The 144,179-nt window shown below is 35.9% G+C and overlaps 1 protein-coding gene across 1 annotated transcript; it reads left to right on the forward strand.

The window, feature by feature from the left end:
* The first annotated feature begins 50,218 nt into the window (after window positions 1-50,218).
* On the forward strand, window positions 50,219-106,844 carry LOC131065850 (RCC1 domain-containing protein RUG3, mitochondrial). Its single transcript, XM_058000492.2, has 6 exons — window positions 50,219-51,072; window positions 64,448-64,587; window positions 71,305-71,496; window positions 101,010-101,138; window positions 101,458-101,613; window positions 106,383-106,844. The coding sequence occupies exons 1-6, from the start codon at window positions 50,423-50,425 to the stop codon at window positions 106,574-106,576; spliced, it is 1,461 nt and encodes a 486-aa protein (XP_057856475.2). The 5' UTR covers window positions 50,219-50,422; the 3' UTR covers window positions 106,577-106,844.
* The last annotated feature ends 37,335 nt before the right edge of the window (window positions 106,845-144,179 follow it).

The raw sequence follows: 144,179 nt of genomic DNA on the forward strand, positions 1-144,179 counted from the left end.
CCACCCTTTTAATTGAACATTGTGGTGATTTTGGTGTAAGGGATGCAAATCATACCCTAAAGTTATTCACCATTCATACTTCCTTGAGTTGAGACAAATTTTTGAGTTGCATAAGCTAATTGCAACTTTCAAAATGAGGGCAATTGGATCATGCCTCCACCCCTGGCCCCCCCTACCTGTCCTCTCACAAAGAAAAGAATGTAAAGAACTCCTTATGGTGTTGCACATTTGAGTTGAAGTACCAAGTGTGGGCATGATTTCATTGCAATAAGCCTTGACTTTTGGGTTGTAAAAGAGTCCTTGAAGTGTCTTCTATTGTGCTAAACTAGTGGAAATTAGGGCTTTGTGGAGCCTTGGAAATACCCTTATTTGTTCATCACAAACAATCAATAACCATTGTGTCTTTGTGTTTGAAGTTTTGTTTTACCACATTGATTATCAAACATTTAGATTTGGTCAGATTTTTAAAGATTTTAGACAAGCTTAGGTAGATCTTCACTAGACCTACGTTCTTGAGGTACCTTGGATTTATGTCAGGAAATATTGTGTATTTGATGCATCTTGTTGCGTATCTAGGACTTACTATCACTCTGAAAGTCATTATTGCAATTTTGGTCCTTTTGGTTGTGTATCTAGCCATTTATCCAATGTTTTTGACCTTTGTTATTGCATTATTGTAGGTGTTTTGCTGCATTTTTTACTGACAATTAATATCAATTTAGACATTTAGTCCGACCTACAACTTGTTACTGCAGCCTTAGTTTTGGCATCTTTCATGTCCATTTCAATCTTGTTACCCCTAGTTTCAAGTACATCAGATAAATTCAAATTTTGTCCTCATAAGTTGGTACCTTGACAATCTTATTAACATTAGGTCATCATTCACTTGAGGATATCTTGGTTTTCAGAATTTCTTCACTTATAGTTTGCTATATTTAACCTAGTTTTATGAGGCATTGGACTAATACTTTGGTGCATAGATTCAGATTGGATGACATTGTGTTCATTTTGCACATTCTTGGCCTTCCTACATTTTTGTTACCTTTTGTTGCATTTATGCCTTGGGAAGTTGCATTTTTACAATATCCTATTGTGTTTTGGGGGCATCTTGTTGCACATTTGTCCTCTATTCATGTGTTGTTGTGGCATCTTGTTGCGCATTTGTCCTTTATTCTTGCGTTTTTGTTCTAGGATGCTATTGAGTATTCAAATCATTTTAGCCTAGCTTCATAGGGTTCTTGATCAATCCTTAGTAACTTTCACCATAGCTTATCTCCCATTTCAATTCATTTTCCATCTCATCTCTTTCATCAAATTCAAAATCTTGGCCAAAAATAAATCTTTCAAAACCAAAAGTTGTCTTTCTTCTCAAAACCTTGTCTCAACCTTGACATCACTAGGTGTTCTCTTGCTTCAATCTATCATCTTCAAGTAGGAGATCATCTTAGTTTCTTGAGTTGGATTACCTTACCTTGGAATTAATCATATCCTTGTGAGTCACATCCTTCTCGACTCGTCAATTTGTTGCTATACATTATAGTCCTAATTTAATCTTGTCATCAGTGAAGTCTAGCTTTAAGACCTTGGAGACAACTTTTAAATATTTTTCATCATCCTCTCAGTCCAATTCATCACCTTAAACTAGTCCACAAAATCATTTTTTTCATCTCTCCACCTCATCAACTAGGAAAACCCTCCTCTGTATGGTCGAAAAACTAAAAAACTAAAAAGACTGATTGAACAATCTCAACAAATGGACTCACACAAGGATCCTGATGACTATTTCAATAAAAGGATACCCCCTTAGAAATAATGTGGCTACATATAATGATGATGATGAACAATAGATACAAGAGGGAAACCATGACCATATTAATTGTTTTCATGCTTTAAATCATTAAATTTAATAAGCTAATTAGGGAATAAGGATGATCACAAATCCTTAACTAATCTAACATGATTTAAAACACAAAGCAATATAATAAATGCTAGAATTGAAAGCTTTAAACAAATTCAAACTCCCTAATCCAGATTTGTGCTTCCATTGTTCTTCTCCAAATTGCTGGTGTAGGTGGCTCTCAGGTATTGCACTGAAATTCATGCATAAGATGGCAATTGTTTTGAATACTTTCATCTAGCTTGATTTGAGAAATTGATGTTGTTTATATAGATTTTCATGAGAGATGGGGAGGGATTTTGAACTCAAGTCCTGATTGGGAGTGAACTAATTTAGATTGATCAGTTAACAGAGTTGATTGATTTGTTAACTCAGATTGATTGAGTAGTCAACTAAATAGATTGAATAGTGGGTTGAATAGATTAGCCAGTCGATTGGATAGATTGAGGAGATGACTGAATGGATTGGAGAGATGATTGGTTTGATTGATTAGTCAGAAAAGGTGATTGAGAGTGAAAAGGGGTGATTGATGAGTTAACTGATTTGATCAATCAGTTATTATTTTCAACATGTGTTGAAGGATTTTGAAGTTGAATTTGGTTTTCATTTTGAATTTACATTTGGATTTGGGTTTTTGAATGCTGAAATGCACATGAGATTAACTAAAATTTATTGAAATTTAAATTTGGTGAAATGTTAATTTGATGATTTGGAATTAGATGAAATTAATTGAAATCCACGTTTGGGGAATTGTGAATTTGAGAGAAATGAAATTAGATGGAATTATTTGAAATTCCAATTTGGGGAATTGGAGGAATAAATTAATTAATTAAATAATTCAAATGAAATTACTCAATCATTAGAAAAAGGATTAATTAAATAATAAAGATTATTTAATTATGAAAATAATCATAATTAATTAATTAAATAATATTTAATTAATATTTGAGACAAGGTTAACTAATTAATTGATTAAAGGATAGAAATTCGATAATTATAAATGTTAAATGTGATGATTGAGTCAGTTTAGAAGAAGAATTAGCTTAATTAAATAATTAAAGAATTAATTAATTAGGACGAATAATTAGTGTGTGAATAATGAGACATTTTTAGGTGTCAACATTTTCCCCTCTTTGACACAATGTCGAAATGATGTTATTTCAAACAAAACAAAAAACAATTTGCCCTAGTATGCCCCGATAATGGAGGCAAGATGCCCCTCGAGAGATTATTTGTGCATTGAAGGCATGAATGATCTCTTGAAAGAAAAATAATATGAGATAGAAGAATAGTTAGTTGATGACACGAATGAGTTTGATTGGATAGAAGAAATGATTGGAATGATTCGTAGATTGATTGTATGATAAGATTGATAGGATTGATTTGATAAAGATCAAGTCTGGTTTCAAGAAGGACACATCATGTATAAGAGAATTCATAGGTCAAAGTTGGATGAGAAATGAAATATGATGAAAGTGAAAATTGATTAGTAAGAAGTGAGAAAACAATTTGAGATGGAATTAAAAAGATGTGAGTAGAAATTGAAATGAACTTATTGAGAGTAGAATATGTTAGATGAGAAAATGATCTTTGAGATAGAATCAACATGATGAGATGAGAAAATCAAATTATATGATTGATGATGATACATTAGTCAATCTGGATGGAATAAACTAATATGATTGATGATGATAGTGAATGATGGTGATGAATACTCTTCTTTGCCTTTATTCGTAGTGCAACACATTATCATCATTGAGCCTTATTATGTAACAATGAAGATTAGTACACCAGGGTACAAGGAACCAATATGTATAGATATCTCGTTGCAAGAAACAAACACGTAGCAGACAAGGAGTGAACCCTCCATTCTGGGAATTATGCTAGGGGTCGAGGTATGTGTGGCATTCACAGACACCCATCATATGTGTCTCTATGTTCACAAACACCCACTAGAGAAATTGCCCCATTACTTCATTGGTTCACACCACAAACAACAAACAAAGAAAAGGATCATGCTCATTACAGCTCCTCTAGTCACTTTTTGTCATCCTTGAGTAGCATAGAAACATGATCTTTGCCAATTGATAAAAGATAAAAACCAAATTAGACAAAACTTAGTAGCTAAACTGACTGTGCCTTTACTTTGATTTGTTTGATGCAATGGTTGTAATATCTGGTTTCAGAAAGTTGTGGACCCCGTTTAAGACTGATTTGTCTTTATTCGAGTGTATCCTCTTCTGTTTAAGACAAGATAATGATCACGTTGATATGGATATTGACGATTGATAAGACTTGATCAGTTTGGTTGCAGACGTTTGACAAGATAGTTATATCCTTTGTTTAACTTCATGTGAAGTGTTTGTTGAATATTTTCTCCTCGTATTTATTTCTCATGAGACATTTTATTGTAAGTTTTTTTTTTTTTTCAATTTCTAGTTTGTTTTTTAGTTTTCCAATTTTTAGGGTTTTGTGGATCATTTTGAATGTTTTTTTGTTGATTTTGATGGATTGTATTTGAATGTTTTTTATTTTTATTTTGTTGTTTTTCGATTGCTTTTGGTATTTGTTCAAGATCTTTTTTATGATTTTTAAATTTTTCTCAGGACTTTATTTGATTTTTAGGGCTTTTTCAAGACTTTATTTGATTTTTTAAGATTTTTTCAGTTATGCCCCCAGTATGCAGACCTATGATGACATGATGATCTAGGCAATACATATGGATACAATGAACTTTCAATATGAGTTTTTCTAATGCAAGATGCATGATGAAGATGCAATTCCTATTCAAACAAGGATGATTGTGTGGGTCTTTCATTCTAAAATGTACTAATTGAATTAAAGGTATGAAATATTTCAGAGATAGGAGTTCAATCCATTCTCACAAGGCTTTAGACTATCCAACCTAACACACTATGTAACCAAGATTTATGAATGGAGGCGTGGAAAACTTCTCCATCAATTCTTGAAACTTTGATCTCCTTTTTGCCCATGTGTGTGCACTTGAGTTTATTCCTACCCTTATAACCATTACAGATCCTTGGAATCCTATGTGGCTAGCTACATGAGTTATTCTAACCTTAAAAGCAACCTGGATAGAGCCTCACTGCCACCAAGCTTTTAGGGCTCCAACGAGGTTATACACCGTAATCTCTCAAATATTGATCCATTTCCAAGAGGCGTCCATAGCCTTGATAGAGTTATTCGCATGTTCCCTTAGTCAAGCTTTTATTGCACATTTTTACATGATATTTCAGTTATATATATGTGCTATTTTGGATATTGGCATAACATTTCTTCTTTATTTTCTTGCCTTGACTTGCAAGTAATGAAACCTACTTGGGCATGACAATTACAACAACGCTAAAGTAGAATTTTGGATTTTTCACTAGCCATGTGACCAACTAGGTATATGTAATGACTTAGAGCATGTGATTAATGTGTGAGATATAGAAATTGATAAACTTTGGGTAACAAGCCTAAAAAATGAAACCTCTACACAACCATGGATAAAGCTCAATCACAAGGTGACATTGAAGATGAATGACTAAAGACCTCCTAAAGACTTTCATGAACAAGTGTCTAGGAAATGAGACAACCGTCACTCCTTTTAGTGCAAATAGGTAAACGACTTAGACAATCGCCTTGTTTTATTGATGCAACTATATGAGAAAGCAATAATGATATGCAGTTATATGTTATGCAATTTGAAATGCAAGCAACTATGATGCATTCTAAAATGGAGAAATGTGATGCAATGCAGTAAAGAAATATGCAAATGCAGTACTGAAAAATTTAAACGAACCCATCCCTTACATGTAATATCTTTTTAGGTGCATGTTGTTCATGGCATCAGGGAGTTTTGTGTAGGTAGTTCATTGGTCCGTGTTTGAAGAGTTGGATAAACCTTTCTTTTTCCATAGGATATTCAACTACGTGTATTTCATGTACATGTTTGGGATCTCCAATGTTGTGTAAAGTGGAAAATTGGATCGTAGTGACTCCCCACCTAGGAGAGAGAAAGGAAGCCACTAGGATGATTTTCACTTCGAAGGACTTTACATTCAAAAGAGGGGCTTCAATCCACTAGATCCAAATCCAAGGGAAACAAGGATGTGAATTCCAAGTGGATTGAAAGGGTTGAAGTGTGATTTACCCTCTTTTGTAAATGAGAAAGTTGACTTTATAGGAAAGAGAGATAAAACTAGTGAAATGAGGGGCTACCAGTTTGGGATCGCGTTGTAACTTCGGATCTGAGATATCTAGACTGGTATGGACTTACCCTATGAATTTGAGGAAAAGTTGGTGGGACCATGTTGAAAGTGTCCACGGTCCTCTAAAAAATCCGCAAAACGAAAAGGGTTCTTCTGTCTCTACAAATGAAGCCCAAACCTGCAATTACAGCTGTGCACCTGCAACCTACACACATAAGAGAGAGAAATAAGGGTCATGGATAGGGTTTTCCTCAGTCAAATTCCAGTTGAGGAATCAACCTTGAAAAAAATTAATTGCAAATGCTTGAATGTAAACAATGGAAATGTATACCGTGTAGATCTATAATTTGATGATGGTTGCTTCGCTTCTTGAATGTAATCACAAACGTTGCTTGAAATGGCATGTAACATGACAAAACCCTAACACACACATATGCTTACAAATGAATGTTGTAAATATTTCTCTAATGGATGAATGAATAAGACACACAAAGAAGAAGACTTGATGGATGCTTGAAGACTTGAATGCTTGAAATTCGCTTATTGTGTATATTTCTTCCTTTATCTCTTTTGTATTGTCCATTCATGTATATGAAAATGAGAGGAATGACTCCCTTTTATACATGCCTTGGAGGATCATTTCACCAAAGGCCGACATAGGGGAAGTTCGTAAACCCGAATTGCAGATAGGACTGGAGGGACCTATCTTGGGACCACCCTAAGAGGGGGGACAAGGGCGCCATGCCCCTGTCCTGCCCTATCTTGGGGTCCAGACTATTGGCATTTGACTGAACTGATAAAGATTGTTGTTGTTATGCAACTAATATATGATTAGTTAATGATTGTGATGAAGAGATTGAGATTCATGTTTGACGACTAAGTTTTGTGTTGTCATTGATGGTAACAATTTTTTTATTGTCATTGATGGAAACAATGTTTTTGTAGTCATCTAATTATTACAAGCCAATCGGTAAGGTTTAACCAGTACAAAAGATAGTTCTATAGAGAACTAATAATTAGGATCTCAACTGGTAACCTGAGACCGAGTTGCATTCCGACAATCGATATAGATGATTCATGAAGAGTCGGCTGATGCAGTTTCACAGTGATGATGGTGATAGGTATTTGAAGATATGTTCACAACCGCATTGGTAAATTCAACTGGATGAGCGAGATTTGATTTATAGAATAGACAAACTGATAGAACACTTAACCGGTAGTGATTTAGTCACTTAAGTCGATAACACAACACAATTTTAAATTTGTTATGTCGGTGGCCGACATATGTAAAGTGTACGATGTAATTTTGTCTAGATTCATTGAACCTAGGAAATTGTTCTAAGGTTGTAGTCGACTTAAAGTAAAACATTTATAAAAAGTGTGATGAGGTATAAAGTCGATATGTATGTGAAGAGAGATTTCATGAGTGAATATTGTGAATGTAATCGTGCAGTGATTAGGGAAGTTCTGTAATGAAGTGTTGTTGATGTTTTAAGGATCAGAAGTGGATCTTATCAAACACAGATGGTGTTACTTGAAGATCTTATCACTGTTGTTTTCCTAACAGTTTGTAGCAGCAAAATCCCCTAACTGGGTAGGTCCTAACATGCCTTAATCTGTAAATCCCCTAACAAGGTAGCTCTGAATCAGAGTCTTAAGTCCTCTTGCGAGGTTGATCTGAACAGGTCATTGCTCCTAACAGAGCTTATCATTCAAATCCCCTAACTGGGTCTTCTCCTAACAGGGCATACTTGTAAGACCGTAACTGATCAAGATTTATATTCTGCAGATAGTGAATTTTGTGGGTACTAACTCCCACCATGGTTTTTCCCATTTGGCCATGTATAATCTCTTGTGTTATGTGGAATTTATTTTATTGGGAATTTGCTTATGTGGTGGTATTTCTCATATTCTTGATAAGTTTTAAGTTATTGAGGTTAGTGATCATATTTATATTGTTTTTGCTTGCACTGATTCACCCCCCCCCCCCCCTCTCAGTGCCTCATAAGTTCATCACAGACAGGGTCCTGAGGTCATCTCAGGACTTTAACAAGGAGAGGTTCAAGGTAAAAATGCAAAGAGAAGTCCCGGTTGGGAAGGAAGATTCTATCACCAAGGTGAGGACCTCAAATGTGGTTAAAATTGCTAGGGTCACAATTTTATGATACTACATTTAGCCCCCACTTTAGCAGGAGTATGACCTATGCCAATACTACTGGTAAAGTAGAAGAAATAGAGATGATGATGAAAGATGCAGAGCAAGATCACAAAGAGCATAAGACACCACTAATCTTGAGGAACAAAATCCCCCAATCTTAGGATCTTAGCTCACTCAAACATATGCAAGAGCACACAAAACAAACAGGAACAAGACACACAAAACAAAACAAAGCGCAAAAGACACACAACAAAGACAAGACAGAAGACCACAAACCAACTAGCCGAAGAGACCTTAATATCCAAATGTCTCAACAAATAATTGAAACACAAAGACAAATGCCATAACATAAACACCCATAATCACATAAAAGAGCAAAGCTGACATCATCCATGAACCGTCAATAGTAAAACTATGGGCTCATAAGAGGAAGAAGAGAGAGGACATGAATACACATTTGGTGATCCATGAGAAGAAAGGAAAACAAAGGGAACCATGGACATCTTTCCCCTAGAACTAGGTGATCCATGGAGAGAAGGACATGGAAATATAGCCCCCAGAGTCTATCTTGGTGATCCATGTAAGGGAGGAGAGTGAGAACACCGTTGGTTTCACCCAACCTCAAGAACACGTGTGTGCAAGTAAGGTATGAAGCACCTCATGGGAGTCTATGCCCAAGTACGCTAAAACCTGTATAGAATGTATAGTACAAGTGTCAAGAAAGGCGTGACATCTCGCTCTAAGAGTCTATGCTTTGGTTCCGAGAATAATCACCCTGCATAAGAAAAAGTGGCATCATCTCACTCTAAGATTTTGTGCTCTGGTTCTGAGAATAATCGCCCTACATAAGAAAAAGTGGCGTCATCTTGCTCTAAGAGTTTGTGCTTTGGTTCCGAGAATGACCCATTTTACAAGAAAAAAGTGATGACATCTTTCTCTAAGAGTCTGTGCTCTGGTTCCGAGAATGACCCACTGTATATAATGCATGAGAGAAGTATAGTACAAAGAAGAGGTGTGGGTGCCCCCCCCCCCTTAAGATGTCAACATAGGTTGATGTTGATATCTTAAGGAAAGTAGAACAAGGATACCTACCTTCATCACAAAGAATATATCCGCTATGCAACAACATCATAAATCCAAGAAAGAGAGGGAATACTTCTTCAAGCCAGGATAAGATAGTTGAAAAGAGATATCTTTCCGTAAGTGTAAAGGAGATCCTTGGAGGAGGAGAGATCTTTGTTCAAAAAACATCTACTCCCAAGAGGATTTGTCTTAGACAAATATAACATCTTCTAGAATGAAGCGCAAAAGAGAACAAGAATGCAATTCTTCCTCCTATTGCTAAGTGAAAGGGATTCTTGATGAAGGATGACTCACTTTGTAACCCAATGGGGATAGGTGAATTTATTATAGATGTGTATTACCAAGTGTGAAAGAGACTGTAGTCAAGGACTTACACCTCTTGTATAAGAGAGAACCCTTGAGTGAACAACAACAATTCCACACAAGGAATGATATCAAGTAATAAAACTCACACCATCCACAACATAGAAAAGAGTGGATCCTTAGAGAGAGAGAGAGAGAGAGAGAGAGAGAGAGAGAGAGAGAGAGATGCCCCCCCAAGTGTAGGGACAATGAGAATAACTTACACAATCTTCTAGAGAGAGATTAAACATAAGCAAATGCATAATGTACTTTCATGAATACATGGAAGGAAAGACATTAGTATACGTAAAATACATGTCTTGAGAAGTGGTAATCTTCGAAAGAAAGAGATAAAAGCATCACATATTCCCGAAGGGGGATTAATTATAAAAACATACCATTGTAAGAAATGATAATCACATATGAAAAATGCATCCCCTAAAGGAAACGGTGATACATGAGAAAAAAGAGGGAAAATCCTTGCCCCCCAAGTGAGGAAGACAAAGAGAAACATTACACATATTCTAATGGTGAGTATTGGCAAATGATATTCCTTCCTAGTGGAACAAATCCTCGCAAGGAAGGGATGCATACTTCTCAAGAGATCATTCCATGCCAAGGGGCATATCCTACTTGCTAATAATCGAGACCGTAGAAGAAGTAAGTTTCCAAGAAAATGAAGGAAGGAGAAAAAGAGCACTACTCGTTAAAGAAACTGCTCTTCAACAAAGATAAAAACCCAAGAACAATTATATGCTCACATAGGAATGGTTATTATGCTAGAAAAGAGATCTAATAATGTATAATGCACCAAGAAAGAATGAGGAAAAATGAACTTCATGTTGCTGCCCCAAAGTATGTAAAGTTGAAACAACACCACCACAAATGATAAAAATCCCCCAACTAAGTTGACTATTTATGTGATAAGGGTGAGGAGAGACATGAAGAGAAAAGAAGTGCTAAGGCATTATTTTGATGTCAAGGAAGACAACTAGATCTATTGTAAGAGAAATTCGTGCAAGGTCATATTGCTTTTGAACAAATTTCTTAAATGCATAACATTTCCCAAGAGAATGTGAATGTGAATCATGAAAAATGTAATATTCAATACCTTTCACTTGCTTACGATTTTTGTTTTTATTTTGAGGAGGAAAGGAAATGTTCCTATCATATTTCAATTTCCAATAGATTCATGTAACTAGTCTTTCAGGATGATAGATATTGTCGGGACATAAAGGAGAAGAATTAGTAGAAGAAGAAGATTTATCATCCAAAATTCTAATTTTGCCATTGTGCATGCCATCTTTAATATATTTTTAAAAATCGGGGTAATCATCGACATTATGGTCATGAGTTTGATGAAATGAACAAAAAGGACGTTTTGAAGAAGAAGCATTCTTGCGGGATCTTTTGATTTGTTGTCTTTTAAGATAATTTTCAAAATTTTGGAGCTTAAGGAGTTCATCCATAGAAAGAGGAACATCATTTCCTAGGCCTTTTGTAGTAGTGTGTGTAGAAAGGTTTATAGGGACACAAATTCCTTGCTCAAATTTCCCAATTCCTTGTCCTATAAAACCTTGTTTTGTGATTATATGAAAGCCACGACTATAAGAATGCTGCAATTGACTAGATGGAGGAATAAGATCATGAATTTCTTAGAAATTTGATGTATAAGAGGAAAAAAAAGGATTCGTAGACGAAGAAGGAGTATCATGTGAAATGACAATCTCCTTTCCTTTATCAAGTTTATCCTTTGTGGGGGATTGGGGATGAATATCTTCGTCATCTAGAAGCTCATTTTTAGTAATTTCTATGCGAGGGGAAAGATCATGAATAAAATGCATGACATCATCCTCCCTACATATACTTTGATGTTGAAAATAGGTCTTAGGAGAATAAGGAGGATCTAAAGATGTAAGAATGTTAATGTTTTGATTTTGCCCCCTTGCTCAAGGGTATGTGTAGAAGAAGATGGATCCTTGTCACTTTCCAATGCTTGCACTTGTTTAAAGAGAGCATTGGTTAAAGAATTAGGTCTTATCTCATCCATATAAGATACCCTAGGAGAGGTACAAGGGTTAGGATATTTAGGTTTAGGATCCACAAAAGCCTTAAGGTGATTAACATAGTAAATGCATTTTGTTAACAACATCACCATAATGCAACATAAATGATACATGAAAGCTTTGAGAACTAATTGAAAAGAAAATAATTTGGAAGAAATCCTAACAACACAATATGACCAAGTGTTATGAATAAAGAGAAGCAACGGTAAATGAAAGAAACTCTTATCCGACACAGGATTGTAGTAAATATATGCAAAAAGCAATGTGATCATATGCAAAAGAGCAAGTAAATCCAATTTATTAATTGCCAATGAAAGTCTCTTAATGAAAATCTTAATTTGCTAGAAAAGAAGATCTAAAATTAGGACCTTTTTATAAAAATTAATTGAAATTTTAAATTTGATGAAATTTGACTTTGTGCTCGACCTTAGGAGGTGTTAAAATTGATAAAGTACACCAATTTTTTGGATTTAAGCAAAAAAATATAGTCAATTCCATCTCCCGAAATTTCAAGCAAAAGCTAGGGACCGTGTTGAAAGTGTACACGTCCCGACCAACTTTTTTCAAAATTTTCAAGGATGATAGATATTATGATTTTATTGCAGAATCCAAAAAAAAAATGTTGATTTGGAGATGTGTAGATCGAGCAAATTGGCAGGCAAAGGTCGAAAATAAAAGGATTTTAAAAATTAGGGTTTTGTTGTTTAACCACTGAATTTTTAGAATAAAAATGTAGATTTGAATAGCAATTTTGAAATAAAAACCAGATCTAAGACGAGGAATTAAAATTCTGTACTTCACAAGCTTAATGTTCACAAAATGAAAAATTAGGGTTTCAAAGCAATTAACCTCTAAAATTTGCAAATAGATCAAACTTGGAAATGAAATTTTGAAATTCATATTGCACTTAATCAGATCTAATAATGAGAATTCAGAATTAATGTGTAAGACGTCAGGTTCACCAAAATGTAAAGTGGAAAATTGGATCCTAGTGACTCCCCACCTAGGAGAGAGAAAGGAAGCCACTAGGATGATTTTCACTTGGAAGGACTTTATATTCAAAAGAGGGGCTTGAATCCACTAGATCTAAATCCAAGGGAAACAAGGATGTGAATTCCAAGTGGATTGCAAGGGTTGAAGTGTGATTTATCCTCTTTTGTAAATGAGAAAGTTGACTACGTAGGAAAGAGAGATAAAACTAGTAAATGAGGGGCTACCGGTTTGGGATCGCGTTGTAACTTCGGATATGAGATATCTAGAATGGTATGGATTTGCCCTGCGAATTTGAGGAAAAGTTGTCGGGACCCTGTTGAAAGTGTCTACAGTCCTCCAAAAAATACGCGAAAGGCAAAGGGTTCTTCTGTCTCTACAAATGAAGCCCAAACCTACAATCACAGTTGCACACCTGCAACCTACACACATAAAAGAGAGGAAGAAGGGTTGTGGATAGGTGTTTGCCTCAGTCAAACCCCAGTCAAGGAATCAACCTTGAAAGAAAGTAATAGCAAATGCTTGAATGTAAACAATGGAAATGTATACCTTGTAGATCTGCAATTTGATGATGGTTGCTTTGCTTCTTGAATGTAATCACAAATGTTGCATGGAATGGCATGTAACATGACAAAGTCTGCAAATCTGAAAATAAGAATAGGAGAGATAATATTGTTTGGCGCTTTCCTGATCATGATTGGATAAAGGTGAATTTCGATGGGGTGACTAAGGGCAACCTTGGGAAGTCTGGTGGTGGAGGAGTTATTAGAAATGCTTGAGTCTGCATTGCAGCTTTTGCTTCTCCTTTTAGGGTCCAAAATAATCATGTGGTCGAAGCTCTGGCCATGCTAAAAAGCCTCCAGCTTGCTCAGGGATTCAAATTCAAAAAAATCTGGCTCGTAGGGGATTCCTTAAACATCATGCAAGCCCTCAAAGGTACAAGCTCTATTTCTTGGAATATTACTTACTTAGTTAAAAGTGCTAAATATTTGTTAAATAACTATGTTAGTATTAGCATAACTCATACTCTAAGAGAAGGCAATAGGGTAGCGGATCTCTTAGCTAATGAAGGGGTCAATTTAGAGAATGATGTTAAATATATTGGAGAAACTCATTGTAAAAGGGAGGTTAAAGAGCAATTATATTTTGATCGTATCAATGGGTCAAGTTAATATCATGATTATATTTTGGGGAACGAATTCCAAAGACAGATTTTGGGGGTGGATTAACTGCCAATTAATGAGTGCTTTTTGGCATCGTTTCCATGATCATATGCGTGAGGAAGATTATAATCATAATTGTTGGGTTTGTGCGGCCATAAACATAAGTTTCAAAACAGCAAAAGAGTCTCTGTTCAGTAACTCTAGAATTTACAAGCATTTGGGGTTTCATCTGCGGACTGTGAATTATAGTTGTTGGTACTTCTACCTGGAGCTCAAAATGGGTGGTAATTTAAACAGGAATGAGCCCCCAGGATGTGAAAATTGGAAGAATGAACGAAAAGTCTGGAGAAGACTTCACAGATATGGCTTTATTGACTATATGGAAAAGCTTCACGGAAGCAGAAATTCTATTTCTCACGGTTTTGCCAGAGGTTGGAGTAACAACAGAGTTACCCTATTCGGGGAGATATGGAAAATTGATGAGAACCTAGTCGTAGAGGTCACGGCTCTGCAGACGGAGGGCACCAAATTTTACAGAGATTGGAAATATGCAGCTGAAGCATTCAAAATATTCCCGAAATCGGAGGATGAGAAGGGCAAGCTTGTGAAGAAAGACAACATTTCCTATTACATTCCCCAGCAGGTAAAGCCCTTTTGGCAAAAAGTTTTAAGGGTTTTAATGGAGTATTTAACTGTTGACGGTAGATTTACAAAAATCTATAACTATCACTTTGCTATTTTGAACCACTTCCATTATGGGGCCAAAATATCCCTGCCTTTTATTTAGCGTCCTCTCTGAATGAGAGTCTTGCTGACCACGCTAAAAAGCCTAACTCTTACCCTATAGCCCATAAGGGGCTTATATTTCTCATTTATGAACATCTGAAGGACAAGGCTAGGGCGACCAAAGATGACCCTATGATCACGAATGCACATATCTCTGAGAGCGGCAAAGATTCAGATTCGGATTCAGAATAGCCTAATGCATCTACCCATAAAAAAAGGAGAGCTGACACAGATAATGTGGATACGGAGGTGCACTGTGATGTGGAGGAGGAAAAGGGTAAGGATTTTGAAACTAATATGGAGTATGAAAAGGATGAGAACATTAGTGAAGAGGATGAAGGGGGTAACTCTAAAAACCCTCACTCTAACCCTATGGGCTCGGACAGCAGGAATGTTGCTCTGAATTCTAAGGAGGATGACAATCCTAACTCTGTGGGCACTGAACAGGGTAGGGATTCTGCAAACACCATCTTGAATATCACCTGTAACTGTACTTTGGAGTCCTTCAACTTCCAAAAATGGGTTGTCGACAATATTACTAGCATGCAAAGTAAATAGAGGGAGTTGGAAAACAAGATTAATAAGTTGATTAAGGACTCTGGGAAAAAGAATGATGAGATGGAAACCGGTGAAGCGGAAGAGGAAATCGAGATGGAGGATTGGCTAGAAAAAGATTTGATCAAAGGGTATTTGAAACACCTGGAGGATGTTATAAGAACCTTGAAAGAACAGGCTGAAGAGGATAAAGACAACATCAACTCCCGGGTTGCCCGTACCGAGAAGGCTCTAAAAAACTTCATGAACCATAGTCTCCATGTCCTCAAAGTCTCATCACAGAACATGAATGCTTTGGTGGATCACCTAGAAAGGAAAAATCAGGAAAAGAATCTGGTTGTCATTGATGATATTCCAACTTCCAATACTACCCACCAAACTCCTAGGCACAGAACAAGGCAGAACACTATTGGGATGGAGATCAATACGAAAGATAGCCAGCTGAGAGAGGAAAAAAATGACTTGAGGGAAGTGGCCAAGGCGATGATGCTCTTGGGAGGAATCTATTAATGTTTTCAATTAAGTTGTAATGCTGAGTTTGGAGCCAACTTCTTGTTGGCTTCTTGTTGTCTTTTTCTTGGCTGCTGGTTTTTGTGCTGGTGTTTTGCAACTATTTTGTTTCGTTTCTTTAATGCTCATCTTTCAAATTGTAATATGGTTTCAGGTCCCTTAAAACCTATTTTTACTTAATCAAAAACATGACAAAACCGTAACACACACATATTCTTGCAAATGAATGTTGTAGATGTTGCTCCAATGGATGAATGAAGAAGACACATGGAGAAGAAGACTTGATGGATGCTTGAAGACTTGAATGCTTGAACTTTGCCTATTTGTATATTTATTCCTTCATCTCTTTTGTATCACCCATTCATGTATATGCAAATAAGAGTACAAACTCCCTTTTATACATGCCTCAAAGAAGCAATTAACGAAAGGTTGACATCGGGGAAGTTCGAAATCCCAAAATGCAGATAGGACCAGAGAGACCTATCTTGGGACCACCCTAAAAGGGAGGGACCTATCTTGGGACCCCCCTAAGAGGGGGGAACAATGGCACCACACCCCTGTCTTGCCCTATCTTGGGGTCCGGACAGGGTCCTAAGGTCATCTCAGGGCTTTAACATGAAGAGGTTCAAGGTAAAAATGCAGAGAGAAGTCTCGGTTGGGAAGGAAGATGTTGTCGCCAAGGTGAGGACCTCAAATATGGATAAAATTGTTAGGGTCGCAATTTTATGACACTGCATGTTGATCTCCTCAGTTTTTGGATTTTATGGATCATCAGAGGGAAATCCAGTTTTAGCACCCGTGAATTCAATTATAGCCTCATCATTTTCAAAGAAATCTAGCTAGGGTAGATCCTCTTGCCCCCAGTCTATCAAGTGTGGGTGCATGAGGCAAATAGATTCTGGTTCTGAAGTTTTGACATGAGCGGGTGCTATGCCTGTTTCTATTGATGCACTTGAAGAGGATGATGAAGCCAACCAGGTGTTGATCTCATTAGCTGGTGTTATGCTTGTGCTTGAAGAAAATGATGGATCAATTTGGGTGTTGATCTCATTATCTGGTGCCATGCTTGCTTCTTCCACCATATTGTTATGTGAAAATAGTGCACATACAATCATTGATAAATTGTTCCCTGCAGTATGATCTAGATTGGTGATTTCATTGATAAGGGGTTCATGAACAACTTGTGTAGAGGGATTGGGATCATGAGGGGGACTAGGAGAAATGGTAAGTTCATTTGGTGAGTGGAATTCTTGTGAGGGATATGAAGGGATGGAGGGATCTTGATAAGGAGCTAGAGAAATAATGGGATCTTGTTTAAGACTTGAAGGTGAAGAAATACCTTGATCTTGACTTGGAAAGGGATTATTAGGAAGGATGGAAAGGATGTACTAATCTTGCTTAGGAGGTGGATGTTGGATAGGACTTGAAAGGACATCTTTCTCTTGAGATAAAATAATGAGGGGATAATCATAAGATTCTTGGTTGGTGGGATATTGATCAGAAATTGGGTAGGATGGGAGGGTTTGTTCTTGATATTCATTTGTTTTATGACGGGTTTCTTCTGATTTTGGATTATCCTCTTGACACGGGGAAGGAGTTTGGATATGCATGAGATATTTTTTGGAAGGTTTCAACACTTTGGCCTGATGAGAAACGCCTTTGAATGACACTCTCTGAATCATGACTTAGAATAGATTGGATTTGTACGATGGATAGCCCTTGGAGATTGTGTTATTGGATAGAAATGGTGTGAACTTCTCTTGTGTGACTTCAGGGGATGATGAAATGGTGGGTAGATATGATTGATTTTTACTTTGGTTAAATCAGATTTGATTTTGGTTGAAAGGGGTTTGATTTTTGTTGAAAGGGATTTCAATGTTGGGTTGATGTGATTGATATATTGGGATGACAGAAAAAGAAGGTTGACATGACTCTAATGTTGGTTGAACTGAAGTAGGAATGATTTTGTTACAGAGTGAAGGTTGGCATATTTGAATTGTCTCATGACAAAAGGAATGTTTGCATGATAATGATTCCCTCATGGTTATCACTTCCCTCATCATTTTTTCTAATCAAACCCGATGGTTGTTAGGACTAGTCGTGTCTCTCATTTGTTGTTGCAAAGTCTTAATTCGTTGAGTTAAAATTTCTATGGATGATGATGGAATAGGAATGGAAGGGACGAATTCTTCACTTTCCCTACGAAATGTATAATGCCATTGCATGATGTTTGCTTGATTGGTTGGACTAAGATCACAACAGATAATATGTTTTCTCCATTTCTCTAAAAGTGGCAATGATTGATTTTGATTTTGATGTTGATGTTGATACTTGAAGTTTTCTTTGAGTTTTGAGATTCTTGTTGATGTTTTTGACAAAACTTGGTTGATATTCCACTTTGTAATGTTTGATCATGCAGAGAAGACACAACAACAAAGCAATGGAAATCAACTTGACATAACCAAAAGAGAACACTATTTAAAGGATTTTTTCAAACCTTTGTGGATGTTGAGATCTTTTTCAAAACCTCATTTTGTTTTTGATAAAATTTTGGTCATTCAATAGAACATCAAGCAGACTCTCCTAAGGTTAAAAGGTCACGAATATTACCACAACCCACATTTTGATACTCCGTCAGCTCAAACAATCGTGTCGTGCACCGTAAGGTGCACCCGTTTTTTGTCTTTGTCCAAAAATTAAACCAAATAAGATCACTTCTAAATTGGCACCTTATGGGGGGATATATTTGGTGAGTGTCTTGGGGGCGGATTCTTCCCCACCCTTGCACTGTGATAGTATAAGTGTCTGGTTACTGACTCGGCTGAAAGCTTCTATTTCCAGGGCTCTCAGTAAAGGTTATGTTCGGCGTGGCAAAGATAAACTCCCTCAGGAGGCTTCCCAACCTTTAGAACAAAGGCTTTTCACATCACAAGGATACTAGGGGAAGGCTATCAATGCACACTGTCGTTGGAGGGGATTTTCATCAGCCTCCACATTTGATTATAGTGGGTTGGTAAACCTGGCTATAAAGTTGTTATCCACTTAGGTCATTCGTCTCTCACTAGCCTTAATGGTGCCTTGAGGGCAACTCGGGAGGGCAAGCCTTCTAAAGGTTTTAATGCATGAAATTGAAAGAGAGAATAAAAGAGATGCTTCTGGCTTTTTGATCACCCATTGAAGGGGAGAGCATATACCTATCACCTCACAAACATGCAAAACAATATTATTTTTAACCTCAATTGCAAAATTTTCTAGTCTAAATGGAGATGTTTCTCCATGAAAACATGGTATTAATTTCATCCTTCATAGAAATTGTGAAGCAAGAAGTAGATTGTTTGTGGTTTATTTAAAATACACCAAAATGAAAGTTTCTAAGCTACCCCTGCAAGAAAACCAAAAAAGGTTAGTTAACACATGGTGGGCTCTCCAACCTAACTTTCTTCTCAGTTACAACTTTTTGTTTGCAAAAACAAAATGAAATTCTGACAAAAATGACAAAAAAAAACAAAAATGGAATCAATCTACTCTACTCTGGAAATTGTGAATTAACATCTGATCAAATACGAATTACTGCAACAGCAATTACAAATTACTATCAAATCAGCTGCCCATCACTTAAACCTGCAACTTTGAAAAATTATTTAAAATAGAGGAAAAAGATAGAAGAAAGAAGTCAATCAATTCTGACATGGACCGAATCCATTATCAAGTTCCCATGATCTCGATATCGTCGGATATGTTGAATTTTTCCAGGTATTTATTCACAATGTGATAATATCATGACAAGGTAGGTGTTTCTTCAAGATTTTGAAGTCTTTTTTCTACTTCTATCCACTATTGGTGTGCTCTTCTTTGTCTCTTGTGTTCTTTCCTCTTTCTGGAACCTGAAATTTTGAAAGTTACTCTTCCTTCCATGGGATTAGAAACATTTCATGCATAAAAATCAGATTTTCCAGAATTAAAAAAATTTGATGGGTTAATCTCGCAAATATATTTAAAGCTAAAGCAACAATAAAAAATGAAATTCTGGGTTGAGCTTGCAATTGCGCATTAGTTAAAGCAATTGCAAATTAATCTAACAACAAATGCGAATCAAAATAACATCAATTACACATTAATATGTGCAATTGCAATTTTTTGTGTAAGCAACTGCGCATTCCATTTTTCTATTTTGTATGGCCCTGCAAATTATGAAAACCATAAAAGATAAATCAATCGTTGTAGGTTCACGTCAGGTTCGCCATTGTTTTCATTCTTGAAATCATTAGATTTAATAAGCTAATTAGGGAATAAGGACGATCACATATCCTTAACTAATCTAACATGATTTAAAACACAAAGCAATAGAGTAAATGCTAGAATTGAAAGCTTTAAACAAATTCAAACTCCTTATTCCATATTCGTGCTTCATTGTTCTTCTCCAAATTGCTGGTGTAGGTGGCTCTCAGGTATTGCACTGAAATTCCTACATAAGATGACAATTGTTTTGAAAAGTGTCATCTAGCTTGATTTGAGAAATTGATTTTGTTTATATAGATTTTAATGGGAGATGGGGAGGGATTTTGAACTCAAGTCCTGATTGGGAGTGAACTGATTTAGATTGATTAATTAACAGAGTTGATTGATTTGTTAACTCATATTGATTAACTAGTCAACTAAATAGATTAAGGAGATGACTGAATGGATTGGAGAGATGACTGATTTGATCAATCAGTTATGATTTTCAACATGTGCTGTAGGATTTTGAAGTTGAATTTGATTTTCATTTTTAATTTGCATTTGGATTTGGGTTTTCAAATGCTGAAATGCACATGAGATTAACTGAAATTTATTGAAATTCAGATTTGGTGAAATGTTAATTTGATGATTTGGAATTAGATGAAATTAATTGAAATCCACATTTGAGGAATTGTGAATTTGAGAGAAATGAAATTAGATGGAATTATTTGAAATTCGAATTTGGGGAATTGGAGGAATAAATAAATAAATCAAATTATTCAAATCAAATTATTCAGTCATTAGAAATAGGATTAATTAAATAATAAAGACTATTTAATTAAAGAAATAATCGTAATTAATTAAAGAAATAATCGTAATTAATTAAAGAAATAATCGTAATTAATTAAATAAATAATATTTAATTAATATTTGAGATAGGGTTAACTGATCAATTGATTAAAGGATAGAAATTCGATAATTAGAAATGTTGAATGTGATGATTGAGTCAGTTTAGAAGAATAATTAACTTAATTAAACAATTAAATAATTACTTAATTAATTAGGATGAATAATTAGCGTGTGATTAATGAGACATATTTAGGTGTCTACACTAATGATCATCATTTTAATCAAATGTTATACAATGCTAAACCAAGATGAACATCGTTATTTCCTCATGCTTGCCCAATGAGGTGCCAAATTACTTGTTGAATTTAGTGTGTCACAAGTAAGAGAAAATAATAGTTACACTATTCAAAGTGAACAAATATTTGGAGCCATGCCCATTACCCGACTCACCTTTATCTCTTTTGTAAAAAGTTCTCATCCCTATTCAAACTACATAATCACAAGATCATCAAGACCAAGGTCAAACAGAACATCAACTACCTCAATATTGGTGGTCAAGGACATAATCAAGCTAATAATACCAGTCTCAATAATGGTCAAAACCATAATCAAGTTCATAATATTGGTAACACTCGTAACCATCAATACCAAAACCACCAAAACACTTACCAAATCCCCAATCCACAACATAACTACCAATACCAATACCAAAACTATATTCCCCCTCCACCTCCACATGGTGGTCCAAACATGGGGATGACTCAAGGAAACATGTTGTAACCTATCGAGGCTTTGACCCATCAAGTTCAATTCCTACAACAACAAATAGCCAATATGTAACTGGGGGCTTCTACCGAGAGGTACACAATTGAGAACAGTTGTCTTTACCCTTTTGATAGGAATTTGCCTTTGCCACCTTTTCTCCCAAACTTTAATGTGTCTAAATTTGAAAAATATAAGGGAAAAGGTGATCCTAAAGATCACATAATGGAGTTATGCCCAACTTGCATACATGTGGCCCACAATGACACTTACCTAATGTGCTTGTTTCCACATAGTCTAAGTGGACAAGCCATGGAGTGGTTCTCAAGATTACCCACTGTGACTAGGTATTTTGGTGACCTCACTAAGAAATCCATGTCACATTTCTCCTAAAATATTGAAGATGAGGTTAACTTGATCACCCTGTGTAATACCAAACAACAACCAGGAGAATCTTTTTCATCTTTCTTACAAATATGGATAAACCTAGCTAGCAGGTGTTCTTGTCATATCCTGCAAAAACAGATGGTTGAAATGTTTATGCAAAACTTAATTCGTGAGATAGGATTTCAACTTCAATCACAATGTTTGACCACATTCAAAGAAGTCATAGAGAAAGGTTGTTTCATTTCAAGAAACTTCTTCTTGAGAAAGGAACTATTAAGATTTATAAGGACACTAAGGATGCAACTATTAGGAATTAGCATCCACATGCATTAAAATAATAATGTGGTGTGTAAGGTAAAGTGAGTTGTAATAACAACTCATGTAATTATGGGTGGTTGAATATTCTATTACTTGGTATGGTGTATTAGTTTAAATATTATAATATTATGTGTGAAGAAATATTGTACAAGATTATAATATTCAAGTTGTTAGAACAACTTGTCTATAGGAAGAAATGGTTAGAGGAGGTTATACTAGTTCTCCTACAATTTAGGAAATAGCACTCCTATATATATGTAATAGCTTACTGAATGAAGGGAGGGAGCATTATTGTAGCTTGCATGAAACTATTTGGCTTTTTTGTTTTTCTCCATATTTATGATATGACATCAGAGGATTGCAAATCATATGCCTATTATTTTGTGATGTGAAAGATTATTAGCATAGTTGAAGGCACACATTCCATGTGGACATTGAAAGACAGAGGGAGCACTATCCTTGAGCAGCACTCGTGATGATTGAACAATTCACTTGTTCATTACATTGTTAAAGTCTTTGACTGGTGATAGTATTATGGCTATCATTTTTTGTGGTGAACCATGCAAGCATCGATCTCCTTGGTGGCTTGGATGGTGGTTAATTGAATTTTGTTTGTTTGTGATATCAATTCTTTTTTAGTTTGGAATCTTGTGGCTCTATTTGCATAGAGTTTTATTTGAGAGTTTTTGGCTGCACATAGTCTCCTATTTGGTGTGCAAACTTTGGTTAGATTTATTGCTAATGAACGGAGATGCATAAGTGTGAATTGGCAGGCCACTCCTTAATCCACAACCTTCATCATTTGATTAATTGATAATTTTTGCACATAATTGGTGGATGGGATATTTTTGCAGATCGCATTGATGTGATATGTTCTTATTTGAACAACATAGGAATCAAGGCAGAATTCATGATTTTTGTGAGTCGAACTTCTCTATCTCCATCAATAGGTGTCAAGTTTGTTGGTTGAAAATTTTGTACACTCGTGAAAGCAAACAAAATTGTGGCTTCAACCACAGTGTGTGAGTATGAAACTCTCCTAATTAAGGGAAGGCTCCCCCTATCTATCTAAAACTAAAAAATAAAAATAGGATGGGACAACAGTCTTCCTTCTTTCTTCAAGGAAGCCTATATCCTTTTCTCTCCTTAGAAAAGTGATAGCAAGAAAATGTATAATAATGGTAACAACTTCAAATGAAAACGAGAGAAAGGAAATGAAGTTTCCTGAAAGCTCAAAGACTCTCGTCACTTTCTTCGGGACGGGACAACAATATCAAGCTCAAAGACTTGACTATTGGAAGTCCTATCTACCCTTTGTTATACTAAATTTTACAACGAATAAAAGACAATAGCTCAAAGACTAGAATAATTTGTTCTTTCAACAGAAAGACAAGAACTAATGCAAGCTCAAAGACTTGCTGCTCCTTCTAGAGATTTTCCTATATTAATTAATCTTCTCTACTTGCAACTCAAAGACTTCAAATCAAATTAGACTAAGCTCCTTTAGAAACACTTTGCATGGAAGAAATAAAAAGATTCAAACTCAAACATGTAGCTCAAAGACTCAAAACTTGAGTAATCCTTCTTTATTATTCTTCAAAACTTTCAATTCACATACATAAGCTCAAAGACTTCTTGTTGTAAATTTGGCAGAGTTTTTGCTTGATTTCCAAAAGATAAATATTACAATAGACCCCTCAAGTATTTATAGAAGAGGAACCTTGAGAAAAAGGCGGGAGGATCCTAACTAACTTGAGAGATTATCTCAACCACCAAGACTTATTCAATAACTAACTAAGACTTATTCCAACTACAATCCTAATCGGACAAAACTTGTAGTTGCCTTACATGTAATTACAAAAGTACAAGTAATGTGTAACTTGCATTTTACAAAAAATACTTTTACATGTAACTTGTCGAAACAAAATTACAAATGCATAACTAAAACTATTCCATGTGTCTAAAGACACAACTCTAACTGCATCATCCTTTGTCTGTGATGATCTTCATGTCACTTCAGGATGCTAGAACTTGAAGTATTCTAGATTGGTAAAGACATCTTGAACTGGAATGGGAACTTGCATCCTTATCTTCTTGTTTGGGGTAGTACTGACTTTTCAAGAGGAAAGGGCGGCCTTCCTCTTTTCACATCATGACCATCTTTGTCTTGAAAGCATTCTATGCTCTCAACCATGAATTGTTGTTGTATCTCTTCTTTGCATCATCCTTCATTCTTGAAATTTGCTTGCAAAATAAGGCGCATGCCTTAATCCATTGATTTGGTAGACCGTGTGTGCAAACCAGACTGACAAGGGAAGAGAGAAATTGATGCAAAAATGGGCTCACAAGTGAATTTCGGGTTTTGGAAGCTGCATTACATGTGTGGGAAAAACAAGAGCATTAACTTGCAATTGTGGAGAACAAACATGCAACTTCATATGTGTAATGGGTAAAAACAAGTTTGCACTTGTAATTGGACCTTTAGAAGTCATTTTCAAGTGTTTTTTGAGTGCATTTTGGACCAATTTCGGGTTCTGGATGGCTGACCGCAGGTAGACTTTAAATGGGGAAAATGAATGAAAGTGTGAAATGAGTGGATGAAATGGTATGTACGGATGATGGAAATGAATATGAAAATATTTTGGTAAGATCATCTTCAAGAAAATGGGAAGAACTTTCAACATGTAATCCGATTCTAAAAACCCCATTTTGAAAGAATGGGTATTTTTCATCTTTGAAACTTGGAATTTAAACAAAAGATGGTTAAATCTTTTATCCGTAAGGGAAGAACAATTATTTTCATCCAACTTGTAATTGGGATTTAAAATCCCGAATACAAGTAAAGAGGGAAAATGGGGAAGAACAATGCAATTCTAAAATTGCTTTACAAAGGGGAGAATCTCTCTCACAAAATCTGATTTTTGAGGAAGAACCATCATATTTGAAAACAAGAAAAATGAAACAAGAAGAAAAGAAAAGAAATCAAACCTTGCTTCAAACTGCAAATGCCTCTTCAACAAGATGATTAATCTTTGAAATAAAGAAGAATATCTCTTAAAAAGAAATTAACCGTATTCCAAAACCCTAGCCATGTTTTTGAAAAAATGCCCAAAACTAAAAAACGTGGCAGCAAATGCATGGAAAATGGCATGAAAAGTGGCCAAGACTCTTTCTAACCTCAACACCTTAGCATACCAAGCCAAAACGATTCATAACATTGCTGATTCGTGGCATTTCAAATGGCAAAAAATGTGGTTTTTGGTATAAATGTGGTTGTTGTTATAAAGCAAAAAACCAGCAATCTTAACTTCCATGTGGCGTGAAAGGTGTTTGAAAATGCATGGAAATAGGAAGGAATCCTAAACGCCTTCCTCCTCCAACAAATTTTGCTAAAAATCCTCAAAAAAGTTTTTCCTTGCAATTCGGGTTTTTTGGAACAAATAGCAAGTTTTAATTTGCATTGAAACAATGAAAATCGGGTTTTTTAGAAGATATAACAAGTTTAAAATTTCACTTTTTCAACATGTTGGGCAAAATCGGGATTTTTTGGCCAAATAGCAAGTTAAAAATGTCAAAAATGCACTTTATGAGCAAAATCGGGTTTTTTAGACCAAAGTGCAAGTTTTAAATTGTCACTTTTTCACTTTATAAGCAAAATCGGGTTTTTTAGACCAAACTGCAAATTTAAAATTGTCAAAAATGCACTTGCAAGGTAAAATCGGGTTTTTTGGAGAGAAATGCAAGTTTTAAATACTTGTAAAAGGGAAATAAAATCCCTACAACAAGTTATACTTGCTTGCACTTATGTAATGGGGATTTAAAATCTCTATTACATGTAAAAACCATTAAAGTAAGGGTTTTTAGACCAAACTGCAAGTTTACTTGTAATTTAGTCAAAAAATCCCTATTTTAACTAAACAAGACTAAAAACAATAAAAAAGATAAAAACAATAAAAGGGAAATTTAAAACAAATTACAAGTATTCATCTTTGAATAAAAGTGCACATGCAATAAGCCAAAAATTCCCCTACAAAGACCAAAACAATGGACATCATTAAAACTTGCTGTTTGAAGAAAATTCTCCACATGCAGTCGGGATTTTAAAACCCAAAATTGAAGGAAAGCCATAGCAATCGAACCCAAAATTCGAAGAAATAAAAAACGTAGTTCAAGGATCGACTAAGGATTAAGCCAGTCTAAGGATTAGTTGAAATTTTGTCTCGGGAAGCGTGCCATAGAGTAAATTTTTTCATTTTTTCACAAAATTTTTATGTAATGGTCCTTCATTTTTTAAAACAAAAGTGAGGACAACAAAGTTGTATTTTGTTCAATTTAATTTCTAATTATAGTTCTTAAGTATATTAGAAATCAAAATTGATGTCAATTATCTTTGAGTGTGTTATAGTCTATAAGTCAGAGTATCATGTATTACTTTTTTCTATAATAGGGTCTATTTTTCAAGTCAAATAATTGTCACTTGCGTCTTTAATAATTTGTCATAGTTTAAGATTGTATGGTGTACATTACAGTCTATATTTGTGTAAATTTATAAAAAGTGTCAAAAAGTTATAATTGTTCAATTATATCTGGAGTGCATTATCGGTGGTATCTAACACTTCTTGTGAAATGTTACATCATGGGGAGATATATCCTTTTCTCATAGTGGATCAAATGAGCCTCAAAGCCAAATTTTCTAAGTAGAAAACTCATTGGAGGCAGGAGGCAGTGGAGGAAGGAGGACAATCAACTTCCTCTCGTCAGTCACCAATGATGGGGCCTCTTATCAGCTCATGTGACATTTCATTTTCTATGCTTTTTAGTGTTCCTGGTTGTGTGGATAAGTGGAAATTTCACATTGCGGCCGGGGTAATAATAACCAATGTTTCATTCCCATTTCGTGCCAAAATGACTAAAGTCAAGGGAAGCTTCCAGTGGTAGTGGCGGATGTATATGTTGTTTGAGATCGAGTGACTACAATCGACAACAATGATTATAATTAAGAACATTGTGTTCTAATGGAATGTGTTTTCCAAATTTGTTGCATGTATGTTGATTTCTATATAACTTCCCTGATGTACAAGCATAGTAGATAACAAAAGCACCAAAGTAAGTCAATTCATGGATCTTGAAAGAGGTTGTGGGAGTATCCAAAAAACCACACAAGGTGGATAGTTGGAGGGTTCTTGTTCATATTTAGGTTTGTGGTAAGCCTGTGTGAAAACCATGAAAGGTTGATAGGAGGTGCTTTTTGTTTTTAAATCAATATCATGAGAGTTGGGCTTACTACAGATGAAGGGTGTGAGTTCTTACCATGTTCACACTTAGGGGGGGATTTTTAATTTTTAATTTTGGATAAAATGCCAAAGCCTATAATATATTAATATAAGAAGAAGAAAATTACAATAAATATGAAGTATAATTGATCAATGGAGGAAAAACGCCCTCAAAAAATGATCAACTGAAAGCTATAAAACCCTTACCTAGAAGCTTTTTTGAAACAAGTGTAGTTTCAAAATTTTGAAGCCCTTCTATCAACACCCAAAGTGTAATAACCCACTTTACTTAACCCAACAAAATTTGGCCACTTTTTTTTGTTTGTTTAATTTAATCATTGTATTTGATTCAATCACATACTCTGGGCATCCATCCATTTGGATTAGGCATTCATCCATCCGGGATGAGCATCTAACCATACGGGTTAGGCATTTGTCCATACGGAACAAAAGGTTTCATCTATCCAATACGGGATAGGCATCTACGCATACAAGGTAGGCATCTATCCAATTGGGATAGGAGGTGCTATGGCCAGAGACTTAGACTCATTAGGACCATTCGGGTCCTGAGTTACTCACTATGTACTACACTCCCCTAATAGGAGTGCTCCAAGGTCGTTGTCCTTAGGAGAAATCAAAATAACATAGTGCAAGCTTGAATTTTGCCTCGGGATTTGGCTTAAAGCCTCGGGAAGTCAAACGAATCCATATGAGATTCCTTCCGAGTATGCATTGAATTACTTTTTCTTTTATTTCACTTATCTTTTAAGTTAGGATTCTTCTCAATGCTTCTTCTTACCAAAACCTAGACCCCATCCACGCCTGAGTACTAGGGACAACTCCATCCCTAGATTGCCTACATACCCATTTCGGCACGGGATCAAGGCGTAGAGTATGTAGTTCTATTTTCTAATCTATGGTTTAATGTAAACTGTTTGGTGGGTACACAACCCTTTCTAGGGTCAATGTCCCAGACAATTTCTTTGCGGTTGCTACCCATGATTAATATATAAGTAATTCGCATGATGCAAGAATAGTGTCATTTACATGCAAGATTAAGCAATGTTTATTTCTATCACGAGAATAATTAATTATAGAGTCACTAGTTCAGAATGAGCAATTAGTTTAGACATTTGGCAATTTTGGATCAAATCATAATAATATGACTTAATTGTTTTTCATGAACCTAAAATTACCAACCAAGTAGCCCAATAAATCACAATTGGATTGAGAGATTCCAATTATATACTTTAATTTACAATTACAAATTTACTACACAATGATCCCAATTATTTATAAATTTTTCTAAGTTTAATTTACTAACTTAAAATTTAAACTAAGGAAAATATTAACAAATTCTAATTTGCAAATTAATATATATAAAAAAATCTAAATAATAAAAAAAGGTACAAAACTTTCTTATTAAAAGTCAATGGGGAGTGGGGGCCACAGGTCCCATCACCCCTGCGGACATGCAGGTGCAGGCCTGCAGAGATGAGGGGACACCGTGGGCCCCTCCACTCCCCCTGCGGCCACTGCCGTAAATAGTGACCGCAGGGGTAGTGAAGGGTACCACTTCCCCGATGGTTACATTAACTCTGCCTCCCCCTGCACGTTGCCCGATAATTATTAAGTGCGGAAAGATTTTACAACTTGCTTTATTTTATTTATTTATTATCATTTTTTGTATAAATTTAATTTTATATATATATCTGTGTGTGTGTGTGTGTGTGTGGTTTTTATTCCAGTTTGTTTAATAATATAAGAGGGATATATATATATATGTTATTATAAAAATAAGAATAAGAATTTAATCACAGGAATGAAAGGAAATAGAGAAATTTGTTTCAGCAATATAACAGATAACTAAATTATCACAGTGATAGGTTAATGTTTAAATTTTGATTTCACAGTGATCATATCCAACAATTTTGCCCTTATGTTGAGATAAACAAAACTTTCTTTGAGAGATTCTCAGGAAATTAATATTCACAGAGAGAGGTTTTTCTGAAAGAAAATAATATTTTCCATGGGGATTTTATACAATAAATCTGAGAAGAATTCCTATTTGAAATACTATATCACATAGTGAGATTTCTTAATACAATGATTATATGCATAGAGAAAGAAATTATTTACAGAGATAAAAGAATTTGAGTTTTTTTTTTTTTCAAAAAAAGAAATAGAGATGTTGGAAAGCATGATTTATTATTATTTTTTTTCAAATTTAAGATTTTCTCTAGATTTAAAAAAAAAAACAGAAAAAGTAGAATCTGATTTCTTTCTTTTTGAACAGATTAACAAATAAAAGAGAAATCTGCATTTGCATTTTAAAAAGAAAAGAAACTTTTATCAGTGCATTTTTTTAACTAAAAAATAGATTTTCCTTTCAAATTAACCTATCTAACAATTAAGAAATGATTTCCTTCAAAAAGTTATATTCAACTAACGAATCTAAGAGGAGATATTTCCTTTGAAAATATAAAAATTCACATAAGGAATTAGCAAATGCAAAAAGGGAGGGAACCTGGAGAAGCCTTTGATGTTGAATCCTCTCCAATCTTCAACCCTAGCCTTCCTTGATCCTTCCTTGCAAGCTTGGAAAAATTTCTTCAAAAAAACAAACTTAACTATTCTCCAAATGAAAAATATGACTACCAAAAACAAACTATTTGAGAAAACTTTCTTCAAAGAATAACCAACTCCCTCTTTTGAAAACTTGCATACAATATATAGGAAAAAACCCCTTAATTCCACTATCTAGAGAAATTAATTAAGAATGAGATTCCTTTTCCAATATTGGACCCATGCAAAATTGTTTAATATCCTAGTGGGGGAGTTACATGCAAGGGAATTAAAGAACGAAGATTCCTCTAGAAGCTTCTAATTCCTCCTACAACATGTGCCATAGTTGGGAATGGAAAAAAATAAAAATAAATAAAAATAAATAATGCCTTTTGAATTATATTCTCCAAGTGTGTATGTGGGTCCATCATTTATCCTTTTATAATATTTATTCAACCATTTTCAATAGCTCAACCAAAAAGATATAATAGAAATTGTATCAAAACAAAAGTGATAAAGGAGGGTTGTGACACAAAGATAGATACAAGAGTAGACCGAGATAATTACAACACAATATGTTTGATAAAGGCTATAATATCAAAATGCATCTGCAAGTAGAAGGAAATGCTATAGAGAATGGGTTGTTCATACCAAGAGCATAATCCACCGCACAAGGAGCTCCAAATGTTGAGGCAAATAGTCCAAGAGCCACCTCAAACCAAAAACAATCGGCTACCACAGAGAAGACCAACCAAAACCTAAGTCGGATGCCACAAGTAGTGGAAGATAGCAAACAAAATGGAGAGACCATATGTCAAGAAGGCACTTGTGAACAGAGCTAGCGTGAAGCAAGTTCAAAAAGCCAAAATTCTTCAAAATAGGTCGTTGAAGAACCAAAACTTGATTATATAGAATAATAGTTGAAACTCAACTACCAGATTCATGAGACAAAGCTATGTCCATAGGAAGAGGGAAAGAAGTTGGGATACCATGTGGGTCAATGAGAGAATGAGCATACAGTTCTCACATGGCATGGAATTTGTAGACCACCACCGAGATCAGAGGTTCCCCAATCTAGAATGCATATGCATGAGCCCGATAGAGAAAGGGAATATTGGATTTGTATCTCAAACCATTAATGAAGAAAATCCACATAGCCCTTGCCACTGAGTCTTCTAGAATTTTAAGCTTGCTTAAGAAACCCCCAATCCAACCATTGCCATTAAACAAATTATAATTTGCTAGTTGAGTATTTACTTTAGCCTAGTTGAAATGCGTAGGGTGCACAAAACTCCCAATTAAAAGCTTAGTAAAGTCAACAGACCATGACAAATCCATAGCCATGGTTGTTAGCCAAGAAACCACAACAGATGAGAGAACAAAATGGTTGACCGCTAACCAATCCTCTCCAATCACCATCCACAGAGCCCATTGGATTTTTGCACAAGGAATGGCAAATGTATCATTTAATTTGAACTGTTTAATGTTCCCTTGAGGCCCAAAAACATGGAAATTACCCTACAAAATGACTTTGTTTGCCATGTTGAGATGGATGGAAAGACAAGGAAACTTCAATGAGGAACTTGAGGGGCATCTCAACCAAAAAGAGGAGATCAAAATCCAGATAACATGTGTGGAGGCAATTACTTTAAACCACGAGACTACCATTGAATGTGTGAAAATTCCCTCTCACACAACGACAAACACCAGAAGGCTCCAACTGTCCAAGAGACGTACTTACCATGTGCCTTTAGCCATCATTTTGCAGAAGCGAACAAAATCTTAAGTTTTGTGCAACATAAATAAGCTTGAGATGAAGGAGTTAAAAGATGGTCACGTCTCCCACGAACCACTAAGGAATACATATCGATGAAACATGAAGAGTAATTAAGCCAAAATGAGGAGAAAAGGCAATGAAAGGAAGTGTAGCTACCAAGATTAAAGGCAACAAGTTCAAATTATGAACCCGTGCCAAGCCAAAAGTGGCCACTAGGGAGTTTCATGACCTGAAATTAATCTCGACCACCCAAAAAACAATTGAAATTATATTATATAATCAGCCTGCCAATTATCATCTTCTTAAGAATTTATGAGTGTCAAAATGGAGGACCTATATTCATCAATGCCTAGCTTCTTTAGCTTTAAAGAGGTCACAATTCAAACACCATGAAAGAGTGTCTGAATTACTGCAATATTGTTTGTACCACTGGTAATCCCTATCAAGCCACCTCAACCTACAAAACCCTAAAACAATATGACAACAAAACCAACTCCAAAAAAAATTGGAATTCATTTCGATGCACCAACAAAATTCAGTTACCAAATATTTGCTTGTTGATCATCCAATTATGATACCACTTCATCTGCAATTAGATTGTTAAGGTTTGCAATCTTTTGGACTTCATTGGGAGATAAGATTTTTTCACCTTCTTGAAGGCAACAACCTTGATTAGCTAGACAATCCGCAACATAGTTAGCTTCTCTAAAACAATGCATAATTGTGTAATTTTTGAATTTTTTCATGATTGAGATGGCTTATTGAATAATGAAATTTATTTTCCAACTTGGTGATTCGAATCCTTTAAGAGTAGAAATAACATTCATAGATCCCCCCTGAGTCCCCCTTGATCACCAAGTTCTAAATATGGTACCCCAAAGCGACTTTGACACTTGGAACAATAGTTCTTTAGCTTCTGCAATATTATTAGAGCCATCTTGAATTATTTATTTTCCTGTTGTGATGACATATCCCTTGTGGTCTCTAATCACACACCCAATTCCCGAGACACCCAAGTTACCTTTAGAAGCACCATCAAAGTTTAATTTGCAGAAGTCAGTTGGAGGGGGAGTCTATCTAATCTCCTTTCTATTTATCTTGTTTTTTGAGTTATTAGAAAGACTTCCTTTGAAAGGGAGTTTTGCCAGCTTCCATTTTGAAAGAATCTTACTATCCCAAGAAGTAAATTGTGAGTTTAGATTCTTACTTTTCATTGTATGAGTATTTACCACCTTTGAGATGTTATTATCAATTTTGGAAATTACCTCCTTAAAGCTACTTTTTTCCTTCCTAAAGATCTACCTGTTCCTTTCCCACCAAACATTCCAAATGATAACGATAGGAGAAGCTTCCTAAATTACTGAGAAGAAAGACTCTCTAAAAAATTGTGGCCAATACTCAAATACCTCTTTCGGTTTCAATTGTAATGGGGATTCCTAGTGAAGCTTTCTCATTACCCATTTACAACAACCTTAAACATAGTCACAATTAAGAAGAAGGTGATCCACTGTCTCGATGATTTTATCACACAAAGCATATTTAAAGGGTTGGGCTAAGCCAAGCAAAGTAAGCCTATCACTGGTTAAAATTATGTATTTTCACGCCAACCATGCAATGCCCCCCACTTTTTGAAGGCCAACCTCATTCCAATAAAAGGAAAAACTTCTAGATTTGGGGTCAATGTCAAAGCTCATTAGAGGCTTATAACCCTGTTTGATTGAGTATGCACTTGTGTTGCAAGGTAACCAAACAAGTTCATCTCTAGCATTATTGAAGTGGATCACTCTCTTTTTGAGTTTTTGCCATAAGAGATGCTTTTGAATACTAGGAGTCGTAACAAGGTCCAAATTTTTCCAATGTACTGACCAATACCCCTCCATTCAAGAACTCAAAAAAAATCCTTAACCAGATAGCCCCATGAAGACTTCAACTGATCTTTTAGATCCTCACTACCTTGTACATTTTCCAAAGGGGGGAGAGCATTCCAAGAGTCCTCCCAAATTCTTATTGACTTACCATCATGTACAATCCAAGATAGGTCTGGTAAAAAAATATTTCTACATTTCAACAAAAAATTCCACATCTGGCTTCCAGAAGGAGGATCTAATATAGAAAAAAATATTTATGGGTCCTCTAAGTCTAAATACTTTGCTCTAATAATTGAAGATCGGATCGAATTACCTTCCTTATACAATTTCCTCACAAGCTTCCCGCCCAATGCTAGATTTCTCTCATCAAGACTATGGATCCCTGCGCCCCCCCCCCCCCCCAAGTCCTCAGAGGAACAAATGGAATCCCAAGCCAATAGGTGAATTTTATTTTTTGCTTCCTTATTCCTATTCTAAAGATTTTTTTTCATAATAGATTCTAAAACTGACTTAACCTTATTGGGCATAGGAAGAACAAACATGACATAGTTTGGGATTATTCCCAACATTGTTTTGATCAGAAGAGTTCTACCTGCTAAAGAAAGCCAAGTGTTCTTCCAGGAAGCAATTCTACTCTTAATTGAGTCTACAATGGTAGACCAAAAACCTGATTTGTTAGGCCTTGAAAATAAAGGGATACTAAGATACTTACAAGGCAAGGTTCCTTGTTTGAAGCCAAGGATATGAGTTAGTCTATTCATCAAGGTGGAGGAGCATTTGAAGAAAAATACCTTTTTCTTAGAAGCATTCACTTTCTGACCTAAAACTGGGCAATACAATTCCAAAGATTTCTTAATTACTTTAGTTTCCATGGCATAAGCATCCCCAAATAGCATGGTGTCATCAGCAAATAATAAATGAGTTATAGATAGCTGAGTTTGTGGAATCAAAATACCTTTCCAGACTTGAAGATTATGCAATGCCAAAAAAATTCTACTTAAAGCTTCAGCTAAAATAATGAACAAAGAAGGGGAAAGAGGGGCCCCTTGTCGAATACCCTATGAAGAGGAAAGGAAACCGGCTGGTTTCCCATTCATAATGATCGATAACTTTGCACCTGAAATACAAGAGATAATCCACTTGCACCATTTTGGTGAAAAACCAAACTTAAGTAGAACTTGATGAAGGAATGGATACTTAACTCTGTCACACGCCTTTTTCATATCTAGTTTGATAATCATTGCATCCATATTATGAGAGGAGATAGAATGAATAAACTCATGAGCTACCAAAGCTCCTTCTAAGGTTTCCTTACTTAGGACGAAACCAGCTTTTTGCTGAGAGATGATTTTGGGAATGAACATGGACAACCTTAGTAAAATGGCTTTCGTTACAATCTTTTAAATGGTATTGCATAGTGAGATTGATCTGAAATATACAAATGTGGAAGGGTTTACCATTTTTGGAATCAATGCAATGAGGGTGGTATTGAATTGTTTTAACATGTTCCTATTTTTCCTATACTCCTCAACAACCATCCAGATATCTGAACCCAAAAACTCTCAACATTTCTTAAAGAAGATAGCTGTGAACCCATCTAGGTCTGAAGCTTTATTTGGGTGCATAGGGAAAACTACTGATATGATTTCTTCTAAAGAAATGGTTTGAACATATCCATATTATCTTGAGCTGAAATCAAAGGAATATGATATAATAACACATTTTGTCATCTAGATGTAGGTCTACATTCAATTCATTGAAATCCGAGAACAAAGGGGAAAATGAATTAATAGCTTAAAGGTTGATTTCCTCATAATCTGTGAAAATGTCGCCTGCCTCGTTTTTTATTTGAGATATCCAGTTAGTTGTTCTATTCATTTTTGCATAGGAATTAAAATATTTAGTGTTTCTATCTCCAACTTGCAGCCAAGTCTCCCTAGACCTCTACCTCCAATAAATTTCCTATCTATGGAGAACCTCTTCCTATTGAAGATTCAACTTTTTTAGGTTGTCATAAGATTTCCCATTGATCCCAAATTAAATGATAACATTATTAATAGTCAGAATTTGGGCTTCTATTTTTTACTTAGTCTTAAAGATGTTCTTGAAAACTAAAGAGTTCCACTCCTTCACCTGTGATTTCAACCAATTTAACTTCTTACGAAATTGGAACATCCTGGAACCATGAAAAAAGGGAGTGTTTTGCCACCAAGATGGAAGAAGTGGTAGAAAAGAAGTACCATAGAAGCACATTTGCTCAAACTTGAAAGAGACTGATGGCTTTTGTCTAAGAAGAGAGAAAGGAACATCCACAGAAATGGCAAAATGATCTGAGCTTGTGAGACGAATAATTTTGGAAGTCAGAAAAATAAAATTGGAGCACCAATTGGGGTTGACGAAAAACCTATCCAGCAAATCCATCTTTCCTGTTTATCCAAGTCATATTACCATTACAAGGTATAAAGTGGAAAATTGGAGCTTAGCAAATTCACCACATGGAAGGGAGAAATCACTAAGTCAATTTTCACTCGGAGGACTTTACATTCAAAAGAGGGGATGAATCTATTAGATCCAATCCTAAATTATTCAAGGACTAAATACTAAGTAGATGTGTTGTGTTTGGAATGTGTTTGACCCTCTTTTGTAAGTTGACTAGTTGAATTAAGACTAAGTGCTGGAAATGAAGACAAGTATGAGAAAACAACGAGCTACAGATTTGGGATTTCATCGTGAACCTGGATCTGAGAAGTTTGAGATGATTTGGAGTTGCTCTGTGAAATCTGCCAAAAGTTACAGGGACCGTGTGTCCGGACCAGGTCACCCCCCCCCCTCTTGGTCCTCTGAACTTTTCGTGCGTCAAAAAGGGTTTTTTCGTCTCTGCAAATAAAGCTTAATTCTAGAAGAACAACTGCACACCTACTTCATGCACACAGAAGGAAAGGGAAATGTGTTGGGAATAGAGGTTTGCCTTTAGGTCAAATCCCAGTTTTGGAATTAACCAAGTGGCTGAAATAATATAATTGAAATGACTAAAAGTAGAAATTCTCCTCTTTGAGGGGATGTTGAATTGACTGAAAATGAATTGTTTATACCTCCTTTTGAAGTTTTTCTTGCCTCCACATGGAATTATGATTTCATGAATTAGAATGATAATCTCCACTTCAATGCTTAAAATCTTGACTCTATTGTTGTTCCAAAGCTTGAAGGAAGACTGAAAATGCTCAATTGCTCCCGAATGCTTGATCTCTTGAATGCCCAAATGCTTGATAATAATTGTGTGTTGTCAAATGAGAGGGTAAATCCCTCTTATATACTTGCTCATAGGATTAATTGATTAATTTTCTGACATGAGCTAACATAGAGGGGTTTTCTCGCTTCAAATTTGAGATAGGTCAGGGGGAGGGGCCCAAGGATAGGTCCCCATCAAGGGGGACTAGGGCGCTACGCGCTAGTCCAGCGCTGATTTGGGGTAGGATCAAGGTGGCAGTTGGGTGCAGCGAAACAGGCGAAGCACTAACCCTAAGGACAATATCATCCAATGAGGTCACTCGGTTGACTCAATCCCAATATGACAAGAGAGCAATGACAATCACTCGTATTGAGGATGCAAAAGTAAGGCTTGCATCTGCAGTAATAGCTTGTAGAGTGTACCAATCAAGCCACATAAACAATGTATCGAGTAGTGCTATCCATGCAGCTCACCGGATCATCAAAGAGGATGCAAAATACGACAATTATGAGATGATATGGAGTCAATTTTTGGTGAACATGGACCGAATTAAGAAGGACAAAAAGAAATCATTCAAGTATGGTTCAATACTGGTATGTATTTTCTTCTATGTTTAAAATTTATTTCCCGATAAGGGCAATGTAGTGTGGTCTACATATAAACCTATTACAGTTTAAATAGGTGAAATGATTAGAGACTTAGGTGATAAGTTTGGAGAGACAATGTGGTGTTACTTTAAAGAATTCCAAACTAGAATGCATCAAAGAGAAAGAATCTCGACCGGTATAGTTAAAAAATACAAGGACACTATTTGCTTTCTTGTTGATACTGATTGTTGCATCATTCAAGCGGTTGAACCTATAACTTTTTGGGTACCCGCTATGGGTTATGAGATTGAGGTAGACATTGCCAAAATATATGCAAACATGTTACTGTCTAAATCGGTAGACAAAAAAGCTAAGAGATTTGGAACTTATGAGGAGGCAAAGTCCAAAATTAGGAAGGAACTCAAAGAGCCTATCATTCAAAAGAAAGTTAGGAAAATGATTGACACCTTAGACAAGAAATATGGAGGCGAAGCATCCGGTGCCACTGCTTCCACCGGTACAAGTGAGCAAACAAGGGAAAAATCAAGCAAAAATGAAATGCAAACAGATGAAAAGAAGAAAATGTCCAAGACAAGATCCAAGGGTGCTACATCCAGCAAACTGACAACATATATGAAAGAAAAGGACTTAGATACTCGTACATCCTCCCAAGGTAGAAGTGGACAGGTAGGAGTCACATATGCAAGAAAGAAAAAGAGTGAAAGGTCAATTGACACAAAGGCTAAGAAGAAGCCCAAGAAAGATGAAAAGGAGGATGATAACCCTGACACCCAATCTGATGTGGTAATTAGAGAGGTTATAAGAAGTGATAGGAATGCAACTCCAATTGTTGATGAATTGGTCCATGGTATCAAAGAATATTGAGGTTTAGTCGGTGTTGGGAGAAAGTATCCCCTTTGCAACAAGGAAGACCAAAGAAAAATTGAAGATGCACTCATCTGGAACTTACATAATTTGTGTAGAACCCCCAGTGAACTACATGGATTAATTCCATTAGATTTACAAAATCACATTGAAGGGAGATGGAAAACTGCCTTGGCAATTGAGAAGGAACACAGAATAAAGGCACTCATGGAAGTACAACATGAATTGGATTACAATCAAGCAACTTTAGTGGCTGAAGCATGTGTACAATGTTTCAAAATAAGGAACAAAATAGGGAGAGTGGCCACATGAGACATTCAAGGTGTGCATGATAAGGGCGTTGACATGTGGAAAACAATTTTGAGCCAGCAAAAGGAAGCTAGGGAGGAAATAGAAAAAGAAGTGAAACAAGGACAAGATACAACTGCTCAATAAAAGAGCAAAGGAAAAGACAAGGACACCACTGATGGGTTTGATGAATTTTTAGTTGAAGATATCATAGGTGATGTTGTGTCAGATATTCCTAATTTGACAAAGGATGCAGAGCCACTAGTTGAGCAAAAATCAACTGCAAAAACTATTGATATTGATGATACACCGATAAAGGGAACCGATCAAACCAAGCATCTCGGAGATGATGAAGTTATAATTGAGGACATCCCTTATCAAGAAAAACCTCAAAGGCATCCAATGAGAATAAATATTCCCACAACATACTCTATTGGCAATGAACCTGATTTGCCAGAAAAAGGTGCAGAGGATAGACTCATCAATACCATATGTTGATGGAATAGAGGAGAAGGAACAAGAAAAGAAGGAAGCAGAAAAGAAGAATGAAGAGTTAAAGGAAATAGGAACAACCGATATTAGTCCAGGGGAGACCAAGGAACCAGAACAAGAGAAGAAGATAGAAGATTCTTCATCTAGTCAACCTGAAGGTGGTCAGAAAGCAGCGGTGGACACTCCTCCGGTAAAGAGGAAGTTAGTTTTAGAAAAGGAAACAAAAAAAGAAAGCTAAACTTCCCATCTCAGCCAGCTCTGAGGTAGAAGCTGAAGAAGAAGAATAAGAAGAAGAAACAGAGGAGGATGAAGGGGAAGACTCATTAATTGATATCAAGAAGATGACCCCCAAATAGCTAATAAAAGTTTTAGAAGAATTTAGAATTCAAGCTGGAAAGGCCAATTGGGCACCTATCATATCTGATGTCATTCTTGATATTGCTATTGATGAGAATGCACCTATCATCGATCAATTGGGCACTCTTGTCAAAGCAATTGGTTCAGAGGCAACCAATCTGGACAAGGTTGCAACAAGATAGTATGAAACCAGAAGAGGTGAGCACTTAATGGAACAAATATCAGTTGAAAAAGTTGCTCTTTCTACCAGCACTGAAGAGGTGAAATAAATCTTAAAGGAAGTTGGCCAATTATTGGTCAGATTCTCAAACTTCCCCGGTTTCATCAAAGATCTTGAAGTCAAAAGAGTAAAGACTCAACAAGAAATTCAAGATCTGCTAGGTTCCTTTGATCCTCTTACAAGCTTAGTAGAAACTTTTAGTGGAAAAGTCAAACAATTGACTCATGAAATCAACCAGCTGAAAGAGGAACAAGACAAACGAGCTCTAAATTTGCTAGAGATATAGTGCTATCTTGCCCCTTTCATTGATTTATTGCAAGGCAATGTGAAACAAGCAAAAGGCCTCATTAGTAGACCTGACTACAATACAGTGGATGACATGGAGGATTTGGTCACACACCTACATGGACAAATTATCACTATGAAACAAGTAAATCCCACGCGGGAATCTTCTTTGGAGGCTGCTAAGGTCAATTTCAAAGAAATTTTTGACTTACTCTCATAAAAAATTTTGTACACTTTGATTCATTCATTCTTTGTCATTGTTGCAAAAAGGGGGAGAATGAATGTGCAGTGGATTGTACATATGAGAAGGAAGAGATACATTGGTAGAGGCAGAGTAGTATCGGTAGAGGCAGAGATATAGGGGGAAAACCGAAATAGAAGGCAAAGAAGGAAAAGAATAGGGGGAGAACCGAAACAAAAGGCAGAGAATAGGGGGAGAACTGGAATAGGGGGAGATTCAGTTCAAGACAGCTAAATGTTTTGCCACCAATGCTAAAGGGAGAGATTGTTGGCATCATGAAGTTTGGAGTACTTAAGAAGATGTCATTGATGGCAATACCAGTTCAAATTTCATCATAACCGATCAGAAAAGGGTTATAGTAGATTGGTAAGTAACACGGGACTAAAGACTTCCACCGGTGAGCAGAGGACAGTTTACATGAAGCAACTGGTAGATTAAGACAAGTAAAGCAGGTACCTCAATATAAAGAAAATAATTGATAGCAGATCACAATGGTGAAATGTAGATCTGTTCAAATTAGAAAGTGCCAGTTGAAGTCAGAGTGCTTGTTAGAGAACCAACGAGATTTGTGGCATGAATGAACAGTCCCACCAGTATAATCGGTGAGATTTGAGAAGCGAACAGATTAGCGCATAGAATGATTTTTTGAGTTCATGTTTTGGAGGGAAAGTTAGCACCAAGATTGAAGATAGCTATATACATATTTTTCATCTTGAATTTGCGTGTTGTTGGAGTGGTGAGTGGATTGAAGTTGTAAGTTAGAGCAAAGGTGTAGAATAAGCGAAGTGCATAAGGGTTCCTCATGAATCGGTGAAGCCATCACCGAGCAGAGATTGAAGAAGATATAGAATGGATCTATACGACAAAAAAATGTCATCATCAAATCAATGACTTGTTGCTCTCTAATAATTGCAACACAGTAAAATCCCTTAATGGGGTGGACTTTAACAGGTCCCTTTGTAAAATCCCTTAACCGGGTGGACTTTAACATGTCCTTATGTAAAATACCTTAACCGGGTGACGTCCTAAATGATGATCCTAAGTCCTTTAACAAGGCTACCTCTAACAGGGTAAAGGTTCTAATAGGCCTTGAAGAAAATCCCTTAACCGGGTGGCACCTAACAGTGTCTTTGTAATCTCCTAACAGGGATGACTCCTCGCCGGACGTACTTAAGAATAGTGCAGATTTTGTGAGTTTCTACTCACACCGTGGTTTTCTCCCATTTGGGTTTCCACGTGATAAATCTTGATTGTCATGTGTGTTTAATTTTGTGCGTGCATGTTTCTTATTAATGCTGCTTGTACTGATAAGTGTTAAAGTTTAGTTTTGATTAAGGTTGAATCTATAATAAACCAATATAGTGTTGATTCACCCCCCTCTCTCAGTCACCATTTAATATCAACAATTGGTATCAGAGCAAAGGTCCTCTGAAGAAAAGTTTAACAACTTGAGGAAAAGATCATGGAAGAATACCAGTGTCCGAAGTAGCTTGATGAAGCTAATGAGATGATTGCTCAACTGAAGGAGAGACTGGAAAATCACTTGCTAAAAGGAAGGAACTCGCTCTGTGACTTAATGAAAGTCAAGATATCATAGATCAACTCTTTGATCAGAGTGGATCTGAAGAAGCAGAAGAGGCAGTCTCAGAGCTGATGGAAAAGAACAAGAAGCTGGCTAAAGAAATCACAAATCTAAAAAGAGAGCATGAAATTCAGGCCCTGAGCATGACTGAAATACTAGAAGCCAACAGGATAGCAGAAGAAAGAAAGATAAATGCAGATGAAACATTATCAAAAGCTAAAAGAGCCAAAAGGCTTGTTGAAGAAGCCCTAAGAGAGAATGATGCAATCATCATTGAAAAGGATGTAGAAATTCAAATTATTACTCAAGAGAATACAGTTATGTATGAGCATCTGCGTGGCAAAACAAAGGAAAATAAGAAGATGATGAAGGAGATTGAACAACTCAAAAATGAGTTGAAAGCTGCAGATGAGAGAAATGAAAAGGTGATCAATTAAAATATTTGAGAAGATAGATGATCAATAAAAAAATAGAGGAGAACAAAGGAGACAACCGATCTTGGTTACTCCGGTATAGGTCCAATGGAAACTGGAGAATCATCTAATCCCAAGAGGATGAAGGATGATAAAAGGAACAAATCAGGAATGAAATGTATGAAGTTTTCTAAATCCTCTTGCAACTATTATGGTAAACCAGGTCATAAGTTTGATGTCTGTAGAAATCGACCGGTCAGTCACAAGATGCTATTCACCTTTGATGGTTATTGCTATAACTGTCACAAGTATGGACACACTGCTTATGAGTGTAGACCTCAATCAAGTAGCATGTCCAGTAGAAGAAGCTTTAATGGATATTGCTTCATGTGCAATAAATGTGGACACAAAGTTGAAGAATGCATGTTCAAGAAAAATGCATCAAGATCTCCTTCCAAACCGATTAGCCCTAACAAAAAGGGTAATCAACTCAACGTCACCTGTTCTACATGTGGCAACTTTGGTCGTGTTGCAGCGAATTGCAGGATAAGAATGGGTCAGAGAAACAATGCAGGACCATGGAAGACAATTGGTATGACATGTTTCAATTGTCATAAGATCGGTCATTTGGCCAGAGAGTGTAGGAACCGATCCTACAACCGATCTGAAGACAGAAACCAATTTAGCAAGAAGAAAGGGACAAATGTTTTGAAAGGAAAGAAGACAGTTGAAGAGGTGAAGAATGAAATGAAAAGGATGTGGACTAAAAAGGAAGAAAGCAAAGAAGAAGAGAAGTAGTCTAAAACTAAGTCATCATCCATCGGTGATGACAGTTCTTCTTCAAACTAAGCAAATCGATGCTAAGGGGGAGCACTTATTGAAAAATCAAGGTTGATTCCTCGTAACCAAAGTGAAGTAATTCTTATTTGCATTACCTATACGAGTTGTCATATTGTTTGTAATTCTTCATTGATGAATTGTTAAGAGTATAAGTGTTAAAGGTTGTATTGTTACTGGTAGGGAAGTTACACCGGTAAATTATAAAATGTTACTGTTTGAGGTTGTACAACTTAATCATTGTAAAAGTGTATTGAACAACTTAACTAAAGCTTATTTTGTTTACCTTTCTTTCATATGTGCATTCGAGAGCTCCTAGTGTGATCAAAGGCTTTCTAAATCTATTAAGTACATTACGTGCAAAGTTAATTTGGAGATCAAGCGGTGAAGCTTTGGTGATCAGAAGCTCTAGCAGAAACGGTAGAGGAAACTAATCTATGAATTTTGTTCTAATTCATCATGGAAGCTTCTGTGTCGACCCCTGTGTTAATTGAGGTTGTTAAGGAACCACAACCTGAGTTCAAGCTGCATCCTATGAATGCCGGAGAAGTCGATAAAACTAGTGCCCTATCATCTATGCCCTCTAGTGTGTTACTGATTGAAGATGTTTGATCCTTCATCCACTGCAAGCTTGAAGATCTTAGAGACAAATTCATTAAAGATGAATTCAAAGGGTTCTGCGACAATGGTCTATTGAAGGTAGAACATATGCATCTGAAGACTAAGGGTTTGTCGTATGTTGTTGATATTCCAAATCAATTCCATGCTGATTGGATCAGATATGTGCTAAGTAAAGTACATGACCAATTTCTATGGTTGTAAGATGAAGCTCCAATCAAAATCACAAAGGATGTGATCTGAATAGTAACAGGGTTCAGCAAAACAGGCGAAGCACTAATCCTAAGGACAATATCATCCAATGAGGTCACTTGGTTGACTCAATCCCGATATGACAAGAGAGAAATGACAGTCACTCACATTGAGGATGCAAAAGTAACTTTTGCATCTGCAGTATTAGCTTATAGAGTGTAACAATCAAGCTGCATGAACAATGTATCGAGCGGTGCTATCCATGCATCTCACCGGATCATCAAAGAGGATGCAAAATACGACATTTGTGAGATGATAAGGAGTCACTTGGTGAACATGGACCGAATTAAGAAGGACAAATAGCAATCATTCAAGTATGGTTCAATACTAGTATGTATCTTCTTCTATGTTTAAAATTTATTTCCCGGTAAGGGCAATGTAGTGTGGTCTACAGATAAACCTATCACAGTTTAGATAGGTGAAATGATTAGAGACTTATGTGATAAGTTTGGAGAGACAATGTGGGGTTACTTTAAAGAATTCAAAACTAGAATGCATCAAAGAGAAATAATCCCGACCGGTATAATTAAAAAATATAAGGACACTATTTGCTTTCTTGTTGATACTGATTCTTGCATCATTCAAGTGGTTGAGCCTATAACTTTCTGGGCACTCACTATGGGTTATGAGATCGGGGTAGACATTGCCAAAATATATGCAAACATGTTAGTGTCTAAACCGGTAGACATAAAAGCTAAGAGATTTGGAACTTATGAGGAGGCAAGCTCCAAAATTAAGAAGGAACTCAAAGAGTATATCATTCAAAAGAAAGTTAGGAAAATGATTGACACCTTAGACAATAAATATGGAGGTAAAGCATCCGGTGCCACTGCTTGCACAGATACAAGTGAGAAAACATGGGTAAAATCAAGTAAAAATGAAGAGCAAACAGATGAAAAGAAGAAAATGTCCAAGATAAGATCCAAGGGTGCTACATCCAACAAACCGACAACATATATGAAAGAAAAGGACTCAGATGCTCCTACATCCTCCCAAGGTAGAAGTGGACCGGTAGGAGTCACATATTCAAGAAAGAAAAAGAGTGAAAGTTCAATTGACACAAAGGCTAAGAAGAAGCCCAAGAAAGATAAAAAGGAGGATGATAACCCTGACACGCAATCTGATGTGGTAATTAAAGAGGTTAGAAGAAGTGATAGGAATGTAGCTCCAACTGTTGATGAATTGGTCCATGGTATCAAAGAATATGGAGGTTTAGCCAGTGTTGGGAGAAAGTACCCCCTCCGCAACAAGGAAGACCAAAGACAAATTGAAGATGCACTCATTTGGAACTTACATAATTTGTGCATAACCCCTGGTGAACTACATGGATTAATTTCATCAGATTTATAAAATCTCATTGAAGGGAGATGGAAAACTGCCTTGGCAATTGAGAAGGGACACAAAATAAAGGAACTCATGGAAGTACAAAATGAATTGGATTACAATCAAGCAACTTTAGTGGTTGAAGCATGTGTACAATGTTTCAAAATAAGGAACAAAATAGGGAGAGTGGCCACAAGAGACATTAAAGGTGTGCATGATGAGGGTGTTGACATGTGGAAAATAATTTTGAGACAACAAAGGAGGTTGGGGAGGAAATAGAAAAAGAAGTGAAACAAGGACAAGATACAACTACTCAAGAAAAGAGCAAAGGAAAAGACAAGGACACCATTGACGAGTTTGATTAATTTTCAGTTGAAGATATCGTAAGTGATGTTGTGTCAAATATTCCTAATCTGACAAAGGATGCAGAGCCATTAGTTGAGCAAAAATCAACCGTTGAAACTATTGATATTGATGATACACAGACAAAAGGAACCGATCAAACCAAGCATCCCAAAGATGATGAAGTTAGAATTGAGGACATCCCTTATGAGGAAAAACCTCAAAGGCATTCGGTGACGATAAATATTCCCACAACATACTCTACTGGAAACAAACCTCATTTGCCAGAAAAAGGTGCAGAGGAAGAAAACTCCAAGATGATAGACTCATCAATACCATTTGTTGATGGAACAGAGGAGAAGGGACAAGAAAAGAAGGAAGAAAAAAAGAAGAATGAAGAGTTGAAGGAAATAGGAACAACCGATATTAGTCTAGGGGAGACCAAGGAACCATAACAAGAGAAGAAGATAGAAGATTCTTCATCCGGTCAACCAGAGAAAAAGATAGAACATTTGGGGTTAATCAGACTCGAATTGATCAAATCCAAAACTACAACTCCGGAGCACTTCAACATGTGTCAAATCAAAATAACAAGGACACGCACATGAATAATATAAATCTAAAATCTCATCAACAAAACTGGAAATGCAGAGGAATGCAAAGCATTGCATACTTCAACTAGAAAACATCATTACTGCATAGACTTCGAGAGGACAATTTCAGAACCTACAAAAAATGAGAGAAATATCTCAAGGTAATATCCACCAACATATCAACCTATCATGAACACATTTTCAACATATCAACAATGAGGAGCAAAACCAAACATTGAAACACATAATCAATACGTTGACATCAATGACAACCATACTGACACATCAAACATCTTCACATTTGCAACAACCTTTCCTTGCTACACTACCTCGCATTTACTAAGCAAGACGATACATCTCCTCAAAATCCCCATAATGCACCTCACCATATCAAAGGTTTCATTCAAAAACATTAAACAAAATGAGTCTTTATAGATGGAGGAGCATGTCTAAATATTTCTATCTTGAAAGTGGTTACCACATTAGGGTTCTTTGAAGGGGTTATTGATGCAAAGAATAAAATAACAATAAAATCCTATGACAAAGAAGAACAATCATCTAAAGGATTAGTCATATTGCCAGTTAGAGTTGGGCTAGTAGTTAAGGATGTGGTCTGCCAAGTCTTAGACCTTGATCTTACTTATAATCTCCTCCTAGGCCGACCATGGATCTATGACATGCAAGCTATTCCCTCCACCTACCATCAATGCATCAAATTCCCATATAATGGAGTGGAGATTACTATCCCAGGCGATTGAAAGTTGTACCTTTATTGCAACAATATTTGACCAAAGCTCGAATCCACTGTTCCCATCAATAGAGAAGCCACCTCCTCATCATGCTACGCCAATCTTCAGTCATTAAAACCTTCCACATCTAAATAACCCAATATTAAGGGTAACATCAAGGAGAAAGGAATGAGAGAGTGTAGTCTACAACACTCCATGTATATTGGACAACTTATGGATTCCCTTAAGACTTATGGTAGACCACAATCATCACAACATGTGTCAAAAGCTACAAAAAAGATATACTACCACCTTTACTGAATGTGGTGAGATGAAAGATGAAGACCTCTTTAAAATGTTGTACAAAGATATAGAGGCACAATCAAATCAAGAGAAACATGATGTCAGAAAACCTGTTGAGAACTATGGCAAAGGCTTCAAATTCTTACAACAAATGAGATATGATGGAAAAGGTCCCATTGGCTTGCAAAAATAAGAAATCTTATAATCCATTCAATGCGAGTTACTACCTAAGAAGTAAATAGCCAAAGGATTGGGGTTCACACCTTTGAGATTGCATGGTCTTGATACTAAACCCCTCACACAAGTAGCATTGCAAATGGGTCAATCCAGTTCTGTAGTTGATACTATTGATGATGGCGAACAATCTCAAGAATATTGTCCAGCAACAGACTCAAATGAACGGGAGTGGGACTTTTATACTTCTAGTGATTAGGAATTGAATTTTTTTTTTAAAGAATCTGATTCATCTCCAAGAGATAATCTCATTCCTCCTTGTGAGACCAAACATATGAACGATAAAGCATGGATTAAAAAATTTTGGGATCTCGAATCCTCTATGTCTCAAAGCTTAGGGTCTAAACCTTGAGAGTCGATGACTCCTATTACTAAGTGTGCCTCTCATAATGTCTACCAAACTTATCCCACAATCGAAGATGATGAGGAGAGTACCAATAATGACCTTGATAATGTCATTGAAACCTTTGAAGACTCATGTGTCTTTAGCACCATAGCCTTTGAATTTTACTAAACCGATGACCTTCCACTTGTTCACCCCAACTCATAGGCTGGGACCAACAAGGGCCTTCACAATTAGACACATTCCAAAATGACGAGGCTATTACCAATTACCTTGAACTTCTATATGATCTTCCTATCGGGAACCATACAACAGGATTCATCATAGAACTTAACAACGACGCTTATTTTGGAGAGGGTGTCAAGTCTTTCAGCCACAAAAATATAAAAATAAATAAAAGGTCTTCTAGTGAAAACTGTATTGCGATAATTGTAGACCATGAAAAAGTAAAAAGAAAGGATTCATTCGATAATGAAAAGCACCTTGATTCTAACAAAAATTCCATGAAGGAACAAGATGAACACCTCCAAATAACCCATAATCCATCAATTAAAGCCAAATATTTATAAGAGGCGTTCCCTTTTAATAAACACATTACTCCCATCTCCTTGCACAAAATAAAAATTTCCTCAATTGGTCCTCTAGCAAGGGTGTAATCAACATCTATGAAAGGCATTCCTTTGTGCGAGCATACTAGATCATAATTTTTGTTTATTTTTTAATTCTACTTGAAGCCACTCCTTAATCTCCAAATTAAGAGCACGAGAATCTAATTTGACCTTGAGATCAACAAAATGGAGGCCCTTGTTTGATGAGACTCCATATTACCTAATTTATATATTTAAGAATCAACTCGACAAACTTGATGGTTTCTACATCTAAAATTATGATGCTACACACCTTTTTTATCAAAAATGACATTCAAAATATGGGAGAATGTAAACAAAACATTCAAAATATAATTAACAAACAAAACCTACAAAGCAAACAAATATGAGAGAATGCCTTTCCCTACCTTCATATACATGTCTTGCACACATCAATCCAGAAAAGGAAATTATGGCAATATGATTCAACATCAACCAAGATAAATAAATACATGTAGGGACTATCCATCCATAATGTAGAATGATTACATTTGCATGTAAATAAAAAATACCCAAACTCAAACTTAATAATTCTCCTTTGTCAACATGTACAAATGTTTAAATTCCCCCTCGTATGGGAATTATACTTAGGAATACACTCTTCTATATGAGAGGGATAATCCATATAGAGAAGGGATGAGGAATCTTCCATTCTCATACTAGTTGAAAATGGAGTTGATCAACATTCACACTAGCTAAAAGGATGGTTGCTTTATTGCACTTTCTATAGCATTGAAGGATGACATCTGCCTTGAAATAGTTACAAAGAAGGCAAGCCTCTAGAAAATGACATCATTTCTCAAACTTGCAATATCCCTCTATGCGTTGCCTTAAATGATCAACATCTTATAGCCTAGTATAGTTACAATCTTAATATTCTCAAGTAAAGGTTGATCTTATGCTTCATTATTAGATTTGGAACCCAAAGAGAAGAATCACCCTTTAATAAATTGTCTCAAAAGAAATTGAATTAAAACTCTAATACTAATAAACTTTTTTCATGTTAGCAAAGATGCTAGAGCAACACATAATTCGATACCATATGGACAAGAGGGATACTAGACCTTGTGACCTCTTGTTCGAAACAAGATGCTTTAGCCAATCAAGCTAAAGCCAATCAAGCTAAAGCCAATCAAGCTAAGGTCCTCATGGGGGAAGATTTTAATTTCCATACAATCTAAACATAATATAGAGTTTAGTAATATTTTGAATGTATAGCTCTAATGTTATTATCATAATATTTTTATCTTCAATGATCAACTTAGTGTAGCCCAACAAGATTGCAATCTTGATACTCTCAAATAGACACTCAACCTCTAATTAGATTGGAAAAAATAATCACCTTTTAATGAATTTAAACTCCACCAATAACCAATCTAAATTCCTTTTTTAACATTCCATCAAAATTTAATTTAAAAAACCCTTGATTTTGTTTTTCAAGATAAAGCAATGTCCCAATATATTTTTTAACTACCCCATTAATAGAAAGATTTTAATTTTAATATAATTTAACTATAAAAATAAAATAGAGTTTAGGCACAATTTTACCCCCCTTATTAAAAATCGTTGCGTTCTGAACGCAAAACAACCTCCCGATGTTTTTTTTACTTGTGGGAAATAGTGCTCGTTTTTCCGTTATGTATGCGACTGACAACAACCAGGCTGCATTCCAGAAATAGAGATATTTCTCTCACAGCATTTCTTGATGTCCTCACTATGCTATGTAATCTTTCTGTTCTAGTTTTAGGGATACATATTCTGATACATAAACAAGATTCAATGCATTTATTTTTTCACATTTTAATCAATGTCTGAAAACATTCAATCATAGTAGCTGATCAAATGAATAAATGGAAGAGCATTGGGTGTTACGGCACTAGCCTGTTTCGGTCACAGGGGTCTACTCAAACAAGTGGGTTGTCTTTAATACATTATGTTTCTAACAGGAAATTCAGCCAGAAAGGAGACAATGTATTAGACGAAGTATGGACTATTGGTAGGGATGAAGAGGGTCCTAGAACATTAGTTGAGCTTCTTTCGTGGGGAAGAGGAAGCTCAGGGCAGCTTGGTGGTGGTGTTGAAGAGACCCGGCTCTATCCCTGTAGGGTTCTCTCCATGGATATGCCTTCAAATTTTAGGCTTGCTCCCATGCAAGGCCTCCTCGTTCCAGAAAATACAAGGGACAGTAGCAATAAAACACTATTACCACCTCCACCACCACCATTATCATCACCTTCGTCATCATCAACATCATTAAGAACAAGCTCTGATGTTGTAGAATTGGGTATCTCATGTGGATTGTTCCACTCTGCACTGCTTGTGGATGGTAAACTATATGTTTGGGGAAAGGGAGATGGAGGTAGGCTTGGCCTAGGTACAGAGGACACCAAGTATCGGCCTACACTCAATCCAAATTTAGAGCGCATTCGAAGTGTTGCACTCGGTGGTCTTCATTCTACGGCACTTACTGACAAGGGAGAGCTCTTCACTTGGTCAGTATATTCGTTTGATCTTTGAGCAGTATTTTTCTCTGTTTCTTCAGTTCATTTATTCTATTGCTTGATTATTGTGGGGCTAATTTTAATCTCTCTTTTTACCTTAAATGACTAAGCTTAGTACTGAACTTGAACCTGTCAATTCACTGACTACAGTTTAAATGACGGTGATTGATTTTAACATTATTTAGGTCAAATTTTGGAACTTGAGCAGCCCATTAGACGGTCCAGGCCAAAACTGGTCTGTTTAATATATTCACACATGCACCTGATGACAACATACGGGGTTCAAATGAAGGTCTTATCACATTAAGTGCCCCATCTCACAACTCTACAATGTGTAGAATTATATTCAGATTAACCAAACTGAAAACATGTTTTTTTTTCTTTGATTTAAATATGAACCATGTTTAAAGGTTTATTGGACAGAATGCAAATATGTTCTGGTTATTTGGGGTATGCTGATGAAGGGATTTTTTGTATTTTGTTTGTGCTCAATTGAATATCACATCGTTTTTACCATTTTGAAATTCGTGCTTTTTTGTTTGTCCTGTAGCTGTAGGAAAGCTTGAAACAGTATATTTTTAATCAACGAACAATCATTTATATTTGTATGTTGTAAGTTGTGGTTTTAACAAGATTAACAAGAAAATGTGGTTGACAATCATCCGTGTCAATTATTTGTTTTTGATTAAGTAAGCAGGGAAAGGGTCCTGACCCGATACAAAGAAAAGAAGCAGGATTTTGAAAGGGCCCTGAACCCTTGTACAAAGAAGGAAGGCATCCGGCCACACACAGCAGAACAACTCCCAAAAAACATGGGTTTTCAAAAGGACCCACAACCTTCAAGGGTTTTTAAAAGGACCCTAAAACCTTCAAGAGTTTTCAAAAGGACCCTAAACCTTTACAACAAACTGACTGGAAGAGGGAGTGTCAGACAAACCATCCCACAACAACACCTCCTAGGCAACCAGCTGCAGCAGGAAGGGGGATTTTTCCAAGGTTACCCTAACCTTCAATAAAAGCCTATAAATATTGTCCGTATAAATAATGTAGATCCAAGTTGATTGGCAAAGGGGAATTAAAATACTTAAAAGTCATATGGTTGGAATGCATGATCACTGTCATCAAATGCATAGATTATTATGTAACATAAATTTGCATGAATTTTCTATTTTAGAGGCAGAAGTTCAAAGAGTTCATATGAATATGCAAACCAGAGCACAGACCAGCTGCATTAGAGGAGTCCTTTAGGCACCATAGTTGATTTTGATAAATAATTGTACATTTATCTCTGTCAGGCACCTTTCTCTTTATTTTTTTCTCTAATGTATGTGGACTTTGAGTCTCACTATTTGCATATTTGCTTGTAGGCACTCTTTGTAGAGTTCTTATGTTGTATTTTATGTGACTACGATTAAAGATGCTCTAATCATATGGAACTGCTTTTGTTATTAACATGTAATGGTTTTCGAGGTTCTAAGGATTTTTCTTGATGGTAGATGAAGTTTAATAAAATTTATTCTTTCTCACACATAACGTTACAAAGTTTGACCATGTTTTAGGAATAGATTTAAATGGGGTAGATTTTAAAAAGAGCCCTTCAACAATGTTGTTTTTTTCTTTTCAAGCTTTAATTTTTATAAAAGATTATTAAAAAAATATATAAAAGGAAATTGTATATGAATAACTTATTGTGGACATTTTTTATTGATCGGTTTTTAAAATTGCCTTTTTCTGTTTTTCAAAGCTTCAAATTCTAATTGACCAATGATGTACAAGTCATCCACCAAGCTACTATCATTTCTGATGAATGTGACTATCAGATTATGAGATGTTGCATCTTTTATGTGTTTCTTTGTTTGTTATTTTGTAAAAGGTATAAGACATTAATTATCTTTTATCGTGAAAATTTTCAAAGCCAGACTGCAGCCTTAAGCTTAATAACCCATTTGTGCAGATGGGATGTAAATAGTTCCCACTAAGGCCACAAAACAGAAAATGAAAGTTTAATAGGTATTTTAGAAATATCACAGTTTACTGCACTTACAGCATTAAAACTAAAAATATAAGGAGCTGAAATCATAGCCTCATGGGGTAAAAATTGGAAAACTAAAAGATTAAGCTTATTTTCAAAATAAATCAGGGTTTAGTTCAATTTTCAAAATATGTAGAAAAATGTTAAAAAGAAAAAGAGAAAAATCTTTTGTTTTTAAAATTTTAACTCATTTTGTTAGCATAGCAATATAGGGCAAATAAAAATGAGAGTTTAGCCAATGAGTTATGGAATGTAGATTTGTTCATTTATGTTCATATCATTGATTATGTTGTATCACACAGTGCATGAATGTTAAGATTCTAGTAGTTTTAAATTTTCAATTATAATCTACTTCATATAACGTCAACCTACAAACTAAGTACAAAGTTCCAAAAAATCTGACAGCCGATGAGTTTTACTATTATGAAGAGAGCTACACTAAGGGCTGCAGGTCCTAATGATGAAGTTCTTGGGTCAGAAATTCTCAAGTTGTTCAGCCACATTAATATCAATGTTGACCTCCCTTAGGATATCAAAATAGTTAGGATCAAGAAGGACATCATTTGCAATCTGCTCAAAATCTGGATTGATCTCATCAAGGTCAATTGATTTGTCTACCTCAAAGGTACCTGATTTTTTCATATGAGTCAAGCATGTACAATGTTAATTTTTAAACAATTGCTAGTCTAGTTATTTGATAGTTCAAGTATTAACATTTTGATATTTCAGTGGATTGAGCATAAGAGGGATTAACATAAACAACAGTCACAAATATTCATTTTCAGCAGAGGGATTAACACTAATAACACTCACAAAGAAATTGTGTTTGAAATGGGAACCATGGAATCTGACAAGTTTTCACCCATTACGCATGACTTCATCTGAAAGTATTGATTGTGGGATTAATAAGATTATTAGTTTTCTTAAATGCTCATGTACAGCCATGTCCCTTGACTTAAATCACATTATTTATTTTGATAATTGAATTTTTCATAATGTTCTTAGCCTAGAAGCCATGCATGTGCCATTGATTTTCCATTAACAGTTTTTGTTGTAATATTGATGGTACAAAAGTCCAATTCTGTTTTGACTATATGCAAAGGCTGGTGTAGAACCATCAACCCATGCAGTAGCAATTTGATTTGAACTTTATTTGTTGTGATAAATCAACAACGCTTTTAAAGTATTCTAAATACTACCAGTCCCCAAATCTTATGAAAGAACAGAGCACACATATCCATCAAGCAAGCAAAAAAGTATAATATCATTGTGTGTAGGGATGAATTCAAACCTAAAAGACTGATACATGACCGTGTCTTCAACCCTGATTAGGGACTGCAACTTCATCTTGGATCCATAAACAAAAAAGTATAATATCATTGTGTAGGGATGAATTCAAACCTAAAAGACTAATACATGACTGTGTCTTCAACCCTGATTAGGGACTTGTTGTGACGTTTTCACACATCGCCCCATTGCAAATTGGGCCCCCCTACTTTTTAGGCCCTCTTGGTTGTTTGGCTTTTGTTTGTTGGGTCTTTTCGCGACAGTCTCGTCAGTCTCCTCATTTTGCAAGTATTTGGGGGTCAGTTTGATCAAGCCTGCAGCTCGTTTGAGCAAATTTGGCTAAGTCTGGAGCTTGTTTTGTCTGTTTTAGGGTTTCATCCTTCAGACTTGGATTTGAGGCCTTTCCTTTAGGGTTTAGGGAAAACTGAACATCGTGTTGGAATCAGGATCCTCTAAGGAACCTACCCTTTCCTTTAGGGTTTAGGGAAAACTGAACATCGCATTGGAATCAGTACCCTCTAAGGAACCTACCCATGAAATTCGAGCGAATTATGAGCAACTTTCAATTTTTAGAAAGTTCCTATTTTTTAGGGATTTCATTGCCTCCCAGATTGGTCTAATTTTGCCAAAAATCAAACTTACTATTTTTAGCAGTTTCTAATTTTAGTAAGTTTCTATTTTTAGTAAGTATCTTTGTGTCCTATTTTGCCCTAATCCTAACATTTTGAAACACTTGCTATTTTTGGAAAGTCTATCTTGGCAGCCTCTTCACAGGGAGACACTGAAGACTGAGCATTCTTGAACACTTCTAAATCTGGAAAATTCGAAAAAGCAAGCTTCTGAGTGAAAAAAATGGCTAAGTATGGACACCCATTCCAGAAGTGGAAGGCATTGAAAATCCTCTAAGTCCAGCAAGGAAATCCACTTCAACTTCAAGCATGGCATCCCAAGGCAAAAGTAGGCGAACATAGTCAGGAACAAGCTAAATTCCATGGCATGGTGAAATTGGCGCCCAAGAAAGAGCATGAGCGCTAAAGTGGGGTGATGGAGGAATTTCTTCCAACCCCCAAATTTCCTTCACCTAGTGAAATCTCCGCCCAAATGCAAGTGTGGGCGCTAGAAAGGATGTGTGGAGGAATTCCTGATGAGCATTTGGCGCCCAAAGCTAGGTAAGAGCGTTAGACAAGGAGGGTCATGGAAGAGACAAGTCAAGGACATTTTCCTCCACCATGGTGTTTTGGCACCCAAGGCATGAGATGAGTGCTCAAACTGGGGTAGAGTGGAATTTACTCCAAGGCATAGCATTCCTCCACAAGCATGAAATCGTGCCCAAGTCAGGCATGGAGCGTTGGAAGGGGGAGGTCAAGGAAAAGCGTTCAAAGTTGAAAATTCCTCCACACTAGCCAATCTAGCGCCCAAGTTGAGAAATGGGCGCTAAAACCAAGGTGCTAGGGAAGGATAGCAAAAACATAAAATTCCTCCATGATGAGGAATTAGCCCCAAGATGGTTGTGGAAGCGCCAAAATGAAGAAGGGAAGGAATTTCCTTCCAAGTGGAAAATTCATTCATACACTGAATTCCATGCCCAGGATGAATTGAAGATGAAAATTCCAAGGCAAGGAGGGAATCAAGGATGAACAGAACAAAAAAAAAATTCCCCCCAAGAAAATTTTTGAAAAATCCATTTTCAAGCATAAAAAATCATTCGAATTTCAAAATGATGATATATTTGGATTCGTAGGAGAATTTTCTCTCTCCTGGATCTTGGAACCCTAATTTGAAAAATTTCCTAAAAAATAGGAAATGTGGAAAATTGATAAAAAATCTCTTCCAAGACAAGGCAAATTCAAAAACTCGAGAAAATTCTTCTCCGATTAAATTTTCTCTCTCCAAGGGTTTCTTTCAAAGTGGAAAGATTGGCGAGTTGGTGACATGAAAAGAAGGAATATTCCAAGTTATGACGTATGACTCAAGGAATTAATGGAAGCTTCCATTTTGAAACTCAACGACAACGGCGGGGTCCACTTGCATGGTGAGAATCTATTGAATGCATGGAGGCATGATGGCACATTTACTGTTGGTGGGCATTTGACCAAGTGGCGACCAATTTAGTGCAGGGCGAAATAATGGAGCATCTTTTTTTGCATGTAGCCATCGCGTTCAGGAGATGATGGTACATTTATGGCATCATGGGTGATTTATTGCATGATGGAATATTTATTGCATTTATGATGTATTGGGCAGATTTGATGGAAAATGATTTAATGCACAAATGGACGCCATTTTGAGCATGTAGGAATTAATTGTATATAGGCACTTAATGAAGATTCCCACCTTGTTGCATCTTGTGTGGGAATCTTTTAGGGCAAACCCTAATTAGGGTTTTGCATGTAGCCAAGGCTTGAAGCCTATATAAAGGGGTGACCCCATCATTTGTAAAGTAGGGGAGATTTGTATGAAATTGTTGCGATAAGTTTTTGAAATAAAAACAGTGAAACATTGTTCTTTGATGGTGTCCACTTAAGTTATTTTTCAAAACTTGCATGGTTTCACCTTCCTCACTTAGAGTAGAAGTAGAGTAGTGCTTTGATTTCAATGGAGAATGTGATGGTGTTTGATAAATTTCCATGGTTCATACTTTTTGCATCTTGTTGATTATAAGTTGCAATGTAAAGTTAGCTCGAACCCCCAAATTTGTGCTAAGTTCGATTGTGAATAGTCGTTTGGATTGCACTGTGTTGGGTATTCAAATGCACTTTCTCAATATGAAAATCCTTCAACATCCTCAGAAGATTGCACCGGTTCTTGTGGAGTTGTAGTTAATCTTGGCAAAGCAGATCTTGGTTTATTTGGAATTTGTCCACTAAAGCATTATCCATTGATATCATTGCCCTTAGGAGTAGATTTAGATCCTTCTAAACTCTTTCCCCTTTAATTTCAGTCCATTCCAGTTCAATTCATTTAAAGCAGAATCATCACAAAATTGCCATATCCGATGATGAAGTTCCAGCCACAGCAAAGAAGTGAAAGAATGATTCAAACGTAAGTCCCCTAGGATTACCAACATATCGCATCAAGCCAATTGAGTCACGTCCACTGCATAACCAGAACCTTGGAGTTGATTCTCTGAACTTCCTGCAATCTTAGGACTCAATTGTACTTTGATCAAGTGGGAGTGAAGTGACTGTTAGGCAGCTTTATTCTGTGTTGGACGCTGTCATAAAAAACATGTCAACAAAATTGGCACTAGAAGGAGGGCTGGATACGCGAACTCTAGATTCTATCATTTCAAATTTGTGGAGGTTATCTCAAGTCATTTTTTTACCCTCCTCCGCAGCCAACAGGACTGCAACTTCATCCTAGATCCATAAACTTGTCCTTTGTTAGAGCATAGATCCAACATAGACACCATCACATTTCATTGATAGAGGCATAATATTTTTAGCATACATTGATTTGATAGAAGAATCTTCTTTGAAGACATTCATTCTTTATTCTTTGTTATTGAGCTAAGTACCCTAATTGAAAGGCATGGTTTTTCTGAGCATACATTGGTTTTTCTAAAACAAGTACAATTTATCAACAAATACAACTCATAAAATTCTGCCATTATTGTGAAAATATGAAATGGTAGGTGATTTCTTTATGGAAAATAATGAAAAGCTTTGCATCTTTAGATAGATTGAGAAGTTTGAATATTTTTCTTGTGACACTCTTAGCAAGAGGTGGGATAATCAACCCATTTTTGTTTGGATTGGATGCTTTATGTGAAAGCAAAGAAACAAATTGATGCAAGCCGCGCACACTCCAGTTGCAGCTGCCTGTGAACCTCATGTGTAGCTAGGTGTAAGCAAATGAAGGTTTCCCTTTGCTTGGAGGTTACCTACAACAACTCACAACCTTTGGTAGCCTACACCTAAAGACTACCACCTCCCTATAGCAAACACACACACAATAGTGGAGACCTACTTGACATACACCCAAAGCACTCAGTGGACACCATTGAATAGAAAAAATGAAAGGACTCATTTTATTATAATTTATCTTTCTTCTTTACATGTAGGGACGTGCTTCCCATACTCGCACTCTTACACACAAACATTTATATAGCTCCTTGGCTATACACTTACACATTTAGCCCTCTCTCTTTGTGTCTTTGTATTCACTCTCTTCTTACTTACATGACATTGCTGCCCACATGTAACCACTGATTCACATGCTGCTCGCATGCAACTTCATCTTCTCTTGCCATTTGCCAACTTGGTCTCATGCATGGTCTCGTGCTTTCTCTAGCCAATTCATCGCCTCTCATCTATTTTGACACCTTTGTTTAGCTCCTCATGAGCATTCTCTCCTTGCTTTAACTTTACTTGACCGTCTTTGTTTGCACCTTTGAGCTCTCACAACTTTGTCTCTTGTGTTTGGTTCTCTCTCTGTGTCTTTTGCCAATCCAACCTTTCTTGGTTCAGATCTTTGCCATCTCTTAAATTCTCGTGCAGCTCTCTCCAACCTTCCTCTTTGTCCATGTGCCTTCTTGAATCTTGCCAAATTCTTGGGCATTCAAACTCACCAACCTTGTCTTCCTTGAGTGCCAAAACACCTTGCTATTATTTCTTCCTACGTCCCTGAATCTCCCTTGGATCTATTGTGTTCATTCTCTCGTGCACACTAAGCCCCCTCATAAATGCTAATAAGGTACTAACAACCCCTCGATAGTTTCTAGTGGGTCGTTTGATGCCTACATACCATCCTATGCCATTAATGCATGCATTTTGTGGCCTCTTCTTGATTGTTGCCAATTGCTCATCCTAGGTTTGAAATATGTGTTTTTCATCCTATGTACCCTATTACTTTCCCTCCAAAAACTCCCATTTGAATCTTCTTCTTCCATCCTCCCTCCAATGGTTTGTTCTTGTGCTGTTGTGGCTTCCTTTGCCCTCAAATTTTCTCTTGACAACCATTTCACCATTCAAACATGGCCATCCAAATTGGCCCTCGGTGCCATTGCCATCACTCGTGTTGTTTGTGGCATTGTTACACCATTGTGGTTCCTCCTTCACTGCTTCCACCTATTTGACCACCTTCACGTGGCACCTTGAGCTACTTCTCAACCCCTCCATGCACCTCTCGGCCATGTAGCCTGCTCTATATGTTCTACTTACACCTATGCAACCGAGACACTCTTTTGTAGCACCTTTGGATTCCTTCTACGTCCATGTCAGCAACACATGTACTTAGCTACCTCTTCACCTTTACAGCCTCTCCTAATTCAGTTGCCACACAATCACTCTACCAGCAACCCAATACTCTCCATTAGATGGTTCTGACCTTCCTCATTGGTCTTGTGGCTTTTCACTCACCACATGAGCACCTCTATTGAGCTTCTTTGTTGCACATGTAATTGCATCTCTATCATCCCACTTTTATGTCTTCATCACCTTGACAACCTCCCTATTGCTACAAGTGCGCTCACTCCATTGGCACCTCACCTCCTTTACTACAAGTGTCCATTGCTCCTTGGGCAAACCTCCCATTTTGTATGAGTAACCTCTTCTTCTATTGCGGCTTCTTGATGCTAGAAGTGAGTCCATGCTCACACTCGCCTTTGCTGCAGTCTTGTGGTTGCAAGTGCCCTTGCACTGTGGTGGCTCCTTTGCGATTGACTGCAAGGGAAAATTTTTTAGTGGCTGCAAGTGCACATTCTCCTCCAAATGACCAGTTTCATGTCTCTTCTTCTACTGCGGCTCCCTGCTGCTACAAGTGATTCAATGCTCTCACTCCCCTTTGCTACATCACAAACCTCAAAATGCATGTCAACATCATTCTCTCTTTGCATAACATATAATGTGGAAAACCTTATCACAAAATGCAATGAAAATGCTATCATGTCCAAAGAATGCCCATGGAAGTAAAAAATCAGTCAAAAATGGCAAAAAAAGATTAATTGGCGATTACACATGATAGGGGTATGTAAATCACATTTTTTTTTCAATTGTTTGTGAAAAACACCACAAAAAAAGGTCACTCATGATTTTATCAAAAAGTTGTTTTGTGGAGGAAAAAATTGCTAATTGGTCAATTCATTTATATGCACAACTTTTTTAGATTTTTGCTTCTACGGTTGAAATAGATTTGACAACCTCAGTAAGTTTGGGAAGATTCCTATTAGGCGTAACAAGATTCTTGCCTTCAATTGATCATCGCTTTGTATTGTATGGCTTTCAGCTCATTTCGTACGACATGGCAAGTTCATTCATCTCGTACGGTATGACAGGTGCATTCCTTCCATACGACACCTAGTGCATCGTTCCCTACTGCCAACGCACATTTCGAAGTTCCAAGGAGTTATTGCCGTACGTCAATTTCGTCACGTACGGACAGATCATATTGCCCACACCATACGGAGGATACTTCATCTCGTACGAACAAAGCCTATTGTTGACACCATATGGCTAGAGCATTTCTTTCGCATCGTACGGGAACACCAATCAGCCGTACGTCATCAACCTTAGCCTGCGTGTGGAGTTCTCATTGTGTCATATATGGTACAATCCTCTCAATACCATTGTTCCGTACAACAAAGTGGTTTCTTCACGACATGTTGTTGATGTTGGTTAAAGCTCTTTTTTGGCTTCATCAACATTGTTTTTGGCATCTAAAAAAATCACGGAAATCATGTGCGCCATGGAGTTCCGTGTGGTTTTGAAGGTTGCAATTTGGTGTTGGCGGCAGGACCCTGGAAGATGACTTTTTCTTTTGGGGGGGATGATGTTGTTGGCATAAATTGCCTATTGTCATGTTTGATAATATTTGTTATCCGACATGGTATTAATTAATTGTATTGAGTGGATTGTCAGTCTCGGGTAGTTATGTGTCGGTTGGTTGACGCTTGTGTACCTCTCGGCAACCGTCAGGTCCTTTAAATATGTTGTGTACTGTCAAGGAAGTGGCATGGTATTGTCGATCTATTGTAATCCTTGGCCGACCATCGTTGGTCTCTTCTTTGTAATAATTGAATGTGTGAATGAAGATATATTTTAGTGCCTTTACTAGTTGTAGCGGTAAACATCCTCCTTGTTCTAAAATTTTAATTAAATAATTATTTATTATTATTTAATTAATTTATCTTTCACCTTTATCCTTCACTTTAATTAAATATTTATTATTTATTTAATTAATTTATTTTCCACATCACCCTTCTCCTATAATTAATTGAAGAATTTTGTTATTATTTGATTAATTATTGGGAGTCACATGTTTAGCTAAGAGCTTGTCTAGTTTCATTGAACCTAGACCCACAAAAGTCAAATTAACTTTGCATTTCAACCATCCATTTCATACTACATCTCCAAATCTCAACCATTTACATAAAGATATGCTCTAATCAAACCGTAAACCTATCCCTTATCTCTCATGTGACACTTGTCACATGACTAAAACTTTTGATCCAAGCCCTAATCCCCAATCAATCGTAGCCCTCCATCAATTAATCCATCTAGGCCTTTGATTTCCCTCTTGGAAATTCTATAAATTCGTGGCTTCTCATCCCATTTGTAATTCACTTTCATTTTAGCGTTTTTTTTTGATTGGTGAAATATTAGTTTTTATATTAATAATCAAATAAAAGTTCACAACTTCGATAAAGTGGCTTTTCCACAAATGATTTGCTCCCTATCTATACCCCCCAAAAACACAAAACACCTCCTATACAAACTTTATATTGTTTGTCCATCTTACACGGACAGCTACAAAATTAAAGTCATGCACATATCACTATCCAATTATAGTTGAATCTATCAGATATACAAAATATTGACAAAAAATGAACATATTAACATTCAAGATTTTTTCACTTTCTTCTCCGGATGTTCCTCCCAATAATCTTCCTTCTTGAAGCTCCGATGTATCCTTTTCTTCAACGTTTCCTCTGATGTCCCTTGCCGCAGCTCCTTGTTCCATTCTTGCACATATTCCTTCAGTAAATGCCACCTCACCAAGGCCTCTTCCCTTTGCTCTTCCTTGTTAGATGATGCTTGCCAGAAAAAGAAAGGGCATAGTGGTAGATTAAAATTTGGGGCATCCATCCAGTCACCACCCCACGCCATGAATCCATGCCTTGGAATCGACAAAGCAATGAAGGCGTTGAGACCCCAACACTAGTGACCTCACAGACACATTTCCATTACTTTCCTCATATCGTCCTTCCTGCCCAGCTCTAGGCACCAAGCCAAGAACATCGATACAACATCTGCATTTGTTCTATATTTGTATTCAGCCTTCATATACTCATCTCCTAGTAGCATTTTCACCAACTGGAAGAACATAGGGTCATAGTAGCATAGGGTCATCGAAGGTAAAGATTTTCGTTAGGTGACCATCTGTAATTGCTGCCCAAAATGCCATTTGTTGCTTTCTTGTTTGGAGGCTAAAGTTTGCTTCCATTTCCTTTGGTCTGTATGAAGTCACTGATATCAATCGGAAGCTTTAAAACAATGATTCTTTGTCACCGCCTCACCAAAGAAGAAATGATCTCTTTCCTTGTAAATCACCTCCCATAAATGGCATCCGCACTACGCACAATTCGTTTGTCCCATCACAATAAATTTAGCAGACTCTCAATGTCTCCAACAGGTATTCGTACTGATTACTCCTCCCAATATATGCCTCAAAAGTCTTCAACTTGCATATCATCATTCCCCGGATTAAATGACGCCGCCCATTTGGAGAGCATGTTAGCAACTGAATTGGCCTCTCTATAAACATGAGAGATTTTGAAATTTTTGAAGGTTCTTAATTTGTCACAAATAATGTTGATTATTTTATTTACTTTCCATGATCGAGCTCCTCCAGTTTTGATTGCATTTGGAATTATTTGCAAATCACCCTCGAGATGAAGTTGCTCAATAGCCAATTTGCTTGCCAAGTTTATGACGAGCAACATTGCCTTGGCTTCAGTGTCATTATTTGTACCATCATCCAGCTTTTGAGCACCAATGGCAAGACTATTACCTTTCCAGTCTTGGGCAACACATCCTACACCTGAGGGTCCTGGGTTGCCCTTTGATGATCCATCAAAATTTACTTTGATCCACCCCTCATCCGGCTTCTCCCATACTACATCCCTTGCTCTTGAAAGACTTGAATCAACCCAGTGATGCTCATAAACATGCGAATTTTTTTGTAGTCTTATACTGCTGAATTTTCTATCAATTTTCTCCCATCCTATTGTTACACTGCTGCATTTTTTATTTAAACTTCCATTATCATATCTTTATTTAATCCATTTAATCACTCATCATCTCAATCTTACTGTCATGCTGCTGGTTTCATAAGCAACCACATTCATATATCAAAAGAGAAAATCAAGTGCAGCTAGGGTGCGCTCTAGTTCAACTCTATCTAAGGAGAAAGAAGAGTTTTAGGTGAACTTATTGTGTGTGTATTGCATCGTCTTCAATATTATATACTTTTAATCTTTTCTTGCCTTGAAATAATTTTGAAATAAATGTATATTGCTTAAGATGTTAATGAATTTGACGAGTTTCACCATTTTATATAAACGAAACCTGCTTGTTAGCATTGCCTTTCAAATATGCTAATGGCCCATCTCCTTTGATTGACCTGGCTCATTTTCATATGAATTCTATGAGATCCCTAGAGATATTATGTTACATGCTTTTATGAGTCATTGTAGAAAAGGTAAATAGATTTGCCAAGGTGGTAATGATTGTCACCAAATTTTCACTAGTTTTCAATTTTTGGGGACATTTTTCAACCAATTAGAAAAGATCATAAACTGATAATTGAATATCTTTTCAAATACTAAATCAAGTTGAACAGTTTTATTACACGGGAATCAAGTTTCTAGACTGAAATAGGTTAATGTGTTGTACTTTGTTTGTGCTTTATCTTTATCTTGTTTTCAATTCATGTATTTGCTTTCAAATTACTAAGTCTTCTGATCATTATTATAAGAAGAAATGTTAGCTCACATGAAAGACTCACAAGGTGAATTTTGTGACTTGCCTCTCATTTGAAGATTTGCAGGGGATATGGAGGTTTTGGAGCACTTGGTCACTCTGTCCATCACAGGGAGCTTTTACCCAAACAGGTTAGAAACCAGTGGGATGGGAGGATTCTGTATCTTGCAACCAGCGGAGTTCATACAGCTGCCATTACCGAGTCAGGTGTGATTGTCTGAAGTCTTCAATTTTCTCTTCCTGGCCTGATTGTGTAGGCTCGATACAGGGTAGTGCTTGGTAAAATTGAGACACATAATTTATAAAATGGGAATATTAATGGCCGAAGAGCAGGACTGTAAATATTGTCTTGAAAGTTGAAACATCCATTCAGTAGCTTCTCTCAAAATCAAGAAATTGTCTGAAATGATGTTGAATTTATACTTTGTACATATCAACCATACTATTCAAATTGCTGAATCTTTTACTCTTCATTAGAGCAGAAGTGAAAATGCTGCTAAGATACAGCTTTGCATTACTGACAGAAGAAAATATTCCTGTGATAATTTTGTAGAACCAGCAAAGTTCCACAAAGGGTTGGTTTTAGAGATTCTCTTCCATGCAATCTAGGTCTTGCGGGGGCCTTTCTGTGTCATAACATATATATAGAGTTTGAATTTTGTGTTTATTTGATGTATGCAATTGCTTAGTTGTGATCTCAGTCCATAATTCATTTGAAAAATGATTTTCTTTAAGATTTTATTATGATAGATAAAATCAAGAAAAAGACAACAGTGCCCCATTATAGATCTAAAAAATTGTAAAATATCTAGTCATCGACTCGATTTCCAATTGAATCACAAGGTATTTTCCAGCAGTGAAATTGCTTCCTCAACAAGACACTAGAAACACCACAAATCATAGAAAGCACCATGAAAGAAAAATTATACAGCCGAGAGGATGCTCGCAGTGATATTAAAATCAATAGTTCTTTACAATCTTGCTGCCATCTTCCCTTAGATGTGACAGTAATCACCCTTTAATCTGTTCAACTTTATACAACACTCAGAAAAATCCACTCTCACTATACTATGAGCATTACTACTCACATATATCTTGAAAAAGCAGGAAACAAGGTGAAAGCAACACCAGTAGCACATACTCCTTTCACAGCACTGGTTCTGCTATAAAAAAAATTGATTCCAAATGAGCAAGAGCTATTGGCTGAACAAAAATGGGGCTGCTTTTCTGCCTGTTGAGATCATATCTCTTATTCAACCGTAATCACAAAATGACAGAGATACGAGTTAAGTGCAGTAATCCTCCAAAGGTATCCCACAACAACATACCAAAAGGATCATATCACAGATATTCTGCTTTCAGTCCCAAGGGACCTTTTTCTTCTACTATTCTTTTCCAGTTTCCTCGTCAGAGTTATCCACAGCACTGGCTCTACATTAACAACAACTGGGGCAAACACACAACTTGAACCTCCTCCAAAGCCACATGCTTCACCTTAGCTACCGTATAAAAAATAGAGTTATCTATATTGCATTTAAAAAAGATTGCCTCATTCATTTTATCCTGCTTTGTCATCTTGAACTCCATTCCTTTCAGGAACCTCCACATCTTCTCCATCATCATGATGATGCCCCCTCCATCAGTTGAATGCCTTTGTATGGCCTATATGATGCTCAAATTGAACAAAATAGATTAAACTTCAATTACTTGTGCTACATTCATAACATTGAGGTGAGATATGGCCATCCTCAACTTGCATCAGTTCTGGTAAATTCCACATGACAGTCTTCTTGTACAAAATTCTCCACGAGGGAATCCTCATGCATGATTTGGCGGATCTGAGATGGTCCATGGTCCACATAACATCCAAAGGGCTCACAACCTCTGAAATTCCTTGTAAAGCTTGGATCTTGGGTCCCACAATGTTTAAAAACTAAGTCGGAGTCTCATATGAATCATACCAATGTGGATATGGAAAAGTCATGAGGACTCCATCTAAAACATGGGAACCCATAGGAAGTACAATCTCTGATTCCACTTTTGTAGCAACCTTTGTTACGGCCCAATTCTCTTTGATTGGTACGGATGCTGACCCTGGACTAATAGGCATTGCCAACTCTAAATTAGTTGGTTCAGCCAGTCTTCAATGTGTTGCTCATAATCCTGTGTAGCCAAAGGAGTCCTTAAAATAGATTGAGCATTAGTTAAAGAAGTAATAATATGAACCTCCATGTGCTCTTCTCTGTCTTTGTTATCCTCACTAGCTTCAACCTCTCACTCTGATATCATCGCTGGCTTGATCACATGCTTCTGTTTTTTCCTTACTCCATGATCATCCTTGGTGTTGGTCAGTGGAACACCAAGATGCCTCCATTGAAACATAGATTGCCATCTGGAATCATAAATTCCCCCTTTGCTGTTGCCTCAGATTATTCTGCATTTGTGAAGAACCCAACTGCATGTTGTGTCATAAAAAAACCTTTATTTGTCAACAAAAGCAATTCATGGCTTCTTGTTGATAAGAAATCACCCCAATCATAAATCTTGCCCTTTTAGAGTTCCAACTTATAGTCTTTCATCCATACATTAAATCTGAGGCTTTAGTAGCTGCTACCAGGTGACATCTAATCACAGCCAACTCCACTCGTAAGATGCTGAATATTCCTTATTGATGCCCCTGTGTCCCTTAGCCTACATCTGTGTCAATTCAACTTTATTCAAATTTGCCTGACATAGGTGTTTTATTGCATAATTGTTTTGAGCTTGTTACCATGGATGCTACCTTAGGTTTGCTCATTGACAATTTATGTGAAGGTACGCCAAATACTCTTGTAAAGTCAACCCTGTAAGTAATTTTTATTTCTCTAGCCATATATCGTACAAAGGAACATCGGTTCTCTGGATGCTAGCTAGAAACCATCCACATGAGTTATGGCTCAAATTCTATGCTGCTGAAATATGAAATATGTAGGTTGTTAATTTTAAGATCAGACTGATAACAGTAAGCAGAAAATAACAAAGGAAACACACATAACGCAACAGTACCCTGGGAAAACCTCCCTCTTGGAGGTGAAAAACCCAGCAACAATGTCTAAATTTGTATTAACTCAGACATCAGTATAAGTCTTACAACTTCACTTCACACATGAAGTGGTATAATCAGCAGATAACCCGAATTAGGGCATACAGCAGAATGAACAACACTTATCTGAGAAATTCACAATCTGATGCAGAATATTCGCTAGGTCTGAAGGTGACACACAGCCCTTAGAACAAGTTTTCAGCCCTGTGTGTGGATTCACCAGCCCTAGCAGCAGTTCGCTGATATCAGAGATGTATTCGCCAGCCCTAGATGAAACCTCGAATGAGTTCGCTGATTAGAAGAACAAATTCGCTGTGGATGAGCAGAAGTAATTCGCTGATCATGAGAGGATGATTTTCTGACTGTATGTTTGATGCTTGTAAATGACTGTATATATATGTGACAAACTAACCTAGAAGCCTTAGGTCGGCCTTGCTAATTGAATTCATAATAATCTTAAGGTTGGCGCCCAATATAGGGTCAGATTGTCAGACCAATAATCATTTACAAGTTACATTTATATAGGGCCTGTCCTATCCACAAGTTACATTATATATAGGTCTTGCCCAATATTCATAGCAAGATATAATTACAAGTTACATGTATTTGATTTGCAAGGTAATCCGAACTAGCTATTATTTCAACATAGGCATGGTTCAAATTCTCTGCCAAAACCTTGTAGATATTCCTCTTTAGTCTTTAGCCAGCTCTGGAATAAAAAATCTGAATTTTTCTATGGGCCGATCTCTTCTTTTAAACATGCTTCACTGGCAATTGTTTTGGGCAACTGTATGCTAGTGCTAGGGCAATCGACAAATAAGTGTATGTGTTGAAACTTTCTGCAGATGGTATGATACACCAAGCAATATGTTTTAAATCTTCGGAGGATCGTACATCAGCTGAAATGCTGTAGACTGTACTGCAGCATTCAGAGGATGTATGATGCTTCTGGGATTAGGACATATGGATGAGGAATGAATACCGATGTTAATTTCAGACGTAGGGTGTACAGATGGGGCAACAGTTTTAGATAGTTCAGCAAATGGTATGGTGGGCAGGTAAACTTAGAATTTTAGACCAAGTCATACAATCTTCAGAATTTGCAGAGTATATGGTGTCAAAGTGCATAGTTTGCAGACCATATTCTATCACTACCATATGTAAAATTTGCATGCCATACATTGTCAATTTCAGGTGCAGCAGCAGGCTGTACAGCAATGTTCCAACCTATAGTCAAGTGGCAGTTTGGAAAGCATACTGCATGAACATCAGACCAAGTGAAATCTGACTCGTAAGGTACAATTACAACATTAGGGAATACGGCTTCCACAATGGTTCTTGGAGGGCGTTCAATTGGATGAAAAGATACCTGACATACAGATTGAGGGTGTACGACAACATCTACATGATCACCTCCAATATGTTTGACACACTTTCTAAGGTGTACAATTGACTTCAAAGTTGAATTTGTGGCATGTTCACACTTTGTTTGCTTGATGATAGATTGCTTAGTGGTAGGTTGTTTGATAGTAGGGAATGACAGAATTAAAATCATTAAGTGGTTTTAAATAATTATGTCCACTTCAACCCTTTTTCTAAGATATACGATTGCTGTCATTAGACAGCGTGTTGTTGTTTCCCTTTCAAAGTGGTGCATTACAACTGGTCATCCAAGTGAATTTTGAGGCTTGAGCTGTGATTGATCTTGAATTGGTTGTATATGTGTGAGGGGAGCTTGGTCGAGATGTAATGCTTTAAATTCTAAGCACTTCTTTTTATTTCTAAAAAGCACTAACTTTGCAATAGTAAAGGCACTTCACCAATAAAGGCAGGCTGGGACATGAACTTGGTTTCTAATTGGAAACTATGCATTTTAAAAGATCAAATTATTTTGGCACCACTATACTTTTGAAATACCATTGGTGGAGCAACAATTAAGGTGAAGGAATTGGAGGCGGAGGTGGAGGTCGTGTTGCATCCATAAATTTTTTTCATATTGTGTTGAATTGGTTGTATATGTGTGAGGGGGCAAGCTTGAGATGTGATTCTTTTAATTCTAAGCATTCCTTTCCATTCCTAAAAACCACTAATGGTGCAATGGTAAAGGCACTTCACCAATGAAGGTAGGCTGGAGCCCAAACTTGCTTTCTAATTGGAAAGTATGCATTTAATAGATTTAATAATTTTGGTGCCACTATACTTTGAAAACATCATTGGTGAATCAACAATTAAGGTGAAGGACTTGGAGGTGGAGGTCATGTTCCATCCATATGAAATTTTCATAATGTGTCAAGTCAAGCTTAATTTTATTATTTTCCCAAGTACAGTTCATGTTTTAGGCCTTGTCCTCTTGCCATCTTTGTGGTTCTTTTCCGAACCTTCACAACTTGTCACAATGAAGAAAGGAGTTTACTGTTGAAGAAATTTGTCGAGGAGGAAGATCGAGCACACATTCGATAGAAGGAAGTTCAGAATTTAAGGTGTCTGATTTTGCATGTATTGGGGTGCATTGATATGAAGCAAAGGACTTTCAAGGAACAAGTATAAAACTTATCTTTAGGAGCATACCCTTATGAAGGGAAGACTCATACAAATTCAAGTTTGGAATTTCCTTTATGAGGTGTGCACCTTTGTGAGGGGGAATCAAAGTCACACGCAAAGAATTAGAAGATTTCTTACTGGCAAGGGGTTCACTCCTTTTCATAGGATAGAGTTCATTTTGATAGGGGTGCACCTACATGAGCAAACAAAAATATTGTATTGAGAAGTGCACACCTTTGGAAAGGATGTGTTTAAAAATAGAAAATTGGCTATATAGAATCAAGGCGCTTGCCCTTGTTCAAATTCAAATCATGTTTATATGTCATGGTGTGTGCCTAGCAAAGCAAGTTCAAAAGTCAGAGGTGTATGCACAAGTGCATGCTTGAAAATGATTTCACTGTGGATTTGAAATCATAGAATAGTGTTAAGGGGCGTGCCTGTGTTAAGAGGAATTTTAATTTTAAAATTTCAAATTTAGAGTCAAAAGGCTATTTCAAGGCGTGTTTAAAAGAGGAAGGTGGTCTCTATCGTCAAGAAGAAATTCAAATATAGAGGGGCACACTTTGCACAACCAGCATTCAAATTTGAAATAGAGATTACCATGTTGTTAAGTGTTTGCTGCAGAGGTAGAAATGCAATATAGAAGGGGGCATTGGTAATAAAGAAATCAAGTTGTTTGAAGGTGCACCTTTGAGTAAACAAGAAGGATGCTAGTTCGGAGAAGGGCATGCCTGATAAAAGAGTTTGAAACAGAATCAGCTATTTATAGGTGTGCACCTTAGTGTGGGAAATGCATGTATGGAACATGAAGAAAAATTGAATTCATAGACATGCACTTGGTGTGTTGGCATGTGTTGGATATTTTGTTTATTTATTTTTGACAGAAATTTATTATGATTTGCATACATGAATGTTAATGATGACATTTTATACAAAAGCATTCAGTGAGATTCTAAACAAACATAAATTTGAAATTTCATTCCAAGCTTTTGCTTTTTATCTTCCTCCCGGTCATAATGTCTGCTCTTGTCTTTTGTTCCAAAACATGATCAAATCTCCTGATATTTCTATGCATTAAAGGGCAAATTTAACCATTCGATTAATTTGAGAACCTAAAGCATTTTTCGTTGGAGGCTCTGCTATTAATTATAGCATATGGTCACTAAATTTGCATTTAATTGAATGTGAAACAAACTACAAATTTTTTGTTTTAAGTCAGTTTCATATGCAACTCTGATCAGAATAGAGAATATTAATGAATGCAAAGCAACATTATATGTTTATGATTTTGCTCTTAATAGGTGAGCTTTATACATGGGGAAGAGATGAAGGAGAGGGTAGATTGGGCCTTGGCAGTGAAGGTGGCCCTGATGAAGGTGTACTTGCAACCCCCACAAAAGTGAAAGCATTGCCTGTTCCTATATCTGCTATCAGCTGTGGTGGATTTTTCACCTTGGCCTTGACTTCTTCAGGAGAGCTGTGGAGCTGGGGTGGTAAGGTCCAGAGCCCTGAGTGAAGCTTTCATTTTGACCAACCATTCTTGATTCAATTTACGTGTGTTTACTCATATTTCGAAGATGCTTTTTAAGTGATTGATTGTTCTTTCTAAGAAATTTTGATGTCTCTGTTGGAGCCCTATAATATAATCATGCTGTAGCCTTGGGCCATGGAGATTGCTTGAGCCTTGGGACATGGGGAATGCTTGACAGATGTATGTTAATTTTAATATAAATCAGTATGGGTAGCTTATTGTATAAATTAGTAATACAAAATGTGGTACAGTATTTTTATTTCTCAGATTGTATTGGGATGTCACCATTCAAGACTTTTGTTTTATTCAAGAAATGCATTTAATATTAACTCAGGGAACAGATGATTTGCATCAGCTGAGTGGTAATTACTACAAGGAAAATCATTCCCTACATAAGAAAGGAAAGAAAGCAATTTGGTTTGCACCCAAACAGGAAAAAATATCACATCCTTCCAAAACCATTCGAGCTCAGCTTGTACAATGAGACATTTTTTTTCTAAAAAATCACTGAGGGAAACAACTTTTATGATGATCAATGATCTCTTATTCAATCACAGAAGGAGAATAAATACAGGGAGAGTTAGTTGGAGAGTTGATTTAACCAATCACTCAGAATAACTGCCTTAGCAATGTGGTACAAAAAGATACGCTAACATTCCCTCCCTTCTCACATTGTTCTTGTAAAAGTACCATCAACACAACATAAAATTCACTTTGCCAAGGGATCCCCCCCTTAAGCCTTACATCACTAAACTTGATTACATAATGATAAAATAAGTACATATTTTTTGAGAAGATCTTTCTTTGAAGAAACAAATCTCGAACCAAGCAGAGCTCCATCAAGCTGCCTCGTGGCTTAGAAGGGTGTAGTTTCGAGTTGAATTCCCAACTTCTCTGTTGACAACAATCCATATTGAGCTGCGAAAGAGCTCCATCAAAAGGGTATAATTCTTGATCACAGTCTCGTAAATTCGCTGGACAACAATCCATATTGAGTTCAACACCGAAGTCCTTACTTGTCTCCAAAAGTCAAACTTCACAATACATGTATTCTTCAAATTTGTCAGCATCAAAAAAGGAAAGCAAACAAACCAAAAACGCTTCTCATGCAAAGCATCATCTTAAATTGAGAAACTAACTTGAGACGATGGAAATCTTCCATCCACCAGTGCCTCCAACCTCCAAATGTGAAGGCTCAAAGCATGAGTCTATTATTTGCACCATAAGAGAATCATTAATAAAAGTTTCATCATCTGGTGAATCCTCATCCTCAACTCTGACTAAGTCACTTTCATTTGGTTGATCCTTAAGTTTTCCTTTAAGAACATCAGTGGCTTGAATTCTACACGACCAAGCTGTGTGACCCATATTCTTATAGTAAAAACATTTAATTTCCTCCTTGTTAGTTCTTGACCTTTTATTATTGCTTCCTAAATATAGTGCTTTCCCCTGTTGAGAATCATCTTCTGTATCTTCTTTTGTTCTCTTTTCTTTTGCTATAAGGCCTGAAATAATATCTTCTAAGGTTTGCAAAGTTATTTGACTGAGTGTAAAACAACATTATTGTATGTTGAAGGAAAAGTATTTAACAAGATAGGTTTGGCATCTTCATCATCTACTAGAGCCTTAACTTCTGCTAGTTGCCTAATGAGAGACCTCAAATTGCTTATGTGATTCGACATCGTGATTTTGTCTTCCATTTTGAACCTAAATAATTGTAGTTTTAGGGAGAACTTTGCAATAACTGCTGTTGCTCCAAACAATTTATTCAGATCATCCCAAATTTTTGCTGATGGTTTATTGAAATCTATATTATGTAGTTCTGAGTCAAAAAGAGCAAGACCAATAGTAGCCCTGGCTTTAGCATCTCTACTATTTCAATCCAATAACTTATTTGCATTTGTATGTGCTTTTTCTTTCCCACGTACTATTCCCCATTAATTTTTATTCATTAGTTGCATTAGAATTTTCATTCTCCAACTATGGAAATTGAATCCAGAATACTTTTCTAATGGAATGTTCATTAAAAATGCAATCAAATATAATCCCTACCACTCCAAAAATAAAACTTACCCTTATATTCCTTATCACTTCAATGCATTCAATTATAACTCCAAAATAACAAACCCCACACAAAAAACAATGTAAGATAGCACTTGATAAAAGATAAAGAATGGCAGCAACAATACAAAACAATGTATTACTTTCCTTAAAATGTGCCTTCAATACCAATCGATGGCAGGAATGCAGGAACTTTCACAAACTATTCGCGACTATCATGCCCCTGTCCAGGGAACCAAATCACAGCTTTAATAAATGAAGCTCAGGCAAAGAAATTAACAAAAACTCAAAGAGGGCCGACCTCCCAAAATACCCCAATATAAATTACAAGAGGCTGACTCAGGATTAATATCCTAGGGTTGACTCACTTAAATTAATTAAATGTTCTCTAAGGCCGAGCCCCCCTAAAGAGTCGCCTCTCTTGGAGAAACTGCACCCTTTTGGTGTGGTATAAAGGGAGATTAAAAATGGTAAGAAAGAACAGAACAGATGGCAATTTAATTCTATTTAGAGCAGACAAATAGGGCGAATTAAGAGCAGATGCGGACAGGTTTAGAGCAGAACATATAGGAAGGGAATTAGGACCAGAGCAGATAAACAAAGCAGCTTTCTCATTTAAATATTAAACAGCGATCTCATTACTTATAAAGCTGCGATATCAACCTTGAAAAAGCAGCGATCTCCATAGTAATTAAGACAGAAACTGCATTAGTTAACAGCAACAAATTGTCAAAAGACATTATAAGGAGACAACTATTCGAAAGGCTGTGATCCAAAAGAAAAGACACAACCCTCCAACGTAAGTAAGGGCTACTGCAGGAAAGACTCCCATTGAAGAAGGGAGGAGGCAGAATCGAATCAGAGAGAGAAGTCAGCCGATCAAGGAAGATCAGACAAACATCTTCAGCAATCAATTAAAGGAAATATCAATACCGATAAAAAATGACAATATTAAGCAATAAGAACAAACTGAGATAAGGCACATAGCAGATCAGAACCAGACTTATCATACAGAACCGATAACAGCACCGTTAATTATCTTTGTGGGCAAGATTTACAGCAATCCAAAAAGGGGACATTACAGCAACAGTCACTTCTTTTCTGGCCAGCAAACACAAATCCTTGCCTAATTTGTTGTGCTCTGTATCAGCAATCTCATTCTCAACTTGTACCCACCTCATCCAAGGATCCATGGATCTCCTTTGCGAGGCCCTTAGGCAGCCTTTGTGGTGGAAATATTATTCTTTGATCTATTTATATTGACCACAGGTATTTGTCAAGCACCTTCATGCCATGGGAAATATTATTCCTTCCGTTTCTTCATCCCTGCTATTTCATTCTAGTTCTCGCTATATAGCTGCTAAGCATAAGTACTGCAAAACTCTTTCATGCCATGGTCTTGCTGCCTCCTCGAACGCCTGGAAGTCGCACCATGGTTTCCCCAATGCTTTAAACTGTAAATGTAAAATAGACTGTTATTGTTTCTGTGCAATCAGATTTGCTGTAGCTTCAAAATCTGGTATGTTAGGGTCAGATCGAAGAAATGAAAATCGATTATGTCTCTTATCGATTTGCCTCTGTAGGTACGAAGGCAAATGTATATATAGGTCACCGATCTCTGTCTGTTTTGTTATTCAATTCGAACACCAAGTTCAATAGGGAGGATGGCGTATATATGTGATTGTCTTCATGGAATCGTGCCCCCACAGGGGGTCGCGATCCTATGTGGAACCACGTGGTTCCACATAGGGTCATGACCCCTGTGTGGAGCCACGATCCTCTACACCGGCATTCATTACTTTAACCAAACTAAATGTTTGCAAAACTAATTTGTTAGTTAACACTAACTAAATTCCAATCTTAATTAAATCGTAAATAACAGAATTAGTATTCTGTGCGCTGATACAATTAGAGAAACAGATTTAGTTTTCTGAGTGTTACGACTGAGACTATAATTTAACATAAACTACTCCATAAATTTTGAAAGCTGCTCTTATACCAATATGAGGGAAAAAACTCTGATGATGATCGATGATCTCTTATTCAATCACAGAAGGATAATAAATATAGGGAGAGTTTGTTGGAGAGTTGGTTTAACCAATCACTCCATAAATTTTGAAAGCTTCTCTGATACCAATATGAGGGAAAAAACTCTGATGATAATTGATGATTTCTTATTCAATCACAGAAGGATAATAAATATAGGGAGAGTTAGTTGGAGAGTTGGTTTAACGGTTAACCAATCACTCAGCATAAATGCCCTATCCATACTGAATGGGGAGGTATCTTTCTGAAAAGGAGCCAGGTTTTCCTCCAAATGAAACAAGTTGCCACTATTTACTGCCCAATAACAAAACTACCTAATACTATGTAAATATAATATAACAGCACATGCTAAGAGATTGTAGACTAATATCATTGATTTCTTTATTCATTCAGGGTAGTGCTTGTAAAAAATTGTAGACTAGAAAGTGTTTATCAAAATTAAACTACCTTCCTTGACTAGGAGAAGTCTATTTAAAATTTTGAAGTACCCAATGGTCACCAAATAGAACATAACTGCTGACAAGCACTAACAATTGACTCCTAACAATGAAGTGCAGGTTGACAAGGGATTAATACATAGTTGGGTACAATCATACTAACTAAACATCTCAAAGTCATTTTGTGTTAATTACATCCTCCCCTCCACCACAAAAGAAGAAAGACAGGAGAAGTTGGATTTCTTGATGACAAGTAGATAACAACAATGATACATATCAGACAATATTAGATAAAATTTTCCAAATTTTTGGAGGTACTGAAGAGGAGGAAGGTTCTGAATGTTGATGTTCTCTCATTTAGCTAGGACAATGGAATCATAATCCAAAAATTCCACAATGAAGTATAGATAGAGAGACATAGATAGAGCTTTTAGCATAGCTTGCTAGAAATCAGGAATGGGTTCTTCAACGTGATGTTGATGTTTTGAGTCTTGACAATCGGAGGAAGACTGCATTGTGATATCTTGTATTATGTACAACTACAACTTGAGATTCAATTGTTCCAATAGGGTACACAAACCAGTCCTGAACAACAACAGAATGGTGGTGAATACCAATTAGTATGGCAAGAGTTGAAAAGTGATATTTTCTGTTTTACAACAGAGTCAAGGAGTACATCAGATCTTATAGTTGCAACTAAGGATTCAACTAAGGGTGCTGTAGCAGGGATCTTTGATAAGTATATGCAAGCAAGGGTTGTATGACAACATGATGTGTAGTAAACTGTACTAAAGATGTAGTAGGTTGAGTAGATAGAAAGGGGCGTACGGCAATACTTTCCACAACGGATTGTACAGCAAAGATTGAAAACTTGTAGTAGGTTGAGTAGATATAAAGGGGCGTACGGCAATACTTTCCACAACGGATCATACAGCGAAGATTGAAAACTTGTTAGCATTTTTTGAAGGCTATATGGTGAAGGGGCGACCAACATTAGAGTTGTAAGGTTGAAAATAAGTGAAAGGTCGTTTGGTTGAAATCAAATGAAAGGAAAGCTATACAATGGGTGATGGGTCAAAAATGGCCATATTGGTTTGCCTAGAGTACCTTTCACTAATTCTTCTTCACATTGTATGAGTTGGTTTAAGTTTTTGGTTACACAATATGGATGGGGTCCTTTATAACATTTGTTAGCACATGATTTAATGGGATTGTGATCAAATTTTTTAATAATTTGAATATTTTAACTCACACTATTGCATATTGAGTTTATTTCAAATATATCCATTAGGCTTGTGTAATCAATAGCTTTCATCCTTGATAATAAACTTTGACTTTGAACCGTGTCCATCTCTTGCACATATGATTTATTCAAATTTTTAAAATCTTCTCCCGGGTTTCCTCAATTATAGATGGTTTCTTCATTTGTTTCTTGCCATCTTGTAGTCTTTGGTCCTCTTTATTAATTTCTATAGTTTCAATAGAATTGTAGTTCAATGGAAATAACAGTCCTCCATTTGCCAGTTGAACAAGCCACAAAGTCAGTTTGCTATTCCTTTGGCATTTGGCTCCATGGGTTCCTAATCAGTCTTCTCTATCAACTTTTCTTTGGAGTCAAAATTTGATGAATTTGGGGAAGCTTCTTTCTCATTGCTTGATTCTTTAGATCAATTGTATACTTGCAACCTAAGTCACAAGGTTCGAATTCAAATTCGAATTCGACAGTCATGAAATTCGGATGAAATTCGACAAGAGAAAAATTTGAAAAAAAATTCGAATAAAATTCGCCTTCTATAATTTTGTTTATTTTTAAATATATGTATACTTCTAATAAATTATCAGAATAGCGACCCTTGTTGGAGAAAATCCGAGGGCAACCCATCAGTTGCAGACACCCATGACCCAATAGATACAAAACATATACAAAGAATACCCACGACCAGTTGAGTTGTGTTTAGAGGTGGATAGCAGTGCTTTATGGAGGAAATTCGATTAAATTCGATTTTTTTTATAGAAGTTTGAAATTCGATTAAATTCGAACCTCATCCATGAAAATCGCCGTATCCTGTGACTTAGCTTGCAACCTTTAATAGAGATTATTTTCATTTATAAAGTGAGAAACTATGCCAATAGTGTAAGAAACATTATGATGAGTATGTGTGAGGTATTTGAGACTCCCCTCAAGTTGTCGATACGAAGTAGTATCAAGGAGAGGAGTCAAACGAGAACCTCTAATTTGATTCCTAATAGAAAGGGAGTTCGGATGGGTTTATAACCAGCCATTTGGAATTGTGAGAGTAGATTAAGAGCATATAGTTCTCTAGGAATCAGTTTGAGCGATGTCAATCCCAAGTAATGTAACAATCATATGATTGTCATAGAGAATTTGTCGTGGAGAGCATACTGTATGGATCCAATCTTCGATGAATAACTTTAGGTGATGATCAAGTCATTGACATTCAACACCAATAGGAGAAGCTTTTTATCTTGCCATAGAATGTAGACATCAGGGTCAAAGTGACATTGGGTGAAACCAAAAGAAAGAAGGAATAGATCTTGGCATACCAAGCCCTAGGGGCTAGTTTGAGGCCATTGAGGGATTTCTATAGTTTGCATACCAAGGAAGAATCATGAATTAATCCTTGTGGTTGTGTCATATAGATTTCCTCTTGTAGATCACCATGAAGAAATGCACTCTTAGAGATAGCTGCAAAAGTATCAATATAATCTATGCTAGGTAATTAGGAGGATCCTTTTGTAATGCCCCTTGTCTGTCCATTCCAACTTGCTTAGGAAGTTTAAAGATTCTTGGAGAATGCCAACTTTATCTTGAAGGAATTTTGACTGTGGCAGTCAGTTTAGGAAATTATGATGAGTCCAATGGTACTTTCTAGATGCAGTTTTAACTTTTAACATTTTGGAAGCTCGCCAAACTTCTTGGAGAAGTTTTCTATTTTTGCAAAGCACCAATCTTCATTAAGTTCATTATCTTGAGAGCTTGAGAGTATTTTGGCATGGTCATAAATTCATAATTCATTTTTAGTCCATTTTAATAGTTTCCATAACCTTGGGCGGATGTGTAGAAAATAATAAACTAAAATAAATACTTAAATGTTACGTTGTCAAAAAAGTAAAAATTAAAGACAACTTATAATATATATAATTATATTTAATTATTTAAAAGGGGTCTAAAGTCACTTTTTGGAGGGAAAATAAGAGGACACAAAATGTTTTATTATTCCAAAATGTGATTATAATAGGGGATTTGGAGGAAAGAAAGCTCATTCTGATCATTTTATCAAACCCTTGATTGTATGGGAGATTGAACTAGGTTCTTTCTTCAGCTGAAGGATGGACACTCTTCTGGCAATCTGTTTGAGGGACAAAAGCCCACCTAGCTAATTGAGTGGATTCATATGGAGTTCATCTTTGTGTTGAACGCTTGTCCCATTTGATTTTGCAGTGTTTTGGTCATGAGTTTGTGCTGAATATTGCAATAGCATTTTCTAGGCTGTACTATTTAGTGACCAAGCCATTTCATAAACTGCAAGTTTAACACAATATTAAGTGTGGTGATCTGAAGAGAATGTTAGGCACAATCTTTAGAAGGATCTTTGGCAGAATTTTGGGGGCTGCTGCCCTCATTGGACAGAAATAATATATTTAGGTGGGGTTTCAGCTGTTTAAAAAGGAGACGTTAGAGCCATACAACTCTTATTTACATTTTTGGTTTGTGCTTTGAGTTATATCAGACATTATCATTTAATTTGGTGTTTCCAAAGGTCTCAATCAGCAACCAACATCAGTTTGGTGCTTTCAAATTTGTACCATCTACATGTAAATGTGACAGGCCCATGGTCAAGTTCAGACCAGCATGTTATTTCTGTCAAATTTATATGTGGACATTGCAGTTTGAACCCTGGAAAAAGGTTTGTTTTGGGAAGGCGCCACCATTGATATATTTGGCAGATATTGTGGAGGGCATGTGATCTTGGAAAGAAGGCGTCTTGATTGTAAGAGGAGTTGCAGCCTCTAAGCAGAGTTTAAGGGCCTTTCAAACCCAACCGTCCCTCAATTTCAACATTGGAAAACTCTCGGAAGTGAGCCGCCACATTTGGGGCAGATTTGACACATTTATAGAGAGCAGCAACTATTATAGGCAACTACAGCAGCAGTATTATGATGTAATTTCTGAAACTTTTTATAATGTGAACATTATATGAGTAGACTTCAAGGTATGTTAATCAACAACCATCTCCTGTTTGAGGTTAGTAAATTGTTCTTCTTGTTGCGTATATGCATAATAAACTCTTTATCAGCTATTAAAAGTGTGAATGCAATGTGTTAAACAAAATGTTGATGACTATCTGCAAGTATGGCAACTGCTTGTGAATATTGTTGTTGTCAATAATGATTGTTGCAGCTGTTCTAAATTCCTAAAATCAGATTTATTGGTTGATATTCTGATTTCCAAACTATTTGACAAAATCTCAGCAAGTGTGAAATCAGAAAAACTTGCGAGTTTATTGAAAAATTTGGTCAGGACACTACACCTTTAGCAACAAGTTGTGCTTTGCATTTGTTGATACTTTCATCTGCTGCATACTTGGTTTGAAAGATCCAGTTGCATCAAACCATTTTTCTTCTCTTCGGAAGTGGGACTAGACCCCAAGTGTGATTGTTGATCAAGGAAGTGTATTCATCCTCCATTGCTAAATCTCATTCATTAATTGCTTTTGCTTCCTCAAATATTTTTGGATCAAAGGCTTGAACTATGTGTGCATGAGGCAAATGCTGTTATTGTGACTGAGTCCTTCTAGTATCTGATGGATCCCCAACTGATGTAGTTGTTGCTTGTAAGGTTCAATGGGTCCAATGTGGATGAACTCACAAGGAGAAAACACGATTGTGTTCTAGAAAGTTTGGACTAGAAGGTGGAGTGGGAGGATGAGGTTCCCCTATCTTTGAATCAGAATCATCATCTAGATGAAAGTGTTGTATGGAGGACGAATGGGAAATGTTAATAGGAGGGGAAGGAATTTCCTCAAAGTTGACACTTCTTTGGATGATCACATCATGAGTATCAGGATCCAAAAGTTGATGCTCTGACTCCATTAGGATAACCCACAAATTTTGAAGGCTTGCTTTGTTGTTCCGTTACCTTCCATTCCATCAAAGGTATGTGTGCCCAAGCTTGAGATCCAAAAAAGATCAAGTGCTTAACTGTTGTTTTATGACTGCCCCAAGCCCCTATTGGAGTGATGCCTTCCAAGGCCTTGTGTGGAATGTGATTTTGTATGTAGTTAGCACAATTTATTGCCTCAGTTCAGGTGCCAGTGATTGGATTATATCATACAGCTAGCCATTTCTTTCAAGAACCTATTCTTTCTTCTTGCTACTCCATTGTATTGCAGGTTATATGGAACAATGTGTTGAATATTGATCCCTTAAATAGAACAAAAGTCCTCAACTTGATGGTTGACATATTCCTTTCCACTATCAATGCAAAGGAATTTGATGACTTTGCCTGTTTATTTATTAGTTAAGTCCTTGAAGTGTGGGTTGAAACTTTCCAAACGCTTTAGTCTTTTTGTAAAGAAAATAGACCATTGACAAATGTTAGAAATCATCTATGAAAGTGAGGAAATATCGACATTTGAGAAGGATAAAGTAGAAAAGGGGCCCACTAGATCACTATGTATCAACTCAAGAACTGTAGAAGTTTTCATTGCCCTTCCTTTGTCATATTTCTCTTTAGGATGTTTGCCTAAGATACAACCATGATAAATAACTTTGGAGAAGGAGATTTGAAGTAGTCTTGTGACCATTTCTTGACTTGTCAATTGTTGAGTATAACAGTAATTTAAGTGACAAAACACTCATGCCATAGTTTACCTACTTCATCAATGTGAGTAAGAGCCTTTGAAGGTGAATTAGGCACAGAATGTGGAAAAGTATACAAGTGTGCCTTGTGGTCTACCTTTCAAGGGCAATTTGGGGATCATCTTTAGGATCCCTAATGGTAATTATTTGGAGTACACTCAACTCACTTCCCTTACCCTATATGAGTAAGTTGGTAGATGGAGAGAAGGTTGGATGGAAATGAAAGTACACAGAACATTGTTGAATTGTCCTCCAATTATCTCAATTTTACCAATATTTGTAACATCAACTATAGAATCATACCCATGTGAATAGTTAGGGTAGTGCATGACTTAAGTGAGGAAAAATGGCTGCTTGATGCAGCCATGTGATGCATAGCACTTGAATCAATTATCCATGTTTAAGATGATGATGAAGAAGGAATAGTAGTGAGAGCTTTACCTTTCCCTTACCTTATTCTAGAGGAGGAGGAGTTGATTGCACTCGAGGACTCAAGAAACTTGATCTTATTCTTTTTTAGAAGCTCCATGAGAGAGTTGATTTGTTATGTCATACATGTAGACTCATCATTGTAAAATTCCTTAATTATCTATTAGACATTTGTCCAGTTCATTAGCAACATCTTTTTCAACATAGCCAGTGAGTTATTGGCAGAACAATGAATAACGTTCAGACAGTGATATTTTTCATTCACACAATTTCAATTTCCCTTCCCACTTGCTGGTATTTCATTAATTGACAGAACAAGGCATTCATTATTCAAAAAGTATATATATAGTGCACTTGTTAACCGCGCTATAACTGTTGATGCTATTCACGTGCTGTTGGTCATCGGAAAATGGATTCACCGTGAAGCATAAAGAAAACGGACCTCCTTAATCGTATGCTTCCTGCAACAGTTCCACCACGGACACGATACTCCCGATATTCTACTTCTGCTGCACCATGGGTAATGATACCTCCGATATTCTACTTCTGCTGCACCACGGATATGAGACTTCCGCTACACCGTTAAATACGATACTTCGGCTACACCATTAAAGGCGATACTTCGGCTACACCATTAAATACAATACTCCTGCTACACCTTTGGTGATGCTGCCTTCGTGACTGCAGGGGCAAGTCGGAAATACACCCGATATCGGGTCTTTGTCTTACATGAAGCGGAAAAGAGTTCGTATCAACTGCTGCACTCGATATCGGGTATCTGGGAAGACGATGAAAAATTGATTTTGTGTGCCTCTCCGCTACTTTGCCGTTAGTCTTGTGTTCGGGTTGTAGAGGGACCGACGACGTGTGGGTTTCTCGTGACCCCATTGCTTCGTGTGGGCAATATCGTGTACACTACCTCCTGCGATTTCATCATGTATGCATCCCGCGACTTCGCGATTTGAGTTGGCACTTATACGTCCTTCGAATACGATCCAAGATTCAATGTGACTTCATTCTGGAATGAACCGATGGTTTCTCCTCCAGCATCGTATGACCAATAGGCCAGTCCAAAAAACTGATGAAAGGCTAATAAATTGTGGGATGTGTGTTAACACACGCAGACTTCAAATTTACTCTTCCACGAATTGTTTTTATAAAATTCCATTTCTTCCTCTCTGCCAAATCCTTATTTTAAAAGACAAATAGCAGGTAAAATTGCCATAGGAAAACCAACTCCCGCAAGGATTAATTAATCAAATAATAGTTAGGCAAAATGTTAAGCAAAACTAATATTTAACTTTTAATCTTTATTGAAAAAATAAAAAATTGAACTCTTATTATAATATATTAGTCATTATTTGAACTAATATAAAATAAGGAAAGTTCATTTTATTCACAATTAATAACACCAATTGGTATTAATTTGCTGGGGACATCACAATCATGCCTCCCTTTTTGCAGTAACCACCCTTAGGCGACACTTTGTTTGAGTTTCTCCTTTTGGAGCAGAGGAGTTGGACTTGGTTGATTTGATGTCTTTGCACTCTTCTCTTGTGTACTTGAAGTTTTTTGTCGTTTTTGACCCTTTTGAGATTGGTTAGCAATCAAGGTAGTGGATTTTGAAGACTTACTAAATAGTGTTCCCATCTAAATTAGCTTAGCCTACTCACAAGTGAGATGTTCTACAAATGCATCAAAGGAGGGCATGGTAAAAGTAGCTTGTAAGACATCTCTATGAAAAATTAATTGCTCAAATAATCGAATTACTTTATTCAATTAGAGAGCCGTTTAAATAGGTGATTACAAATGGTGATGTTTCTAAAAAGAAACGACCACTTCTAAAAATAAAAGCCAAAAATAGAAATCTAAATAAAGCAAAAAATTACAATAATGACCATTAAAATACTAATTAAATATTCTAATACCCTCCCTTAATGATCATTGTATCAACTAACTACCCAATAGGTCTTTTGATCACAAATGCAAAGAACACTCTACTGCTACAGAGACCCTCCCAGGATCTGCAATGTGTTAATGACCAAGATTACCAAAATCCATCCAACCTGATGTTGGGTAACCAAAGTGAAACCTGAAACCACGATTTTGAGGAAAAATTGGCAAACCCTCCAAAACTGAAGTTACAAATCATCATTTTTTGTGGAAAAAAATGGTAAAAAAAACCCTAAATAGGAACAAAACCTCGAAATGATTTTTTAGGAAAACATCAAACAAAACCCTGAAACATTGCTCGGCAAACCTAGACATCACGCGGTAAAACATTACTCCCTAATTTTTGAGGAAAAAAATCAAGCAAAACCCTCCCATGATTTGTTGTGGAGAAAAATCATAAAACCTAGAAATGATTTTTTTAAGGATAAAAAAAATTATAAAAACCCAAAATAATTTTTTGTGGACAAAAATTATAAAACCCAAAAATAATTTTTTTCAAGAGACAAAAATTTTAAAACCTGAAATAAAAAAACCTTCACTTTTGCAAAAACCTTCGCCATCATACACAAACCCTAGGCGTAGAAGTATGAAAACACGTTGCTGGCCGAAAAATCGCGAACTGAAAAAAACGTGGGTTTCGGATAAAACACCGCCAAATATCCGCACCGCCAACTGTCGTGTGGAAAAACGTGGGCGCAGAAAAAAATCATGTGGGAAAATCACGCTTTCGGCCCTCAGAAAATGCAAAACCTTCGGAAATAATCGCGGCCGTTAGAATTTTTTTTGAGTTGCAGGAACTTGCGCTTAGAAACAGAGTAAAAATCGTTGCCAAAAAAAACGTCTGCAAAAATCACGAAAATGAATCGCATTGCCGCCGGGTAAATAATCAAAATACACGAAATCAGCAGGTTTGGAAAAATCGTGGAAACACAAAAAACGCAGACGTCTGCAGAAGAAATTTTGAAATCCCAACGCCAAAACGGCTTCGACCTTGCCCACGAAATTTTCAGAAAAACCCTTTGAAAATTCTGAAACAAGAATGCCCTAAAAATAGAAAACTAAAGAAAGCAAAAAATTACAATAATGACCATTAAAATACTAATTAAATAATAATTAAATATTCTAATACTCTAGTGGCATAGAAGGTGGATATAAAAATAGAATATTCAAGACCCAGTTTGAGAAAATTGTTACAATCAATCATGCATCAGTTTTATAAATTTTACATTGCTTTAACTTAAGGGACTTCAAATTTGATAGAAAGTCTTGAATACTTGTAAAGTCAGTGGGATTCAAGCTTATTAACTCATTCTCCAATTGATGACTATATATTTCATTAGTTTTTCCTTGCAAATCTTCAGGCTTTGTCCATATTTTATTAGGCATTGTGAGAGATTGAACATGAAAAAAAAAGATCAAGCGAGATTGCTAAACAAAGCAAGCCAAATGCTTCATCTATTTTGTTAAAGAATTTTACTCTAGTTGCTGCAGGCTGCAGCAGTTGGTTCAGTTTCTGTTATTTGCCAATATCCTTTACTTTGCATGATTATTTGCATTTTACTTTTTGAAGCAAAGTAATTAAAAAGCATGAGAATTAGTGTAGAATTGGCCATGCTGGACCATGCAGAAGGAAGAATGTGGAAAAGATTTAGAACAAAACAGACACTCACACGCCCTGTTACTCACTAAATTAGAAACCCTGTTATTTTAGTGCATTTTAAGAATGAAGCGAGTAGAGAAAATTTTGTTTATAAGTTAATAGATTTTTTATAAATTAAAAAAACAATGCCTTGCTAAGAGAAAAAAAACCATTAGTTCGGAAATCTTGTGAAATTTTGAGCAATTTCAGTTTTTCTTTTGGCTTAATTTTGATATTGTGGACAAGAGTTAATGCCCGATTGAAAAAATTAAAGAAATGACTTTAAACTGAAATTATAGGCTAGTATAGAAAAATATGAGAAAAAATATTATGCTGCTGTGTAGAACTTGGAAAGAGCTTTTTGTTGTCTATGAGAAGTTGGAATTTTGACACCATGGGTGAAATTTATGGCCCATTGAAAAAGATATCCCTTTAGAAGGCAAAAGACTGGTCTTGGTGGCTAGTGGGTGGTGCTCTAATGGTCTAAGGGCAGAGTGGCATTGTGGTGGTGGGTTGGTGGAGCACTGGCAGTGGTGGCAGATGTAGGAGGTGTTGTTGGGGTGGTGGCAGAGTGGAGTTGATGCCACATTGTCAACAAAAGGTGGCGGCACTATTGAGTGGCAATGGAGGGTTGTAGTGGTAGTTGCAGCAATTGCACTGGCCACTAATGGTCTACTATGCAAGCTGCATGGTTAGAATAGTGACTGTGGTCTGAATAATACCATTGCAACTTTCTTTTCTATTTTTATTTATTATAGAGCTGCACACCTGTGTAGGGTTGTACAACTGGAAATTCTTTTCTCCGTAGAAGCTCCCGACTCCAAACTTGGTAATATTTATATGGTACTAGGGGTTTCAACATCTTTTGAGTGCAATGGTGATGGCCTTTTTGCACCATAGTGCCTCTAGATGTTTGTTGGGAAAATTTTGTAGTGAAATTTTTCTTTAGCTGACTATACAATGTCCTTTTTGAACAAAATAAAAGTCAATCCTAACTCATTTGATCCATCTGAATGTATTGGAACAATTTGTTTATTCCTTAGAGGCCTTCTACGATAGGTGAATGGGGATCATCTAAATTGATAGAAATATAAACTTGGAGAAAAAACTTGAACCTATTCTTAAATATGAAAATTAAATGTTGGCTAAACTACCCCTCTCGGATACCATGTTAGATTTAACAATGAACTATGATTGACAAAATTAAATCTCCCTAAAATCAAAACAGAATTATAATAACATAAATTCAATAACATCAAAAGACAAAATGAAAGCATTCTTATATTCATATTTCTAGATGATAAAATGAAGGAAATGACTACATATATAGATTGTGGGATGCATTAGCCAAGATGAAAAGTTTCCTAGAAAACCTTAGTGATCTAGAGGATTGACTTTACATGGACGGGTAGTGGTGTCATGAGAACCCATCTTAATGAGGGAGAGGTGGCACCTAACTACCATCAGTCAAGGAGTTGAATGAGGTAGGGGTGGCATGTGCTCTCATCAATCAAGGAGATTACACGTGCTTTACATAAATAAATAGATACTAATTACCTAAGTAAACTTAATATAAGGTGCAATAAATAAATAATTTCACAACAAATAGGAAGGCCAAAGCAACAAAGCGGACACACGACTTAGATTTTTTTGCATTTTAGGGCATGTTGCAACACTATAGTACACTTTTTGATAGCTCAATTGATTGATGATAAAGGGTTCCAATCCAACTTCACATGTACTATGGTTGGTTATAGAATATCTTCTCTTTAATCAACAATATCCTAAGGCATAATATTTGAAGAAAAGGATGTGAACTGATGCAAGGTCATGAAATTGTACTTTCTTCTTCAAGCATCAAAGTCATCCACACAATTAACTAATGTCTTACACATGGGCAAACATTGTGCTGAGCCTCTCATGCATAAGACTTTTTGAATCAAAGATACTTTTTTTATGACTCAATTTGAAGTTAAAATTAGAATTTTCCCCATCCATGCTCGTAGAATCTAGGGTTGATGTGCACTTGGTTGTAACATTGTGAATTGGAAATTTCACCCTAATCTTGTGCCTTTGCAAATGAATTGTAACTTAGACAACTATTGGTAATACTCTACCAAAATTACTTAATTACTTGGGTACCATGGAAGTTTATAGGGGTAAGAATCAAATCAATAGACTTTGATGTAGGTGATTGTAGGAAATTGAGTAAACCAATCAACGTACTTTGAGATAACAGCCTGATATGATTGGTAATATGAACATTGTTTTGATTTTTTAAACTTCTTATAGTTAGTATTAGAGAAGCATCATTGACCCTCTTGTAATGTTTCGTGCCTCCTTTGAGTTCTAGTTGTGGATACTATCAATAAAACATTCATTTTACTCTCATCTTATGAATGCCTTCATTTGAACCAAAGAGTATACTAAATAAGATACCATGTGAAAGCTCTTAACCTGGGAGAACATGGTCAATTGCTCGTGGATGCTGTCATTAGTCAATGAATGTCTTGCCTTCACAGATGATGCTAATGATGTAAAACATCCAATTCTTAAATGATCATGCCTCTAGTTGTCCTCTTATCCGTTTCAATAAGGTAATCATTATGCTAAGATCTAATTTGAAATTGTTTTGCAATATCTTTGGTAACCATTATAGCCTTTTGGCTCAAGCAACCACTTTCTAACTTTGTTTTTGGCACTCCTTCCAGTTGATATTGTACCAAGCCAAGATCTGATGTCGGTTGTAGATTACATGAAACTCCAATAGATAGATGATCGAAGATCAAAATGGTGGACTGGAGATAGAATCTAAAAGAGATAAAAATAGAGACAATGTAGGAGAATTTTGAGAATACTCTCGTCACTCTCATCAAATGAGTTATCAAACTAGTGAGAGTGAGAGTGAGAGGAGAGTGTTGCATATTAGCAAAATAAGGGCATATACATTCAAGAGGTACATTAACTCCAACTACCCATGAATGGTGAAATGTTTTACCTACTTGGTATGCCAAAACACGTGGCATAACCACCTCATGTAAAAACAAAATAGTGGTTATGAGAGGTGGCACATAAAGCCAAAAGAGGGTGTGTATCCTAACTACCCCATAACCTACTTAGGTAAAGACACAATAGTGGTTATGAGAGAGGTGGCACAAAAATGTGAAAGAGGGTGTGTAACTCATCTACCCATGTGTGGGAAAGAGTGACACATGTAGCTGATATATTCCGTCACATGTCCTCATATTAACCATGTAATGCCCCCTTTTTGTAAATGCCCTAGTTTTTGCCCAAAAATCACCATTTTAATTGAAATAAGTGTAAATGATGTTCAATTTACAATTCAATATGCAAGATGTATTCTAATTTGTATTCTCTATATCTATGTATTATCTATCTCTATTATAAATCTGACTATCTTCTTTGTTTGGCAGGTGAGAGGAGTATTTATTGATTTCAATATCCTCTTCACAAATGTCAATTGATATATATATGCAAGAGGGGAGGATCAAGCAGTGCCTTGACCGGTCATGTCTTATGGACATGACCGATCAAGACACTACTTGATCGCACCCTTTGATATATACTATCAATCGGTGTTTAGATTAATCACCAGCCCGATACTAATCGGGGTCTACGTAACTTAGTGTTCATGCCAATCGGTATTCACGTGGTATGCCAATCGGTGTTTGCGTGGCATATTAACCGATGTCAATCGGTGTCTAAGTTAACCGATATCGATCACTAACTAATGGATATATATATCAAGCGGTGCATGCTTTGCCACCCGATAACAACTCGATAATCATTATTTGTTTATTGCTAAGAACATATCCGATATAAATCGGGATACATGGTTAACTCGATAATCATCGGTGATCACAGTTATAATGCAAACCGATATGCCATGCTATAATATGATTATCGATATTGATCGACTAAGTAGATTTGATATATAAATGAGGAATGATTATCAAATGAAATAGCTTGAAATTTTCTGGATAGTTTATCGATAGGATAAATGATTGAATGAGAGACTTCATTTATCTCTAATTCAATCATTTATCTCACCGAAGCTACCATGTATTAACACTCCCTCTTAGCTAGGTAAGATAAATGAGAGCAGTGTATCAAGCATCACAATTCAAATGACAGTTAGCATTCTTTACACAATCTAACTTTCTAGGAAATCATATCACCTAATCACATGATATGAAGTATCACCTAAATACGTGATACAAAATGTCCATCACGTCAATCTTGTGATGACAGGATATCACCTTAGCATGTGATATCAGTATTGCCTAAGCACGCAATACTTATGGATAATCATATGAGAAAATATTCAATTCTCTCATCTTTATCCAAGTTGTGGTAGGTGCACTAACATCTTATACAAATGTTTTACCACAACACAATCATGGCTCATCCATGACACACCAGAGATCCAACATGATAACTGGTTTGGACATTATAAGATCGTCACCTTATAATGTCTACATACAAGTGTTCATTATCTTGAGAGATCGTCACCTCTTAGATATGAACCCAGGGGATAAAATCCAAAATGTCCTATCATGACAAAGAAGTTTACACATTAAACATCTTATTGATATGTAAATACAGATTACAAAGCAAATTACCTTTCTATCATACCTAAACCTTTTCTGAAGTGACCAACCTTCACTCTGGAAAGAGGTTTGGTCAGAATATCTGCCGTTTGATCTCCCATACAAACATATTCTAATTGAATCACATTTCTGTCTACCATATCTCGCACATAGTGGTATGGAATCTCAATATGCTTGGATCTGTCATAGAACACTGGATTAACTGAAAGTTTTATGCAACTCTGATTGTCACAATGTATAATAGTGGGTTTCATAGGTTCTCCAAACAACCCCACAAGCAACTTCCTAAGCCATACTGCCTCTCCGGCAGCCATAGAAGCTGCAATGTATTTTGCTTCGGTTGAGCTTTGAGCTTCAGAGGACTGCTTCCTGCTGATCCAAGATATCATGGCTGAACCTAGACTGAAGCAACACCCTAAAGTGCTTTTTCTGTCAGTTACACTTCCAGCCCAATCTGAATCTGTAAATCCATGTAGGTCTATATCAACTTTCTCATATTTGAGACCAAGGTTTAGGGTACCTTGTAGGTATCTCATGATGTGTTTTACTGCAACCAGGTGTATCTCCTTAGGTTCACACATAAACTGACTTAAGGCATTAACTGCATAACAGATATCTGGCCTTGTATTCACCAGGTACATCAGGGACCCAATCATCTGTCTGTTTTGAGTAGAGTTAGTGGGTTGTGACTCTGCTGTTGCTTCTTTAAGTTTGTGTAAATTTGTTTCCATAGGAGAGGTCATGGGCCTACAGTTTAGCATTCCGAATCTCTTCAAAATATCCAAGGTATACTTTCCTTGGTTTAGTATAATGTTGTCAGAATTCTGCCATACTTCCAATCCTAGGAAGTAATGAAGGAGTCCCAAGTCCTTCATATCAAATTCTTTGGATAGATCTTTCTTGCATTGATCTATAAGATGATCATTTCCTGTGATTAATAAGTCAACATATAAAATCAACATTAGCATATCACCTTTATTTCTTTTGTAGTAGAGATTAGGATCTGCATTATTCTTAGAGAAGCCTAGTCTTGAGAGATAGGTGTCAATTCTTTCATACCAGGTCTTGGGAGCCTGTTTAAGCCCATAGAGAGCTTTCTTGAGTCTACACACGTGAGACTCTGCATTATGAATTTCAAACCCTTCAGGTTGCTCTAGGTAGACTTCTTCTGAGATCTCACCATTTAGAAATGCTGTCTTAACATCCATCTGGTGTACCTTCCACCCCTTAGCTGCTGCAATGGCTAATACAACTCTTACTGATGTATATCTGGCAACAGGTGCAAACGTTTCTTCATAATCTATTCCTTCCCTTTGTGAGAAGCCTCTAGCGACAAATCTAGCCTTGTGTTTTTCAATACTACCGTCTGCAGCATGTTTGATCTTAAAAAACCATTTAGATGAAACAACAGATTTCTTAGTTGGCCTAGGAACAATCTCCCAAACATCATTTTTCATAATGGACCGATACTCTTCAGACATGGCATCCTTCCATACTTGATGTTCAAGAGCCTCTGATACATTGTTTGGTTCGGCTCTAAAGAGATCATTCATAAGGGCAACATAGCTAGTGAATTTGTTAGGCCTTTTGCTTTCCCTGAAGGTCCCTGAAGGAGCAACAAACTTCTGAGCTTCTGCTACAGTCTTGGTGGCCCATAGTGGTCTTTTCTTGAGGTTTTCTCTAGGTGGACTTTGAGTTTCACTTATAGTTTCCTCAAGATTCTCCCTCTGAAGCTCAGGAGTAGTATCTCTATCTATGCTAGGGGTGGGGATATAAACTTCAGGGTCTAGAGAGCTTTGGGCTCTTTTGAAGGCTAAGTCTTCTTCAAAGATCACATCCCTACTTAGTTCAATATTCTTTTGACCAGGTATATAGATCCTGTAAGCCTTGGAGGTTTCACTATATCCTACAAAGATTCCCCTTTTTCCAAAAGGCTCTAATTTTAATCTTTTCTCCTTAGGTACATGAATATAGACAGGGCATCCAAATATCCTAAGGTGGCTAATATCAGGTTTTGATTTAGTAAAGACTTCCTCAGGGGTCTTATCTTCAAGATGAGAGTGGAGACATCTGTTTTGAATATATACAACAGTGCTAGTTGCTTCTGCCCAAAGATTGACATTTAGATTCTGATCAAGAATCATAGCTTTGACAGCTTCAACGATTGTCTTATTTTTCCTTTCAGCTATCCCATTTTGTTGAGGGTTATAAGGTATTGTTAACTCCCTCTTAATCCCTGAATTTTTACAAAACTCTTTAAATAATTCTGATGTGTATTCCCCCCCATTATCAGTTCTTAGGGTTTTAATTTTATTTCCTAAGTAGTTCTCTGTTAGTGATTTGAATTCTTTAAACCTATTAAGGATCTCTTCTGATTCTTTACATTTCAGAAAGTAGATTCAAGTTTTCCTAGAGTAGTCATCAACAAATATTACATAATACAAAAATCCCCCCAATGAAGGTACAGACATAGGTCCACATACATCAGAATGAACTAACTCTAAAATTTTACTTGTTTTCCTAGTACTATTATGAAAAGCACCCTTAGTGTTTTTACCTAGGGCACATCCTGTGCATGCCCCTGAATGATATTGCTTTAACTTAGGTAGACCCGTGACAAGGTCTCCCATTGATGATAAAGCTCTAAAATTTAGGTGGCCTAGTCTTCTATGCCAGACTTCATTAGCATCTGTAGTTTCATGAATTAGGGCTAAGCTGGGCTCTGTGCATAGCTCATACAAGTAGCCTTGTCTTTGACCAATTGTTTTAGCTTTCTTGATGGATGAGTTCTTTGGCTAAGCCAATACTCTGTTGTCCATGAAGGTTACTCTGTATCCATTGTTCTCCAGTGCTGATATTGAGACTAGATTTCTCTTGATGCCTGGAACATATAGTACTCCTTTAAGTTGTAATGATACACCCGACTTTAGTTTGATGGTGCAGGTTCCAACTCCTTTGACTGGATGTGTAGAGTCATCTCCGATAGTTACTTCCTCATCATTCTCCTCTTTCATGGAGTCTAGTACTTCTCTGAATCCTGTAATGTGTCTGGATGAGCCATTGTCGATCACCCAGGAGTTCACTTTGTTTGATGCTTGGTTTGTGAGTGCTGAATAGAGTACATACTTCTCGGGGTCCTCTTCCCTTTTAGATTTTTCTGTTTTGGCAAATGTGGCTTGCTTAGCTCTTTCTGGACATTTGGCAACATAGTGCCAAAATTTGTCACATATGTAACATTGAATTTGAGAAAGGTCCTTCTTGAAGGTGTTCTTGCCGTGACGACTTTTTCTCTTCCTGAATTGTTTCTGCTTGCTTTTCTTGTTTGAGTTCGTATTTAGAACTTGGAGATCTTCATCTATATTCTTCTGCTTGATCCCTTTCTTATTTTGCTTTGATTCCTCTTGGAGACAGTCAACTTTTAGCCTATCGAATTTTGGGAATTCATCCCTTGCACTGATGTCTTGGACGAATGTTTCCCATATGCTAGGCAACCCATCTAGAGCAATGAGGGTTAATTCTTTGCTTTGGATCTCATATCCAAGGGTTGCCAGTTCATCCCTTGGGCAGATATTCGCATGAAGTAGGCATTGACTGATTCTCCTTTTATCATGGCTATGTGATTTATTTCTCTTTTTAAAGCCAAGGTTCTACTGGCATTAGATATCTCAAAAGCATCTTCAAGTGCTTTGAACATGTTGAAGGTTGTTTCATGTTTGCTTATAATAGGCATAATATTGTTTCTTACCCCATCAACTATGATTTTAATAGCCTTTTCATTTCCCTCTCTCCAAGTTGTTTTGTCAGGTTCAGTCTCAGGTTCTGCAGTTTTAGTCTTTACAAATGATTCGACTTTATTTTCTTTTAGAATCATTTGAATTCTGAACTTCCATGCTGAGAAGTCATCACCTCCTCCGAGTCTGTCTTCAAATCTGATAGCACTAGCCGTTGAAAGAATTGTGATGTTGAATATATGCTTGATTTGAATTTTCTGTAAAATTGAACAGCCTTAGGTTCGATTTAACTTGGCTCTGATACCATGTAAATGATGTTCAATTTACAATTCAATATGCAAGATGTATTCTAATTTGTATTCTCTATATCTATGTATTATCTATCTCTATTATAAATCTGACTATCTTCTTTGTTTGGCAGGTGAGAGGAGTATTTATCGATTTCAATATCCTCTTCACAAATGTCAATTGATATATATATGCAAGAGGGGAGGATCAAGCAGTGCCTTGACCGGTCATGTCTTATGGACATGACTGATCAAGACACTACTTGATCACACCCTTTGATATATACTATCAATCGATGTTTATATTAATCACCAGCCCGATACTAATTGGGGTCTACGTAACTTAGTGTTCATGCTAATCGGTATTCACGTGGCATGCCAATCGGTGTTTGTGTGGCATATTAACCGATGTCAATCGGTGTCTAAGTTAACTGATATCGATCACTAACTAATGGTTATATATATCAAGCGGTGCATACTTTGCCACTCGATAACAACTCGATAATCATTATTTGTTTTTTGCTGAGAACATATCCGATATAAATCGGGATACATGGTTAACCCGATAATCATCGGTGATCACAGTTATAATGCAAACCGATATGCCATGCTATAATATGATTATCGATATTGATCGACTAAGTAGATTTGATATATAAATGAGGAATGATTATCAAATGAAATAGCTTGAAGTTTTCTTGATAGTTTATCGATAGGATAAATGATTGAATGAGAGACTTCATTTATCTCTCATTCAATCATTTATCTTACCGAAGCTACCATGTATTAACAATAAGAAGTTCAATATAGTTATGAACATAAATCCTAGTTTAGGTCCTGAAAATGTGTTAGGTAATCATTGAAACATAGTGCATAAAATAGATCTTTCCTACTAGAAAAATTATCTTAATCAAAAGCATAGGTCTTTCCTACTAGGGCTAGGAATTGTTGGATATTGCTGCTGCTAGGATATGTTGTTGTCATTGATGTCAACATATTCCTGTTTTCTGGTGTTGCAGATAGCTGTTTGGTGTTCTGGTGTTTGCATAGAGTTGATATGGTCCGTTTACTGTTTTGGATGCTAGAATACTTCATTCCTTATTGGTTTCAATGATCCTAAAGTTTACTTGATCATATCATTTGATCCGGTTTGAAGTTTAGTCCTTCTGTTTAGTGGTTGACAGAGTTTGATATTTGATCCGTTGTGCTCCGGTATGGTCATATCTTTGGTTGTGGATCTAGGAGAATGTTTTGGATGTTCATGTGTATCTACATTTCAGATGGTGCGTGATTTGGTGGTCCACAAGTCATCTTTCTAGTCCGAATTGCTGCTGTTTAGTGTTCTTGAGAGTTAGTGTGTTGATCGATGAAGATTTGATTAAGTGGTGTTGGTGCAGCCATTGCGGATGGTTCTAATGTGCATGTTGGTGTTTCCTGATCGTGTCCTATTTGTTTTGGTGATCCGCATTGATCCTTGTGCGCAGTATTGATGATTTTGCTGATCCGGTGATATTCTTCGTGTTATGCAGTATTTTTGGTGGTGTAGCGTGTTGCGGCTGATCTTGGCGAGATTTTTGGTGGTGATGCGTGTTTGGAGATTTGGTTTAGGTCCATGCTATGTTGTCTATGTCATTATATTGGTTCGGTGGTTTGTTTATGTATCATGAGATGCATTTTTGTAATTGAGAGTTGAGTGTTTGGCCGACCTTGTAGTCAAGGTTGATGAATTGTATAAATAAGTTTTAGATTCATGTAATTTTGGTATGGTTGTAGTGTCTACATTATCAGAGAGTGGTGTATGTGTGCATAAGCGAATTTATCTTTCGGTATGGTGTATTGAGTAGATATTGTTGCAGCTCAGACAAATGAGCTTAACCGGAACTGTCATCAAGCATAAGCAGATGCTATTTTTGCAGTTCATGTAATTCGGATTGTAGTCCGATCATTATTGTAAGGTAGTGAACCTTCCCTGAGGGTTGGAGCCTTCTGGGTCATTATATCTTGAGTAGTGAGCTCTAGGCAGTGTGCTTGAATGCATGTGCATTCCCCATTATAATATTTACACATACTACTGCAGAGTATCATCTTATTGTGGGTAGGTTCCCACCGTGGTTTTCCCCTTAACCGGGTTTTCCACGTCAAAATGTTGGTGTTATTTGTGTTGCTGCTATTGTCTTTATCCTTATTCTTGCTGCAGTTGATTGAAATCTGAGATTGTGCTTAATTAACTTAATCCGGTGAAAACTGATTCACCCCGCCCTCCCCCCTCCCCCCTCAGTTTTCCTCCATTGTTGCTGCCAACAGGAACATTAACTTAATCACAAGATATTTCTAATTCATTAATGGAGTTCAATCATAGAGGAGTTAGGATAAGGAGGGATGATAGGGTGCCTAAGAGCAGATATCCCATCCCTCTTGGCCTCATGTGGCCTTCCTCACTAAGATTGGGGTTCCTTAATCCAATAGTCAACCATTGTGGAGGTTTTAGGGAAACTACAATAGGGTGTCCGGAACATCCTTCCTTTCTAAGCCCAAGGGTGGAGCACTCCTTGTATCCCCTTGGCCTCATGGGACTATCAGCCATCACCATGAGGTGGTGTGCTTAGAAGAGGACTTCACAACTGTTTCCCCTCCTTGTATTCGCTTACTATTCCTATCATGGTTGATTGCAGCATTTAAATAGACATATAAAGAATTACACATTATTGTCTATACTCTATATTCTATATATAAGGGATCATATAATGATATCATATCCTTAGATTGCATATACAATGTTCATATGTGAGTAATTATACATAAGACTCATTATGCTGCCTACCACAAGAATTATTACTTAATACCAAATCACAGTTGTAACACTAAATTTCTGTATGCCTGAACCTGATTATCTTATATCAGATCTCTTCTTGACCAATCTTGATCAATTTAACTCTTAGACCTGCAATTGATTCTTTAATGTATGCACAAGAATCTGAAATAACTCCCCATGAAATCTGCTCTCTTTCTGCTGCAAATTTGCTCTTAAATAGGAATTGTTTTTGCAATAAATGGATGCCCAAATAAATTACAATAACCTTCCTTTTATACTCTTCAAGAGTGCCCTTTCACCAAAAGATGCAACCCTTCTGCTCAGGTCGGCCAAACTTATTTTTTAAGTAATTTTATTTTTCCTTGCCCATGATGGGTGCTAGAACCAAGGGGGGTTGGCCAGAAAATAATTTATTTAAATTAATTTAAATCCCTTTTCAAAAGGTGGGCGCCAATGCTAGGAAAGGTTGGCCCCAACAATGAATTTCTTTAATTTTGTTGCATGCCCTATTTGAATTCCTAGGTCAGGGAGGTTGGACCATAATTATTTAGTGTTCATCTCTATTGTTTGCCCTCAAACCCTAGGTCGGTCCTAAACCTTCAGATGTTTATTTTACTTAGTGCTGGGATTTGTACTTATGAAGCCCTATTCTCAGGCGGGGCATGACAAACCATCACTAATAAACCTAAGCAAGCTTAAGCAATGTGTAGAAAAAAAAAAAAGAAAAACCCTTATCATAAGGAAAATAAAAAACCTACACTAACAGATATTCCACTCAATATTACATGCTTTAATATCAATCACCTATGTCTCTACAAACAGTTGAAACCCTAAAGTACCCTCAAATGAATGAATGAACACCAAGTTTTCACACAACTTGATTATCTACACTCTTGATTTCTCTTGTATTTTGATAGTGGTGTGCACATTCTATGACCAGCTTCTGGCATTGAATTGAAACAGGAAAAGGGGTCGCTTGAACCAATCAATTCTCTAACATTTTAGCAAATTTACTACTCTCTTTTGAACTTCTCCCCAAGCTTCAGACCAAGGATGTTCATGTGCCTAGCAAGGTGTTAGGAGTGAGTTGATATTCATTCCCTAGCATAGACTTTGGTTTGATGATGTGCTCTTGAAATTTCATATCTAAAACCAAAGCCTCACTGCTCTTACTGCTCATAATCCAAAAAATTGTCATCCTATGCTTTGAAGATGCCAACAATTGTGGTTAAAATTGTGGAAAAGAAGATGACAAAACCTTTGTGCTGAACTTTGATGAAACGGGTCACAAAACATGGCAATTCTTACAACAATCAGGATCAAATATGACTGGAAATCTGCTGTTCAATCCTCCTTCAGACAGCTAGAAAACAGCCTGGAAAGAATGGAGAAACCCCAAGTTTTCACCTCCAAATTGGCATTTGTAACTTTAACTGTAGGCAGCTGCAAAACATGTGAATCTGAGATAATGCCCTTCCAACATGGCTGGAAAACTACCCAGGGTTTTTGTTCAAACTGAGACTGGACAAATGAAACCCTATGCACCTGGAAAAGATATGTGAAATCAGCAAACCTTAGTGCCAAACCTTATCACATCTCATAAGGAAACCCTAGAGTTTGCAGGTTATGATCTAAAATTGGAAAAAGCAGCTGCAAACTCTTAAAACAATGAAGAAACAGCTACCGTACTTTCTGCAATGAAGAAATTCAAAGGAAAATTGCTGCAAAAGAAAGTGGCACCCTAGAAGCTTGATGAAGATCTGCAAAAACTGCAAACCCTACCGTTACACTTTTGTACTTCAACACTGCTCTGTATTGGAATATGAAACAATGGTCCAATCCTGTCAATATAGAGGAATGATGCCCTTTATTGCTGCTTTTAAGTGGCTTTTAATGTTTCTATTCTTCATAACAGGTTGGCACATTTCTACATGGCTTCAATCACCTAAAACATGATGGGCACATTTTCTTATGATGTTTGCCACTTAAAGATTAGTCTATATACAAGAAGTGCTCTTTGCATGGCTTCAACCACTTTAACATCTGTCCAAAACAGGTAGGCATGCTTTCCAAAGGTTTATGCCACTTAACTTTTGTTAAAATTGTTCTATGCATGCTCTAACATGACTCTTGCCACTTGAATGTTCGCAAAGATTTGGCAGGTGTGCTCCAACATGGTTATTGCCACTTGCAAGTTTTCACTTTAATATTTGGCACCCCTTCCCATAATGTTGCCACTTGACTTTTTGTTAATAACCCCTGGACATGTTGCTGCAAGCTAATTCACACTTATACCTGGCCATTACACCAAGGTGTGCTTCTGGACTGTCTCAAGTTAAACCAATCTCAACACTTGTCAAAGCATTGATAGGCACACCCTTTCAAGTTATCGTCAGTTTCAACATGGCCATGTCAGCTTTGGAGCATTTTTTTATTATTGCCATCTTTTTGGCATTTAGGATAATTTTTGTTTCTTTCAGACATGACTAGACAAATGAGGAAAATGACCTTATGGACAACCATTCTTGCTTAGGCCAGGACAATCAACAAAGGCATCTAGGACAAAACATCACATCCAGCTTTCATTTCCCACATTTTGATAGACAGTCTCGTCAAATTGCAAGAAAACAGCCTTTGAAGGATAAGTTCATAGGGTGCAAGAATCCCTAAGCATCACCAGCTCAAAGTTAAAAGCCTTTTAACAAAATAGTCATGCAATGAGCTTCACATGGTTTCCAAGACATGAATCAAGCGTCCCTTGTTACCTCTTATGTTAGATGCAACGTTCATGATAATTTGTTAACTTTGTGCCCACCTCTCCAATATTTCTTTCTGGAGGAGACATGCTGATTGAGGGTCTTCAATGTCATATATAATTATTCCCAATGCATATCAAGAATGCAATTGCTTTGGCATTAGGCCAAATGCTAAGTATAGGACTTCTTGTTGTATCCTCCATCATTAATTCTAAACACTTGCTGAATTGGATATGGTAAAAGTATGGACTTGAATTATAAGCTCTGAAAGCATGACGAGGCACAATAGAAATGTTTAATGACTTGTGGGGTAGTAACAGATATTCTAGTGTAATTCCCTTAGTAGAATCAAAGTATTTAGGCTCTTCACTAATTCTTTTGTATTTTTTCACACTATTTGTTCTTGTGCTTGTGTTACTTTGTAGAAATGTTTGAGTATGTGATAAATTTAAAGGATTGGCATTGACAATGTTGCTCAGTAAAATTTGATTATTTTATTTAAATTTATGGTAATATTTACTGATGACAAGAAGCAAATATTTATGGGCAAATAGCACATTTGTGCTATGAAATAAGTAATAACATAAGCATTTAACAAAAGAGAAATAGTAACCAAGTGTTATATTCTTAGCCCTTATGTGATGACAAATTGTGCTTTGTGAAACGTGAAGACTGGCTTTTCCATTATAACTTGGTATTTGGATATCATGGCTCATGATTTAGTATCATATGTATCATTTTCAAGTTTTCAACATTATTTATACGGTTTATTTGCTTGTTTCCTAACTGTTTATTTTGTGTGATATCTAGGGAACTCAAACTATGAATTAGGGAGAGGTAATAAAGGCAATGATTGGAGACCGAGACCTATACGTAGTCTCGAAGGTGTCCGCATTATTCAAATAGCAAGTGGAGGCTATCACTCTTTGGCTCTCACAGGTGATATTCTATTTTTTTTCTAAACAAGTAAATTGTATAGAAGGCTTCTGATATATAAGATGCCACATTAAAAAAGAAATTAAAAGTGATGCAGTTGATATAGTAATTTGAATTGCCTGGAGCACAATTATAGTTGCGATTAATACTGGTTTGTTGATCATTTGCAATTAGAGGACCACATCAAGAATAGCCAATACCGAGGTCTTGCTATTGATAAGATAGTTTCTTGCATCTTTGTTTGTAGCGTGTCTGAGAAATGTTACATTCTGTGATATTTTTAATTGAACTAAACTTTATTTTCTTTGTTATTGGTGTTCAGATGATGGTAAAGTCTTTACTTGGGGGCATGGTGGACATGGTGAATTGGGTCATGGTTCTGTGGAATACGGACGGGTTCCACAAGTAGTTCAAGCTTTAGCTGATGAGCGTGTTGTTTATGTTGCGTGTGGAAGTTTATCGTCTGCTGCTGTCACAGGTGAGTCTAGATTACAGTTATTTTCTTTTTAAGTTTTGTAATTTTCTTGGCTCTCCTACACTTGTTACAGTAATCTCCTTTGATCTAAAGTGAAAATATTTGAGTTTCTTCTTAGACCTTATATGTATAATGTATGCATGTTTGCATCTTCAAATATTTGCTTTGGTCTTTCTGTTATTAACAAACAGTTGTGGTTTAGAAAATCTTTTCTTACCATGTCTTGTAACTTTAATTTTGAGCATTTTAGATGTTGTGTCATTGTGTATTTTATGACTAGCAAGTTTTTCCTTAACCGAACCTAAATATTGTGTTTTATAATTAGTTTTTTCTTAGTGTTTGACTTTATCTAACATTTTATATAAGAAAATAATTTCCGCTCTAGGTGTCATCTCCAATTTATAACGTCCTAAAAGATTCCTTTTCATTGTTTTCAATAATGTAAGGTGGTAACTCTTGAGGGAGGATCCTTCTTTTAAACAGCTTCCTTCCTTTCTCATGTACAAACACAATCTTGAGAGTTTTATAAATACAATTTACATCTTCTGAGAAATCTTTATGTCTGTGTTGGCATTATAGAAATCCTATTTAAAGTTTGTATTAAAGTAGCTTTTCAGGTTTGTGGATGCCCATCTCTGCTCATTTATTCTATTTCTTCATGTCCACTGCTTTCATTTTAAATAATTGTTCATAGTTTTGAATTTTTACCCTATCCTTGTACTTCTTTTATTTAGCTTCATGAGATAATTGTGTGCTCAAAGGATGTCTTAGACTTTAGAGGGTGCTAAGAAAATATTGTTGTAGATCATTGTCTGTGACTGACAGTAGAAAGTGTTCATTAGCGACCTAATAAAGCAATGTTGGTGCTATACCATAGTTACCAGGAGACTCGTATCTTGACCCCTGGTACTAGTCTCCCATATAGAAAACATGCCTGTCTCCGAGACCTATATAGACCAATCATTAGAAAACTTTAATTGAAGTTTCTCTGCGTTTCCTATAAGCATCCCTTGAAAATGAAGAAACTTCCAATAGAGGTTTCTTAGATATATCACATAAATTACATTGGATTTTCTTGAAGTGCTGATATGTGGTTGATAAAAGATAAAAGAAATAAACAAATACACTAATAAACTTGTAATTTTCTATCTTTCATAAAAGATTACAATTTTTTTTGATGGTAGAAAATTTCTTTATTAAATCCCAAAGAGGTAAGAATATGAAGTGAAACAATAATAAGGCTTAAGATGTGTACATGGATAAAGTTTCATCAATTAATCGATTGAAAATATAATCGTCTCCAAGATTCCCCATACTATGTTTTTTAAAATAATTGGAGGATTTCCCTCGTTTTTTTGTCATCTCCAGCTGAGCATGGTTCTAAATAATTTTTTCTTTCATGATGATGATTATCAATTATTGAATAATTAATCTTTTTCAATACTTTAAAATGTTTATTTTTTAATTTTTACGTATTTTAGTATTTAACATTCATTAAATATATCCATAGTCTTATAGCTGTCTCCAAGTACTCATCTCCAACCTTGAAAATGGTGTACCAGTACCCATCCTTATTTCTCGTACCAGTATTCATTCCTGTCACCTGGTAACTATGTGCTGTGCATATGAAGAAACATGCATAGAGAAAGACAACTGGTAAATTCTTATTTAAAGAGCTACTGCTTATGCATTGTTGTAGATTAATTAGAAAGGGAACAAAGTCACGTAACTTGCACCTAGCACAAATTTGGGAAAGCCAATGAGTAAGATATGACTTTTAGTGGGCAAATTTTGGCAAGAGTTTGACAGATAAAAATAATAAGTGAAATTTCTATTAAAAATGATATCTCTAATTCCAGGACAAATTCACTTTGTATGAATCAAAATGAGCAAAATGATGTGTTGAATAGGCAAACAAAATATGCTCTACAATTTCCTTATAAATTGTTTCTTTTAATGGTTATTTGGATGCTCATCAAGTGGATTTGGCATGGAATAAGAAGTATCATCTTTCAAGAAATTTGAAATTTACTTATTTGTTTTATTTAGTGAGCATTTGCAAGTTTCTTACAAGTATTTTCCAAGTATTAGCAAACTTGTCAAGAATTGGTCTGTATTCATTATACTCAAGGAATAATAACTAGTAGTAGCCCAATTAAGCTTGACTTGACTGTGTATGCTAGGCCTTAGCACAAGTTGGTTGTTTCTAATTTTGAATAATTCTTGCCAAGTGCTCATCATACTTGGAAGTTCCTATGACCTTGAGAGAGAATCCACGGTTTTTTGAGAATCTTGAATGACCCACTGTTAACATTACCACCTTCTACCCACCATTTCCACTCTTTTAAAACCAACTGAATTGACTGCATGGATTGATTCATCAAGTTGCAAAACATTGTTGCCACTTTTAATCATGAACTTTCAACAGCATGCGAATGAGAAAGTCTGCTTTCATAGGCTACTACTAAGAAACCAACTTCATGCAGAAGCTTCCAGCTTGAAATGAATCCTTTTTTGCCTCGTATTCTTGCCTCACTGCGGTAAGCTGTAGATGTTGTATGAAGGATGACTTATGCCTTGTTACATTTGTTTTTGTATTTGCTCTGACCTTTTCTCTTTGCCGTTCAAAAATCATTTTCAAGACATACTATGGATCTTATAATATAAGTGTTAGTTCTGTTTAACATTTTTCTTTTGGTCTTAAGAATGTATTTTTAGTCACAGGTTAGGATGTTTATAAAGTGTTCACAGACAAATTATTTCAGTGTCATAGTTTTTAAGGTGTCAAAAATGGTTTCCGTTGTTCTAATAGAAGTCAGTTTTTTTAAATTAGTCACATCTAAAAGCTGGTTGTATCAAAGTGCTTTCTAGTTATGAAAGCATAAACAAAATTCTTCAGAGTTTATTAATTGTTATTCCAGGTCATTTAAAATTTTACAATCAAAGGTGATTATTTAGTTCTCAAAGCATAGACAAAATTCTTCTTGTAGTTTATTAATTATCACTCCAGGTCATTTAGAATTTTGCAAGCTACTGTGTCAGCAAGAAACAGATTTAATTTCTCAGCAAGTTCCATATTTTCTCATCACTCTTAAGTTTCTATTTAAGCATTTCCTCTTGTGCCATTAGAAAGTACTGTATCACTGAATTATATATCCAGGGCATGTAGCTGTAAGACTAGTTATTGCAGGCATGCTGCTTTGACTCTTACGATTATCTAAGCCTAGGATGGCTGTCAACAACAATAAGGCTTACATCAAATAGAATGCTATTTTTTCTAGAAACTTTTCCTTCATCCATAGAGACCAATCATGTCTTTGTACTTCATCATTTAACTTGGTCATTTGTTGGAAGGCTTTTCACCACTCTCAAAACCTTCTTATGACTCGGATCAAATTTTCATATTTACAACTTCTTAAGACTCTCCTCATTAGTCTATATCAGTAGTGCTAAATTTTATCATTATCTGATTCTGAAAGCATCCTATTATCAGAACACATGGATTGCACCTTCCAATTCCATCGTTCAGGTGAACTTGTAAAATAGGATTTATACCTCGTTTTCTTCGTTGACAACTTTTATAATATCAATGCATTTACCTGCAAAGATAACCACACCAACATACCAAGTTAATTCTCTGCAAACATCAATATGAGAACTCCAGCTTATTTGACGAGGAAGTCAAAACTTCTAGGTCACCATAATGGAAATGTTTTAGCACATGATACAACAATATAAAACAATTAGACAAGATGATGGTCCACAAATTAGTTAACCTAAAGAGCCATGTTTTTCATTCTTACTTCACGATTGTTTGCCCTCTAGGGACCCAATAGTTTTCCTCCATTCAAGCACACATACCATTCAATCAGCTCCCCTGCTCCAAGCCTTCAATACTGCTGCTAAAAAAAATAGATTCAAAATAATCACCAGGCCCAAGATTGCCACCTTCCATGAGCTGTAGTTAATGTAATATACAGCTTTGACAACACAGACTGCAAACAGGCCTACAGATTGAGGCTTCAGGGAGAGTGAAGCTCATTGCAGAGAGGCCTGTCTCTTCTTGCACAGAAGAAATGTTTTAATTTTGACCTCGTTTTGTGACACTGTGCAATTGCAAACTGAAACTTTCCTGTTACTTAAAAAAAAAGACTCATAAACAATTTGAATTTCAATCTCTTTTTTTTCATGCAAAATCACATTGTAGAACTGTGTGCGATATTTTGACAGAAATTACGAGTTTTAGAGGTTTTGAGAAAAACTTGCCTCATGACTTACCAATTACTTGGCTGTGAGATACTTGTGAGCCAGTCCAACTCACAAGTTTTGCAAATAACTGGCAATTTTTTTTCAGCTATCCTTTAAACCTTCCTGTTGTCTTAACCAAATCATGAAATGGATGCCACTGAAAAATTAGATCTGATTGGGGCCATGCCACACATCTGCCTAAAATTGGATTGTTGTGCTGTTATGAATCTTTTACAATAAATCTGAAGATAAAAACAGAAAAACTTTTCAATCCAGCTTCCATTAACTTTCCTAGATGGAAGATAATAAGCATATGCAAGATGTTCCAAAGGATTAAGATGCAAATACTGTCTGTATGACATGCTTAATTTTTATATTTCCTTCAGATTCCTCTCTGAATTATTAAAATAAAGCTACTGAATGGCCATGAAATAGAAGGTAGAGAATTAGTCATTTTTAGAGTATATTTTGTTTTTTACTTTATTATTCCATCTTTCATGATGTCATTCCTTATGAAATTTCAGATTCAGGGAAGCTATATATGTGGGGTAAAGGCAGAGACAATCAATTAGGTGTTCCTGGTCTGCCGGATACACAGCTTTTACCTGTCTTAGTAAACTTTTTGGTAGAGGATGAGAAACTTGGCCCTGCTCATGTTCTCGCAGTTTCTGCAGGAGCTTCACATGCAATGTGCCTTATCTCAAGGTCTGGAATCTAATGTTTGACATCACAGAAGTGTTTGCTATATCAAATACTGGCAGAATTTGCATCTTATTGCTAGACAGTATGCTTAATTGTACACCTAAAATTCTATTGCAAAAATGTCTTTTGTTCTTACAGCTCTTATTTGCATTATGCTTAATTCTTTTGCACATGCGTTGCAAATTGGATTAATTAAGGTATTTGTAATGTGAATTCCAGTACATCATCAGTATCGGAATTCAAATTTTGTTAATTAGTTGAATAAAACAAAATTTTCTTTTTCAGTTGTTGCCTGCAATATTGATAAACTCAAAATGTTTTGTACATTATAATATGGACTTGGCAAGCTTCTTAGAGACAACCAGAAACTTGCTTAATGACACAATGACATGATGCATTTCTCAGTAAGTTAATTAGCATTGATTTAATCTGCAGTGGTATCAAATCCATTTATCGAATGAAATTGATATTATATCTAGTATCACTGATGTGGAGGCAACAGACAGGTGAATAACATTATATTATTGAATTTATGAGGCACAGTTCACGTATGGTCAATAAATAAGAGTTAACCTTAGACCTAATATCTGTTGTGATTATCTTACTTTCAGGTGTATACAAAATGATGGATCTGGGTTGATCAAGGTTTGGGTTAGGGTACAAAGTAGTAAGAAGATTGTTATAAGAAAAAATACAAATGAGTTTGAGAATTGCAATACGATTCCAATTTCTTCAGAATGGTTGAATACATTGAGCTTCAAAACAGAAGTAGAAGACTGTTGGATGTATTTGCCAAATTTGCATTTTTCTTTCACATGGCAAATCTTTAATTTTTTCAAAGGGTTGGGTTTATGATCATTTGGACATTTCACCAAATAGGCTATGATTTTTTGAAGTTGTTGGGTTCAATAAACCTTCAGTAGCCAGTGATAGGGGGTCAAATTGGGATGTAATGTCCATTTCCTTTTTGTCCACAAGTGGTCCAGGAGCACCTACCTATGAAGGCATGAGCCAGGAACAAGATGATTTTCTATTAGTTAGAAGAAATGTAATTAGACCCTATTGGTCCTTTTTGTAATTCAATGTCCTAGGAGTGTGACAAGTTTGTCCATGTTTGGGTCAAATTGTCATCTAGGGTTTGGTAGAACAAATTGAGTCAATAAGGGTCACAATGGTCTAAATTGAGGGATCAAGTGACCACAAGCCTATTTGAGTCATTTTTGATGTTTTAGAATCAAATGTAATCATTTTGGGGGACTATGACAGTCTAGAGTCTAAGTTGGTCGAATTATGCAAAAGTTGTCATATTCAGAGTGTAGTTTCTGGATTCGATTGTGTGTAAGTTTTTTGCATCAACGTTTCGGATCACAAATTGAGTTGAGTTGTGTAAGATTTTTGCATCAATGTAGAATTGAGTTGTCATATTGTCAATTTGTTGTCTTAACAATTTTGCACTTTTTTGTAAATCGTGATTCTCCAACGGTCAGTCAGTTTGAAAAACAGTTGGAGGAGGTTGTGGTCATTTGGGAAACACCTTTAAAGGCCCCAAACACTGAAGAATGTATGTTGGTTGGTTGTGTTGGTTGATGTGAAAATAAATTGAAGCATCAAGAACTGTTGGAAACTCGGAAAAATCGTTTAATTTCTGTTGATTGCATACTGAAGGTGGATTGGTAAAAATGCTCATGGCATAGATCCTAACTAGATTGCTTTACCTTTGTTTTGCCTTCAATGTGAAGTCTTGAAGTGATTGCTGCCCCATTCTACAAGCAAATCTCTACCGGGTAGCTTAAACCCTTAAACCCCTAGGGTTTGATTGCAATAATGGATTTTGGCCTATCAATGCTTAATTGAACACTCTGCCGTTATAAGAGATGATAGGCCACTGTATCATATGTCAGTACCAAAAGCCATTAAGAGGATATAACAAGGCGAAGAGGATGGAGAACTAACCCTAGGTCTGACATCTATATGTGACAGACCGACTTGATGAGTGCAGTGCGTGAGAATTGAGTGGTAGAGCACTATAAAAGGGTTTGAATGTGGTAGAAGAGTACTTTGGAGGATTACATAATATTCCATGGTCAGTGATGGTCACCCATTAGGAGAACCAAACCAGTTTGTGAAAGGCGTTTAGCAAATAGGTCTAATAGGTCTAATAGCCCTATTAGGTCTGTTAGTGTAGCACTGGTTGGGATAGCTGTAAGTTGATCCAATACTGGAAACTGAGATATTGTTTAGAACTCCCAAAAGGGTATCTGAAAACATAATTTGTTTGTCTAGATCCTTTGGGTGTCAAAAGTTGTCACCCGATTCCTTCAAATGGAGGCTTAATAGCAATCGGTTCAGTATTGGGGGCGAGTGAGTCAAGATTGATGTTCCGGTGGGTCTAAACCATGAAATGCTGTTTCATTTGTGTTAAGGTGTTGTGAGAACACCCCTCCAAGGATCGTTGTGTTGAATTGGTCAAGTGGGCCATTCAAACCCTTAAGCCTAGTAGTAGCCCACTCATTGTATGCAAGGGTGTGTGTAGTCACACAAGAACTTGAGAAGTGTTAGTTGTCTATAAGTGGACATAGTGGAGCCTTGGGGTTTTCCAAAGTGTTGTTTGGTGTCATTGAACCATTGCTTGACTTGGTGTTGTGTGGTGTCGGTTGCCTCCTCATCAACAAGGTATTTAACATATTTCTTTTTCTTTTCCAGGTGTCCTGATCCATGATATGTTTCAGGGATGTGAGGATGCCTCATTAATGTCTTTCAGCCCTTGGCCAAAACAGAAATGGGAATGGCTAGGAAAAATGGGGAGGGGAAGGTGCAAGAAAGTGTGGGAGGGGATATTTGTTCATGACTAGGATGACTTGGGACATCTCTTGACCATCCTAGGAATGCCTAGACAACCAGATTGCTATGACCCTCCACTCCCCTCTCCTACACCCCAAAAATAAAATAAAATAAAATAAAGGGGATATTCCTTTTCAAAACCCTAAACCTATAGAAACCACTTACAAGTTAAAGACAAAACATAAAACTGATTTATAGTTTAATGTCTGACCATGCCTCTTTGGTGGTTATTTCCTTTATTTCTTTTAAAAGACCTAAAAATATATACTACAATTTTGACTGTTTTTGGCCATAATTGATCGTACATACTTCTTCCTCTAAATATGCATCTCACTATCTCTTTCATGGTGTGAAGTTTCAGCTTAACCACTTCATTTTGTTAGCAGTAATCTGTCATAACCCCTCTTTGGACATTGGATTATTGTGATTAAATAAATACGATAATTAAAACATTTATTAATTAACATTTAATATATTGGAAAATCGTCTCATTTATGAGACTTCACGATTTTCCTCTAAAGTGAGAGGGTTGTCATAACCCCACATCCCGGTGATGTAATTAATACTAGTTTTTGTGATTCTTCATCATAATAATAAATTATCATTTATTATGTAATTAATTATTGATGTTAATAGTAGTATTAATCATTCATTAATATAAAAATAAAATTAATTCTCACTTGGCTCAAAGCAACGATTGTATTGAAACCTTTGCTTGTTACACAAGGTAAAAAGCATCGAGTAAAATTATTAAATGCTAATATTTAAATAGTGGCCAGGTACAAAGTATCATAAGTAAGACCTTAGCATCTAATAATAAAGATAATACTCAATGATATCTCCATTACCGATCAGAAAATGACACAAGAATAATCACTATAGATTAGCGATATAATGGAAAGGAATCGATTAACTATTATCAAGCATCGATGGGTTAAGTAATAACAAAGAAGATGATAGATACACATCATTAATCGATTAAGAGACAATGATTAATACAAATTGTTTATTAAGAATCATATCAAAGGCTGCGATGTCACTTGAAATAATAGTAATCCATATACAAAGATCAGCAATTACCATATATATAGAAGGGTGCGTTAAATAATGCCAAGGAATAATGGTTACGCGATGGAGTCATTAAGATAATCGTTAAGGATAAGGAGAAGACGTATCTAGGACCATATGACTCTTCACTTCATAAAATACTTATAATAAGTCATTCAGGCTGACGTTAGGGAAAAAGGAAACGGGCAATGATTATACAGTGTATGCTCATAAGAGGAGGACATGCAATAACTGTTTGTTTTGGGGTACGCAAAGGGGAAGTGCGTGATACGTATGCCTTATATATAAAACCCGATACAATGTCTATATGCAGAACTCAATAGAAATATTATTATAGATTGCAATACGTATGGGTTACATTACAATTGTTAACAGATTTGCAAGGAGATATTAATAATGGATTGGATCAGAACAGAACTGTTATTTAGTTACAGGCAGTAGCATCTTTGTTCTTTGTGGTATGCACGGGAATGTGCTTAATGTATATATGCATAATATATGGAGCCCGATATCATCCTTATGTAGGATTTAATAAACTTAATAATAGTAATAATATAGTTTTAATAATAATAATAATAATGCTGTAATTATAATTATTATATAGTGTTAATGATATTATGTGGGAATATAACTCATAAATTATTCTTCAGACTGATCTTCAACAGACTTATAAAGGAAATTCCCAGATAGGCAAATTACATAATATTAGCATAAGAGTGAAATATATGTAAAGCCAATATATAAGAACATAGGAATGGCATACTAGATCTCTTATGTGTTAGATCTGTCTGCCACATTACTATATTTACTTATTTACGTATCTATATAATTAGAATGATCAATGAGAGATAACATAAAGATGGATAATAATAAATATTAATATAATAAATTTTTTTTTTTTTTGATCGATAAAAGGCCGAAGCCAAATTTTATTTCTTTTATAAAATTATTACATCTCCATTCAGTGTGGGCACCGGTAGGAAAGAATGGAGATAAGAAAACCTCCGGTCTAGCCCAGATCCCATATGGGATCAGATAACAAAAACAACTGTAAATTTTTACAATTCCTCATCTGAGGATGGTGGCTGTCTTATTAAGACATTTTAGTTTCTTTTTGTACATAAAATCTTGCAACACTTTCTGGTTGGATCCATCTTCACAAATATGGCGAATCCCCTAATACTTCGAGTTTTAACTTTTGTCCTGAATCCCGAATCTGCAAAACCTTATTGCAACTTACTTTGCCAGATTGTTAGGAGCATAGTAAATATGATAATTTGTAACAAACATTCAATGAATAATAACATCTTTTCTAATTTTATGTAAGAGGATTGTAGCCTGGATATCCCTTAGCTTGAAACCATCTTAACCTTTTAGGTTTCAATTTAAGAGATTATCCAGGCTACAATTCTGCCTACACAAATGGAAAGGATCAATTTCTAACAGTTCCTTAATTACTTTTAACACAACAGACATCTGATACTCCAAAACATAAATAAAATCATATATATATGTATGTACATTTAAATGTCAATATGCGAGATTATCATAGAGTCTGCCAGGATCATGAATATGTAAAAATGCACACAGAAATATATATGCCTGGAGATAGGAGTGAAACAACAAAAGAGCAAAGGACCTGTACAGAGTCTAATCCAATAGAACCTACTACAAATCTGAATCAATGATTAAGCCTGGACTGACCTCTACTTCCATCCACAAACCACTACAAAAATAAAAAACATTCCATCCATTGCTCAGTAGATTGTAATAACCCGAATGACCCCCACCCGATAAATAAGGGGAATCTAAAAACCAAGATAAATCCAATACTATGATACACTATAAAATCCACTGCTGTACCACAATCAACGAAACAGAAACCAATGCTATCAGACCCCTATTTAACACAGGGCTTATATCAATCACTGTCCGATGCAATGTATCAAGAATATCAGAATTCAAAAAGCCAATAACCTGAGCATGAATACACATAGCCTGGCAGACTTTAAATATCATTAGAAGACATCATATATGCCATATTGAAGTCTATACCCTCGCTGCCTAGGACAGCCTAAACACAGATAACTTGCATTGGAGGGGAGACCTGCATGTGCCAGAACAGGAAAACCCGACATCTACCAATCTCCTTACAACACTCCTGAAACACCCCTTTCACCCACACACAGGGTCAGGTGAGGAGAGATTAATACAAGCATGTATGAAGGATCGAATAAGGATATCTATGCATATATTTTGTACACATATACACATACTCATATATATATAGTATCTGTATGTATATATATGTATATATGTGTGTGTGTAATTGTATGTGTTTCTATTTACACACACACACACACACACACACACACACACACACACACACACACATATATATATATATATATGAGTATATATATATGATTGTGTATATATACATATATCTATATATATATATCTATATATATATATATATATATATATATATATATATATATAACACTTAGTATACCAAAATGCTGTTTTAAGGAAACGGTGACCGCATATCCTAGAAATTATACATGAGGGCCAAGGAGAGGACTTGGAGCGGAGTGATATGAGTTGTAGACATGGCCAACACCAAAGTTTTAATCCGAGGGAGTATCCTTCCTAAAGACAGACGAATTACCATCTGCCCCTAAATTTGCTAAGTTGTCTGCTATAGTATTACCTTCCCTATAAATATGATTAACCGAAGTTTCCTCAAAATATTTGATCAAATCCAGAATTCTTTTTAATTCCGCTTTTAATCTCCAGTTAGACACCAAAACAAAGTATTTATTAATTAATTGATAATAATAAGTATTTATTAATTAAAAATTAATAAATGCGTAAATGATTTATAAATCAAAAATAGGATTAGTTATTTAGTATGGTAAGATAGCTAGTACTTGATAGACTAAAGAAAAGGTAGAACAACCTAGGTTGGATTCATGTTAAGATAGTTTTTGTCTCTTAATCAATTTAGTTAAGTTATAAATATATTGGAAATCAATTAATTACGATTAAAACAGTCTTGAACCAAGTTGGGGACATTACATAATCCATGATGCTTACAAAACTATAAAAGCTAATTAGATGTGTGCTACCCTAGCTTCCCCTTCATTCTTTGCCAATGCCCTCTTGCTTCCATGGCCCCTAAATAGATTTTCTTAATTTATACTCAACTTTAAACATTATCAATCCTGAGCACCCCCAAGGACTGTGTGCATAGGCCCACACAAATATGAGCCAATCAAAAAGTTAAAACCAAGGTGAATTAGTGAATCTGCCCTCAAATTGTTCCCTGTATTTTTATGCTTAGCAAGATGTCTTCATTTGTTAATGTTGGCCCCCCATGTGCAACAAACCAAGATAAAAATCTTTTTGTGGACCAGCCCATGCCATAGTTGTAGAAGACATTCCTCCTCCATTGCTTTGGTACCATAAAACTTATACATCCTATATCAATGTTATAATTGACCAGTTCACTATCAAATATCATAAGTAAGATGTACTTTTGTAAAACACAACATAAATTCCATAATTAGCCATGTAGTTGACAAAAGAAAGAAATGTTTTAACTTGGGAACATACAATACAATTTTTTTATTCACTTGACCATTGACTATCATTAAGGCTTATTATAATGTCATATGTATGTTCAGTTGTATACTTGTCTTTTTATTGCCTAACACACCTACTTCACTGTTTATGAAAGAAACTTCTAGAATCATTAGAACATTGTTCTCCTAAACATTTTGAGACCAACTATGGGACTCATCATTAGGAAATTTTACAATAGTTTTTTGTAGATAGATCGTGATCTACAAGGAAGGTGAGCCACTTGATCTATTGTCTTCTAGTTAATACATTTTCCTTAAAATTGTAATTTAAAATTTTCTTGTTAATGAGACAAAGGATTAAGCATACTAGAACCCTAGAGATTTAGTGTGTTGGACCCCTTCTCTTAAAATTTTAAAGATCAATTTTGATGGGGCTTCTTGAGGCAATACAAGGCTTTTGAGGTTAGCTTGGGTCATTTGAGATAGTGCAAGAGATTTTAATTCAAGTGGCTTCCAAGGTACTTTTAAATGGAACTAATAAAGAAGCCAAAGACCATGCTTTCGTGTTGAGTCTTCAAGTGGCTTCCCATAGTGGATTGAAGTAGATTTGCATTGAAGGAGATTCAATGATCCTTATCAATGCCATAAAAGTTAGTTATATTAAAATTGAAAAATTAAAAGCATTTTGAGATAGGCTTGGGTGGTGCTCGATTCATTTGGTATTATTTCTAAAGAGCTTTTCTATAGAGAGACATAAAGTTTCATATTATTTGACCAATTGTGTTATTGATACCAATGAAGGGTCCAAAGACGATTTATATTTGTGGACAAGGTTTCAAATATTTAGGAATTGGGTTCTTCCTTGGGATCCCCATCAAATTCTTCCTATGCTTCTCATCAAGTCTTTGCCTTTATAGACCTTCATACCTTTCTTTCCCTTGTACTTTAATCATTATAGCTTTTGATTTTGTGGCATTTGGAGGGATTCACCTAACATGGTGTCTAAGAAAGGTTTGAATTTTAAACTTGGAAGGAATTATTAAATTTCAAGGGTGAAGTTCATCCCTTCAAAGATATTTTTTCAATCCATCTTTTCATGGTTTGAGTGTTTAGCAACAAGGACATGATATATGGAGTCACATTAGTTCTTGCTAGTTGAAAAGAGAGAAATGGCATTTAAAGTCCGCATAATCAATACTAGAATGTAGTGTGTTGGCTTTTTAAATTCTCTTTCAAAACAATGCAAAGCACACTTGATCGGAAAATTAGTTGAGATGTTCAAATTAAGTTGTTTTTGTAGCTAAGCAAAGGTTGCAAGTGCACTTTTAGCAAAGAGAGGTTCACTTGAGTGACTATGTAGGCATTTTATATTCTTCCAAGTGTACTTGTAGCAAAGGAATATCTCTTTGGCATTTTGTTTTAGGTGTTTTCTAACATGCTCCAAGTGTTATGTATATGCTCCAAATGATTTAGGATTTCTTTGGGAGTTGTCTTGATCTCATGTAGGTTGTTTGGGTGTCTTTCTTATCTAAGATTATTATTGAAAATGATTCATATTCCTTTAAAAATTGCTACAAAGTATTGAAAGGGATCAACAATGAGTGTGTTCTTGCAAAAGGGTTTAATACATGTTTTGGTGGTGGTCTAAAACACTATCATGATGTGCATGAGATCAACTTCTATATCTGTACACATTGCAAGATGGTTTGTAGGGGAATAGTAGTAGTTGGAAGTTGTTTAGGGCATATGATTACAAAGGGATAATGTTGTCTCTTGTTAAGTAATTGAATGGCTTTGTCTTAACTTTATCTAGTCTTCGTTGTGGGCAACAATGGTTAAGACAGTGACCATGTGGTTTCATTGTCAAGTTGTTTCTTCACCTTGGTTTTAATTTTTTCTTTGTGGTTGACTTATCTACTTATTGGTAGGCTTTTTGAGTTGGATAGTTGTCAATTTAGTTATTCATTTAGGTTGTGAAGATATTATATTCTTGTGGGATAGTCACCATGGATATAATTGTTATCTAAGGCAATTATTCATCATCTAAATGAGGGTGGTTGTTCTTATTCCAAACAACCATTTCTCTTACTAAAGGTGATCAAAGAGTCTTATAAGGCCAAAAGAAAGACAATATAAGGGTTGGTTAGCTTGATAGAGAGAGAGGGAGATGGCAATGGAGAGGGAGGGTCCATAGTTTTTGATAAAGGAAAAAGTGAGATTGAAAGGGATCAAACCCTTGTGCAACAACAATCAACTGATTAATAGAACAAGTTACATGAAGTATTCAACAAACTAGACAACCCAATGAGGTGAAACAAAATCATAGATAATTATGGCCAAGCAATTGCACACAATATACATGGACCTTAGATGCAGCCTTGTAACCTTTACTCTAGAATGAAGGTGGGGGATAAATGTAGGAAGACCTTAGAACAATTATATGTCTTCAAATTTTAGACCTTAATCGATTTTTTATTTGATCTATCACCAATATAAGGATTCATCCATAACAAAATATTCATTTTGCCAACCACACAATGAATAATGTTAGGCTTTTTCAATTACAATATGTTGCGATAAACAACAAGTACATTTGCTAAATTACTGCAACTCCTATAATTACTCTTAACTATATGCAATGGTAGGTGTCACAAAGTTCGCATATTTGTAATGGAAAACTATTGCAACCTCTTTGCATATAACCTCTCCAATTTTTTTTTTTTGAAATTGTACATTTTTTTCAATATATTATATTCCTTTTACATGTGACCCACTTTCTATTCTATATATATGCATAGAATTTAAACTTGGCATTCTTGAATGGTCACAATTGATGGCGCAAAATTGGGTGAATACAAAAGGTTTAGAGATGGGATGTACAACCTAATGGATAAGCAGGATATTTGCCTAACCATTCCCACTTTTTTATTACAAATTTAAATGCCAACACTATTATATTGAGGTCATTATCCACACCCACTCAATACTCCACAACATATTAATCTTAGTGATATATCAAGCAATATGAAAGAACCCAAGAAATGTAGTTGAATATGTTGTCATTTCCTAAATTAACACCCATTCATGATCCTTCTTTATCTTTAATTTGCATCTCTTTTTAATGATTGCTAGATCTAAATATTATTATTACTACTCTCTATGTTCTTCCTCAATTAGTATTGAACCACCTTTGCATTCCGCAAGACAAGGTGATGACGTATCATTACAATCTATAGTCATGCTTACTTCCAACCTTCCTAAACTTATCTTTTTTGGTAAAACAATGTTACACCTATGAAGAATCATATATGTAGCTTGAACAAATATTCACATAGTTGAAGGCCTCGAGAGACCTCCCTTATCACTCTCTTCCCTCCCATGTGAATGAATAGATACATTCTGCTGCTAATCAAATCCACTCTACCAAGTAGTAAATAAATCTATACAATTATTTTGATGAATTTTTTAAAATATCATGTTAAAAATCCTTTATCCCATGACAAAGAAGCAAGTGAATATAGATACCATAAAGTGAAAAAAAGAGAAATTGGACAAGTCATTATGAAATAGTGTTAATAGACTGAATTGATGTTATTGAAAGAGGAAGATAAATTATGAAAAAAAATAAAATATTAGCATAGATCATCCAATAGCTTCACAACTAGAAGGAAAAAATCTTCATTGATCTATTTGAGAATGATCTATTTGAGAATGAAATATTATACATATATAGAACCAAAATATAACTAAATAGGGAAACTAAAATCCAAAACTACAAAAAAATTTAATCACTATAAATAATGTTCATTATCCTACACTCTTTCTTATAATGAACATTTAGAAACTTCAAAACAAAAAGAAGGATATTCATTATTTTGGCATTTGCCCCCCATAATGAATATTGGAAAGAACACCAAGCACAACTTTGAAGTCTCTAGTGAGTCGCTTGTCTCCAAAACTACAAAATTATGATGTTGCATGTGATCCATCTCAAACTCAATAATGAAGCATACTTACTCATAGTGTGTCCTAATGAACTATGTGCCAAATAGATCACAACTAAATAGTTCAATCCAAAAACATTCCAATTTTTTGTTGAAATATTATTTAAATATATTAACCCATCCCAGGTCACAAATCTCTTGTTCTCAATAAAGGCACATGTAGATATAAAAAATGAACTACTACTTTGGAAAAATGAGTATATATCCAAATATGGTGACTCATGTCATCTCAATGGCAATCTCCCAAAAATGGTGAATCTACATTCTCCAATCATCAATGTAGTCACTTTGCAATCAAGGATGATCAATTTATTTTCAACTATTAGTGAGTCACTCATCACTAGTGTTCACTGTAATTAAATATGATCAAACTATACGTGAGCATTGTGAGCCACTCTCATCATTGGTGCTCACTCCAAATCATGACCATGTATAGTCATAAAAAAATAGCTCACTCTATCTATAGTTTCCAAAACTTTGTAACTTGAAATATCAAAATCTCAATCAAAGTGAATTTCTATAATCCTAAGACCTATCACATGGACCATCCTCAACTCTTTAATATTTAGGACCCACAAATGTCTAAAACTATCACAAATAACTTAGGAGACTTTTAAAATAAACCAATAATACCATGCAATAATTTTTTTTATAAAACATCTTAAATTTACATCAATCATCTATGTGAAATGTCTAGTCAAATTTGCACAATATATCCCCCTAGTAGATGAGAGAGGATAATACCAATAACGTTCCCCTACAACAACTTCATAATAACTAGAAATGATCCTCTAGTATCACTATATCAACATCATCAAAATAAGTAAAAAAATTTTAAATCATCATATTTGAACACATGGAATCCATGAAACTCTAAAGAAGAGAAATGCCATAAAAAAATTGGAGCATCAAAAGGACTCAATATAGTCTTATTTATAGCATCTAGATCAAATTTTGTCAAAGATTTCACAACCACAATATCTAGAGAACCGTTTGTTGTATCCCTAAGATTTGGTTTTAACAAAGGATGTATAGCACGCAACATAGTTTTGTACACTTTCTTCTAAAAATAATGAGAAGAATAATGAGTATGATGACCATATGTGAAGAACATGGATGCAGGTTAAAGCAAGAAACTAGTGTATGACCATGAAGTTCATAACAAGAATAAAAATTTAGTTGAACTGATTTGACACTTGCAAAGGAATATTTAACTTTACATGTATTCATGAGCCCTCCAAATACACATTTGATGGGTTTCAAATATTATGATACATAAGATCCAATAAAACCTTTATAATAGAACGCATTTTCCCTTGTTTGTTTTCTAAGGCCATATATGTTCACAATAGGTTTTGATTAACCAAAAATAGAACTAGATATATCACTAGATTTAGGTAGGGGTATGATAAAATATTGTTTGATTTAGACATGGCATTTTTTAATATAACACAAGAGAAGATGTGATATGTGTTTGCTTGATTTTGGTTGTAATAGTTTGTTTGTTTGTTTGTTGTTTTGTTTTGTTTTGTTTGTTTGTTTGTTTGTTTTTTTTTTTTTTTTTTCACTTTCTTGTTGTGGAAGTGCTAGAAGGAACATCTCGTTCAATATTTTTCTTTTGTGCCAAGGCAGTGGGTGTCATATCTTGTAACCTATCTCTCACCTAGTGTCGCAAAATATATTGATCATAAAATTTCATGAGGTAGGCTTACTAGTCTCCAATAGTTTGCAATATGATTAGCCTTTTTTGAGTGTCAATTTTAATGCATAAAGATAAAACATCATCTTCATACAAAGTAGATCTCATGATGTTAGCTCAACCAATAATGCTAAAATACTAGATATTTAGTTGATAGATCTTAGCCTTAAACATGATCTAACAAAGGATTTGCAACACACAACATAGTTTTGTACACTATCTCCTAAAAACAATGAGAAGAATCATGAGTATGATGATCACATGAAGAGCATGGGTGTAGGTCAAAATAAGAAACTGGTGTATGACTATGAAGACCACAATAGGAACATAATTTTGGTTCAACTGATTTAACACTAACAGAGAAAGATGATTTTTTACATGTATTCATAAGCCCTCTAAATAAAAGTTCAATGAATTTCAAATATTTTGGTACACAAGATCCAATAAAACCCTTATAATCCAAACCACGTAAATTCCCTTATTTATTTTCTAGGATTGTAGATGCTCACGATAGGTTTTGACTAACAAATAATAGAACTAGAAATTTTGCTAGATTTAGACATCAAAATTAAAAAATACTATTTAATTTAAACATTAAATATTTTTCTTATGTAACACAAGAGAAGATGGGATATATGTTTGTTTGATTTTGATTTTAATATCTTTCTTTTTCTCTTTCTTGTTGTGTGGAAGTGATAAAAGGATTATCTTGCTCATTATACTTTTTTTGTGCTAAGGCACTTGGTGTCATATTTTGTAACTTATCTATCTTTTATTGTAGCAAAATATAGTGAGCATGAAATTGCATAAAGACAGGCTTAATAGTCTCTAATACTCATGCAATATGATTAGTCTCTTTTGAGTTGTCAATTTTAATGTGTACTAATAAAATTTCATCTTCATACAAAGTAGATCTCATGATGCTATCTCAACCGATAATGTTGAAAAATTAGATACTTAGTTTGACGGATCTTTATCTTGACCATAATCAAACAAAAAACACATTATACCTAATAACTCCTTGTTGGTATTTCATGAGTGTTTTACCTAGCTAGTTCACCACGTAGGTCCTAATTGCACTTGTTACTTAAGTTCTCTCAGGGTACACATAGGATAGTTATCACTTTATGTCTCTCGTCATGACATTATGACATGTTCATAAGATTAAGAAAAATGTCATAGTCTTATGCAATCCCATGTTCACTCATCCTATATAACAAAAGGGTTCCCTTTGTAATCTTAAATTGCAAGTAATCTATTATTTGCATCCTTTGATAGGATATCATTATTCTCTCATAGCTCATTTGTCCTATGCTTTCAAAAAAGTTCCTATATCCTAGGTGGCTACAATATTCAACCAAATGTTGCATGTTATAGACCATTCTATACCATTTCTTATGGTATCAAAGCTTGTGGAATTACTTTTTGATAACCTTAATTAAGAGATTTAAGTTGTAAATATTGGTAGATATTGAAAAGTTGAGGATGCTCTTCTCTCACATTGAATGATGATTCAAAACATCAATAACTCTTGAAAGAAATACCAAATTTGGGGGTTTCCTCTTTGTGTATTTGTATTGTAGATCAAAACTGGAGCTTGTTGGTGTAGATTTGAGCTCACCTTTGAGTTTAGGGTGTTTGAAAAAGTTATTTTTCTTTTTCTTTTGTTTAAATTGGACATCTAAGACCAAATCTACAAAGTTTTCAAGTTGGGAGGTGGTTGTCAAATCCAAAAGGTAGCTACAAATTTTGAGTAGTTTGGGTCAAAACTAACTCTTCCATCACATCCAAAAGCCCGAAGAACTAGATTGACTTTGAAATCATCAAAATCGCAACACTTTGCCTTAGGCCCTTAAAATAAAATTTCACCCCTCACTATTAATTTCATATGGCCATATGTATGACTGTACAATTGTATGTGTAGAAGGATCATTAACTAGTATGACAAGTTAAATAATCTTTTCTCTCTCTCTTTTTTTTTTATAATTTAAAAAAAAAATCAAAATTTGCAGGTCAAACCTACTTGCGTAGGTAGAATTGCATAAACATAATTACCATAGACGTATGGGCCACTTAGAGTGTCCACATGGAATTCTCTAATATGCCCATTGTGACCACACACATACATAATCTTAGAGACTTTGCTAATGCAAAATATTCTAAATTCTTGTTGGAGATATTTTGATATCAAAATATAAGTCAAATTTTGGAGATTCCATCAATGTCTTAACCACAAGAGAATATTCTTTTAATATTTTTCCAAAGGGGATATTCTATCTCTCTAGGCATATTCCTTGTTGACAAAAATATATACATAGGTGTTTTTGCCCCCCTCATAATTGAAATGTTTCATTTTGGAAAACAAGATTCGTGAGCCCACAACTCAATAATTTGGCCTCCTTTTTGTGAGAATTCATTTTTGAGTTGGGGCATAATTTAGTGATCTTTGTAGTGGTGCAATAATTTTTTAATTTTGGTATCTAGTTTATTGAGAAGTTGCAAATTCTTATAGGCGTTGCTAAATCATTCTCATTTTGGGAACTTCTGGGGTTCCATTCTCACTCTTACAATAACATTTTTGGGTGTAGTTTTTTTGAAAGTGCATAATTTTTCTCCTTTTTAGTGGTGTGATCAGATTGACCTCATTCTATCTAAGAATCATATTGAGTTTTTGGCCAACTTTGACATTTGCAAGCACTAATATCAAGTCTAGTTTGTTGTTTTTTGACATTTAGCACCTATAATCACACAATGATCACAAAGTGCTATAGTATATATTTTTGTGGGGATTCATGATTGTGTAATTTTGGGGGATAATCCTATACTTGTGTTGGGTCAAGTCTCTTAACTAGTCTACGATGTGACAGTGGAGGAGTTTATCATGGGTATCAAAAGGCACCCTATTTTAATCAGGTTTGCTTCAGACTGCTCTATTTCATGCCACAAAGGTGTTTCTACCTGGTGGAAGAATGCTACTGCTGATCACTTAACAATCAATGCTCTTGACTTTGCGTATGCTGGCTCCTCTCATGAGGATGATGTCGATGTCGTTCCCCTCACGACTACTGATGCTCTTGCTGCTCCCTTTGTGGCCTCATCTCCTGAGGTCCCCACTTCTGCTTCTCGTGTTCTGCAGCCATGATCCCCTGCTGTTGGATCTGCTTCTACTACTATTGTTTCATCACAACCTGTTGTTGCTCTATAATAACCTCCTGTCATTCTGTTGTAGCACTATGTTGACATCTCTGTTTGTAACCTTGCGGGGTCCCTTCCGATTGATCTCTCTTTTGATGGACCTAATGACAACATCACCTAGATTGTGGTTGCTCGCAGGCGGAAGGGGAAGTCTTCTCCCTGCCCCAACCCCCCCTCGTTGGGGTTTGGGTGGCTCTCCCCCCCCTTGAGTGGAGCCCTTTTTTCTCTTCAATTGGATAGGATTCCTTGCCTATCCAGCTGCGTTTGTTTTTAATTGCCTTTGGGCTGTTGTTCTTTTTGCCAACATTATCTCTCTTGATGTTGTTGTTGTTTGCTGATAGTTTTTGACTATGTTAAGGGTCAGCGCTCTAGTTATCGCTGATTTACTAATCAAAAACACATTGTAGGTGGCTTAATATTTTGCTCTATCTATATGGACTAGTTCCTAAACTATCATCATATCGGGAGGGAGTTGTGTGGTACATAAAGGCTAAACATTTCCTAGGAGTAATTGGTTGTAGTTGTGATATTGACACACAAATGACCACTAATGGCATTGAGTGCCTTCATAGCCTTATGGCAAAAATTTGGGAGATGTATGGAGAATCGAAATAAACTCCATTCCTAGAGGATCCTATTACAAATTATCATGTTCTAATTGATGATAAAAAAATTATAGTTCTTGTTCAATGGAAACATTTTGGTTGTGTTGATGATAGATAGATTTCTCCTCCTCCTACAAGTACTTCTATTGAGACTTAAATTTCTATGGTTCCTAATCTAGATTTAGAGGTTTTATCTTCTTCATCTATGAGTCAACATCTTGAGGTTGAAGACTCTTGTAATCTAGCACTAGTAGAATCATTTGATGTACACATAATGACATGTAGTGTGGACAACTTGGTACTGATAAGTGTAGTCAAATGGCATGCATTGAGATTTCACATCCTTCATTTATTGTTGCATTTGTAGATGCTTGTGTTGCCATAATTTTGGCTAATTGTGGTTTAGTGTAGCAGGATATTCATAGTTCTTTTGACATGGCTATTTGGGATGACACTTGATTGACACTACAAGTTTTTTTTGTGAGACCTATTTTGTAGACTCGAAGGACACTATTGAGGTTATGCATCTCCTCTTTGTTGTTACTTTGGATGAGTTACATAACCTTGTTCAAATGTTATAGGGGAGCATCTTGATCCTCTTATTCATTCTCTTCCTCATCATTTGTCACAATTTGGAATTGTTCTGGAGAACCTTGATAAACATTTGGAGGAGCCATATTTGTCTTTGGATTGTGTTCTACAAGCATGTCTACTAGATTATGGATTTTTATCTTGATTAGTGTGATAACTTTCAATGTCAATATGGAGGCACTCAAGTAGAATTCAAAGACATCACACATCATCTATTTTTCCTCATCTTCCTTTCAGGAATGGAAAGACATTTTGCATACTATGCTGTTTTTGTTTCTTCCTAAGGGTAGGAATGTTATTCAACACCATTGGATTATCTTCAATTTTCATTCTCGAGCATCTATCATCATTGGAAGATACTCTACATTAAGGGAGGGTTGCATGATATCTCTTCTTCTTCTCTCTTACTGGGGTTAATTTTTCCTCACATGGGATTCTTCCTCCTCATTATTCATTGAGAGCGTTTTGTTTTCATCTTTCTTTTGGGGAGGAGCTTTGTCCCATTGGGATTTCTCCATTAATGAGAGATTTCATTGCATTTGTACATGATAACTTCATATGCCTAGTAACCATGACCCATTTTGCATCATTTTAATTTGTGTATATTCTCCTTAAGTTGCACTTAAGGGGGTGTTGATTTGAAAGGGGTGTTTTACCTAGCTAGTTCATCACCTAGGTCCTATTCACACTTGCTACTTAAGTTTACTTGGGGTACACATAGGATAGTTATAACTCTATGTCTTAAGTCATTGTATTAAGACACACGTCATAATATTATGCAACTTCTGTTCACCTTAGCCTATGTAACAAATGGGTTCCATTTGTAATCTTAAATTGTAAGCGATCTATCATTTGCATTGTTTGATAGAATAACATTATTCTCTCCTAGTTGATCTCTCTTGCGATTTCATAGAATTTTCTAAATCTTGGGTAGCTACAATCTTCAACCAAATCTTGTATGGTATAGAGAATTATATAATAACCCTTACACTCTTATATAGATGAGATTTTCACTCCTTACAAACTTTTATTTCTCTTTATCACATAAAAACACCTCATATCTCTATGAAATACTAATACATAATTACAACCCTATGTATCCAATTATTGCAACCATAAAATCTTAACGCTCAAGAAAAAATTATAAATTTTGTAATGCCCGCCAAAATACTCTAGAGAAATAAACTAAAATCTAATAACAATGGAGATATTTTTTTTTTCAATTAACCTTTACTGCAATACAATATCTAGAATACACATTACCTCCTAAAATCATTATTGCATCATTACTAATTACATGAAATACATGACATAACCATGAAACCATAAGGGTAAGTGCACAAAGTTGTGTCCACTTAGTGTGGAAGTTTTACACTTAGAAAAAAATGACAAATCTCATGGAGTGCATGAGAGACGAAACGGGATCCCGTTTCACGTCGGAATCCTGAGCCAAAATTTGAAACGGGATCCCGTTTAACTTCGGGATCCCGAGCCTAGATCTAAGAAACGGGATCCCATTTGAAAAACAAAATGGGATCCCATTTCAAAAACAAAATGGGATCTCGTTTCCTTTTTAAAATATTTTTTTTAAAAGAAAGTTTTAAATTTTTTTATTTTTTATTTTTTATTTTATTTTTATTATTTTGTTTATAAAAAATACAAGCTATATATACATGAAATATAAAATTTATATATAAGTCACATTTCTCTGTCTTTTTTTCCCTTTCTATCTCACTTTCTCCCCTCTCTCCCAAAATCTAAAACTATGTCTCTACCTCTCTCTCATGTCCTTAACTCTTTACTCTTTATCTCTGCTATCTCTATACACCTCCCCTTACCCCCTACTTACCTATATTTATCTAAATATACATCTCTACCTCTCTCTTAATGTACCATCTCTCTCTCACAACCAACTTATCTTTCTCTACATATGTCTTAATAGATCCTCTTAAGGCTCTTATGACATAATAAGACCTATTATGTCACAATGGGACCTATTATGACATAATAGGTCGCATTATGACATTATAGGTCATATTATGTCACAATAGGTCCTATTATGACATAATACCCCTTAACAAGTCCTAGTAAGGGGTATAAAGTCATAATAGGTCTTCTTAAGGGGTTTTATGACATAATATGACCTATGATGTCATAATAGGACCTATGATGACACAATAGGACCTATTACATCATCATAGATTTTATTATGTCATTATTAGTCCTATTATGACATAATACCTTTTAACAGGTCCTACTAAGGGGTATAATGTCATAATAGGTCCTCTTAAGGGGTCTTATGACATTATATGACCTATTATTACACATAATAGGTCCTATTATGTGATAATTGATCTTATTATGTCATAATAGATCCTACTAAGGGGTCTTATGTCATAATAGGTACTCTTAAGGGGTCTTATGCCATAATAGGTTGTATTATATCACAATATGACCTATTATGACATAATAGGACCTATTATGTCACAATAGGTCCTATTATGTCACAGTGTCATCTATTATGACATAATAGGTCGTATTGTGACATTATAGGTCCTATTATGTCATATTGTGACCTATTATGACATAATAGGTCATATTATGACATCATAGGTCCTATTATGTCACAATAGGTCATGTTATGACATAATACCCCTTAACTCTCTCTAAAAGTACCATCTCTCTCTCTCAACCAACTTATCTTTCTCTACATATGTCATAATAGGTCCTACTAAGGGGTCTTATGTCATAATAGGTCCTAGTAAGAGGTATAATGTCATAATAGGTCCTCTTAAGGGGTCTTATGACATAATAGGTCGTATTATGTCATAATAGGACCCATTATGTCACAATGGGACCTATTATGATGTAAGACCCCTTAAGAGGACCTATTATGACATTATACCTCTTACTAGGACCTATTATGATATAAGATCCCTTAGTATGACCTATTATGACATATGTAGAGAAAGATAAGTTGATTGAGAGAGAGAGATGGTACTTTTAGAGAGAGTTAAGGGGTATTATGTCATAACAAGACCTGTTGTGACATAATAGGACCTATAATGTCATAATACAACCTATTATGTCATAATATGTCACATTGTGACATAATAGGACCTATAATGTCATAATAGGTCACATTGTAACATTATAGGTCCTATTATGACATAATACCCTTAACAAGTCCTAGTAAGAGGTATAAAGTCATAATAGGTCCTCTTAAGGGGTTTTATGACATAATATGACCTATGATGACATAATAGGACCTGTTACATCATCATAGATCCTATTATGTCATTATTAGTCCTATTATGACATAATACCCTTTAACAGGTCCTGGTAAGGGGTATAATGTCATAATAGGTCCTCTTAAGGGGTCTTATGACATAATAGGACCTATTATGACATCACAAGTCCTCTTAAGGGGTCTTATGACATTATATGACCTATTATGACATAATAGGTCCTATTATGTGATAATCAACTCTATTATGTCATAATAGGTCCTACTAAGGTTCGTCTTATTTCATAATAGGTCCTAGTAAGAGGTATAATGACATAATAGGTCCTCTTTAGGGGTCTTATGACATAATAGGACCTATTATGACATAATAGGTCCTATTATGTGATACTCGATCATATTATGTCATAATAGGTCCTACTAAGGGGTCTTATGTCATAATAGGTCCTAGTAAGAGGTATAATGCCATAATAGGTCCTCCTAAGGGGTCTTATGACATAATAGGACCTATTATGACATAATAGGACCTATTATGACATAATAGGTCGTATTATGTCACCATAGGACCTATTATGACATAACAAGACCTATTAAATGTAATAGGTCACATTTTGACATTATAGGTCCTATTATATCACAATAGGTCCTGTTATGACATAATACCCCTCAACTCTCTGTAAACATACCATCTCTCTCTTCCAAACAACTTATCTTTCTCTACATATGTCCTAATAGGTCCTACTAAGGGGTCTTATGTCATTATAGGTCCTCTTAAGGGGTCTTATGACATAATAGGTCGTATTATGTCATAATAGGACCTATTATGTCACAATGGGACCCATTATGACATAATAGGTCGTATTATGACATTATAGGTCTTATTATGTTGCAATAGGTCCTATTATGACATAATACCCCTTAACATGTCCTAGTAAGGAGCATAAAGTCATAATAGGTCCTCTTAAGGGGTTTTATGACATAATATGACCTATGTTGTCATAATAGGACCTACGATGACATAATAGGACCTATTACATCATCATAGATCCTATTATGTCATAATTGGTTCTTTTATGACATAATACTCTTTAATAGGTCCTACTAAGGGGCATAATGTTATAATAGGTCCTCTTAATGGGTTATAACATAACAGGACCAATTATGACATGATAGGTTATCTTAAGGGGTCTTATAACATTATAGGACCTATATGACATAATAGGTCCTATTATATGATAATAGATCCTATTATGTCATAATAGGTCCTACTATATGATAATAGATCCTATTATGTCATAATAGGTCCTACTAAGGGGTCTTATGTCATAATAGGTTCTAGTAAGAGGTATAATGTCATAATAGGTCATCTTAAGGGGTATTATGACATAATAGGACCTATTATGACACAAAAAAGACCTATTATGTCACAATGAGACCTATTATGACATAATAGGTCGTATTATGACATTATAGGTTCTATTATGTCACAATAGGTCTTGTTATGATATAATACCCCTTAACAAGTCCTACTAAGGGGTATAAAGTCATAATAGGTCCTCTTTAGGGATTTTATGACATAATATGACCTATGATGTCATAATAGGACCTATGATGACATAATAACATAATAGGTCGTATTATGACATTATAGGTTCTATTATGTCACAATAGGTCTTGTTATGATATAATACCCCTTAACAAGTCCTACTAAGGGGTATAAAGTCATAATAGGTCCTCTTAAGGGATTTTATGACATAATATGACCTATGATGTCATAATAGGACCTATGATGACATAATATGACCTATTATGTCATCATAGGTCCTATTATGTCATAATCAGTTCTATTATGACATAATACCCTTCAAGAGGTCCTACTAAGGGGTATAATGTCATAATATGCCCTCTTAAGGGGTCTTAAGACATAATAGGACCTATTATGACATGACATGTCCTCTTAAGGGGTCTTATGACATTATAGGACCTATTATGACATAATAGGTCCTAGTAAGGGGTCTTAAGTCATAATAGTTCCTATTACGAGGTATAATGTCATAATAGGTCCTTTTGAGGGGTCTTATGACATAATAGGACCTATTATGACTTAATAGGTTGTATTATGTCATAATATGACCTATTATGTCACAATAGGACCTATTATGACACATTAGGACCTATTATGTCACAATGGGACTTATTATGACATTATAAGTCCTATTACGCCACAATTTATAAGATCTTCTAAAATCAAGAATTTGTATTATAACTCCTAGAGATTTGAAACCACTCTCAAACATCTTGCCAATATATACATGAAATATAACTTAAATTATAAGAAAGGAAAAAGATAAAGGGAAATGTGACTTAAACTTAAAAGTTATATTTCATGTATATATAGTTTTTTTTTTTAAATATTAATTTTTTTAAAAAAAAAATGTATATATAGTTTATTTAAAAAAAAAAATTAAAAAAAAGGGAAACGGGATCCCGTTTGATCCCGTTTTGTTTTTGAAACGGGATCACTAAATTTTTTTTTAATTATTTTAAAAAATGAAACAAGATCCCGTTTTTAAAAATTTCAAACTTTGGTTTGGTTGTAGCTTTGGTTTTGGCTTGGGAAATGGCTTGGATAGCCGACCCTTTTGATAGTTCTGATACTTAATATAAGTACAGATCCAATAGCCAACAAGATGAGAGGGGGGGGGGGGGGGGGCGCGTGAATCATACAAACTTAATCTTCCATAAAAACATCAGATTCAACCTCGGTAACATATATTTCAGTAATATAACCAAAACTGTCAAACATGCAAACTCAAAAGCATATAAACATCATAAACCTCATAACTCCAGATTTAACGTGGAAACCCAAATAGGGAAAAACCACTGTGGGATTTCAGACCCACTAAGAAATATACTCTTCTAGAGCATGCTCGGTTAAAAGCAAATCCTGTTAAAGATTACAAACACATTGCTAGATGTGACCCGATTAAGGGATTTCCCTCAGATCTGTTAGGATCTTCACCTTGTTAGAAGTGACCTTGTTAAAGGATTTCAAACACTCAATTAGAATGTCACCTTGCTAGAGGGTTTTACAAATAAGACTGTTAAGTCCACTTGGTTAAGAGATTTTCTGTCACTTTCACAAAATAACAGTAATAAAATCTTTTTTGCAACTTCACATCTAAAATGCTAAAGGAGATTCTTATTTGTTCAATACAATCTAGACATAAAACTAATCTTGTCCATCTGTCGGGCTTCTATACTCTGTTATTCAAACAGGTCTTCAAGCTTCTGTGCTCGGTAATCACTATGTAGCATCCCTATGCATACACTTGCCCGCATACATTGTTTATCAACAGTTCCCTATTTATAAACAATTAGGTAACCGATTAATCTCCTTGATCACATTTCCCATGATCAATCATAGCTATTAGATCTTTGATCTTGTCCAGGTTCAATGCATCTTTCGATCTGAAAACGTTTTACCTCGCCTAGGAACTTGCATATATTTCTTGGAACTTGTGCCAGGGTATTGCGGTTCAATCTGCGTTGTAGATCTTCATGCCGACTTTCCTTTGCCATAGATTCATTAACAAACTATATTAATGACATACCAATCATTCAATTAGCTCCAGCTCATCAGCTTCCTTCATTAAATAACACGTGCAAACATTTAATGCATTCTGTTATAGCTCGGTTACAACTCGGTAACAACTCGGTAAATACTAAACTTCACTCGGTAGACATTCCGCCTTCATTAACCGATAGCGATAACCTTAGGGTTTATCGACTAGGTTCCTTAGGGTTTACTGACTAGGTTCTTTGCTTGATAACATAGTATAGTATTAACCTTTACATTTTACAACATATGTATGATGTTAAAACAATCTAAACATCATGATCTCATCATTGTCTGACTCGGTAATAGTTGCCCATTGAATACCTTATTCATCCCTTTATTCATCATATTCTTTCTTGTGTCTTTTACCGACATCTTTATATTCTTCAAATCATACTTCGCAAGATATGGCAACATCATACTGAATTAGAAAATCAATTTCTTGACATCAATGACAAAATAATAATATCAAGACAGTAAACATCTTTAATCAATTATATCCATAATCATCAACAACCTTCTCAATATCCTTATTGAAATGCCAACAATCTTTCATTGTCTGTTATAATGTTATATTGCCAACACCTTTGGCTTGGACCTGGTTTGACCTGCAACTTGAAGGCCAAATCAATCTTCATATAAAATAATGACTTCAAAAATATATCTGAACACCAAATTTTCAGAATTTTTTTAAACAATGAAAACCCATTATAGTAGAGACTGTCTAGCTTCGAAATATGTAATTTTTTAAAAAAATTGATCAATATTTTTATTTTTAAAATAATTATTAATGAAAGAGGTCTATAAACTCGAAATAACATGGTTTTTTAGTTTTTTAATAACTTTTTTGTCTCTAAGTTTTTTGAAAAAAAAATTATATGGCATCAAACTAGAGACAATTATATACAGTTTAAAAAAAAGAAAAACCAAAAAATGTTAAGTTTAGGTCAAATTATGCTTGCCGTACACAAGAATTTTTCAAAACAATGATTATGCCCAATAAAAATTAACAAAAAAAAAAATGTGCAGAAATAAATTACAAAAAAATATTCTCATCAAAGGTGAGTAAGTTATAGATCTTTTCCTAAAAATATTTATAGAAATAATTTCATTTAGGTCAAATTAAGCTTGCCGTACACGGGCATGGTATGGTCCTGAAAAGTGACTTTTAAACTATAGGTTTTAGTAATGCCTATTCAAACTTCATTTTTAAGATCTGGGTATTAAAATAAATTACATATTTAGAAAGAAGACTTCGAGCACTACATTTTCTATTACTGATTTTTTTCAAGATTCATTCTTTAAGTGCCTCAAATATTTAGGTCAAACGAGACGAAATCGAAAAAAAAGGGAAAAACTTCCACTTTTTGGCCAAAAAGTGGACACGACTTCTTGCACTTACCCATAATACGCAAGTAGAATAACCAATCAATCATTAACTTAAACTACACAATGCATATCAATTCCCTAGGGTATCTCAACGTCACTACTTAACATAAAACCAACTCATAACGTAACCATTTAGACCATCATAGTAAAACTCACAACCTATCCATTCAAATACATCTATTACATCAACCCATAAACTTATTCCAAGCACATATCATATTTTAACCATCTAACATACTCTTTAGATTTCTGAAGAGAGAACCTAACAGATATTCTAAGTAACCATTCTTTCTTTCATTATAACAAAAACATAAATATTATAAACACTCTTAATCAAAACTAGAGAAACCTCTAGTAAGTTCTTTGTATTATGGTGGACTTTGCGGGAGGAGGTGAGCGGCGAGCGGGAAATTCAAATTTCAAACAGGGTGATGGCGGACTTTCTACGTCCGGTGCTGGTAATCAGGTAGGTTCTCAGGCATCCCAGGGTCCTGTGGGGGACAAGACGCCAAACAAATCGGTTGAAGATAAAGATTCAATAGTAGGGGACTCACATGATAGAGGTAAAGTAAAGAAATGGACGACTCTATTTGGAGTTAGGCCTTCGGTGCGTTCTGGACTTCCAGAAGTTAAAAATCTTTCTGATCCAACGACAAGGGGTTTTTGCTATAGCTGTGCCGGATAAGCTGGTTGATTTCTCTGTCTCTGGTCTGGCTATGACTTTGGTTGGGCGATTTGTTGGTTTTAGACCTAACATTGATGTTGTTAGGAACTTTATAAGGAGAAAATGGGTTCTCAAAGGCCAAGTGGATGTGGCAGCTTTGCCTAGGGGGTTTTTCTCTTTTGATTTTAATAATGAAGAAGATTTGAATAAAGTGCTCTGTGAAGGTCCGTGGATGTTCGGCAAGTCAGCTTTGGCTTTACAAAAATGGGCTCCTAACTTACCGTTGGATGATTCCTTCTTCATGTCGGCTCCTGTGTGGACGCGTCTTCCTGGCCTTCCATTGGAGTTTTGGAATGAGGAGGTTTTTAAAGGGATTGCGGGCTCCTTCAAGGAACTCCTGTCGATCGACACGATGACTGCAACTAAATCTAGGTTTGTTTTTGCTCGTATTTGTGTTAATGTTAATCAAATGACGGATATGCCTCAATCCATTGAGATTTTGTCTAAACTGGGGAAATGGACCCAAGTGATTGAATATGAATCTCTCCCATTTGTGTGTTTTCATTGTAAAAAGTTGGGTCGTTGGGCGAAAACCTGTCCTTCCAAGAAGGGTAAGAAAAGTAAAACTGATAGTAATCCGAAGCATAAATGGCAAACGAAAGGGAATAATGATGATCTACCTCCAGAGTTAATCCCTGAGAAGGAAGTGACCGACTTTGAAATTGAGGAAAATAAGGGTATGAAGAACTACAAGGAAAACTCTGTTGGAGCTTGTTCTAATAGTCAAAAAGAAAGTAATGAGGAGGAAGAGAATGGTACTGAATACCTGGTTCAAAAGACTGAATCTGAGGATTCGAAGGTTGATCTTATCATCCAGGGTAAAGCTATTAATTTATCCAGTGATGATGTTTCAGTTTCACTTACTAACAAGGAAAGCGAGGAAGACTTTAATGAAGCTCAGGACTATAATATATTGGAAACAAAGCCTTTGTTATTGTTAACCAATGGAAGTCCTAAGCAGATGAGAAATATGAACCTGAACTCCCAATGTAAAACTCCTCCCAGAAGCATAAAGACGGTGAGTCTTGAGGGAAATCCTTGGATTTTCGGTAATAAAAAAGGCAAGTCAAATAAGGTAGGACCCAATGGAGGTATTTCAACCAAAAGAAAGAATAAGAAGGTTGCAGATGTTGGAAATCATAACAAAAAAGAGGGGAGACCCTCACTAAAGAATCAGAGGGAACATGAAAGTTGGAAGAACCGTGCTGATGGGACGCAGATTTCCATCAAGGCAACCTTATCTCCGGTTAAATTATGAAGACAATTTCATGGAATATCAGAGGGTTGAACACCCCCCACAAGCAGGATGTGTTGCGTAATATTGTTAGAGATCATAAACCGGATGTAGTTCTTATTCAGGAGACTAAGATGTGTAAGGATAAAGTGGAAAAAATTAGAATTTTCAAAAACAATGGGGTGATTGGTACTAGCTCGAAGGGAGCCTCAGGATGCACAACTATCTTTTGGAATCAAAATTCCATTAAGGGAAGGAAATTGCTTCAAGGGTTAATAGGACCTCAGTTTTGCTTGAGCACATTAGGGATGACTTTGTCTGCGTTATCTCTAATATCTACGCTCCTAATACTAAAGCTGGAAGAGCTAAATTTTGGAGTTGTTTGGCAGTTGAGAGACAAAGGTTTTCAGATAAAAGCTGGATGATTATGGGAGATTTCAACACTCCCTTAAAAGAGGATGAAAAGATGGGAGGCCTTCCTTTGCAGTTAGATGGAAGACAAGATCTCATGGACTTTATCAATGACCAAGCTTTGATGTATGTGGATCTCAGAGGGATTAATTATACTTGGACCAATAGAATAATTGGCCCCAATCTCATTCAAGTTAGGTTGGATAGATCCCTAATCTCCCCTGATTGGCTATCTAAGTACAATTGTTCTCTGGTGTCTATCATTAAGGTTGGTTCTGATCATTATCCTATCTCTTTCACTGCCAATCCTACTTCCTCAAAACGTAATTTTTCATTTAGATTTGAAAAAGCTTGGTTATCCCACCCCTCTCTGGAAAACTTTGTTTCCGAGTGGTGGAATTCGGAGGTGGAGGGTTCTTCTTTATTCAGAGTGGCCAAAAAGCTTAATATAATCAAAGCTAAAGTCAAAATATGGAGTAAAGAGACTTTGGAGATATCTTCAAAATGAAATCCAATATTAAGAAAGATATTAAAGAAGTCCAGGATAAAATTCAAGTGGAAGGCCTCTCTGAGGCTTTGAGGAATTCTGAAAACGGGTTTCTTTCCAAATACCATGAAATTATCTCTAATGAAGAAACCTTTTGGAGACAAAGATCACGAGCGTTATATTTGAAGGAAGGTGATAAAAATACCCAGTTTTTCTATGTGACTGCTCTTAAGCATAGGGAAACCAACATGATCTCTAGTTTATCCAGTAATAGGGTTATTTTGTCAGATGAAGATGAAATTAGAAAGGAAGCTGTGGATTTCTTTAGTAATCTTTTGGGTGGTGAGGATTCTTTGGATATCAGAAATCAAGACCTTCTTGCTCAAGCTATCCCTTCCATTTTAAATGAGGATGACAACAAATCTCTATCTAGGATCCCTTCGAATTAGGAGATCAAAAAGGCTATTTTTTCCTTTCTTGGAGACAAGTCTCCTGGACCGGACGGATTGCCTATGTTCTTCTTTCAAATTTTTTGGAATATTGTGGAGATTGATATCTATAATGGTGTTAAAGAATTCTTTGGATCTAGACGACTTCTCAAAGAACTCAATGCTGCCTTTATTGTCCTCATACCTAAGATCCTTGGAGCTGATTCTCTCAATAAGTTTAGACCTATTAGTCTTTGTAATTATTTTTATAAGATAATATCTAAGGTGCTCAATTCTAGAATGCTGGATATCCTTCCTCGCATAATTTCTGCCCAACAAAATGGTTTTGTCCCTAGTAGACAGATTCTGGATTCTATCATTTCGGTTCATGAGAACATTCAATCTCTAACTGTCGCTAAAAAATAGGGCTTTTTTTCTGAAGCTGGATATGTCCAAGGCCTATGACAAAGTGAATTGGCAATTCCTTTTTTAGAATTATGAAAGCTTTTGGGTTTGGGGAAAAGGTGATTCAACTATGTTCTCAGCTAACTAGTACTACCTCTTCTACTGTTATTATTAACAGATCTCCCTCCAGTTTCTTCAAAAGTTCTAGAGGCCTAAGATAGGGGGATCCTATATCTCCTATCTTGTTTACTATCTTGGCCGAAAGTTTGGGTAGATTTATTATGAGAAGTGTGGAGGAAGGGAAACTCAAAGGCCTTAAGCATTCATCGTCCAACTTAACCTGTACCCATGAATAGTTCGTAGATGACTCTATTACCATGGGAGAAGCTACCATTAGAGAAGCTAGAAATATGAAGATTGTCATGGATTCCTATGAAGCTGCTTCTGGGCAAAAAATAAATTGAGATAAGAGTTCTTTGTTCTTCATCAACACCCCTGTGGATAGACAAAGAAGGATTGAAAGGATCCTTGGTTGTAAAATTGCAGAGTTTCCTTCTACTTATTTGGGTCTCCCTCTATGCTTAAAGCCTTCGGAGAATTTCTGGATGAAGCTAGTTGGTAGATTAAATTCGAAACTAGCTGGGTGGAAGGGAGCTCCTCAGCCAAGTGGGTAAGGTGACAATGCTTAAGGCTACCCTTCAAAATCTGCCTATCTATGCCCTTAGTCCATTTAATATCCCCATGAAGTTTGCTGAGGCCATTGAAAGAATACAAAAAAAATTCTTATGGTTGGGAATGGAAGATAAAAATAGAATCCCCCTTATTGCCTGGAATATATTTTCACTCCTAAGGCTTTTGGGGGCCTGGGAATAAGGAACATTATGACTATGAACAATGCCCTGTTAGCTAAAAAGAATTGGAGAATGAAAGGGGAGGAAAGGGAATGGAATTCCATTTGGAAAAAGAAATACCTTCATATGCAACCGTCTGATGAAGAATTTATGGATAATTCCTTCCTTGTGGATGGCTCTTCTATTGGAATGTTGTTCAAACGACTAAAGTCTGAGCTGTTGCTGGAAGAAAGTGGAAACTAGGTAATGGGAGAATTATTAGATTCTGGGAGGATAGATGGCTAATGGATAAACCACTCGACGAAATCCCCATTCTTAATGAATGGGAAGAATGGTTTAAAATCAGGTATGGAGGCCTTGTTAGGGACTACTGGAGAAGTGGTAAGTGGATTGAGTTTAGCCAGGTTTGTCTGGGCCTAAGATTTTTGGAGACCTTGCTCTCTTCCAAAATCTTCATGGTGCATTTTGAGGATCGTATGATTTGGAAGGAAACTTTTGATGGAGGATATTTTGTTTCGTTAGCTGTCTCTATACATTACAAAGTTCCGGATTAGATTCCTCTGTGGGTGAAAGTGTGGATGAAGAATTTGACTCCCAAAATTAATATCTTCTTTTGGATTTTTATCGAAAATAAGGTGCTAACCCTTGATAATCTCCATAAGCGTGGATTTATTTTTCCTAACAGGTGCTCTCTTTGCTGCAGGGAGGAGGATTCTGCCTGCCATATCCTCTACCAGTGCACTTTTAGTCAGGATATTTGGAATATAATTCTTAATAAGTGGAAGTTGAGCTGGGTTTTCCCAAACTCTCTGGAAGAGTTCTGGCATCAATGGTTTTTCCCTAGCTATAATTCTAAGAATGTTGAGCTTTGAAAACTTACTCTCCCCATTGTCACCTAGAACATTTGGAAGGAGCATAACAACATGTTCTTTAGGGAAAAAAGTGCGAACCCTGAAGTGGTGGTCGATAAAATTTATAGAGGGATCCATGAATGCTTATATGGCATTGATACTGGATTATCTGCTAAGGAAGTTTTTAATGAAAGATGGAACCTTTCCAATAGTAGAAATAGCAAGGATAAAGGTAGAGATGGTCTTTTTTGGAGCTTTCCTCCCCAGGAATGGATCAAGACCAATTTTGATGGGGCATCTAAGGGAAGTCCTGGCAATGCTGGATATGGGGGTATTGTCAGAAATTTTGCTGGAGGTTGTCTTGTGGCTGTTGCTGGTCCTTTGGGTAACCAAACGAGCCATTATGATGAAGCTTCGATTGCCCTTAATAATCTAATTATTGCTAAAAATCTCAATCATGATAAATTATGGTTGGAGGGAGATTCTCTTAATATTATTAAATGCCTAAAGGGTGAAGTTGAGCCTTCGTGGTCTATCAAAAATATCATTTTTAAGGCCAGAGAAATTATTACTAGTTTTAAGTCTGTTATTATTGAGCATGCTTTTAGGGAAAAAAATGTCGTCGCGGACGGTCTTGCTAACTTTGGCATTATATCCAAAAAACAAAGCATATGGAATGGGGAAGATAATATTGATTTCAATATTAAAAACCTCATTAGAAAGGACATAATTATGGGGAAAGAAAGATCGCTTTTTAATCATGGTAGTATCAATGATTAAACTTCAAAATTTTAAAAAGGAGGTGATAGCTTGTTAGAAGGGCAGAGTTTGAAATAAGTGTATTAAAAATTCGCACGCTTTGTGGGTGCTAATTTTCAAGTATCCGAGTGTCATCTGGAAGTTCGATGTGAATTTGCTGAAGCAAAAAAATTGCAGAACCAATTCAAGAATGAGAGGTGACCTAAGAAGAGAGGAATTCGATAACCTTTCTAAATGGTGGGAGATGCCCAAGGTCTGGACGAAGCTGAAGAAGGGTTGTATGATGTCGTTCATGGAAAAAATGGTGGATTATGACAAAAGCAGAGTTAACTTGGTGGTTACGAGAGTGACTGAAAACTGGAAAAATGGTACTTTCAAAATCCATGGTGTCAAATTCAAGTTGGATGCGGACGTCATCTCTACGGTCACTGGTATGCCCCATACTGGCCTCAATTTCTTTAGGGACCTGAAAGTCTCCAATAATATTGTGAAGATCTTTCCATGCAAAGATAAGGAGAGAGCTAAATTAGGCAAAGTGTCTGGGGGGTATTATGATGCGTCTAACATTAAAAAAATTTGAGGTTTTGTGCTTAATGCCATAATGGAGTATATTACTGTGGAGGGTCACTTCACTAGGGTCCATACCTATCACTTTGTGCTTCTAAACCACTTTAGGCATGAGAAAAGGCTGTCTCTTCCTTATTACCTTTTTAGGTCCCTGTCGCGCTTGTTGAACAAGCATAGTAAGAACCCCTCTTCTCCTGTGCTACATTATGGTCTTATTTTGCTCATTTATGAGCATTGTAATATTTTGGCGATTCAGGAAAACAAAAGGTTGTCGGTGTCCCCGGGCAAAGGCAAGAGGAAAAGTGAGGATTCTGGGCCCAGCAAGGATGAGCAGAAACATAGTAAAAGGGCTAAAAAAGGCTCTGTGGAGAAAAATATGGAAGACACAAATTTGAGCCATAAACATAAGGATGTGGAGGGTGATCCTGAGTATTCGGGAAAAGAAGGTAGTGATATGGAGACTGATGATACTGGCAGGGAAGAGAGCTGGAAAGATGTGGAAGTGGGGGAAGAGGAAGGAGGAGAAGAGGAAGATTCCGATCAGAATAGCTCGGTCAAGGAAACATCCAGAATGGACAGTGGTAACGAGAAGGAAAAACAAGAAGAGGATGAGGGTAATAAGGAGGAAACTATCCACAGTGCGAGCCTTTATGATCTCAACAACCAACCCATGGAGGAGCCGGATAACCATAAAAAACAGGAGGACAAGGATATGGAAACAAAGCTGAACAAGGATAAGGAGGATACAAGCATGAAAAAGGATAGAGCTAGTGAAGAGATGAATACTGATATGCTTATCCTGGATAAGCTTAAGAACCAGTCTGATGCTCGTCTGGGTTTCGATAGGTGGGTTTATGAAAGCATTAACAAAATGGAAAAAAAGGATAAACATTAGGAAGAGCAGGGACAGAAAGGTGAACAAAACCTGGAGCCATGGAAAAAGGAAATGGACGAAAAGGTGGAGAAGATGGAAGCTCAGATCAACAAGCTGGAGGAAGGGAAGGCTGCCATGAAGAATTTCTTGATTTTGATTCTGGAGATCCTCAAGTTTGCGATCAGGAACATGGAGGAAATAGCCATATACCTTGATGGTCCCAGCCCTACCAAGTCTGTTGTGGACCTTGATGAAGAGGCTTCTACTGAGGCTGGGAATGTGGAAAGTGCTCCTGGAGGTGCGGCTAAAAGGACTAGGGCGAGCTTGAAAAAGGTTGCATTGGCTTCTTCTGAGGAAATCCCAATTCTCAAGGAGAATATCAAAGAAATGCAAGGGATTAGCGAGAAATTGGCTAATGCCCTTAACAACATAATGTAATTTGTCTTTTTCTGTTTTTGCTGGTAGTTGCTGGTTGTGTTGGACTTTTGTGTTGGCTTTTTCTTAGCACTTTGTTGGTTTTTTCGCTGTTTGTTCCATTTAGTTTCTTAATGCTTTTATCTTTTATGGTTCCTTTGTAAAGGGTTTCAGGGCCCCTTCAAACCCTGATTTCTCATAATAAAAAACTTGAGAAACCTCTAAGCATCATTACCCATCTCATAATAACTGCTCATTCAACTAAATAACATAATCTCTTTCTATTAGAAGATTTTTATTACTTAATCATAAATCATAACAACAACTACAATCTTTTCAATTAAATTTCCACAAGCTTACACGCGTTCAAATTCTTCATACAATATCAACACATTGAAAGTACAAAATACCATCTCTTTCTTTCACATAGAATCACGACCTAACATTACATAAAGAATAATTAATACATCAATGAATGTTTCATACATTATTCACCTAGCTATTACATCATATCCTTTCCAATTACATCATAAGAAGATACATAACATAAAGGTACATGTTCTCTTTTAGATATACATAGCATAGGATTACATGATCTCTTTTATAATAAAAACATCAGAGTACATTGTCTCTTTATCCAAGAACATAGAAATCAGCTCCAAGAATAGCCACATGAAGAAGAATCCAAGAATTCAATCCTCACACTCTAGCATCCAAGAAAAGGGAGATCCCAATGGAAGAAGGCATCAAACCACCCGACTATGTGGAACCAAAAAGGAACCATCCCCGTGCTAGGAGATGACAAAGGTTCCAACCCACACTCTAGACCTAGGCTGACACCTAAAAATCAAAATACTCAAAATAACATCACATGACACCAACATGAATGCAACAAATGAATCACGTAGCCACAACATAAGATTAGAGACCTCTAGAGGTGCAACAACAAGAAAAGCATAAGGAGCTAGGATCTACATGTAGGGATATGAGTGTCATCACATAAAGTCATCATGGGAACCTATTCTCAACATCTGTGATACCCATGTGGATCGCTCTCAACCTATGAGGATATCTAGGGAGTCTGGCTTACCTGGATCACCATGGTCTTCCCAACCATTCCCAGATCCACCAGGGATGCAAGTTGAGGCCACAAAAACAATTTTATTCTTTTTAGTGCGAAGAATTATTACTACCCAACCCTCATAGATTTAATTATGTTATCACTTGGTTACAAATAAAACTCCCATGAGATATCTTGGAAGTCTAGACCCCCAGATATCTTGGGTGTCTAATCCTCAAGACCCCAGTCACTCGCTTGGAAGCCCACTTCCCCTAGCATGCTCCTAGACCTTAGGGAAAAATAATGAAAAAATGATAATCTTTAAACACAACATGAATCTCAACATGCATCTCATCTAAAAGCTATTACAAATCTGAACACAAGCTGAATCATAACAGATAACTTATGCACATGAAATCAATGTTACAAGACAAGGATCATGCCATACACTCAAGCACCATAATGCATCTATAAGGAAAGCCTCATAAAGTGATATGAACAATGAAATAGGGCAATAACATGAATCAATAGTATCATAAAGTCCTCAACAATGAGGCACAACAATCACTATCGCTGGAGCTGCAAAAGCACATCCTCAATAGCAAGGAATGCATACATCTTGCTGGAGCAACTTGCAAATTCTCAACCAATAAGTGAAAAACACTAGCTAGAGCATAAAATGGATTCAATATCCTCACAAATGCATAGAGAAATTCCCTAAAACCATCAACACTGCAAACCCTAGCCTTTGGAGTGCGAAAACAACTGAAAAAGTCAACTAGAAGGTCAAAATACAACCCAAAAATGGCCTAGCACTATTTTGGCACTATTTTTAGTGTTATGGCACTTTTCACTCCCAGTTGAGTGTTTTTGTTGTCTGATTTAGCACATTTGTCTCTTGTTTCAACACTTTTGTTCAGAACTGCAACTTTAGGTTTATAGGAGTAAGATGAATTCTTTCATGCCCAGATTCGGGCAGAGGCATAACCAGGGCCTGTAATTGACCTAGAACACTCAGGAGACCAATACAAAAATAGAATAGGGATTTCATAAGTTCAACAAGGCCAAGAAACCAAGATTTGGATTACAACCGACAAATCTAAGCTCAAAAAAGCATCATTGGGATACCCAAACAGGTGCAGACCTAAAGAAAGGGCCTCCAAACACCATGGAGACATGAGAATAAATAAACAATGAAATACAAGACAACACAATACCAATTCCAATGTATAAATCATTCATCAAGATTCAAAAGCCATGGAAACACACCCAAAACCCCTATTTTCCAGCCAATACATGAAATTCAAAACATAATCTGAATACAAATCTCTCCCAAATATTTTCTTCAATTCAATAATCAATATTAATATGAAAATCAAATTCCCATTTTCCCCAACAATCATTCTTGAAGACACTTTGCAAACAATATTTCCAAAACAAATAAGAAGTGCAGAGAATCACAAAGCAAACCTGAATAAGAAGCAAACAAGAGCTGAAATTTGAAGATGCAATCCAAAACCAACAAGAATCCTCCAACAATTCGATTCCAAAATCAAGACAAAGCTCTCCAAAACAAGATCTCCAAAAATTTCCAAGAATGTCAACCCCCATGAATGCACATGTATCTCCATAATTTCAAAAATCAAAACAAAACTATTTAAAACTTCCACCAATCAAAATATTGAACCATTAAACCTTATATTATACCTACCTTAACATAGTTTGAGGAAGGTATTTAATAATTATATATTTATTTACCTACCTTCCCAACCAACCAATCAAATAAAAGGGTAGGTAGATTATTTGAATTAACCAAAAGAGGTAGAAACATAAATAATTAATTAATAATTTTTTTTTTGATAGGTAATTGGCCGAAGCCTGAATAGCTTTTGACTGGAGCTATGAACCAGTGGGACCACAGTAGGGGGCCCCATCCCCATTACATATCTTTGAATTATTATTATTATTATTATTATTATTATTATTATTATTATTATTATTATTATTATTATTATTGTGTTTGATTAGATTGACCCCAAGACCTTCCCCATCCTATAGAAGGCCAAGAGTCACAACTTAGAATTCCTCTTTAGATGTCCCTATTGGGAGTTGAACTTGGGTCTCCACCATGAGAACCCAGTGTTTTAACCAGTTAAGCTCAACCCCTTGGACAATAATTAATTAATAATTTATTCTCCCCATAAATAATTATTAATTACAAATAACAATATATTGAAATGCTACATGCATTAAATAATTACCTATGAATAATATCAATACCCATTCAATAATAAAATACCAATACATAAGTGAAATAATATCAATTAATTAAATATCAATTAATAAATAAATAACCACAAATAATTTATAACAATAGGGAATCAAGAGACACCAATAAAAATAAATAATTTATTAAAGTAAAATAAAATAAATGTAAAACTCCTTTAATCAACATTAAATAAAACAATTAAAATAAAAGTAATTTAAACAATAAATAATAATAAATAATAATTAACCCCAATTAAACATTAAATCAAATAATAAATTAAATCAATAACCTAAACATTAATCCATCAAGATAAATATTTAATAATTAAATAATCACACATCACCAAACTAGGAACAAACATAGACTCATAATATCTTACGCCAAAGGAAATGAACACAACACAAGACTCTAACCTTAACTTGTGCCGTGACGCAATCGACAAG

Source organism: Cryptomeria japonica, chromosome 6 (genome assembly GCF_030272615.1).
Source record: "Cryptomeria japonica chromosome 6, Sugi_1.0, whole genome shotgun sequence".
In the NCBI taxonomy this organism is placed as follows: Eukaryota; Viridiplantae; Streptophyta; class Pinopsida; order Cupressales; family Cupressaceae; genus Cryptomeria; species Cryptomeria japonica.

Excerpts from the sequence above, each read along its gene's own strand:
- LOC131065850 (XM_058000492.2), top strand. The coding sequence starts at position 50,423 with ATGAATAAATGGAAGAGCATTGGGTGTTACGGCACTAGCCTGTTTCGG. Across the intron at positions 51,073-64,447 it reads AAGGGAGAGCTCTTCACTTG|GGGATATGGAGGTTTTGGAG; the intron begins GTCAGTATATTC and ends GAAGATTTGCAG. Across the intron at positions 64,588-71,304 it reads AGCTGCCATTACCGAGTCAG|GTGAGCTTTATACATGGGGA; the intron begins GTGTGATTGTCT and ends TGCTCTTAATAG.